At 42.4% G+C, this 144179-nt stretch overlaps 8 protein-coding genes across 10 annotated transcripts; 4 read left to right on the forward strand and 4 right to left on the reverse strand.

The window, feature by feature from the left end:
* Positions 1-243: 243 nt before the first annotated feature.
* LOC311144727 (apical junction component 1 homolog) lies at positions 244-3495 on the reverse strand (the record flags this gene model as incomplete). Its single annotated transcript, XM_084180822.1, has 1 exon — positions 244-3495. One exon carries the CDS (start codon positions 3493-3495, stop codon positions 244-246), a length of 3252 nt encoding a protein of 1083 aa, XP_084036948.1.
* Positions 3496-19208: 15713 nt separating this feature from the next.
* On the reverse strand, positions 19209-34795 carry LOC311144751 (synapsin-2-like; the record flags this gene model as incomplete). The annotated part of the gene is made up of 13 exons (XM_084180851.1): positions 19209-19344; positions 20964-21573; positions 21728-21797; positions 21985-22131; positions 22255-22357; positions 22445-22519; positions 22713-22855; positions 22977-23039; positions 23807-23896; positions 27754-27910; positions 28431-28522; positions 31428-31485; positions 34470-34795. 13 exons carry the CDS (start codon positions 34793-34795, stop codon positions 19209-19211), a joined length of 2070 nt encoding a protein of 689 aa, XP_084036977.1.
* Positions 34796-37460: 2665 nt separating this feature from the next.
* LOC311144752 (transcription cofactor vestigial-like protein 4) lies at positions 37461-42902 on the forward strand. The gene is made up of 5 exons (XM_084180852.1): positions 37461-37668; positions 39976-40099; positions 40220-40451; positions 40996-41083; positions 41197-42902. Exons 1-5 carry the CDS (start codon positions 37602-37604, stop codon positions 41505-41507), a joined length of 822 nt encoding a protein of 273 aa, XP_084036978.1. The 5' UTR covers positions 37461-37601; the 3' UTR covers positions 41508-42902.
* A 16946-nt stretch (positions 42903-59848) lies between these two features.
* On the forward strand, positions 59849-66936 carry slc20a1a (solute carrier family 20 member 1a). The gene is made up of 11 exons (XM_084181189.1): positions 59849-60062; positions 60890-61592; positions 61736-61876; positions 62145-62230; positions 62430-62526; positions 64446-64565; positions 64701-64913; positions 65109-65589; positions 65673-65858; positions 66074-66158; positions 66408-66936. The coding sequence occupies exons 2-11, from the start codon at positions 61241-61243 to the stop codon at positions 66561-66563; spliced, it is 1917 nt and encodes a 638-aa protein (XP_084037315.1). The 5' UTR covers positions 59849-60062; positions 60890-61240; the 3' UTR covers positions 66564-66936.
* A 1051-nt stretch (positions 66937-67987) lies between these two features.
* LOC311145104 (U5 small nuclear ribonucleoprotein 200 kDa helicase-like) lies at positions 67988-86030 on the forward strand. The gene is made up of 44 exons (XM_084181289.1): positions 67988-68172; positions 68574-68737; positions 68850-69021; positions 69195-69387; positions 69505-69659; positions 69767-69919; positions 69999-70098; positions 70193-70329; positions 70497-70577; positions 70754-70927; positions 71053-71190; positions 71361-71516; positions 71666-71836; positions 72017-72210; positions 72343-72466; positions 72963-73112; positions 73280-73390; positions 73477-73608; positions 73751-73939; positions 74105-74302; positions 74489-74641; positions 74782-74862; positions 75275-75358; positions 75792-75898; positions 76032-76150; positions 76272-76426; positions 76540-76729; positions 77029-77202; positions 77381-77541; positions 77889-78116; positions 78251-78442; positions 78607-78785; positions 78918-79069; positions 79169-79277; positions 79393-79501; positions 79613-79802; positions 80472-80636; positions 80820-80941; positions 81101-81244; positions 83503-83679; positions 83800-83960; positions 84186-84267; positions 84379-84471; positions 84680-86030. Exons 1-44 carry the CDS (start codon positions 68128-68130, stop codon positions 84827-84829), a joined length of 6414 nt encoding a protein of 2137 aa, XP_084037415.1. The 5' UTR covers positions 67988-68127; the 3' UTR covers positions 84830-86030.
* Positions 86031-86124: 94 nt separating this feature from the next.
* On the reverse strand, positions 86125-88397 carry LOC311145105 (putative cytosolic iron-sulfur protein assembly protein ciao1-B). 2 transcript variants are annotated; one of them, XM_084181291.1, is made up of 7 exons: positions 87978-88397; positions 87711-87859; positions 87493-87604; positions 87249-87337; positions 86888-87080; positions 86715-86790; positions 86125-86631 (listed from the first exon to the last, which is right to left on the reverse strand). In XM_084181291.1, the coding sequence occupies exons 1-7, from the start codon at positions 88114-88116 to the stop codon at positions 86397-86399; spliced, it is 993 nt and encodes a 330-aa protein (XP_084037417.1). In that variant the 5' UTR covers positions 88117-88397; the 3' UTR covers positions 86125-86396. The 2 variants fall into 2 exon arrangements, with proteins under 2 accessions (XP_084037417.1, XP_084037416.1); XM_084181290.1 differs by having other exon boundaries at positions 86879-87080; positions 87978-88388.
* A 274-nt stretch (positions 88398-88671) lies between these two features.
* LOC311145166 (transmembrane protein 127-like) lies at positions 88672-92558 on the forward strand. Its single transcript, XM_084181373.1, has 3 exons — positions 88672-89456; positions 89569-89733; positions 89883-92558. The coding sequence occupies exons 1-3, from the start codon at positions 89213-89215 to the stop codon at positions 90191-90193; spliced, it is 720 nt and encodes a 239-aa protein (XP_084037499.1). The 5' UTR covers positions 88672-89212; the 3' UTR covers positions 90194-92558.
* Positions 92559-98230: 5672 nt separating this feature from the next.
* LOC311144188 (uncharacterized protein) lies at positions 98231-101531 on the reverse strand. Of its 2 annotated transcripts, XM_084180195.1 has the most exons (6): positions 101443-101531; positions 100810-101248; positions 99959-100153; positions 99562-99648; positions 98646-98899; positions 98231-98565 (listed from the first exon to the last, which is right to left on the reverse strand). In XM_084180195.1, the coding sequence occupies exons 2-6, from the start codon at positions 100811-100813 to the stop codon at positions 98467-98469; spliced, it is 639 nt and encodes a 212-aa protein (XP_084036321.1). In that variant the 5' UTR covers positions 100814-101248; positions 101443-101531; the 3' UTR covers positions 98231-98466. The 2 variants fall into 2 exon arrangements, with proteins under 2 accessions (XP_084036321.1, XP_084036320.1); XM_084180194.1 differs by lacking the exons at positions 100810-101248; positions 101443-101531 and adding an exon at positions 100511-100681.
* Between the last annotated feature and the right edge of the window lie 42648 nt (positions 101532-144179).

Here is a 144179-nt window from a genome sequence, read left to right on the forward strand (position 1 = left end):
CCAACAATGATAAAGTGTTACATTATAGTTTGTTTGTGTGTGTAACATCAGTCAACACTTTCCTGCACATTGTTTTAATAATTCTTAGTGATTAATATGCTAACATGAATAACGGTAGTCTTATTAACAATCTTCCTTTCTGATGTAAAATACATATGTTTCTAAACATCCATCATAAATATCTGTTAAATTACATGTATCTACATGTACATATAGGTGACATCAGAGGTGCACAGTACAGTACTATATAATATCATCCAGGAGATGGGGGGTGCCTACCCAGTCTAGCGTTCTGGGCTCAGAAGCCGCCATGATCATACACATGAACTGCTTCCCTGTTCTCTTATCTATGGGATAAATGGTGGTGGGTGTGAATCTCTTGTTGCTCTCCACAAACTCACAGAGTTGATTGTATATTTTGGGATACTCATGACGCAGGAAGACTCCCCTGGTCCTGAGCTCACGTTGGATATTGATAAAGCAGATCTCTCTGGCTTTCATACCCTCCTTTCCCTCTTTGTCAATATCAGGTGTGCCTGGAGGCGGGGTGAGAATGAGTGTCTCCATGTCACTCTCCTTCTTGAAGACCTTTTTATCTGGGCTGGAGGAGGCCAACGAAACCTTTGCATATTTTCGGACCGTTGGTGTTTGGACTCTTGGTGAGGGTCTGTTAGGCACTAGTTCACCAACAGCTATGGATACATTCAAGAGGAAACATTCATTGGGGTCATATTCATTGCCAGCCTGCTGCAGGTCCTTGCAGTAATCCCCCAGGTTGTCTTTGAAGCTGTCCAGCTCTCTGAGAGACAGATATGTGGGGGACATAACAAGGCTCTCAAGCCCAACCTTCAGGAAGTTGTCAGCAGTCCCTGGGTTAGCAAAGCCCAGGAAAAGAATGCCTCTCCCTCTGGAAAGGTAGCCAGCTTTGGAAATGCGAGAGAAGACTTTATGGATCTCAGAGTTCTCTCTGCAGTACTTCAGCATATGCCTGCACACACTGCTGATACGTCCATACAGACAGTTCTCTTTATGGCTGTCCCAGTCGTCCCGACGGCAGTTCCGGGAGCAGTAGAAGGTGTAGCAACTATGACAGGATTTGAAGTAAAGACAGGCATTGAACAGGGTCTCTGTCCGCTTGCACTTCCTGTTGGCGCACATCATAGTGTCATTGTCGTCTGTGCTGTGGTCTGGGGAGAACTCCTCTGGACTCCTCTGTAAGCTCTGTAAGCCATCACACCCACTGTCTGGGTCTTTGATATTGTCAGGGCTGGTTTTAGTGGAGGAGGGTGGTGTGTTGAGAGGTCCTAAACTCTCTAGGCCTCCTAGACTCTCTAGGCCCGAAGATATTATCTTTCCTTTTTCATCATCCTCACTAATCAACTGTTTTAGTTGGTCCAATAGATCCTGACTAGGCCTCCTGCTGGTCGGCGGTTTGTAATCAATGACAAGATCAGCTAGCAGCTCGTCCAGTTGCTCTAGGCTCTGCTGTAGGGAATAATTGTTGTGTTTTCTGTCTTTGGTCAGCTCCGCTGACTCAGATGGCTTCTCTTGATGATGAAGAACATTTTGAGTCGGCGCCTTTTCACAATCCAGTGCATCCCAGCTGGCTGAACGCACATCTCGCTGTTTGTGGTTGCGTGCGCGTATGTCATTGTCGGTTATCGTGATCTCAGGAGTTACAAACCATAGCCCAGCCTTAGTGTTCCTTCCAGGATTGTTTGGACCTTTCTCTAAGGAGTTTTCAGAGATGGACCGGGCAGCATAGCGCCTTGGTGAACTAGATAGATTGAGTATAACTGGCTGTGGTGTTTCACTAGGAAACAGAGCATGTCTCCCCTGGTAAAACAGATTTTCATAGCTGCGTCCACGGGGTACTGCTTGCTCTCTGTCATGACAAGGATAAAGAATATTGTCCCAGGACTTGGAGTGGTTTCTGACTTCTGCTACTAGTCTGGTTGGCTCCACATAACTGTTTGCAAACCAGGGGGACATTACTGGCTCTTGTCTTACTCTCTGTGGTGTCAGCTGAGAGGACTGGTTGGAGTATCCAGATATACTTGAACGATACCAGTCATCTGCATAAGCCTGGGACATTTGTGGTTGTCGACGGCCCTCCGTGTGATACGCCCTGTATGGAATATACTGTTCTGCTGGGGGGTTGTACGGCTTGCTGTAGAACATCTTGGAGCCATTTGACTGACAGGGATATGCTCTAGGTTCCTCCCCATAGTACGCTCTTGCCTGTGGTGTTTGAGCAAAGTATGGCCCTGCCTCGCTTGTGGAGTAAGGTCTGGTATAGACAGCCTGCACAGGGTCCCTGCTGGACATGTGTTGCTCTGTGTAATATGGCCGGACAGGGAGAGTGTGAACCCAGCGAGTCCTTGGATCATGCACATACTGACTATTAAGAGTACTGCCTTGGCTGGTGAGGCTGGAATTATCATCCTGATAGTACGGTCTAGCAGAGGGATGGACAGGTTTTCTAGTCGGATCCTCAGTGTAGAAGAATTTAGTGGGTATATTGGGGTTTGAGAGAGCCCTCTGCTCCCTTGACAAGTATTCCCTTGGCATTATAGGGGAGGGCACCCTTCGCATGTCTACTGGCTGAATGTAGCTGGGGGTCATGGAGGTAGTGTACTGATATGCTTGTCCATAATCCCCACTGTAACATTCACTTGGTGTGGGTGTCCCTACCTGCCGTGGCACAGACAGACCTCTGCTCTGACTGGAGTAGGAGTATCTTTGCCAGGGATGTTCAGTCCTCATGCTCTGAGACCTCCTGGCTGTGTGCTGCAGGACCGCTGCATCTGGCTTGATATCCACACGACACCTGACATGAGGTGTGATGGCAGGCTGATCCTGTTTGCTCACCTCAGAGAAACAGTCCGAGACATAGAGGGGAGAGTGTGGTTGCAGTTTTATAGGGTGTACCTCGTTCAAAAAAGCCCGGTTAGAGGAGTAAGAGTCCCGATGTGGTTCAGATGTCCTTAGAGGGTCTGGTACAGCCTGTGAGACATCTCGTCCCATCCTGGTTGCTGGTGGGGAGAATGAAATGGGCACAGGGGTAAGGGTGGTCTTGACTCTGGGGGCACTTTTCGATCTAGTCCTCTTCTTTGAATCTGACCTTGCAGACTGACTGGTTTTGTCTGGGTTGGCATGCTGTGGTGGGGGTAGTCTAGTGTAAAACAGATCAGGAGAGGAGAAACGAAGGTGTCCTGGATGATCCAGGCCATTCCAGGTCACCTCTTTATGCACTGCCTGATGCTCAGTCCTCTTGTAAGGGTACTCCATTGAGGCAGAAAAGGACTGTGGGTCATCCAATGACTCAAGGAAGTCAAAACTACGGCAGTGTCTTTTGTTGATGGTCTCCGTGTGTCGCTCCAGTTTGTCAATCATTTGCGAGTCACATTGTTGAGAGTGCCCAGTGATGGGGTTTAGTTTGATGTCCCGATACAGAGTGGATCCCAGTATATCAGGGGGATCTGTGCGTGTCATCTTAGAGGAACTCCTCCAATCTCCCCATTCAGATTGATTCAAGATCAATATGAGCTGAGAAAAGAAAGATAGAGAAGCATTTTAGATCCATAGTAAAACATACACACATACACATTTTCTTTTAAATGTAACAGTTCTACATAGACATTCAAGTGTTATGATGAAGGAGATTACCAACATAAATAATATAATGATAATAACAGTCAGTAGGTTTATCTTCCATACTGTAGACCTATGGCCTATTTCCTTCCAGGTCCAATGAAATGAATGAAAAGTTCACATCTACTAAAGCATCTGTCATCTGTGGATTTTCACACAGCTTGAGAAAAATACTGAAGGATTTCATTGTATCATGCATGCTGTGATGTCCTTTTCTGCAGTGTGCTCTGTATCAAGGTCTTGATTAAAAGAACTCAAATCCCTGCAAAAGGTTGTTCTAATTTTAGGAGAGTGGGACATTTAGATTTTACTGCCCATCATATTGCCAAGATGCTTTACACAGTATCTACAGTACATCTAAGATGATTCACTTGCACAAGATCAACACTTGAGATACACAACACTAATATATACAAGGCCCATAAATTGACATTTTAAAGAGAGATAAAATTAAAGTAACAAATACTGCAGCTGTGGACATTCCCCTCAATAAAGTACTGCATTTCTAACAGAGCGATAGTAACCTAATCAGTGTTGTATTTTAATCTAAAATCAGACTCTCTTAGCGGGATCTTGCATACAAAGTCTGGTCATGAAAAGAGTGCAAAACTGCACTACACTGTATCTGTAATCATTCACTCTAGAGAAGGAGAGTCACTAAACCACACTGAATAATTCAATGGTTTGTTTCAAGCACTTTGGGAATGATTGTGTAAGGATCCAAAAGCATACATACAAAAAGTATTATAGTGAAGGGCAACTCCTCAGTAAATAAATCCCTTTCCATTGATTGTAGATGACAGTCAATCCATAAAAAAAGGCTATGTAAGATGCAAATGGTTTGATTTGTAGAATGATCACTGACTCTTTCTTTCACACAATATATTGATTTTGAAAGATAAATGAATTCATTCAAACAGAATAGATACAGTGGCACAGTGGCTTGCAGTACACACAGAGCATTTCACTAGTACATAGCTTGCCATTCATATCGTAAACAACAGTACTTCATAATAAAGGGGTATACTTGACCACTGTTTATATGGAGACATATAATATAAATAATGTGTGTCTGTTTAAAGCCAAGATTAAGGGAGAATGTAAGCATTCATGTTTCGATTTGTGCAAACATTTACTAGCATTCATTTTTATATTTTTCCACAGACCTTGCTTCTAATGCTTTTCCGTTTGACTTTTAAAGCATATTTAAATGACAGAGAGACAAACAGAGAGGCTCCCTTGTTGGCTCTCGCCCATGAGCTAACCCTGAGAAACCATCTGTTCATCCTGAGTAGATAAGACTGACCAACCATCTCCCCCGTCATGTCTCCACAACACACCTAAATATCATATTTGCACACAACCATCCTAACCTTACCAGACCTACGGACACTATTAAATAATGTACCATGGTTACAGTCACTGATTAATCTTCTAATTAAGATTTTCAAACCAGATTTCAACATTCAGCAAATATGTTTTTTTTTTTATATCACATTTAGTGTAAAACAATTGCTAACAACTTGGTATCAAAATGCATACGCACTGGTGTGTTTGTTTAAATAAACAAAATATAATTCTTGGATTATTATAATGTTATTACTATTTTTAAATGTTATTTCCGAGAAAATACCTGATAAATATTGTGTCAGACTGTAAGATGAAGTGTAACCACATCTTTTTTGACAAGAGAAATGTTCGTAATTATTTATTTTTCATTGCTTTGGTCGCTGTCCATATGTCTTATTGATGGCCACCCCTCAAATTCCACTGAGGCATGAATATTCTCTAATCAATCTGACATCTGTGTCTGCCATGCTACCCAAAATAGAATTAAAGAGGATCGAATTAATTATTAATATACAGTATTTCTCAGAAAGTAGGTAAATTGCCAACACTGACATTGAAGTGCATACATGCTTGTTGTGTGTGTGTGTGTGTGTGTGTGTGTGTGTGTGTGTGTGTGTGTGTGTGTGTGTGTGTGTGTGTGTGTGTGTGTGTGTGCGTGCGTGTGTGTGTGCATGCAGGTGGCTGTGTACAATCATACCCTTGTTCCAACATTATGCCAGCCATTATGCCATTGTCCATCGAAACATGGCACCTGATTTCCTCTCATGCTGACTAAGGCATTGAATGTCCTTTTTAGAGGGTAAGTCATCACAGTGACAGCAATTTCCTTGTTACAAAATGATTGAGACATGTGAGCAATGTTTGATGAACAATAAAGAACTACTTAGCTAATTAAACACCCTGTTGGGAGCTGCTTTAGTGCCCCATACCAAAAATGGCCTTGGTATGTAAAGTGTGCCTGATGTTATGATTAAACAAGTTATTTATCCAGAGAGCCTCTTAAAGATAAAACAAAACACATCTTTGAGCTAAACTATTGTGGATCTCTGGAATTTGTAACTTTTTGTCTCTCTTGATGTTGCTGAAATCCAGATATCTAGAAAGACAATGAACATTATAATGTTCAATCATGAAAGACCTACTCTGTTTGTATAGTCTCATCTGAAAAGGGCCATCTGTCAGTGGGAGAAAATAGCCATTTTCCACTGGGCACAGACGTCAATTCAATATACATTTATATTCCATGTTGGTTAAAAAAAAGTACATCCACTCCACAGAGACAACCTTGGGAACATGCGTCATTACAATAATACATGCGTCATTACAATAATACACGCATATTGCAATAGTGTCATGATCACATTGCTACATGTGAAAGGGCTTGATTTCTTATCAGTGAGATCTGAAGCACACTTTTTCCTCGTTTATTGATGCGGCACGGCCCTGCTCAGTGAACATCGATGACATCATTGGAAGAGGTAATTGCACACTCAAATATACCAGAATGTTGTGGCCCTACTCACAGGAAAAGGAAGAGTTTTAATTCCATCATCAAATAGGAGTGGATCTCATCTTACCCTTCTCGCCAATGATCCACTTCCATCATCTGTAGGCTACATTATCAATCCATGGCTCCTGTACGGTTCAGCCTATCTGTATCTCTTATATAGTCTTTACAAAAATCATGCCATCTTTGCATCTTGTGCTACATGTTGTCCACATCACATTCCGCACGCAGTGATTCAGTGCGCCCTCATGGTTTATCTGAAGCATTCTGAGGAAGGGGGTGTGTCTGAGGCTGCGCTTATGGGCGTGCAATGATGCGCTCGCGTGCAACTTGTGTTCGTTCTTGTATGCGTGCGTGCGTTCGTGCGTTTATGAGGGGGTTTGTTACACTCATTAAATCCATGGCTCTAACCAGGTTTCCGTGCAACCTTTTTATGCGAGTAAAGTACATGTCGGATAAAAAATGACAGTCCTGATGGAAAAATATAATTGATCGGTAAACTTTCCAAATGTTGACAAAACTAAATACACTTGACAATGTGGGATCTTTTTGTGTTGGTAAAATTAATTATGCAAGAAATGTTGGTGGAAACGCTTTTGTGCGCAAATATTGATATAATAACAATCATATCGATGTAAACTTTGAGTCATGCGATGACATGTTGTGTGACCCTCCCACTTCGACTCGTTGGGAAAGCAAGCAGTTTATTAGGCTACAGCTGAAATACATTATGATGAACCTCGCAGGGTGGTGAAAGTGCAAGCTGATGAACTTTCATGCTGCGTTCCAATAATTATCGAGAGTCTTATTCTTATTCGATGCTTGGCTGCCATTTGACAAATAAAAATAATATTTTGTTCATAATAATCTCATAGTAGACTATACCCGCACTGCATCTGTGAGCTGTTGGCTAGAGTGCACATGCCAATAACAGAGTGGGTACACTCGCTATAAAACCATCAGTAAAGTAGAAAATGCGATAGAAACCCATTTATCTTCTATTTTTCATTCGGTACATGGGAATTTGACCGCAAAAGGTATTTTTATGTGCACTACGTCATCACGCACAGCTTTTTATCTGCAACAAGTCAATTTGATGGAAACATATCTTTGGTGGGAAAATGGCATATTGTTTTTATGCCAATTTTAGAATATTCACATGAAAATCTGTCCCCAATTGGATGGAAACCTAGCTTGCGAGGAGAATTGCATCCTATCTGTGTTCATGAAAGTAGCTGCAGACACAAAAATGAAGGCTAATTTTTCCAAAAGGGATCATCACTGTTCAAATAGGAAGATAATTCACTCATTAAATCATTTTCACTGAGCTCAGACAAATATCATGTCAATGGAAATGAACTTTTCAATTTGCTTATTAATTAATGGCATGTTATTGATTAAACAGACATTATATCCTCACCAAAAAAGTAGACCTATTGTGTGAGATGAGGCATAGCAGCATGTTGAAATCCACACCTAAACAGCTCCCTGCTGTGTTCACACTAATCCTCACGTTCTTCACTAATTTTGTCACAACAGTTTCTTGCACAACAGTAGAAAGGCTACTGATGATAAAATGGTGAATTCATGTCAAAATGATTTGGGGTGCTTCAGTGAAGTGAAAAACAACATAGCAAAGCAAAAGCTCTGAAAATGACCTCTCATCAGCACAGGGTAATGACTGCAGCTCCCCACACCTGCTCCTAAATCTCACCTAGACACAGTTTCTGCATTAGTTGAATTGATGACGGTGACAGCACCGTGTGGACCCCAGAGCAGCATGTGACTAGCTGCTTCAGTAAAACTGCTTACTAAAGCAGTCTCACAGAGAGAGGAGAGAAACATGTAGCATACAGATAGTGCTCATAAACTGGAGATTGAAATTATTCTCATTTGCGGTGGTACCCATTTTGTTAGATGGCAGAACTAGCCCGCTGCATCTCTCTGGGCTCATAACATACACACAACCCCAGTCAGTTTCCCATATCATTAGAGAGCATTGACACTGTACTTGCAATAAATACAAATATATGCCTGGGCGATCAGTTTTATCAGAGCACTGCAAAACATCTCCCATTGGTGAGCCTGAGTCCTCCATCTGTCTCTTCCCACATGTATAAGATATGATTCAGAATGACAGCACTGAGGATCTCACTGTGATGTGTTTTAGCATCCAGTCTCCCTCAGAGTGAATCACCTTCTCCTGCCCCACACTCTGGCATCAGTTACTGTCAGCTGTGTGATAGCAGGTGTCTCAATCTCTTCAGGGGTTCTTGGGGGAGGAAATCAATGGCCTTGTGTTGATTAGAGCCCCCTCTCAAAGGGATCAATCAGATAAACACCAGATAGTAGCAAAATGGAACTGCACACAGAGCTTGACTGCTGCCCTCTGTCTGTAAACTGAGCCACTTTGGGTCTTAACTTGACTACTTTCAACGTATGCTCTCCAAAGAGCCATGTTGCCAAAGTCACTGAGAAATCCTCTGTACTCTGAAAAGTCTCTATGAGTTGGTTTACTGCTGCTGGTTGATGAGTGGCCCCCAACATGAACATGTTGCATAAATCTCTGTGTCTCTTAGATGGACATTTCTATATCCGGCATAGAGTGTTACACATTTATATAAGAGATGTAGACTACAGCTTTCAAAGGAATTCAGACCAATTCTCTATAATATTGCCAGCCAGTAATAGCAGATCCAGCAGCCCAGCAGAAGCGAAGGCTTTCACCTTGGAGTAAAATAAGCAAAAAGGACAAAAAAACACAGAAAATACATTAGAGGGGGTTGTCGGGGTAAATGTGTGCTTGTAAAAAAAAACGTATTCAATTTGAAAGTTTCAAGTGAAATTCTCCAGGGAATCTCAAGATGTTGTCTGTGCTCCCCTTGGTGGTGAATATTTTACATACACAGGCTTGGGCCTTGAATTATGTGTGGATTTTGAATTATGTGTGGTTTCTAAGAGTTCCTACAGTCCATAGAAGTTCATTATAAAATATGTAGATGTTTTAAATCAGGCCGGGCTTTATCCAAGGCTGAGACTCTAGGGATTGAGTTAAGAACAGTGGTGTGAATCTGAGGAATCCTTTGGAGAGTCTTTCCCTAAATCCATTGGTCAAGACTGAGAGGATTAAACAGTCAAATAATTAAACTAAACCACTCTCTCCTCAAAGGCCCCATATCCATCTGCATTGCCCAAACAGACCTGAGCAACCATTGTTAGATACTACTGCACTGTTGGAGCTAGGAACACAAGCATTTCACTACACCCGCAGTAACATCTGCTAAATATGTGTATGTGGCCAATAAAATTGAGTATGGGGTGAGGATTTAGACACAGCCAAGAGTGCAGTAGTGTTGAGGCTTTAGGCTAATAGGGAGCTGAAGCCTCCACCCTGGCACAGCCTGGGGTCAGGCCTGGAGTGGAGTTGATTGAGTCAGGCTGGCTGGCTCATAGACAGACAGGATGATTGGGCTTTTTCATGAGTGAGAAACAGTATAGAGTCTAAATCTCCTGAGCTTCTGACCACTCTTTTATCCTGATCACCCTGAATTTTCTTGGGACATTTTGTATGGTGATTACATTTGCACAGTGATTTAGTGTAGCAGAGATGTTCTTATGAACCCCTAATTGAAGCAGTTTAAGGTGGTGTTGAGTATTTCAGTGAGGAAAAATGCATCACGCATGCATTCACAACATAGGCTACATGTTAACATCAAAAACAGTGTATTGCATTTATGTTTTGTTGAGAGATATATACAGTACCAGTCAAAAGTTTGGACACACCTACTTATTCCAGAGTTTTTCATTATTTGTACATTTTCACCCTCTGAATGGCACACATACACAATCCATGTCTCAATCATTATTTAACCGGTCTCCTCCCCTTCATCTACACTGATTGAAGTGGATTTAACAAGTGACATCAATAAGGGATCATAGCTTTCACCTGGATTCACCAGGTCAGTCTATGTCATGGAAGGAGCAGGTGTTCTTAATGTTTAGTATACTCAGTGTATACATAGATAGATAGATAGATAGATAGATAGATAGATAGATAGATAGATAGATAGATAGATAGATAGATAGATAGATAGATAGATAGATAGATAGATAGATAGATAGATAGATAGATAGATAGATAGATAGATAGATAGATAGATAGATAGATAGATAGATAGATAGATAGATAGATAGACTTTTGCATATTTATAATACTGAATGTTATCAGATCTTCAACCAAAACCTAATATGAGATAAAGGGAAGCTGAGTGAACAAATAGCACAACAATTACATACGTATTTCATTTATTTCATACTTATAACATTCAGTATATGAAATGTGCAAAAATAAAGAAAATCAGAAAAGGGGCAAATATATTTACACGGCGCTGTATATATATATATATATACATATACCACACCAGGCAACTCTACAGTCATAAAAAAGTTCATGAAGCTAAGATAGAAGGGAGCAGTATCCATGGTAACCCATATTGAGTAGGAGCAAAAAAGGCTACACTGATTTCAAAGGGAATGAAGTAAAGTGCTGATAGGAGCAACCCATGGAGACCATAAAAATCTTCTTCAGGAGCCAGAGATGAATGAAGGCGAAAATTGCTAGTAAACATGTAACAGTCTGTGAGTTGACTGTAGATTGGATCTAGGGGTTAAGGCTTTCTACCTCATCTTTTGATGCCATTAGGTATAAACAAAATCCAATCACTTCCCCATCCAGTCCATATTATCAAGAATGATCAATTAGAGCTTTCTATTATGCAGGATGCTATGCAGTTGGGGAATGGAATGTTACATAACCATAACAGGAACCAGACCCTTAGGGCAGATCCTCAAAAGCAGCATTTAAGGCATATAGTGTTCATATAGTTTATTCTTATATAATGTAAGAATAGACAATACTATTTGCTACTGCGTTCTGCAAACACAAACTCGTCTCTGCTAGTCTCCTGAGTGGCAGAGAGGCATCCTGGGGAGTGGTTTAATTAAATCTATGCCACACACTCCAGTCTCTCATCCTACATCATCTGTCATGTTGGCCAGGGAAACACTCAGTGGGCTTAGACCATGTGTGCAAACATAACACAGACCATAATTCGAAGAGCACCATGGACAATTGCGATTTACCCCTTCTAGAAAATGATGAAGGAAAAATGTTTTTCTAGTGGTTCAGACAGTTACAGACTATCCCAATATCCCACTATACAGGTGATAAAACTATCCTAAATATCACATGAATGTGCATGTTCCTGGTTTTGTGCTGTGTGGTGCCAATTTCTCTGGAGTATCAGTACGTTGGCCAAATTTCCGAGCCTAGTGGATTCTAAGACACAGAGGAAGCCATTGCCATGGGAAGTTTAACTTAAATGTAATCAGAGCTTTCAGATTATGCGTACAGTAATTTGTTCATTTATTGATCGATTTTTTAAGAGTAAGGTTGTCAATGAGAGGTCATTCATGCCTTGCTGTTAAAAAGGCTTTATTCATGACTTGACAGACAACAAATCTTCAGTGCTTCAGTTAATAAAATCAATGAGCTTTTTATAATTATGCTATGGCTCTGCCGTCCACAATAGGACAGCTCCCATCAATGCTGAAACCACCTCAACAAAGGGCTCATACAAGCCTAGTCATGCTTGGTTGAAGAATGTAAAAAGCTATTACAATTTATGAGATCAACATTTTATTAGATTTTCACAGCTGACCAAATATGCAATCGCTCTACTTGCATAATACCAGCAAATCTCCAGATTTACTTTCAGAGTGTTTTTATTTAAACAATAACTTAGCTAGCATACAGTGGCAGGTAATCTCCCTAAATATGATTGTTCACACTTCATAGCTATTGACGGAATTTCGCATTTCACAACTGTGTAAAGTCTTGTAAATATCTATGAAGGGCTCAAAACATGGCTAGTCATCAGCCATTCCCTAATGTGATATGTCAGATGATGAGCTGTGCTGTTTGAGGTTGTCATTTTCTATTCTTATCATGTGAATCCTGCTAATTACTGTGTCTGTCTGGGTATCAGAGACAGTCAGAACCAGATGCACCTGTGCTCACGGCGTCTCAGGGCTGTTTAAGTAGGTCCGCTCTAGAAGTATCAGTGAGAGAAAGAGACATCAGAGCCCTCTCCTCTCTCGGCCATCTTTGCCTTCTCCCTCCCTCCCTGTCGGTGACAATGCAAGGCTCATGTTATCACATAAATTGTATTAAACTCCAGCAAGATAATGAGAGCTGAACTCATTAAAGACATTTCCCTCGACACTGCATGGCTGACTAACAGTACCAGGCAGGGCTTGAGTGGAGCTGGAGACCTGAACTACTTCCTAAAAGCTTTTGAATAGGTTTGCTTTATTTGCTCCTTGAACTAATACAAGAAGTTGCACTGGAATGTGTGTTATTTTGTCATATTGAAACACTTTTCTTCCTTCTGATAGATAGGGTTGACAACATCTCATATCATATGTCACTGTCACTCCACTGCCACTCTACATCATGGGTTTGTCAGTGGTTGTCAGTGCGATTCTCATGTCATATTGTATCAACTCGAGATGTGGAGAGGTAGCCGTAAACGACACTATGCCATTTGTATGCCAGGAGATCAGAGAGGGATTTCGTGCAAGTACTTATTCAACATGAAATCATCTCATCACTGTCGAGAAGAAGGTCTCTCTATAGGTCATTAGATATTTAAGAAGATTTATGGTCGGGTTGGAAACAGCAGCGCTCTGAGTATCTAGATAAGAAATGCAGGCAGACAGAGTTTTAAAATCCAGTGTGACCTTTCAGAACAAGTTAGCCGGTTAGAAGCCATATAACATCCTGCACAAATTGGATTCTGCACTCCAGACACACTAGTGTATAATGAAAACGTTCAAGGGAAACAGAAATTGATCCACGCTGTAATTAAAATATTGAACTCCCTCATCCTTCCCTAGCTATGTCCTTCTGCTGCAAGGGCCAACCATGGAGTTTTGACAGAGCTCAGGGACTTTTCTTTTACAAGACAGTTGTGCAACACAGCCATGGGTTGACTTTATCTTAACAACCTTTTCTCCAGGCCAAGTCACAGCAAGAGCACAAGGGAGGCAGCAGATATTTGGGTGCAAAACCAATACTGGCACTCTTTGTGTTAGTCTATATTATCAGAGAGCGTAATTATTATTCATATACAAAATAAAGCTAAAAACAAACAAACTATGAAGCAAGTCCTCTGTCCAGAGTAAAGAGACCAAGAGGGGGAAGCAGTAATAACAATATTATCTGGATCTCTTTGGCTGGATGGGGTAGATGCTGCCTTTGTCTGGTAAGAAGTTTCTATTGACTTTACAGGGCTTGTGTGTTTGCTTGTACTGTATATGAACCTTGAATACACATATTTGTTGCACAAAAAAAAAAAAAGGCTCTACCATGATCAGCTTTGGATATTTTCTGTGCATGCATGCCGGCTCATTTTTAATTAATAGGATAATTTGAACGTTGGGCTTTTTGGATATAGTAATACTGGCACTAAATCGTATTTTGCCACCTCATACTATATTCATTATCCCTTTCGCATAGCTGGCATATCATGCATGAAAGTAGGGTAAAATCTTACAAGGTTACCAGACATTTAGAATATACTCTACAGCTCTTTTGTTGCTGTAATATGGTTCAAGCGTGTTGCATTCATTCCTGTTAAGGTGGCTCCAACCTGTGGTATAATATATACTGTATATCTCTTTCACTTATAACATGTTCTCCAAACAATAAAACATTATTTCTGTCCTTACAACAATATGAGAGTTTACAGTCTAACCAGACACCTAGGTATTTGTAGTTGTCCACATACTCTAGGTCAGACCCGCCGAGAGTAGTGATTCTAGTCGGGTGGGCGGGTGCAAGCAGCGTTCGGTTGGATATTATAAACGCGATCGATAAAAGACAGTACTGCGCAGCTGTCTTCATCGACCTGGCCAAAGCTTTCGACTCTGTCAACCACCGCATTCTTATTGGCAGACTAAATAGCCTTGGTTTCTCTAATGACTGCCTCGCCTGGTTCACCAACTACTTCTCAGATAGAGTTCAATGTGTCAAATCGGAGGGCCTGTTGTCTGGACCTCTGGCCGTCTCTATGGGGGTGCCACAGGGTTCAATTCTCGGGCCGACTCTATTCTCTGTGTATATCAATGATGTCGCTCTTGCTGCTGGTGACGCTCGAATCCACCTCTTTGCGGACAACACAATTGTGTATACATCTAGCCCTTCATTGGAAACTGTGTTAACAAACCTCCAAACGAGCTTCAACGCCATACAACACTCCTTCCGTAACCTCCAACTGCTCTTAAACACTAGTAAAACTAAATGCATGCTCTTCAACCGAACGCTGCTTGCACCCGCCCACCCGACTAGAATCACTACTCTCGGGGCGGGTCTGACCTATGTATGTGGACAACTACAAATACCTAGGTGTCTGGTTAGACTGTAAACTATCCTTCCAGACTCACATTAAGCATCTCCAATCAAAAGTTAGATCTAGAATTGGCTTCCTATTTCGCAACAAAGCCTCCTTCACTCATGCTGCTAAACATGCCCTCGTAAAACTGACTATCCTACCGATCCTTGACTTCGGCGATGTCATTTACAAAATAGCCTCCAACACTCTACTCAGCAAATTGGATGTAGTCTATCACAGTGCCATCCGTTTTGTCTCCAAAGCCCCATATACTACCCACCATTGTGACCTGTACGCTCTTGTTGGCTGGCCCTCACTACATATTTGTCGCCAAACCCACTGGCTCCAGGTCATCTATAAATCACTGCTAGGCAAATCCCTGTCTTATCTTAGCTCACTGGTCACCATAGCATCACCCACCCGTAGTCTGCGCTCCAGCAGGTATATCTCACTGGTCATCCCCAAAGCCAACACCTCCTTTGGCCGCCATTCCTTCCAGTTCTCTGCTGCAAATGACTGGAACGAACTGCAAAAATCTCTGAAGCTGGAGACTCTTATCTCCCTCACTAACTGTAAGCGTCAGTTGTCAGAGCAGCTTACCGATCACTGCACCTGTACACAGCCTTTCTGAAATTAGCCCACCCAACTACCTCATCCCCATATTGTTATTTATTTTGCTAATTTGCACCCCAGTATCTCTATTTGCACATCATCTTTTGCACATCTATCATTCCAGTGTTAATACAAAATTGTAACTATTTTGCACTATGGCCTATTTATTGCCTTACCTCCATAACTTACTACATTCGCACACACTGTATATATATTTTCTGTTGTATTTTTGACTTTATGTTTACCCCATATATAACTCTGTGTTGTTGTTTTTATCGCACTGCTTTGCTTTATCTTGGCCAGGTCGCAGTTGTAAATGAGAACTTGTTCTCAACTGGCTTACCTGGTTAAATAAAGGTAAAATAAAATAAATAAATACAAATGATAAGAAAGACATCATCAGAAAAGACACCAATAATTAAGGCCATTCCACTCTAGATACTGTATTTTGAAACTAGGATCTCATTTTGGTGCATTGTGCGTGTGATAAAGTTCACAGTACATACTGTAAAGGCCTTTATCTGGCTGCTCAGTCAGACTGCAACCCTGCACCACCTTGTGGTTACATTGGTAGAGCTAAACCTTATTACACCAATGTTATTGAGTCAAACATTATGTATAGAATAGCTTATTTTACATTTACATTTAAGTCATTTAGCAGACGCTCTTATCCAGAGCGACTTACAAATTGGTGCATTCAACTTAGGATAGCCAGTGGGACTGTACTGTATGCAACTATGCTATAACTCCACAGAGGCAATGAGCCATTGGCCATTCACCGTTTTTCTCTGGGCTTGCTGTCATCATATCTACTCAATGATAAGTTATTTTTTTATCTGAATCATTCATCATTTGCACATAAAAAAGAATCAATGTCACTATTGGTCTTGAACTTTATTGAATATGTGCGCATGTTGATAGCATAGTAATTTTCACATAATTATTCAGCTACATTGCAAATAACATCAAATATACGTTTCTACAGGTATTTTAACACTCCACCATGATTTACAATATATTTAATATTTAATATTTCCTCTTGATTGTTGTTTATTTAGATACATATATAGATTTCTTATTTTATACATCTGGCAGGCATCAATATTGACAATCAATTTCACAGAAATTCATAGTGCAGATAACAGATAAAACTTTTACAAAATAAAAAACCTGCATTTAGAAACGGGAAAACCACTTTACCAAAGGAAAAAGGCATAGCCTACCAATTGTAAACATACATTCAAATATATCTATTAAAAATAATGTAAACATTTAAAAGAAACATGTACCATGTCAACACACACATCTATGAATATCAACAAATAGGATTCATCAAGATAACCACTTGTTATCATGCCACCCCAATGTATAATCCACAGGAGGATTATAACTCCAAACATAGCTATGAGTTATAGGATGGAAAGCATACCACTCTGTTACAAGCAGAGGCAGAGAGCAGAGTAAAACAGTAGCAATGCATGCCAATCATGCCTTCATCCAGACAAGTTAATTTCACAGATTTGTAGGAGGTATCATTTGAGGTTTCTGTGATCCACACAAAATGGTATACCATGACAATTCTGTTTGCTGAGTTATGATTTACATTTGAGTCCTATGATTAGAAGTTTAAGAGACGTTCGAAAAACAAAGACGTAATCCTGAATAGAAGAGAAACTGAAGTTAAAAAAGCTTCTTCAAAAAGTAGAAATAATCCATGACAGTAAATGCCAGTACTAAAAAGGGCTTAATTCCCAAAAATGAATGATAGAAATGCCAAAAATCAACCAAGATCCACAAGTATTCATTGAAAACACACAAAATATTAACAAGCACAGCCAGCAGCAGGGGTGAAAACGTGACGAATCTGCATAATTTGTATGTCACTATCTGTACAACATTTCTATTTGGTTTGACAGTTTTACAGAACAACATGAACACGTTTATGCACCACTTATCACAAGGGGTCACTGTGGATACACAAAGGAGGCGATGCGCAGGGGCTTTGCAGGGAGATAGGGACTTTCCGAATTGGCTCCAAAAAAACATATTGCCATGTTGACATGGAACACACTCTTTTTGGAAGACATGTTTAGTGCCCTAGAAAGAGGTTTCAGCAATGGGCTCTATTTCTGACCAATTATCAAAGGGGTCATTGATTTATATTTTGGGGAGAAAGTGTTATGAGTAAAAAATCAAACAGAAGTATAATGCAGTGGTATATCTCACAGGGGGAATACCAGTGCATTTATTTTACACTGCATACATGATCCATGGGACATTCCTTGGCTGAGCATTTCTTTGTACTCCTGCTCACAAGCTGTGACCCTGTTGGGGAGCCAGGGGACAGACAGGACAGGCACCCAGACACTCTCCACTCACAGAGACAGCAGCATTACAGGCCCTTGTGGGCTGGTAAAATAGAGTACTAAGCTGGCTGTGTCTCTGCAATCTGACAAACTGACATTAAAATCTAAAAAATATCTCTTGGCTCATGTATTCAAGTATGATTTTGTTATACTTCGTGTGCAAATACATTTCAAAGAACAAATACATTCTACCTCAATAAAAACACATGCTTTTGCTTTCATTTGCAGTAGATCATTATCCTAATTACAGTGCAACGTATGGAAGACCTGACTCCTGACACGCATGTGTCACAATCACCAGGACATCCCTGAGACAACACCATTTGATCTGACTGAACTCTGTGTCTGTGTAAGGCATGTTTTCCAAGTTGAGAGCTATTGGGGTTTTGTCCTAACAGAAGAAGGGAGAGGGAGGCAGCAACGGCATTCTCACAAAAAACACATCCTTTTGCTATGCTAACTACTCTAGCTAATTACATGTGACAACACGTTTACAAGCGCCAAAGTGAGTGGTTGAAACTGCAACCATACCTCCTTTATTGACATGCATCTAAAACAACATCACTTAGAATAAATGGGTAGCTCAAACAGATGTTGTGTTGCTTTACTGTAACAATGAACTGAGTGATGGTTCCTTTGAGAGCCAACCAAAAGTTGGTCAAAAGTGTCACTATGATTTTACAGTAACAACAGAAAACTGGGAACACTTTCATGAAGATTACCAGTGTATTGATCCCACTATTAGCATAAAAAACATTCAAAATGATCAAAGGATGACCAAGCAGATATCTTTCAATACATACCATACAAACAGTCACTGTATAAACACCATTTATAAAGGGACAAGAATCTTCACCCTTACTTTTTTCAGAAATTTAAACACACGTGCAACAACAAGATAATTGTTTGTTTGTGTGTGTGTGTGTGTGTGTGTGTGTGTGTGTGTGTGTGTGTGTGTGTGTGTGTGTGTGTGTGTGTGTGTGTGTGTGTGTGTGTGTGTGTGTGAGTGTACAAATCATTTTGAATGGGAAGGTGACTGGGAATGTTTCAGACTGACACCAACAAACCTAGCTGTATTATAGTCTATGTGTGGTCTTGATATGTATAGGCAGTGGGTGTTGTATAATGCAGTTTCACATCAATGTACATCAATGTCAATAATAGGGAGGTGAAGTCCTGTTGGTCCTTTGCGCATTGGCAGGGAAGGGTCTGTCTTTCAGTCTGTCTGTCTTTCTGTCGGTGTGGGAGGGGGGCTTACTCCATCTCTCAGTCTGAAAAGAGACTGGCAAAAGATTTGCGTAGGTTGCGTATGGTCTCAGCCTTCACCTCGTCCTGGCTAAGGCTGGCCTGCGGGGCTGGGGTTTCTGGAATGTTGAAGGCATTGGTAAGAGACTGGGACTTGCTATAAAGAGAGGAAATGGCAATAGAGGAGAGGAAGAGGCTATTAACGTCATGCAGCAAACCCATGGAATGGTAAGACTAGGGCATGGCTGGAGAAAGAGAGAGAGAGAGACGAGTTCCTTCAGTATGTAATGTAATTCATTACATAACTGATTCAGTGCATTGATCAGCTCAACTTGATCAGTGAATGACTGATCTGTATGCAAACGCATGCTCTTTTTCTATTTTTATTTTGACCAGGGTTCCTAGTTCTGGAGGGCACAACGAGAAATGAATTGAAGGAATTGCTTGCAGCTTTGACTGTTAATAGCTTGTTAAAGCCATATTCCTGATGCAATATACTCTAGAAGCCTACATAATCTACTACATAACACTTTCTCCGACTCCTTCCACATTTGTGCCCTCTATCACATGCACTAAGGAACACTGCTCTTTTAAATCTTTGTTCCATTGAACATGCCGTACCGATAAAGGTATTTTAATGATATGACGAGTACCTTGCTCTTCCTTGTTTTTTTAATGACCAATTAACCCCTTCACCAAAGAGCACCTTCAATCTACAAAGACCTACTGTTGTGTATCCTAGCAGCGATTCCTTTCTTCCTTTTTCTAAGAACACTACTCTAGTTTTAAATTATGTAAAAACTTCATTTTTCATTAATCACCAGAGAATTACTAAGAAATTGAACATGGTCATACCGATGGTATTTAATACAATACCAACCTCTCGTCAATGAGACCATGAAATCTAGCATGATCAAAAATGGTCCTTGTAATTTCCTGGTCATCAATGGAAAAGTAATAGCCACCATGTCTTCATGACTTTTTCAGTGTATCCTGAAATTGGACACATTTAATGTTATAGTTTAACCCTGTGAAGAATAATCTGAATCAAAACTTGATCAGTCATGCATATAATCGCATGCTCAATTGTAATTATTTTAACACACAATTCTACAGTTTCTGCAAATTATTTTGAAGACCAATGATAAAGGGGAGTACAAAATATTAACTACAACAAAGTCCCAAGGTTTGTCAAACAAAGAAAAGGTTTGAGGGAGTGCAGGAAATTCTAGTTGATGGCAGTCATTTGAAAAAGGCTTCTGGAATAGTGTGCAGTACACAAAGTGTGAAAAAACCTTCCTTTGAGCATGATTTTACATAATACAAAAAAGTCCACAAGATTTAGGCATATGAGTGATTCATGCACACCCAGTCCAAACATTTGTAATGTCGATCAAATAACGAATCACACTATGAAGATCTTCTAACATATCCCATTACAAAACATAGATTATTTGCATATTCTATATTTATCTCAATATCTAGCCTACAGGAATAACAGGATCATGCACATCAGTCCCCATGGTGAAGATAAAAAATAAATGAAAGCTAAATCTGGAACATAGAATCCTCTCATCAGTTATACAACCATCCTTATTTTAGAGTGAGATAGACAGAGCATCCTGTGTGGCTGACTGGTGTCAATTTACATCTGGCAAAAACAACAGGAGGATGTTACATCAAATATTGAGCTATTGAGTAATACAGTTAGGATACACTAAGCTAAAAGTATATTGTATTGAATGTTTTGGAATATTTTAGGAAAGCTTTGCTTACTTCAGTGGAGGGGTGGCTCCCATAGCAGGGTGGTCATGGCTGGGCTTCAGCGGGGGCTGGGGCTTCTGCTGCAGAGGGGGTTTCCCTCCGGGGCCTCCCTGGCCCTGGGCACTAGGGCGGGGCTGCTGAGTGGTAGGGGCCCCGGGGCGACCTTGCTGGGCTGGAGCCCTCTGCTGCTGTGGGGCCTGGGAACCTCCTCCCTGGGACTGCTGCCTGGCGGGCTGGCCTGGCTTCTGCTGGGGCCTCTGCTGGGGCTGGCCCCCTGTGGGCTTCTGGCCCTGGCCTCCAGGGGGAGGTCTCTGCTGCTGCTGGGGACCTGACTGCTGTGGCCTCTGGCTCTGAGGGGAGCCCCCCTGGCTCATGGATCGCTGGGGGGAGCCCTGAGCAGAGGGGGGTTTCTGCCCCTGCCCTGGGGGACGCTGCTGGGCCCCAGCTCCTGGGTTGGCCTGTCTGGCCTGCTGTGGTGCCTGGGCAGGGGGGTTCTGGGTGTTGGAGCTGGGGGCAGGGGGCTGGGCATGTGCAGGGGGCTGGCCTTGGGGTGAGGGGCGCTGCTGGGAGGGGGGGCCTTGGCGAGGGGCAGCAGTGCTGGTGGGGGCCTGTTGTGGGCCACCTGGAGGAGACAGAGCACTGTTTATCCAGAGTCCAGAGTCCCTATCAAGCAGTCATTTAAAAACAACAATGTAGCTATCTTATTACCAGCTAATGCACAAAAGCAAATAGTGTCCATTGGGATTTGGGACCTTAATATAGATCCATTGTCTTACCTTGTGGAGGAGGGCGTTGCTGAGCCTGTGGCACTTTGGGTTGTGAGATGGGCTGAGGGGATGCAGCTTTCTGCATGGCCAACATATCACAATGAGACACAGAGTTAATGGGTTACAAATACACTTTTAGTTGATATTTTGACCAAATATACTGGCCAATTAACAAAAGAGACCACTCATCTAAACACACGCCTTTGACAATTGTTAACTCATTATAAGTGTAATAAACTGAGTTGTGGTTAGCAACAGTGTGTCACCTGTGCGGGCTGTGCAGCTGTGGGGCGGACAGAGGGACTTGCAGTGTGTGGGACTGTCTGATTCATTTTGGAGACGACCAATTCTGCAATTTGAGCACGGTCTTCATCCTGCTGGTCTCCAATCAGGGGCATGGAGCAGCCCACCACCTGCGAGAACGAGAGGGGAAATGAAATGTTAATACAATGTTGATATCAGTGTTATTACAGTGTTACTACACAGGTATAAGAGCAACTTGATGTAAATAGTTTAAAATACTTCTAATCCTTTACCTCTATGATGTAATCCTTGCCATCTTTCCCATGCAGAGCCTCCACAGCGCACATATCCAAACCACCAAACACCTCAGAGCAGGAGTCCACCCACATCCGATACCTATGATGTTGGAGAACACCGTTACTAACTACGGAACCCACTGCTGTCTGTCTGATGCACAAAGGCCCAGTATGTGTTAGCACTGACCTGTCTGACATGGCTATCTGCTCCAGCATGGCTGAACCAGTGTTGGTTTTCCAGTTCCCTGAAATCGATGTCCGCCTGTTAAAAAGACAAGATCTACCATTTAGCATGTTCTCTCTTGATCATCTAATTCACATCCATGTTGGGATATGCAGTCTAAATGGATCTAGTTGGTCTTTGATCTGTAGCCTGTGCTAAATAGCTTGGAAATGTGTAGAATGGATTGACCTCAGAGTCACACCACAACAAGGAGCTCATTTATTTCACTCACATGTAGGCCTTGTAATTGTCTCCAATCTTTTGGATGCGGACATCGTACTTTGCGTCAATGAAAGGTTCAGATGTGGCATAGGTCTTGGTCAGGGCAACAACACTGGCAATATCTTGGAAGTCATATTGATTGTCCACTTTCACCTACAGGGTAAAGATATGATTGAATAAGATTAAGTTCATAGTAATGACTTGTGAAGCATAAACACTGATCCAGGCCTACTTTATCTCATTTACAACAGTAACAAGAGCAGTCCAGTCCTACCTTTCCCATCCCTGAGTGGGCGTGGCCCATTTTCACCACCACAGGGAAACCAGGAGTGGTGATCTGGTGCAAAAGACAACACAACATCCTCCATTGGCAAACATCATACTACACAGTCTTCAGACATGTATGTTTGTTTGACTAAAGGTAATGTACAGCACAGCATTTCTTAGTAAATTGCTAATTGAGTAAACTATAAACTCAAAGTTGCTGTTATTTGCTGAAAGTGTCAGGATGCAGCTAAATAAGAAAGCCACATCAAGTTTTAGTGGGCTATATAGATAAGATGCTACAGTGAAATCAACTGAGTGAGAAGCCTTGTAATTACAAAATCTACATCTACTTCATTGTGTGAAATATGCTGAGGCCAGCATGAGCCCAAAAAGGAGAAGTAAAACTCCAGTTATGGAATGATTCATGTTGATCGTTGAGGCGAGCTGAGCCGAGAGCAGGCCTGAGACTGCAAGGGTGGAGGGGGGCAGCACTGCGGCAACACAGACACAGACACTGATCTCAGTGCAGTGCTACTGAGGGGATCCATAGGGCATAGGAATAATCAAACCTACTCCGGCTCTACTAGGACCTGTACAAATGCACTCTGAGTCTGATCAGAGCCAGTATTAAGATAGATTGCTGTAATTAGATCTGAGAATATTGATGTGAGCTAGCTATTCCTTTGTCCTTGTCTTAGTCTTACTGGACACAGAAACATGTGTGTCATCCAAACAGAGGGGCAACCTATTAGACTGTGCTTAGGTCTGTTTAGTGTGAGGACATGGTCATGTCGTGGTGGGGGAGGAGTAGAAAGAAGCAGATGGCAGAACACCCACCATTTCCCTGTGGTTGGGATAGTAAACCTGCTCGATCAGTGGGAATTCCTCTGGTCCCAGTTGTTTGTACAATCTCACCATATTAGCAAACTGAAACGAGACATGATAATACACAAAAGAGGTTACCTTTACAGTTAAATCAATAGTCATGATCTGTCTAGCAGTCAGTGTCTGTATACTTTAATTAGATTAGGATGAACAGAAAAAGAAAGAAAAACAACATTTCATCTGCTTTATATTGCCACTAGTGTTGTCAGACTTTTAGTATCACAATACTCGATACCATCATGATACTTCATACCAAAACGATATTAAAAACGATACCAAAACGATACCATGGCAGAAAAAGAAGGCGTATTAGCCAAAGTCACATAATGGCACATGATCCAGACAGATCTTTTGAGTTCAATATCATTACATTTGAAATGTTTGATGTCCATTTTTCAGAGACAGCCATGTATGTATTAATGAATCAATTATACAAGCATACAAACAATTTGACTTTGTTTTTACCAATCTAAGTACATAACGGTAATCTGAATATTAAATCAAGCTGTAGACTAGGCCTATTCACAATACAGGTGAATGCATATTCAATAGGAGTATGTGCATCCATTGAGTTATTGAGCTTATTTTGGCGGATTTCATGGGGTTACAGATGGAAAATTATCTGTTTCCTTTCCATTTGGGACCTATTTTATAGTACTGATCAAAAACATTTGCATACAGTAGAAGAAGCAATCTCTTCTTTTATAAAGGTGTGCACTGTCTCTTTAAGATCTAATGACGTCATTCACACACAGCGAGAGAAACAGGAGTGATGTGACTGAGGCGAGGGAGACGAATTGAATGAATAATGTTTTTTGCAATGACTGTATGGTTTTTGATGACAATCAGCTTTGAAATCAGCCAGTGGCGACCCATCATTCATTGTTTTGAGCCCCACCTGTTTAGCTGTTGCCTGTTTTGCATGTTATTTTGGCATTAATTCGTGTCACATATCAGTTTGCAAACAATGTAAAGAAAACATAATTGAGTTAATAAAGCCGCATACAAACATGGTCTCTTTTTTGTTTTCTTGAGTAAGGCAGCTTCAAAATGCAGGTGTTTCAGCCTAGCTCAGTGCTTTCTGTGGTGGTGGGGCAGCCAGCGGAAAATAAAAAGCGTAGGGGTTGGTAATGTTCTCTAGTTGTGCCGTGATGGGCTCAGTGTTCTGTCACTCATGGGGAGACTAGTCACTGCAACATCTATGGGGAGAGCTTGAAAATTCAAGCCCCTTGGGTGCTGCCATAGATTTACATTAGAAGTGCCCATCCAAGAAGGCTCAAGGTCATTGGCCACACATAAAATGACGTCAAATCACATTATATCTACCGTAGCTTTGATTGGACTGATCATGTCAACATCATACTTTCAAAATCTTAGCTAGCAAGCTAGACAAGCAGTCATCATCATGAATCAAGTCGACAATCTACTGGCAAATCCTTTTCGATCCTTGTCATATGAAGAGAAATTATAGATAAAACGTATCGGTGCTCATCGGCCATTGGACATAAACATTACACAACAAGTTGGAAATCGCAAATTCAACAATGAGTGGTTTGGAAGTAATCAGTGGCTAACTGCAAGTGTTGCAAAGCAATCAATAGCCTGCTATTCAATGGAGAGGGTGTGTGGTCCAAGTCTGGGTTTAAGGGTCTATTTTCCAAGCTTAAAAGGATAAACATTCACATGCAACACCATGGGCCAGAAAAGGTTAAAAACATTGGCCATGCTGTCAATCCAGCATGACTTCTGCCGCATTCAAAACAACTGGAAACTCGGAACTGGGAAATCTCAGACTTCAGTGAGTTCAAGACAACTGGGAACTCTGAAAAAAACGAGCCCCACTGGGAAAATACGTTTTGAATGGTCATCCAACTCGGAATTCCAAGTCGGGAACTCAGGCTTCTTTCTAGAGCTCTGACCTGAAGATCACTGACGTCATGATTCGACCCTGTTTTTTTCAGAGTTCTCAGTTGTCTTGAAAGCACTATATATCCAGAGAATGCCAGACTTTGATGACAAAGTTTGATGACAAAATCTGCCCACAAGAAGGACTGCCGTGCCACCTTCCTGTTCAAGTAAGCACAGCACAAAAATGTATTGTATGCTGCTGCATAAATTATGTAATATGCCAGGGAGATATGTATACTGTAGCTAAGAAAGCAATACTAAGTGTATGTTGTGTAGTAAGCTGTTAGTAGCCCATGTGCCTCACCCTAATAATTTGGTCACTTTCCCCCTCATAACTTAGCCTACTGTTCTGACTTGGTGGTGCACATGTAGCCTATAGCCTGTTCTAGAGAAATGTCATCATCAAATATTATAAGAGCTTAAATTGTCTGCTTATATGCCCCCTTTATTTATCCTACGGTTCTGACTTGGTGTACAGGGAGAATAATGTAAGAACGGCCCATGTTCAAAAGTGCTGAACAAATAGATATATTGACTACATCCGTCTTAGCTTGCTCATTAATGTCTTAATCGAAATGACGGATTGCCTCTTATCCGCTCATCGTTCCCTTATGCCATAGTTTGTACATCTCAATTGTCATTAGAAACCACATTTGTTTAAGCAAGTCAGCCATATCAGCTATGTTTTTTAAAAAGGCAGTAAATGAGATTGAATGAACTGTTTCGCTGCCAGACAAGGCTCCGCTGACAGCCAGGTGTAGCAGTGGTAAGGATTCACTCCATGGTGCTGAAAATAAAGCTCTGCTGTTGGGACAGCTTTATGTAGGCCCTAACAGTTTGTGGGCACTGTTTGTCACCGTTATAGTGCAATTAATGTATTGTTTACTGTTGTGTTGTGTAGTGGCTTTGCTGGCATGCGTTTACATAATATATATATATTTTTTGCCCCACCAAGATTGACATGCTAAAATCCCGACTGACATCAGCATGTTTTGCGTTATGGTTTGCATTATCACAAACAACGTACCAGGGTAGTGAATTGATGTTAGCTTCAGCTGTAAGCTAGAAAGGAAAGTTAGCCTACAAAGCTGGGAGCTACCGGTATCTTCTTGCATTGAAAGTGTTCTTTGCATGTAATGGACATTGTTTTGCGAACAGTAATTAACAGTTGCAACATTTTGCCGTGTTGCATTATTCAAGTGTGTTAACTTGAGGAGCCCAGACTCCCAGTGAGTGCAGTGGTTCCTTCGGGACAGGCTAGAACTAGCAATGAGTTAAGCATACCGTATGCTTCCCAGTCAAAACAGTTTGCGCATATACTATGATTAGATTTTGTGACGTTTTGGTTCGTTTTGGTCTTCGGCAGGTTTTTTTTCGGCTGTTCGTGCACACAACATTTGTTCTTGACACAAGTTGAGGTTCGGTAGCCGAAGTCTATGCCACTTCATCAGTGATTGGTCAATAGTCCTACTCCTAGTAGGAGTGGGAGCTATGGACGGGATTATTCAATGAAGTGTTCACTGTCATTCAACGAGAGAAGACTAGGTTTCATGCACATTTTTCCAGTTGAGAAATACTGCACCAAACATCTTAGTTAGATGTCAAAATGAATTACAGATTTTTGATTTATCTTAGATTAATTCTGCCTATTTTGAGAAAGTGTTACTGGATATGTTATTGCTACGGTGGCTCAAGAGGGACAAACAACAGTAATATTGCAGAGCACAGACGTTCGTTTCGCATAGCCGAGTTCTGCTAGAAGTAAACCTAACCTATGTATGCGGCTGCCTTAAGTGGAGCAGGCACGGTGCGCTATAAGGGGACATCGGCTGCGCTGATAGACAGACTTGATCCTCTCTCAATTACTAGACGACGTGAGCCACATTTGATAGAAGTACCGAAAGTAACAAAAATTCTAGTACCAAACCATTTTTTATGTTCTAGCATAAAAAAAGTACCGAAGTTTTAGTATACCGGGCAACACTACTTACCACCCATGGTTTGTCACAGAAGTTGTAGACAGAGTGCAGAGAGTTTACACCTGGGAGACCAGCATACTGTAACCCAATCACTATGTGTCGGTGGTCTCCATTCTTGGCCATACTGAAGGCATGCTGCCTAACCAGCACAAAGTCAGGCCTGAAACATCTTGCAAAATAGAAAATATAAAACAATTCCACAAATTATCAATACATTATATTCAGACAGACATATGAACATTTTATTCTGGTATTGCACTTGAAACCTGTAAGAAATCCTGCATGTCTTGTAACATCAGAAATCATGACACACTGATGATCTTTGTTTTGTTTATGACTATCTTAAAGGTCCAATGCAGCAGTTTTTTTCTCAATATCAAATAATTTCTGGGTAACAATTAAGTATCTTGCTGTGATTGCTTTAAATTAAAATGGTCAAAAATAAACAAAAATAGCTTCTTCACAAAGAGCAATTTCTCAAGCAAGACTTTAGCTAGGACTGTCACCAGGTGGTCTTTTCAAGCAGCTCTTACACTAAAAGGGCATTATCATCATTTTCACAATTTCACAGTATTATTCCAACCTCATAGTGTGGAAATATAAAACACATGAAAATCATGTTTTTGAATGCACTCAGCCTTTAAACAGCACGTAGAACACTGTATTCAAAGGATGTACAGTAGACTTACTTGGTGACCTTGGTTTCATTCCGGATTGCTTCTATATCAACACTATAGGCCCCCGTAGCATGAGCTATCAAGTTGATTTCAGAGAAGTCAGCCTGAATGGAAAACATCAGTGTCAATCCCCAACCTGGTCTCAGATTATTTTGTATTATTCTGTACGTAAATCCAAAATACTCCATTTAGTATGATATGTTACGTTTGTATGGTTACATAAGACAGATGGATAATTAAGGCAAAAACAAAAGTAAGGTCTCATCACAGACAACTTAAGCATTTTAGCTAATTAGCAACTTTTCAACTCCTTACTAATTTGTATCTACTTTGCGACTACTTAGCATGTTGGCTAACTCTTCCCCTCACCCTAACCCTAACCGTAACCATTTTAGCTAACCCTTCACCTAACCCTAACCTTAACCCTTTTAGCTAACCCTTCCCCTAACCTTAACCCTTTAACCTAACTCCTAAACTTAACCCTAACCTTAATCTTAACCCTAATCCCTAACCCTAACTCTTAGTACATTGTACGTTTTGCAAATTCGTAACAGGTTGCAATCCCAGTCAAACATCATTTTTACATTGTAGAATAATAGTGAAGACATCAAAACTATGAAATAACACATATGGAATCATGTAGTAACCAAAAAAGTGTTAAACAAATCAAAATATATTTTATATTTGAGATTATTCAAATAGCCACCATTTGCCTTGATGACATCTTTGCACACTCTTGGCATTCTCTCAACCAGCTTCATGAGGTAGTCACCTGGAATGCATTTCAATTAACAGGTGTGCCTTCTTAAAAGTTAATTTGTGGAATTTCTTTCCTTCTTAATGCTTTTGAGCCAATCATTTGTGTTGTGACAAGGTAGGGGGGTATAGAGAAGATAGCCCTATTTGGTAAAAGACCAAGTCCATATTATGGCAAGAACAGCTCAAGTAAGCAAAGAGAAACGACAGTCCATCATTACTTTAAGACATGAAGTTCAGTCAATACATTTCAAGGACTTTGAAAGTTTCTTCAAGTGCAGTCGCAAAAACTATCAAGTGCTATGATGAAACTGGCTCTCATGAGGACTGGAAGACCCAGAGTTACCTCTGCTGCAGAGGATGAGTTCATTAGAGTTACCAGCCTCAGGAATTGCAGCCCAAATAGATGCTTCACAGAGTTCAAGTCACAGACACATCTCAACATCAACTGTTCAGAGGGTACTGTGTGAATCAGGCCTTCATGGTCGAATTGCTGCAAAGAAACCACTACTAAAGAAGAAGAGACCTGCTTAGGCCAAGAAACACGAGCAATGGACATTAGACCGGTGGAAATGTGTCCTTTGGTCTGGAGTCCAAATTGGAGATTCTTGGTTCCAACCGCCGTGTCTTTGTGGGTGAACGGATTATCTCTGCATGTGTAGTTCCCACCGTAAAGCATGGAGGAGGAGGTGTTATTGTGTGGGGGTGCTTTGTTGGTGACACTGTCTGTGATTTATTTAGAATTCAAGGCATACTTAACCAGCATGGCTACCAGCATTCTGCAGCGATACGCCATCCCATCTGGTTTGGGCTTAGTGGGACTATCATTTGTTTTTCAACAGGACAATTACCCAACACACCTCCAGGCTGTGTAAGGGCTATTTTACCAAGAAGGAGAGTGATGGAGTGCTGCATCAGATGACCTGGCCTCCACAATCCCCCGACCTCAACCCAATTGAGATGGTTTGGGATGAGTCGGGTGGCAGAGTGAAGGAAAAGCAGCCAACAAGGGCTAAGCATATGTGGGAACTCCTTCAAGACCGTTGGAAAAGCTTTGCAGGTGAAGCTGGTTGAGAGAATGCCAAGAGTGTGCAAAGCTGTCATCAAGGCAAAGGGTGGCTATTTGAAGAATCTCAAATATAAAATATATTTTGATTTGTTTAACACTTCTTTAGTTACTACATGATTCCATATGTGTTATTTCATAGTTTTGATGTCTTCACTATTATTCTACAATGTAGAAAATAGTAAAAATAAAAAATAAAACTTGAATGGTGTGTCCAAATTTTTGACTGGTACTGTTCAAGACAGATGGTGTGGAATACCCTACTGTATTAATTCAATGGCTTTTGTCCCCAAATACTATGAGGCAGATTGTACAAGGTAACGACTATCACCTCTGCAGATAATGAGACATTCATTGCACAGGGCTATTACTCCTGAGAGACTCATGGCACACATAGCGGAAACTCTCTAATGCAACATACAGTAAAAGGAGAAGAAAGAAATAGGAGAGATGGAAAATGCCCCAAGGCAGAGAAAATAATCCCAAAACATGTTCAAGTCTTCATTTACAAAGCACAGATGGTAGCATTAACTCCACCACCGGGTATAAATGTTTTGGGGTCCATAAGATCATCTTATTTTCCATAGATATTGCTATCAGATTCAGGGTGACAAAAACATTTTATCACACTTAATGATTATCCAACTCTCAGTCCACTTAACAATAATTCAATATGTGAATTATGTCTTGTGTTTTCTTTGATTCATTGTTTATTGCATACAGTAAGTGTAGGTCTGCAGCATCAATGCACAGTTTGAAAATGTCACTAGATGCAGGGGTTGTCCATCTGTGTGCTTCAATCCCTGCACTCAATAATGCCCATCATGAGGTGGCCTGTGAGCCTCATTAGGTGTTGTATTACCTCAAATTACCTCTCCAACTCCTGTGTGGCTCAGTTGGTAGAGCATGGCACTTGAAACGCTAAGGTTGTGGGTTCAATTCCCATGGGGGACCAATTAAAATGTATGCACTAACTACTGTATGTCACTCTGGATAAGACCATCTGCTAAATGACTTAAATATAAAGCTAACTCTATCTTAAATTGTTCTTCTTTCGTTCACACAAACACCCCTTTATTCTACAAAAAGCACAATGTCTTTAATGCCTTGTATGGGAAAACCAGTCACCAAAATAATTCTACAGGGAAAAGAGACAATGTAAAAACAAAGGTGCAAGAGCAACCCACCTGTTCCACCTTAATGTCGAATTCACCATGAACCTTTTTACCTTTGAAGACCTTTACCCTATAAAGAAGAGAGGCAAGAGGGGTAGGAAAATATTTGACTTGAATAGCAACTAGGCCTACTTTGGACAGCCGTTTTTTTAATGCTATCCTATCACACAAGCATACTCAAATGATGGTGACATGTACGTACATTTAATAAAACAGAAGAACATTAACTATTTTGGAACAATAAATCATCATGGCATCTTACACAAGTATCTCAAATTGATTGTGAAGCTCAACAAAGTCACTTATAGATGATTTGAACATGATGCACAAATTATAGCTGCCAATGTGCTCCTAACAGAGAGCTTGTTTATTGCTTGATTCATTGATTGATGTGATTGGCTCACTGTTTTTCCCTGCCCCTTTATAACCCTTGTTTGAGGTGTGGCCGCCCAGGGGAAGGTGCAGGTGAGAGCTAAGCTAAGCTAAGTTAAGCTAAGCTAAGCTAAGCTAAGCTAAGCTAAGCTAAGCTAAGCTAAGCTAAGCTAAGCTATGTTTGTGTGGAGGCTGTGGCAGAGTGCCTTTGAAGCCTTGGTTTTGCAAAGAGAAGTATTCCTTGGATGAGATGATGATTTAAGGATAAGGTTAACCTCCACCTGCACTGAAACCTGTTTTTGTTGGATTCAATTATTTGATTGTGTTTCATGTCCTCCCTCCATTTTGTTGTGAAGCTAAAATGGTTGATAAAAGACAAAATTGGGAGATAAATAAATGAGCTTCCTAACTAAAACAATAACGCTGCATAATAAACACAAAAATCTAGAGCAAGTCTTTACATCTTTCACATTGAGCTTTGGAGTTTTGTGCTTGAAGAAGGATTTTTTTTTTGTTAGGTTCAGTTTGATAATGTGCACCTGCTCATTTGTTGGCTGGCTAGCTAACGTTCGCTTGCCAACTGCGCCAGGCAGTCACACACACTTCATATGAAACGAATGGGTAAGTGCAGCACAATGCACACAACACTAAATGATTTACCAACCTAGCTATCTAGATGATGAAGAAATCATTTAATTCACTCTCCATTATCAGCGGTGGAAAAAGTACTCAATGGTCATACTTGAGTAAAAGTAAAGATACCTAAATAGAAAATGACTCAAGTAAAAGTGAAAGTCACACAGTAAAATACTACTTGAGTAAAAGTCTAAAAGTATTTGGTTTTAAATATACTTAAGTATCAAATGTAAATGGAATTGCTCAAATATACTTAAGTATCAAAAGTAAAAGTAGAAGTATAAACCATTTCAAATTCTTTATATTAAGCAAACCAGACGGCAACGTTTTATTTTTATTTTTTATTGGCGGATAGCCTGGGGCACACTTCAACACTCAGACATAATTTACAAACAAAACATTTGTATTTAGTGTGTCCGCCAGATCAGAGGCAGTAGGGATGACCAGGGATGTTCTCTTGATAAGTTTATGAATTGGACCATTTTCCTGTCAAAATGTAACCAATACTTTTGGGTGTCAGGTAAAATGTATGGAGTAAAAAGTATTATTTTCTTTAGGAATGTAGTAAAGTAAAAGTAAAAGTTGGCAAAAATATAAATAGTAAAGTACAGATACCCCAAAAAACGACTTAAGTAGTACTTTAAAGTACTTTACACCACTGTCCATTATCCAGACTGCCAGTTTGCTTGCTAGCTAAAGTTAGCTAAATGGTTTGCATCGCCATTTAGCACAACATAACTAGCTAGCTACTCCACTGACTCTCAACAGCTAGCAGGCAGCTGCTTCAATCAAAAAACGAATCCATTGTTATTTAATTATGTTGCTAGCTACACTAGTTATCTAGCTGTGGCTAAGTTTCACCAAGGGCTTACTACAAATTCTACCTAGCAACAACATTAGTGCAGCTTGCCAGTTAGCTTACATTAGCTACAGCAGGCACAAGCCAAACAAGCTACTGCCACCTTGTGACCTGCCGTGTTTAAATGGAGCCAATCGGAGGTAAAACTGTTCTATATGCACAACAAAAGGTTAAAGGTGCACTATGCAGAAATTGCTCCGCCATTTCCTGGTTGCTAAAATTCTAATAGTTTGCCTAATTTCAGTTAATGTGACAAAACAAGCAAGTATAGTGTAGAGAATCATTGTACCATCAAAACCGCTTTGAAATATATTTTCCATAATCAACAAATATTGTATTTTCAGCTGTTTGAAGCTGGTGTACAAAACTGAAATTAAAAGAAGCAAAAACGAAACTTAAGAATGGGAAGTATAGAAATAGCAAACATAGAACAGATCTACTGCTTCTTAGACTTGCTTTCAATGAGAATGACAATCTATAACTTATCTTTCTATGTGAATTTGGTTGGGTCACCCAAAAAGTTACATACAGCAGCTTTAACTGCCAACACTGGGCAGAGGTGCTAAGTAGACAGTCAAATTTCTCGGTGTGTCTGACCTATTACCTGCCTCTGATTTTCCTTTCATGTATTTCCATTCAAGCCCATTCTCAAATATATCTGCTACCTCTGCTCTTGGTGTAAACCTAGGGTGTTGTAGTCGGTTCTATGGTACTGAAATGAGTTTAGTCACAGCTCTCGGCCAGGGTGTGACCTGGTCATACCTTGTCCATAGACTGCTTACAAGGAAAGGAAACCAATGTGTCATTTTGTAATTTGGGTGAACTATCCCTTTAACATTTTTACATTCTGCATGCTTCCTTATGTGTCACGACAGAACCATCTGAATATGTAGCATAGTCTCGTTTACCATGCCTGGCAGACGCGAGACCACCTGGAATGCGCTGGTGGTGCAAACGAGCAATTTCGGTGGCCTATTTAGGTAATGACTGTGGATAACATGTCTTTGACATACACTGTATTAGTCTTGCTTTGTCTCGCTCTATATGCCTACGCGCACGCGCGTGTGTGTGTTATGACTATAGTACATTTTAATTATATCCTAATTATGACCAGTTTATTGGGAGCATAGGCTACTGGCCCACATTTGAGTCTAATGCCGTCTAGCCTTACACATCAATCTCCTTACCAGTCTGTCTGTTGGTCATCAATAACCAGGAGTATCTTGGCACCAGAGGCAACGCCTGCTTTGTCTGCTACCTCGGTGACTTTCTCAGCGACAGCGGCAGTGGTTTGTTTGACAGCTTTGGTAAAGGAGGATAAAAAGCCAGCTCCGGCTCCGCTTCCAGTGCCCTCAGAATGTTGGTTGGTAGACATACGCCTCTCTGGTGGTCCAGGCGACTCTACTGCAGGGTCTTGCTGAGGCGGGTCAGGGCGTTGTAGGTCAGTCATGTACCCATTGGGCAAATTGGACATAAAATTGCTGTCCGACAGCCGACGACGCAGGTAATTCATGTTGAAGAAAAAAAAAGGCTACGAAAAGGTGTATGGCGAATCCTCCCCTCTGATGCAAATAAAAAATTGATGAATTAGCTTACCAATAGCCTATAACCAACACTATTTTTCCATTTGAATAGAAGGATCAAGTGGGAAATTAATCAGTCCTGAGTCGCAGAAGAAAAACCAAGTTAGGTCGTCAAAATGGGTATATCAATTAAATTATTTTATTTTCTAATTCTAACGATGGAGTGGCCTGTATCCGCTTCAAGCTTTAGACCTGTTCAATTGACTCGAGGAAGGATATGTCTCCTGGTCACGGTGAGAAAACAGTCAACACGAATATCTAACCTTCGCCTACCTCAAACAATTGTCAAAATTCGAGCCGCATCCATAAAAAGGTTAGTGGGTGGATGCGTAAAATAGATAACAGGTGAGTCTGGCGTCCTCTGACCAGACAGGCCGTGCTTCGGTCTCAGTTCTAGGGAACGGAGGTTCCGTGACTTACAATTGGGTGTGCATAATTTGTCTTATTGCACCACCCCCTACCCAATCCTTCTTTCGAGGTTCGGCGCAGTTTTTCCGTCTATCCTCCTGCGTCACTCCCCTGTATCCTTTGAGAGGAGAGGGCAGGTTGGGATGAAGTGTGGTGCTGAAGAGAGACTATTGATAGGGGCGTAGCTTTCGTGTCGGGACAATGACTGCGGGCATTCTGAGAAATAAAACAGACACTTCACCTCCTACACTGTCTAATCATTGCATTAGCCTGATATAATGTTGTGGAAATGCATAATTGTGATGTGGTAAAACAATCCATACAGGAAATGCGCCATATGTTGCCTATGCTCGTGATGAATTATAAAAGTGAATGAAGCAGTAATAATAGCCATATGTTTAGGCAGCTGGTCCCATTTTGATTTAAAGGAAAGGAATGGATTTTAGAGTGTTTTGTGATGCATTATCATAGGCTGCAAATGTATAGACAAAGCAAAGAGTGATTGTTACTGAGAGCTGGACTTCTTTGAGTTAAATTACTCAAATTACCAGTTTACTCACTGGTTTAATTTCTTCCATGTTCTATAAATACAGGTCCAGCAAAGCTCTCCTGTTTCTGTTCTTGTTACTCTCAATTAGCCTACTCACCCAAAACACTCATAGAAACCAGTTGGTCTACTAACTACTAGCCCATAGAATCCAATAAACGTTTGCTGAGCGGGAACTACTAACAATGTTGTTTCTATTATCCACACTACATGAAGTTACACCTCTTATGCATGTTGATTGGTTGACATTATGGCAGGAAATATTCCCATAAAACAAAGCAATGAGACAATGAATGCAGGAAAGAAAACATCACTGAATAGTCTGTACATGCAGGATCATTCTATGTCCTATTAAAATTAATCATATTAAATCATCCTATTCTATTAAATGTTGATAAAACCTAATGTAATGGAATTGATGTATAACATTGGTGATCAGGAAGGAATGTCAGTTTTACTCTGCACACTCATTCATGAAGTTTAGATACATTATAATCATTATAATCAACAAAATCCTATAAATAAAATGTTAGAAATTGTAGTGTGTGCCACAAGGGGTCACTGTTGAGCTTGACTTGCTTCAAAGCAGCACCAATCCTATTCTGACAAGAGTAGTGTCCATATTTGTTGAGTGCTTTCACAGAGCTTCATCACAACTAAAAAAAATTCTCCAGAATGCATTCTTACAACACATAAACCCAATAAGATATTTCAATGACTTATTACATCCTTTAATCAAGGTACAAAATGAATATAAAATGTAGGCCATAACAAAATGTCAGCAACTAAATGAGTCCCTCCATTCAAAGGCATATCAATCAATACACATTCTTAATGTGCTCATTTTTAAAGAGAGGATTTAAAAGTTGTATTTATTTATGTATTTTAAAGTTACTTTAAATGTGTCAGGTCCTGAGTGTTGTTGTGGTCACATGTGTGCTGAGAGTGTGCTCATGTGTGTCCAGACTCTTCAGCATGCTCAGGCAAGATTGTTTCTCAGGGCAGTAGCATTTCCAGGACTTAGGAGCCTTTGTCTGACCATCAACAAAAGCCTTTGGATTAATGGTGAGGCTGGCTCACAGTACAGCTGTGAGCGTGTATGGGCAGGTCAGTGGAATGATTGGAGCACCAGTGGGCTAAGCACTCGAAAAAATGCAGTTTGGTGAGATTGAAGATTAGGAGCGAGGGAGGGGCAGAGGACAGGTGCTGACTTCCAGAGACAAAAAATACACCTTTGTGACATTATCAGTATGTATTTTCTTATAATAATAATAATAATAATATGCCATTTAGCAGACCCTTTTATCCAAAGCGACTTACAGTCATTCTTGTTTTGAGCCTCTGTTAAATGTAACTTGTGTGTAGAGTAATCTATACTACAATCCTGTTTATTCCTGACATAGCTAGTCTTCTGGATAAGTAAAGTAGATGCTTGGTTGGGTGGTGCAGGGACAGTCATAGAACAGTTTACCATTATTTTACTTCTCTGATGTACCTACCTGTGATCACACTCTTCCTGCAACAATAACAAAAACATCTAAAAGGGGGGAGGTTGTGATTGGCTTGGGAACAACCAATGACAATGCAGGAATATCGTTTCCTGGAAGACACAGCAGCTCTGTACAGCCTCCTGATACGTTACCTGGGCAAGCTCTAGCCAAGCATCTCATTGCCTTTCCATTACCAACCAGAACTTAGGCTCATTGTGTCCTGTTAGCTCAAACAGACAAGGTGGTCCTCTGCAGTTGGCTTTATTCACAGACAAAGACAATTAAGGAGCCATGGCTGTTGCAAATTTCCAATACATAACTCGGATGAGCAGTGGTTTCAAAGTTTACATCTTGGAAGGTAATATTTCTTATTTATTTTCTTATACTATTGTTTCACAAAATATAATTGTGCTGCTGTGATCTGTGCTACTTTAAATAGCAGTCTTCATAGCTGCAACATGCATTGTTATAATGTATGATGACACAGTTGTTATTATCAAATCAAATCACATTTTATTTATCACATGCGCCGAAGACAACACGTGTAGACCTAACCGTGAAATGCTTACTTACAAGCCCTTAACCAGCAATGCAGTTCAAGAAATAGAGTTAAGAAAATATTTACTAAATAAACTAAATGTAAAAAATAAAATATAATCAAAAAGTAACACAAGAAAATTACATAACAATAACAAGGCTATATACAGGGGGTACCGGTACCGAGTCAATGTGCGGGGGTACAGGTTAGTCGAGGTAATTTGTAAAGTGGGGGTCAATGTAAATATTCCGGGTGGCCATAGAAGCTGTTAAGGAGCCTTTTGGTCCTAGACTTGGCGCTCTGGTACCGCTTGCCGTGCGGTAGCAGAGAGAACAGTCTATGACTTGGGTGACTGGAGTCTTTGACAATTTTTCGGGCCTTCCTCTGACATCACCTAGAATACAGGTCCTGGATGTCAGGAAGCTTGGCCCCAGTGATGTACTGGGCCGTACGCACTTCCCTCTGTAGCGCCTTACAGTCAGATGCCGAGTAGTTAAAATACCAGGCGGTGATGCAACCGGTCAGGATGCTCTCGATGGTGCAGCTGTAGAACTTTTTGAGGATCTGGGTACCCATGCCAAATCTTTTCAGTCTCCTGAGGGGGGGGAAGGTGTTCTCGTGCCCTCTTCACAACTGTCTTGGTGTGCTTGGACCATATTAGATGGTTATTAGTTAGTAATTAGTTCACATAATATTTTTAGAAATGCAAATGTTTATGGCCATTATAAAATAACTTTTACTAAGACTGTGTGAATGTCAATTAGTGCATTTTAGCTGATGGTTTGAATTGTATAAACACACAAACATATGTAATCCGTTCCAAAACAATTTGAACACTTTCATTTAAGAAACCAAGACAAATGTTAACTTTTACAATCTGAGTTATAGATCATGTAGACAAGTGTGATAATGACACCTCACTGTATAAACTTTGGTGCAGTTTCAACTTCCTAAAATGTGTCAATGTGCTCAAGCATTATTTCAGGGGGGATTAGGTCAGATGCTGAGAATAACTGTGGCAGATGGAGATGCTCTGAAGATACTGCCCTCTTGTACCTTTACTCCTGCATGGGAAACAAATAACCATGCCTCAGGCATCAGAAAGTCAGTCAGGCAAGGTGTGGTTTTCCCCCAGTCCCCCACCACAGGCCTCCCCTGTGACACTCTGCTGTCCGAGGGATAGAAGGGGAGGTCATAGGTGAGAGGTTGCGATTGAGGGACAGTACTGTTTGGGATGTGGATTGGATTGAGGATTGTGGATTGGGGGAGTATTTGAGGTTAGGGGGACCATTCATGTAATAACATGACCTAATCATTCAGCATTGCATCTCAATGTGGTAGTAGAGCATTGCATGCCAATGTGGTGGATTTCTTTTGGCATATTGATAATGCTAATTTGAATATAGTTCAAGGAATTTAGCTTGAAAGAAACAACATGATATGAGGTATGAAGAGGGCTGGTGTCAGCTTTACAAAATACAAATACCAGTGTAATGTATTGATAAACTTCACATTGATCTCTCTGTCAGTAACAAAAAGGATGTTAGCACCTGCTGATGTGTTTCAGTTAGTTTCTCACAATAAGGAGAAAGCTTCTGTGTGATGTGTGTATTGTAATGACAGTTGTGAGACATTTAGTTATCTTTTAGTAAGAAGTAATACTTTGATTAAGGCATTAGCAACTGAAGTGTTAAGTTTGTCCAGTTCAATCCACATTTTGAGTAGAAACTAATCTTTCTCTCTTAGATATGTAAATGAGATGGGTGTCATCATCACTGTATGTAGAAAAACAACATTTACCGTTCACATTGAATCAGCTGGAAAGAGTTGTAATACTCACCAATCTGGTTGATCTAGTTCCACAGCTTAACGGAGTTTACAATTAACGGTGGCATGAAAGCTTTCCCACGAACCACTCATACAGGTGATACACCATATGTCACAGTCCCACAGACCAAAACAACCAGTCACCTATTTACTCATTGCCACACCTAATGTCTTTTCAGTTGGTTACAGTTAGGTGTACGCCATCCTTATCTGTGCCAATATCTCTGCCAATATTTATACTGTATATTATTTCAAATAGTAACCATGAGCTTTACTTTTGCTTGATCTTTCCTCTTGTAGGTCAGCCCAACCTAAGAAGTGAAGATAGATTCAGGCATATGGCCAATGAGAGAGTTCGAGTGCCACCAGTGCATCCGGTCAAGCGCAAGCACAGCTTTGAGTGTGGTCTAACACTGGAAGAAAGGTTTGTAAAATCTCCCCATGCCTTATCCACCTTTATAACATCATAATTGACAACCACTGGTTTCATAACTCCATGTCCAGTGTGTGATTACATGTTTTGATGTGTGGTTTTGTGTTTCAGGCGAGAGAGGGCACAAAGCAGGAGCAACATGAGAAGGTCAGCTGTGTTCAGTGTTCCCCAGAGCCCCACATCCTCCTGGAGCCCAACCCCCAGCCCCACAGGTCATCTGCCCCGCCATGTGTATTCCACACCACCTATCGATGAACCACTGGACCTAATTAAGAAACCAAGGAAAGAGCCTGAGATGACAGAGGAGAAAACCAAAAGCACTAGCGCCATCAATCAGATACAGGTAATTTCAAGAGGAACAATTATAATAGTGGGTCCAGGTGCTAACAACTTGAAATATGGAATTTCTGGTTTGTGTCAGTCACACTGTATGTGCCTTTGTAATCTCCCAGTGTAGCCCTAGGCAGTCAGAGCCTACATATCTCTGAGATCTCTGTATGGATTCTAAACGCTCAGGCACATTCTATTCCCAAGAGCCTTTATGGGACTCTGCTTGACCATGATATCCAATCCAGCCTGATTTGAGAATGTAAGCAATGGTGGTAGGAAGGTAATCAGTAAGACCAAACAGACACCTCTCTCTTTGACCTGTTTGTGCCACCCTGATGAGGGTGAACAGCTTTCAGGTCCCATCCTTTAACCAAATTAATTTTGTTTCCAAAAACTCAAACTGAACCCTTGACAAAGAGTTAGTGATGGTGAAATGTATCATGTTTACATTGACATGTTAATCCTATTGTTTTGGGGGGAATGAGAATTTCAACTACATTGTTCTGTACAGAATCGTATACTGTTGTGAAATTTACCAATGATTTTGCCTCTTTTAGGTGCGTCCTTCTGTGATCACCTGTGTCTCCTCCACAAGAAAGCCCACCTGCAGTTCTGAGGTCGGCAGCAGTAGCCACTCCTCCACAGGTCAGTCTCATACTCCTTTTATTTCATAAAAACTAATGCTACAATGCTGCTGTTATATTGCAGACTTGTTAAGAACTATGCCTCTGACCTTTGTTGTATTCTTTCCATTGTAGTGTTATCTAAGCACAGCTATGACCATGTTGTGGAGGAACATTTCAAGAGAAGCCTGGGGATGGACTACCAAATGGCCAGCTCCCGCCATCTCTCCATCAGCGTCTCTGTGGATGACCATTTTGCCAAGGCCTTGGGAGAGAAGTGGTTTCAGATCAAATCGAAATCCTCCTCATGCTCCTCGTCTACATCTTCTCCACCCAGCAGCCCAAGTGTCACTTACTCCCCCAGCTACGGCCACAGCCCAAACCAAGCTCCCAAAGAGTCTCCAAGTACCACCACTCCCACCTCCAGCTTCTGGTCAGTCAAATAAAACTACAGAGAGCTTTCCTGGAGAAAGAATTAACTTTGAGACGTAGCATTTGAATGCAATACAACGGCAGATCCATGCTTTTCAAGGAATGAGAGCACCAAGGAGACAATGTTGGTGAAAGTGTAGACTCGAGAACAGGAATGCAGGAATACTTAGCTACTCTATATGGTTGAACCATTGAGTGCATCTCCATGAGTCTATTCCCTGCCAGTGGAAAGGGGAGTTATTTCAATTTCAGGGGACAAGCAAATTTTGCAGTGATGTCTTTATTTCTCAATTTCTGTCCCAGCCTGTCCCAGCCTTTTCAATAGCATATCTATCTCTGAAATAGATGGTGATGTGGGATGATAGTTGGAGAAAAGAAATGTGCCATTATATTTCATTAAATGTGCCATATTTCATTTAATGCGGTGAAGATGCCACTACTTTCATGATTGTGTATTTATACTGTATGTTTTTTAACAAACCTGGATCCTATTTTCAGTCTAATAAATTATCTACTGTATACAGTGCTAACAAATTCACCAAATCTGTTCAATACAGTAACTTCATGTTTTTGTATAAACTATGGACAACTCAAAAAGAAAAACCTATTTGTGTTGGGATATTGCAAGTTATTCATTTCATTAGCTTTATGAATTAGAACTTAAACTAACCTTATTCTTGTATAAAAAAAAGCAACCTGGAGATTTCAGAAAATAAATGTGTGTGCAATTTATACATTATGTACTTGTTCCAAAAAAATGTAATGCTTAGAAAACTGTTGAAATGCATTATATACACTGAGTGTACAAAACATTATGAACACCTTCCTAAAATTGAATTGCACCTCCTTTTGCCCTCAGAGCAGTCTCTATTTGTCGGGGCGTCTGGCACCCAGCAGTGTTGCAGTTCTTGACACACTCAAACGGGTGCGCCTGGCACCTACTACCATACCCCATTCAAAGGCACTTAAATATTTTGTCTTGCCCATTCACCCTCAGAATGGCACACATACACAATCCATGTCTCAATTGTCTCAAGTTTTAAAAATCCTACTTTAACCTGTCTCCTCCCCTTCATCTACACTGATTTGAAGTGGATTTAACAGGTGACATCAATAAGGGATGAAAGCTTTCACCTTGATTCCCCTGGTCAGTCTATATCATGGAAAGAGCCTAATGTTTTGTACACCCATTCAGTTCATTATCATTACCTCCCTTGAGTCTATGATTGTAATTGTTGTACATACGTTTTTAATAAAATACCACTGACTTACACCAGACTGATTTGGTACAAGGAAATACAATCGCAAAAACAGATATCCTTCATGACCTTACTTCTAAAGAAGACACGGTCAGAGAGGTTGGTTGTGTGTCACTTCCACATCTGAGTAAAGAAGTCAGAGTCTCATGTGAACACGAGTCCTGCAGCCATTCAAGATAGCATTCCAGACGGCTTCATTTCAGTGGTGAGTCACTGTGTGTCTGGGCTACATTATACTGTACATGTACACCAGGTCACAAGATGGCAGCATTATGGCATTCAGCACTTGATTCTTTAGGGAAAGGAGGATGTTTCTATAGCTTTTGGTGATTGAGTCATGGCAGCGTTTAGGGGGGGTTGAATCCCTATCCCTCCTGGGTTTAAAACTAAAGGAAAGGTGAATACATCATCCTCAGTAAGGGCTTTTTTTCTGGGAGTTTTAGGGAATGTCAGGAGCATGTTCCAGCAGGCACCAGGGCTTGTGCTCAAACATTCCTGTCTCCTGAGAAAGTTATTCTGAAAGATCCTACAGTTCCTGTTTGGCAGGGGAAGGGAGGGAGGGAGAGAGAAAAGGAGGGAGGGATAGAGGTAGGACGGGCAGGGCCAATGTAGGCCCTGGTTTCAGAACTGATCGTGCTTTTCAGTTGCTTATTTGCATGTTCTATCTTGTCAAATGAGTGTAATGATATGATGCTCTGAAAGATTTTCCAGAAATGAAACCTTTGAACTCTATAGCAACGTGTCTTTGCTGTTTTATACGTCCATGTACAGAGGTGTAAACTGGAAAAACTGAATTTGTAAGTTAACCACTATTGACGGAATAGACTATAGATCCTGCAGGTTTGGTTTCAGTAAAAATGTGTCACTAAAGAAATACACTGTAGATTGATTGATTTTATTTCTGTCGTACACCAATTGGTTCCCAGCCCATATGGGCTTATAAAACACCATGGCAAGTATGTGTGCAAAAAACACTAAACAAATGTTTTACATTGAACAAATTAAATGCATTAAACAATTAAATTAATAATTAGCACTCATAAAAAAGTACAGTTTTCACCTTGTCACACTACACAAGGAATACACCTCTTCTCCCGCAGGCTTTGAAAATAGATTGTGCAATGTCAAAAACTCAGTTTCTGCAGAAAAACGAAAGTCCCTTTCTATTTCCCAGAAGATCACACAAAACACAAACATTTTCCTCTTCAGGGATTCTGTTGAATCTACCTGTCTGTAGTGTCACAGGGAGGGGACCGGATCTTAGCTGCACACAAACTAACTTTGGGGCTTTTGTTAGATTCAGATTTACATATGGTTCAGGGCTGTAGTTCTCTTTGAGAAGAGTATACATTCTAAGTTTAGGTTTGAACCAAATATCAGCTGCCCATTTTCCGTTGTGGATCAGAAAAAGCTTGTACTTGATTTGGTTAACCCCACATGGTAATTTGTTCTTGAATATATATTGCAAATCAGTTTCACAAAAATAGATTCTCCAGCCCACAGATAGTTATGAGTAAGGTCCCAGTCAAGCACTTTTTTGTGATTCTGTGTTCTGGCATATTTATCAGTCTGTTCCATAGATGTACCATGTCACCCTTTTGCCTAACCACACACGGTTTCCAACCCATATCTCCACAGATGGCTAGGTTCGGAGTCAGTTTATGCACACCAAGAAAGCAGCCGATTGCTGTGATTTGAACATTGTTACAATTAGTACGTACTTTGGATCCCCATACCCCAGCATCATAGTCCATAACTGGACACACAGGATTTATACAGCTGAGAATAAGCACACTAACCAAGGTCCTTACATACTTTCATTCTGTTTAACACTGACCCCAAGGCTCTACCTGCAGAATCTGCTGGTGATCTAATGCCACCTTCAAAGGTCATGCGTTCATCCAGAGTGAAGCCAAAGTATTTATAGAGCCCAGTGTAGAATAATAGGGTTGTACCAAAACAAAAGTTGTATGCACTTCTCTGCACGCCCTTCTTTCTGAAATGAACAATTTGGATTGTATCTTGATTTATCACTAATCTCCATTTAGTACACCATAAATTAACAATATTGAATATACACTGAGTGTACAAAACAACTTTCCATGACATAGACTGACCAGGTGAATCCAGGTGAAAGCTTTGATCCCTTATTGATGTCACCTATTAAATCCACCTTAATCAGTGTAGATGAAGGGAAGGAGACAGGTTAAAGAAGGATTTTTAAGCCTTGAGACAATTAAGACATGGATTGTGTATGTTTGCCATTCAGAGGGTGAATGGGCAAGACAAAATACTTAAATGCCTTTGAATGGGGTATGGTAGTAGGTGCCAGGCGCACCCGTTTGAGTGTGTCAAGAACTGCAACACTGCTGGGTTTTTCATGCTCAACAGTTTTCTGTTTGTATTAACAATGGTCCACCACCCAAAGGGCATCCAGCCAACTTGACACAACTGTGGGAAGCATTGGAGTCAACATGGGCCAGCATCCCTGTAGAATGCTTTCGAAACCTTGTAGTCCATGCCTCGACGAATTCTGAGGGCAAAATGGGGTGCAACTCAATATTTGGGAGGTGTTCCTAATGTTTTGTACACTCAGTGTGTTCTGGGGGTCATCTTATGCTCGGCAAGGAGAACTATGTCATCAGATGCCCAACAAGATGCCCAGGAATATATCCACAACTTCAACACCAAGTTTAGCATGTTTGATTTGTAGGGCTAAATCATTAACATATAGTGCAAATAAAGTGGGTGAGAGTATGTCTCCCTGCTTTACATAGTAATGGGTTGGAAACCAGCCAGTTCTGAGGTCATTGACCTGAACACAGGCAACTGGAGCTCGATAAAGAGCTTTGATAGCATCATAGAATCTTCCATCAATTCCAATTTTAATTTGTCTAAAAGCAAGGAGGTCTGTATTCACCCAATTGAAAGCCTTCTGAAAATCAATAAAACAGGCAAAAGTTGATTTTCTCTCTTGAATTCTAGCCCAGACCCCTGTAAAAACAGTATAGATGTGATACACGCTCTGCCTTTCCCGAATCCATCTGTACTATAAACAGATTATTTATTCATGAAAAAAGAGAATCACTCTAAAATGACCAAATGTACTGCATTTCAGAATGGATTGCAATTTGCGGGCATCTACAAAAAATGTTTTTGTGACAATACATATAATAACAATTCAATGCAAAGTACTCATCAATCATCTGACAAGAATCAGAGAGGAGTTTCTCTGATCTGCTTTGAGTCTGCAGAAATTGATGGAGTGCATCTAACTCACTCAACCCTGTTCCAACAAAATGCTGCCTTTCCAGAACTTAAAAAACATGTACAGAGATATTATTGCCATCTAGAGGACTTGAAGGGAAATTGTGTAGAAATATCTGAAACAAGGCTAATGGAAAGGGGTTATATGTTAACTATATAGTCAAGGGGATTGTATAAATGTGATCTTGGTTATTAACTACAGGATAAACCACACACCCGCAGGCACTTGCACACACACAAACACTTTCTGCTGCCATTGGGCCTGACCTACAGCCTCTGGTGTGCTTTAACAAACCACCAAGGGGCGTCTCTTCAATGTGCTATTTTAGCCATACCAGGATTTAATTCCCAAGCACTAAATCCATTTCACAGATCTTTAACAATGGGGCTTAACAAGAACTGGGACTGGGAGTATTATAATTATTTTCATCTGGGTTCTTTCTGTATGCTTTCTGTGAGTGTGTGTATGCATGTGTACATGTGTCCAGGTGTTTGTGCTTGCGGTGCATTTGTGTCACTGACACTATCGGTGCCACTGTCGGAATGCAAACATTCTAAGCTAACCAAACTAGCTGTTAACCTCATGCAGTATATTTCCTAACATCCCCTGTCCAGACTTGTTAGTATCTTTATTGTTTAAACTTATGTAACAGTAATAAGCATCAATAAATACTTGACACATGACCTTGATCAGGCATTATTCCACATCATTTGTACAATACAACCATGGAATGCCTTAGGACAGCATAATGGCAATACAAACACTACACATTTTCTTTTGAAGTCAAATTTTTGCTGTCTATACAATCGTTATGTAGAGACTTTTCTTGTAACAATATCTGCATTATGTAAGCTACTCTGATTTCTTACCGGGAAATGTTTTTCTCATTGTTAATACCACTGTATCTTTCTCAGCCTCGTTACAACTTGTGTCTTCAAGTTTCCTATGTTTACACTTTCCATCACACTCACTCCCACAAGTATTTCTTAGTTATGAAGAACAGTATAATCTAACTAAGTGGTGTTTTAGTGGAGGCTGTTTGTGTAGTATTTCACCATCAGCCTGGCCTGCTCATTGTGAAAGATCCATTCCGCTTATTATGTGATCAAGCAATAATGGTTGGCAGTATTATACTTTAAATTGTGTGTATGTATGATCATACAAAACAGAAATGAGAAACCACGGTATTAGAGCGCAACTAACAATTACTGTGGGAAAAGGCTCTACTGTACATCCTGTATGGTCAGTGTGAAGCCCCAGCCTGGGAAAAATGCAATATGTTGGTTCCGGGGGTTTGGTTCTCTCACACCGAGTTACCCTTGTCACAAAGTTATTTCTCACGCCTCAAAAGACAACATGCATTTTTCCTCTAAGACCAAAATGGCACATCCCTATGATTTTCAACAACAATGCCACCAACTTGACTAAAGCCATACAAAGGTACATTCATCTAATTATTAGCTTGGACATACTAATTAAAGACGCATTCATGTAATTATTTGATTATACAGTAAGTTTGCTGGAAAATGTCAGACATTCTCAGCCGTTAAAGTACTTGTTCTGAAATAAGAACTAATGTGCTAATTCAATAAAACATTTTAAAAAATTGGTTTAGAGATTATTTCTAAAAGTGTTTTGTTTTGTTGTTTTTTTACATCTAGTGGATGCCGTGCCAGCTAGTGTAACGAGGCAGTTGTACAGCCAGACTGTAAAAATAGAAAGACTCAAAACACTATGATTGTGTAATGAAACCATGAAAGTAGTGCAACTAATCTGAGATCTGGTGTTTGGAGGGTGTTTGAATGTAAACCCAATGTAAATGTTTTGATACACAAAATGTGTTTTAAAACAGAATAGAAGTACTCTGAAACACCCAAAGTGTCTCTTCAATCCGAATAATTGGTGTTTTTAAGATAGTGTTGTGAAAACACTTTTTGGGATTTCGGTGCATGTAAAAAGCAGCATCAAAACACACACACACAAAATATATTTTTTGCAGACTGTGTCTCTCATACAATCAAATTGTTAAGAAATGCAAATGGTTTATAGCCTAAATATTGATTGACGATAAGGGCCTATGGATAATCTTTTTGTGGAATTACACCTTTTCAATGCTCTATTTAGACAGATTAAAAACAGGAGGAGACAGAGAAGGGGTGAAAGTGGAATTGAACCCCCGACTTCTGGGGCAGTAAGATGGTACATTTCAATGGAATTTCATTGGAACTTTACACACTTACTTTTTTATTTTATTTTTCTGGGGAGAATTAAAATGGACAAAAAAAACAACCAACATACAGTGGGGAAAAAAAGTATTTAGTCAGCCACCAATTGTGCAAGTTCTCCCACTTAAAAAGATGAGAGAGGCCTGTCATTTTCATCATAGGTACACGTCAACTATGACAGACAAATTGAGAATTTTTTTCTCCAGAAAATCACATTGTAGGATTTTTAATGAATTTATTTGCAAATTGTGGTGGAAAATAAGTATTTGGTCACCTACAAACAAGCAAGATTTCTGGCTCTCACAGACCTGTAACTTCTTCTTTAAGAGGCTCCTCTGTCCTCCACTCGTTACCTGTATTAATGGCACCTGTTTGAACTTGTTATCAGTATAAAAGACACCTGTCCACAACCTCAAACAGTCACACTCCAAACTCCACTATGGCCAAGACCAAAGAGCTGTCAAAGGACACCAGAAACAAAATTGTAGACCTGCACCAGGCTGGGAAGACTGAATCTGCAATAGGTAAGCAGCTTGGTTTGAAGAAATCAACTGTGGGAGCAATTATTAGGAAATGGAAGACATACAAGACCACTGATAATCTCCCTCGATCTGGGGCTCCACGCAAGATCTCACCCCGTGGGGTCAAAATGATCACAAGAACGGTGAGCAAAAATCCCAGAACCACACGGGGGGACCTAGTGAATGACCTGCAGAGAGCTGGGACCAAAGTAACAAAGCCTACCATCAGTAACACACTACGCCACCAGGGACTCAAATCCTGCAGTGCCAGACGTGTCCCCCTGCTTAAGCCAGTACATGTCCAGGCCCGTCTGAAGTTTGCTAGAGTGCATTTGGATGATCCAGAAGAGGATTGGGAGAATGTCATATGGTCAGATGAAACCAAAATATAACTTTTTGGTAAAAACTCAACTCGTCGTGTTTGGAGGACAAAGAATGCTGAGTTGCATCCAAAGAACACCATACCTACTGTGAAGCATGGGGGTGGAAACATCATGCTTTGGGGCTGTTTTTCTTCAAAGGGACCAGGACGACTGATCCGTGTAAAGGAAAGAATGAATGGGGCCATGTATCCTGAGATTTTGAGTGAAAACCTCCTTCCATCAGCAAGGGCATTGAAGATGAAACGTGGCTGGGTCTTTCAGCATGACAATGATCCCAAACACACCGCCCGGGCAACGAAGGAGTGGTTTCGTAAGAAACATTTCAAGGTCCTGGAGTGGCCAAGCCAGTCTCCAGATCTCAACCCCATAGAAAATCTTTGGAGGGAGTTGAAAGTCCGTGTTGCCCAGCGACAGCCCCAAAACATCACTGCTCTAGAGGAGATCTGCATGGAGGAATGGGCCAAAATACCAGCAACAGTGTGTGAAAACCTTGTGAAGACTTACAGAAAACGTTTGACCTGTGTCATTGCCAACAAAGGGTATATAACAAAGTATTGAGAAACTTTTGTTATTGACCAAATACTTATTTTCCACCATAATTTGCAAACAAATTCATTAAAAATCCTACAATGTGATTTTCTGGACATTTTTTCTCTCATTTTGTCTGTCATAGTTGACGTGTACCTATGATGAAAATTACAGGCCTCTCTCATCTTTTAAGTGGGAGAACTTGCACAATTGGTGGCTGACTAAATACTTTTTTCCCCCACTGTATACTAATAAAAATTAATTCAAGTCATTTCAATGATTTGTTAATTTCATTTTACCAACACATTTTAAAAACATACGTTTATTTTATTAGGATAACCAAAGAGAGAAAATTGAGTGACTGAACTTTTTAGAGGATTGTGGGTAATTCAACCTTTTTTGACTTTATGATTCTTATACACAATGTTGTATGCATGTTTGATGAAAGAAAAGTATATTTCTATGTTAGTATTAAGCTTGTTGTGCCATGAGATGTAATGGATCATGATGAACAGATATCAAAACCGTGAGACAAAATTACGGTCAATGATGAGAGGACACATTCCCACATTCAAACTTTTAATAGTGGGGTCAAATATAGTATCCTACAATGCTTGCTGTTAAACATCTGATTATGGTGGTGGATTGAGTGCTGTATTCAACATTGCCTGCCAAAATGGGTTAAACTGGTAAATTGTTAGATAGAGCAATGTTAAACATTAAAGTACTTCATAATAAGTGATCTAATTCTGCACCAGACAGAATTTTAAAGACCAAAATAGGGTTTTCAACCATTTCCGGTAGTGCGCCCAGTCCCTGGCAAGGTTTTGCACAACACTTGATTAAGTGGTGTTACAACACACCATGTCATTTTCGAAAAAAACTTCTTAGGATGTGTTTCAATACTCCAGCAAAATTAAGGTTTCATCTCCTTCACGTTGGTGGCAGTTCAGTTGCCACTAGTTTTGGTGTTACAAAGCACTTCATTTTAACAGTGTAGAGCAGGGATTATCAACTAGATTCAGCCGCGGGCCAATTTTTTCTTGAGTGGATGGTCGGGGGACCGGAACATAATTTCATAATTTGTAGACCGCAAATTGACCACAAGAAGCCCAAACAGATATGTTTGACTAAAACAAAATCATTTCAAACCTTGCTTACATTTGTATATGATCACATCGTGTCTCTCTATTATGTGTGGGACTACTTGAGAGCAAATGTCTTAAATTAAAATCACTTGGAGCTGTTTTCCTGTTGTTGTTTTTTTTACAGTCTTTTATGTCCAATGAAAATTCCACCCAAAATAAAAGTACTTCGGAGGCCAAATAAAACCACCCGCGGGCCGCCAGTTGGGGAACCCTGGTGTAGAGAAATAACTGAAGATGTGTGGGTGAGACGCTTCAAACCACACTATTTTAGTTTAAGGATGCTTTTCCTGTTTTGTCCCACATTTTCCCAAATGAAGAATTTGGAGTGTGGTAACGAATAACAGACAACATTACGTGATGCTAAAGTTTCTTAAAATTAGAAAACAGAACCGAACAAGTCTGACACATGCGGAAAGCTTACCAGCAGAGAGATTGAACAAACTCGTGGAGATCTGTTCATTCAGATCTTTTCACTGTTCACGCTAAATCACAGCCTATCAAGAGCCTGAAGCCAGCTACAACACATACTGTATACACAAAATAGTTGTAGTTCTGTTTGGGGTTGAGGAGAAACATGCATCACACACAAACATAGCAGAAACAAACATGCTGAAAGTGAGTGAGCTTCTTCAGCCAAAGGGTTATAAACAAAACACATGAGGATGAAATTGAAGGAGTTTCAAAATGTTTATTAGATCACAGATTGATTGGAATGTTACATACACCTTTACAGAGTTCCAGGAGTCATTGCTGAATCTATTCAGTCTGTTCAACTGTTCACCTTTATGGTATTAACTCATAAAATTCCATTGATAATATTATTAACTTCAGCAATGCGTAACGAAGACGCAGGGAGTCAGGAAGCAGGTGCAGTCGGTGAGTTTAATATGACCGAACAGAGCGAATACAAGAACAAGAGTAGCATCTAAACATGAACACAGAAACAATACCGCCTGATGGGTGATACAACGGAGTGCTAGATAAAGGGGAAGTAATCAGGGAAGTGATGAAGTCCAGGTGTGCGTAATGATGGTTGCCAGGTGTGTGCAATGATGGGTTGCCAGGACCGGTGGTTAGTAGACCGGCGACGGCCCTGAGGGCAAGGAGGACGGACCCGAGGGCGAGGAGCGGGCCGGTCAGCGAAGGTGGAAGTCTTGGATGATGTTGGGATCTAGAATGTCGTCCACCGGAACTCAACACCGCTCCTCTGGACTGTACCCCTCCCAGTCCACCAGGTACTGGAGCCGATCCCCACGACGTCGGGGATCCAGGAGGGATCTGACGTCATAGGCGGGGCTTCCCTTGATATCCAGGGGAGGTGGAGGACAGCATCAGCCAGGGGACCAGGAACCACCGGCCTGAGGAGGGAAACGTGAAAAGAGGGTGAGATCCGATAGTTAGTGGGGAGCTGTAATCGGTATGTTACCTCATTGACCCTCCGGAGGACTTTGAATAGCCCAACAAACTGGTGGCTCAGCTTCCGGCAGGACAGGCGGAGCGGTAGGTTCCTGGTGGAGAGCCAGATGCGATCACCAGGATGGAACACGGGAGCATCACTGCGGTGGCAGTCCGCCTGCTCCTTCTGGCGGCAGACGGCGCATTGGAGCCTCACGTGTGCAGCGTTCCAAACCTCTCATCCACCGCAGGAGCTTTGGTCTGACTCGGGGTCCACGGAGCCAGGGCCAGCTGCTATCCCACAACGCACTGGAGTGACAAAGTGAATTTTAGGTGTACTCCGCCCAGGGAAGGAACTGGGCCCACTGCCGGTCATGGCAGTGACTCCTAAGGAACCTCCCCAGCTCCTGGTTCATCCTTTCCACCTGCCCATTGGACTGAGGCCGGTACCCAGAAGTGAGGCTGACCGTGACCCCCAGCTTCTCCATGAAGGCTCTCCATACCCGTGATGTGAATTGGGGACAACCATCAGAGACGATGTCCTCCGGAAGGCCATAGTGCCGGAAGACCTGCTGGAACAGTGCCTCAGCGACATGGTGAGTGGTAGGGAGACCAGAGACAGGGATAAAACGGCAGGGTTTAGAGATCAGTGATGATATCAATGGACAGATGAGACCAAGGCCGCTGAGGCACGGGAAGGAGTTTCCCTGCTGGAGCGTGCTGGGGAGATTTGGTGTGGGCACATACGGAGCAGGAGTTGACGTAGTGAGCGACGTCCTGCGTCAAGGCGGGCCACCAGTACTTGCGGAGATGGATTGAATGGTGCGGGTGATACCTGGGTGTCCAGTGACAAGGGATGTGTGTGCCCAGGACAACAGTCAATCCCTTACCTCCGTGGGAACATAGGTGTTGTCTCGTCATGGCATCTCCTTCTGGACCTCTTCTGAATAAGGTGCAGAGTGCCGGCTCATTCCATCCGCTGGATGCTGCCACTGTACGGAAGGTGAGGGCGTACTCCGCAGCGGTCTGTCCATCCTGCCGTAGTTGGAGTAAGCGCTCACCCCCCTCTCTGCCCTCCGGTGGATGATCGAAGTCTCCTCTGAACAGAGCCATGAACCTCTCATAGGAACCCAGCTCCTCCTCTCCGTTCCCCCAGACGGCCATAGCCCAATCTAACGCCCGTTCAGTCAGCAGGGAAATAACCGTGGCAACCTTGGACCTCTCGGTGGTGGGAGCCTCCCATCTGATGAGTGAAATAGAGGGAGCACTGGAGGAGGAAGCCACGGCATTTGGATAGAGTCCCGTCATAATTGTCCAGGAGGGACAAACGGGCATTGCTGACCTGGGCGGACTGCTGAATGGGCTGACATGCTGGCTCGACTCATGGTAGAGGATCCTCCGCTCGTTGGAGGTGACGCCTCTTGAGGAAGATCTAGACGTTGAAGAATGCGGAGGACCTTATCCATCGCCGTCCCCAGTTGCGCCAGCTGGTCGTGGTGTTGGCGAAGCAGATCTTCTTGTTCATTGACCATCTGGGAGATGTCTCGGTTGGCTGCTGCTTCCATTTTGTGAGGCAGTATTCTGTAACGAAGACACAGGGAGTCAGGAAGCAGGTGCAGTCGATGAGTTTAATATGAATGACCATAGCGAGAATAAAAGAACAAGAGTAGCGTCTGAACATGAACACAGAAACAATACTGCCTGATGGGGGATACAACAAAGTGCTAGATAAAGGGGAAGTAATCAGGGAGGTGATGAAGTCCAGGTGTGCCTGATGATGAGGCGCAGGTGTGCGTAATGATGGTTGCCAGGTGTGCGTAATGATGGGATGCCAGCACCGGTGGTTAGTCAACCGGCGATGTCGAGCGCCGGAGCGGGGGAGCGGGAGTAGACGTGACACAATGAAAAGTATGACTTGCAAAACTTGTACAAATGTATTATCTTCTATCTTCCCACTGTAATCTCCTGTGTTTGATTATTCTTTGTGTAAAAGGGGGTAAATAAATCCCTACATGCTTTTCCATTTCAGAAACATCACACAAAGATGACCAAGCTTCCCAAAACTGTCACACACTTGTTCACACTCTTGTCTCTGTAACTGAGTTAATAAGAATGTATTGTAAGCTCACTCCACAGCCAGTTTGAAATGTCGCGGATGGAGCTATCAAATTACAGCTTTTCGTTAGATAAAACCGTTGGAATGTTGTCAAGGAGGGCAGTTACGTGTGTTGCGAAGCAGAGGATCTATGGTTTGAGCCCAGTATGGGGCAGTTGGACAGTGGAGGAAGCAAAGCTGTTAGCTGCACACTGACCCCATGTCTTCAGTGTATTCAACATTTGTTTATCACTTTCATTGAACATTTACAGTGCCTTCGGAAAGTATTCAGACCCCTTGACTTTTTCCACATTTTGTTACGTTACAGACTTATTCTAAAATTGATTAAATAAAACAATTTCGTCATCAATCTTCACACAATACACCATAATGACAAAGAGAAAACAGGTTTGTAGAAAGTTTTGCAAATATATTAAAAACTAAAAACAGAAATACAGTGGGGGAAAAAAGTATTTAGTCAGCCACCAATTGTGCAAGTTCTCCCACTTAAAAAGATGAGAGAGGCCTGTAATTTTCATCATAGGTACACGTCAACTATCCAGAAAAAGAAAAAAAATCCAGAAAATCACATTGTAGGATTTTTAATGAATTTATTTGCAAATTATGGTGGAAAATAAGTATTTGGTCACCTACAAACAAGCAAGATGTCTGGCTCTCACAGACCTGTAACTTCTTCTTTAAGAGGCTCCTCTGTCCTCCACTCGTTACCTGTATTAATGGCAGCTGTTTGAACTTGTTAACAGTATAAAAGACACCTGTCCACAACCTCAAACAGTCACACTCCAAACTCCACTATGGCCAAGACCAAAGAGCTGTCAAAGGACACCAGAAACAAAATTGTAGACCTGCACCAGGCTGGGAAGACTGAATCTGCAATAGGTAAGCAGCTTGGTTTGAAGAAATCAACTGTGGGAGCAATTATTAGGAAATGGAAGACATACAAGACCACTGATAATCTCCCTCGATCTGGGGCTCCACACAAGATCTCACCCCGTGGGATCAAAATGATCACAAGAACGGTGAGCAAAAATCCCAGAACCACACGGGGGGACCTAGTGAATGACCTGCAGAGAGCTGGGACCAAAGTAACAAAGCCTACCATCAGTAGAGGGAGTTGAAAGTCCGTGTTGCCCAGCGACAGCCCCAAAACATCACTGCTCTAGAGGAGATCTGCATGGAGGAATGGGCCAAAATACCAGCAACAGTGTGTGAAAACCTTGTGAAGACTTACAGAAAATGTTTGACCTGTGTCATTGCCAACAAAGGGTATATAACAAAGTATTGAGAAACTTTTGTTATTGACCAAATACTTATTTTCCACCATAATTTGCAAATAAATTCATTAAAAATCCTACAATGTGATTTTCTGGATTTTTTTTTCTCATTTTGTCTGTCATAGTTGACGTGTACCTATGATGAAAATTACAGGCCTCTCTCATCTTTTTAAGTGGGAGAACTTGCACAATTGGTGGCTGACTAAATACTTTTTTTCCCCACTGTACCTTATTTACATAAGTATACAGACCCTTTGCTATGAGACTCGATATAGAGCTCCGGTGCATCCTGTTTCCATTGATCATCATTGATTGGAGTCCACCTCTGGTAAATTCAATTGATTGGACATGATTTGGAAAGGTACACGCCTGTCTATATAAGGTCTAACAGTTGACAGTGCATGTCAAAGCAAAAACCAAGCCATGAGGTCGAAGGAATTGTCCGTAGAGCTCCGAGACAGGATTGTGTCGAGGCACAGATCTGGGGAAGGGTACCAAAACATTTCTGCAGCATTGAAGGTCCCCAAGAACACAGTGGCCTTCATCATTCTTAAATGGAAGAAGTTTGGAACCACCAAGACTCTTCCTAGAGCTGGCTGCCCGGCCAAACTGAGCAATCAGGGGAGAAGGGCCTTGGTCAGGGAGGTGACCAAGAACCCGATGGTCACTCTGACAGAGCTCTAGATGGGAGAACCTTCCAGAAGGACAACCATCTCTGCAGCACTCCACCAATCAGGCCTTTATGGTAGTGGCCAGACGGAAGCCACTCCTCAGTAAAAGGCACATGACAACCCGCTTGGAGTTTGCCAAAAGGCACCCAAAGACTCTCAGACCATGAGAAACAAGATTCTCTGGTCTGATGAAACCAAGATTGAACTCTTTGGCCTGAATGCCAAGCGTCACGTCTGGAGGAAACCTGGCACCATCCCTACGGTGAAGCATGATGGTGGCAGCATCATGCTGTGGGCATGTTATTCAGCGGCAGGGACTGGGAGACCAGTCAGGATTGAGGCAACAATTAACGGAGCAAAGTACAGAGAGATCCTTGATTTTTTTAAACTGCTCCAGAGCACTCAGGACCTCAGACTGGGGCGAAGGTTCACCTTCCAACAGAACAATGACCCTAAGCACACAGCCAAGACAACGCAGGAGTGGCATCGGGACAAGTCTCTCAATGTCCTTGAGTGGCCCAGCCAGAGCCCGGACTTGAACCCAATCGAACATCTTTGGAGAGACCTGAAAATAGCTGTGCAGCGACGCTCCCCATTCAACATGATAGCGCTTGAGAGGATCTGCAGAGAAGAATGGGAGAAACTCCCCAAATACAGGTGTGCCAAGCTTGTAGCATCATACCCAAGAAGAAGCAAGGCTGTAATCGCTGCTAAAGGTGCTACAACAAAGTACTGAGTAAAGGCTCTGAATACTTTTTTATTTTAAATAAATGTATAAAAAACCTTTTTTTCTTCGTTATAATGGGTTATTGTGTGTTAATTAATTGGAGGAAAAGGCTGTAACCTAACAAAATGTGGAAAAAGTCAAGGGGTCTGAATACTTTCCGAAGGCACTGTATGTGCAGCATAAATATAAAAGGACTTCAGTTAGAGAATCATCAGCTCTGTCTTCCTGGCCCACCTCCAAATGCTTTTGATGGGTCATAAAGTTCCATCCGAGGGGCAAGCGGATCACATAAATGCTGACTAAAAGGTTTAGATCACGTGCATATCAACTACCACAACTTATAACACCACAGAGTACCAAATAATTAGTGATGTTTAAAGGGAAGCCATCAGCAGTTTTGAGGGCAATGTTGCAAGTCAAACCTGGGCAAATTCTGCTGACTACCATGGGCCTGTAGACTTCCTATGTGAATTTCACAGAAAAGGTGATTCATAGTCAATTGGAGGTTGACCTAACCCCCTGACATTTAAAGTGACCGCATAGAGTTTATGTGCAGGGACTGAGTATACCAAACATTAGGAACACCTTCCTAATATTGCCCTTAGAACAGACTCAATACGTCGGGGCATGGACTCTACAAGGTGTTGAAAGCGTTCCACAGGGATGCTAGCCAATGTTGACTGCAATGCTTCGCACAGTTGTGTCAAGTTGGCTGGATTTCCTTTTGGTGACCATTGTTGATACACACAGGAAACTGTTGAGCATGAAAACCCCAGCAGCATTGCAGTTCTTGACACAAACCGGAGCGCCCGGAACCTACTACCATACCCCGTTCAAAGGCACTTAAATATTTTGCCTTGCTAATTTAACCCTCTGAATGGCACACACACAATCCATGTCTCAAGGCTTAAAATCCTTCTTTAACCTCCAAAGGTCTAAGCCATACTGTAGCCCATAGAAACACAATGAATAACACATTCATAAATGGCAAAAAAGACATTCAAAAAATGAATAATAAGGAATAAGGTTTTGAAGTGTCTGTCCTATATCTAGGAGATATAGGAAATATTTAAGTTTTTTTGGATACATATTTAACTCCTTATTTCTTTTAGCAAAAAACTACCTCCATACTTCCATTTGTATGCGTTACCTTCAGACGAGACCCGTGCCACTTGTGGGGGTCATAGAGCAAAGCGGAGAACACCATCGTGTTTGTGAGAGTCTCATCTTTCCGTAGAGTGGTCATATTAGTTAGTCAAACCATTCGAATGCTACAGACGTTTTCGTGAGAAGATCGATTTTAGGGATGTCTCCTGGCTGACAAACAGGGCTGTAGCTCTGCCAATTTCCACCGTAGATGGGGAAGGGCGACATAGGCGGATGCAGCGAATTGAGACAGATATATGGAAACAAAACAGATATCTCTACCTTAAACTGACAGATTTTGATGTTTAAAAAAAAATATATATGTTCATTAGATTGATGGTGGGTCAATAGACTCTTATGGAGACTTGTCTCTTCCCCTTTATCTACACTGATTGAAGTGGATTTACCAAGAAACATCAATAAGCGATCATAGCTTTCACCTGGATTCACCTGGTCAGTCTATGTCATGGAAAGAGCAGGTGTTCTTAATGTTTGGTGCACTCTGTGTATATTACAGGCTACCTAGAACTATTGTTTTTCTTCTAGACAAGCAGTGGAAAAAGTGTCCAATTGTCATACTTGAGTAAAAGTAAAGATACCTTCATAGAAAATGAGTCAAGTGAAAGTCACCCATTAAAATACTACTTGAGTAAAAGTCTAAAAGTATTTGGTTTTAAATATACTTAAGTATCAAAAGTAAATGTAATTGCTAAAATATACTTAAATATCAAAAGTAAAAGTAAAAGTATAAATCATTTGAAATTCGTTATATTTAGCAAACCAGACAGCACTAACCAGACAGCACTTTTCTTGTTATTTATTCATGGATAGCCAGGGGCACACTTCAACACTTAGACATAATTTACAAACAAAGCATTTGTGTTTAGTGAGTCCGCCAAATCAGAGGCAGTAGGGATGACCAGGGATGTTCGCTTGATACGTGTGTGAATTGGACAATTTTCCTGTCCTGCTAAGCATTCAAAATGTAACCAGAACTTTTGGGTGTCAGGGAAAATGTATGGATTAAAAAAGACATTATTTTCTTTAGGAATGTAGTGAAGTAAAAGTAAAAGTTGCAAAAAATAGAAATAGTAAAGTACAGATACCCATAAAAACGACTTAACTAGTACTTTAAAGTATTTTTACTTAAGTACTTTACACCACTGTAGACAGTTTCATTTTGGTTAATTAACTCTAGGAGTATAGCCTAGCCTGTAAAATATATGTTCGTTTTTTTGTCGAAAGCAACTTGCATTGAAATTGGTTGATCTAGCTGCAGTAATCATAAACACATGCACATACACTGGAAGATGGGCCACCAACCCCACCTCAAAAAAGTAAGCTATGGAGAAAATGCATCCCATGATATTTACTTTCTGCATCCCATGATGTGTAGTGCTCATGAGAGCAACACCACTAAAAACTATTTAGAACATGATTTGAAACTCAGATTTGAATCTCAAACAATTAAGTAATAGGCCTAAGTTATAGGATACACAACGCCTGGAAGAAAATGGTATAGTTAGCTGAACAAGGTGTGCCTTTTGCTAAAAGAGCTGCAAATAATGTTTCCTGTAAACAGGCTATTAAGCCTTGCCTCTGGCAGCTGCGATCTTATGATTAGAAATGAACGTCGGTGCGCATGAGCCGTTAGGCTACTCTCCACCCATTGCCGAACAAATATAAACCCACAAGCAATTTAACGTAAAACAACACTGGCAGCGCCACTTGATATAGACCTCTCCTCCAATGACTGCTTAGCCTATAAGTGGACAAGTGACAGGATACTGCGGATGCTTGCTTTCTAGACACACATGCTACGCACAGCCTTTTGAATGTCACCTACTTATTGCAACCGAACAGCGGAGTGACAGCCCTCGGAGAGAAACTTATTTGGCTACATTATTGGTGAGTATAAAGCAACTTCTTGTTCCTCTTGTGGAATTTCAGAATTTGACAATTAAAGGGCTACTACTCTATGATGGTTTTATGTTCCACTTGTTTTAATTTCATAACTGGTTTTAGTATAAAGCACATGTGAAGCAGCCTAACCAGTCAGTTATTCATTGCAAGTTATGCAAGACACAGAACTGTGGTATTTTCTGGTTGCCTAGTCGGGCTATTGCATAAGACCTCTTTCACTGTGGTCTATAATAACTTTATGTAGCCTACATGGATAAGGCCTCACTAAATCAAATAACACTGCTCTTGAAGTGCTTGAAATCTACTTTTGTGCTAATTTATTATATAAGTATGTTACTTTTATGTTAGTGTATGAACTTGTGAAGGCCTACAGAAAAACTACTTTTATACTGTATTATTTCAGAGATTTAAATTAAATTTGAGCCATCATACATGATTTCTAAAGTACCATCTCTCAAATTACAGTACAAAACATAGACTCCTTAGGTTAATGATTCACGCCATGGTTATCCAATTCTTGGATGTGCTCTTGCTCCACAAATTAAAGGCCACTGTCTGCTTTTTTTCACACATACAATGGTCATTAATTTGACGCAGCCCAAGTTGTATCAATATTGACTTTGATCTGTCAGCAGACATGCTGTAACATTGCTGATCCATAGTGACTGTTTTGGTCCTGTCTGTTAACTCCTGGTCTAATATGTTTATGTCAGTACAAGTATGTAATGAGTGTTAAATGCTGAAATGAAACAATACTTTAGAACTTCTGATTCAGTGTGGTGGATTAATCTTTTTGGTTGTCTTTTTTGCAGAATATTGTATATCATCAACCACCTGCTGAGGCTACCACACAATGGATGTCCTTTGCATATTATCCCAGTGTCTAAGAAAACTCTCAAACCAGCTCTGTAAACTTAGATAACAATTATTGTTTTACCCTTCCCTTTAGCCTCTTATTGACCAGAGCTCGGAAAGGAGTAAGAAAATAGCTATATTCTTTGATTTGAGGCAGGACACCTGAAACATTTATTTATTGAATCTCAAAGAAGCAATATACCTCATTATTTATTAATCATATAATCTTGGAAAGCATTGTTAAGTTATTATGAAACTATCCTAATATTTAGAATTTAGTTTTGAGATTCAAACACAAGTTTTTTGCAATGGAATCTACCACTATAGCATCTCTTGCAGCAGCCACCACTTTAGCTACCGCGGCCTATTCGAGCGATATGTCAGGCTACCTGTGGCTACTGATCCTGGGCTTTGTTATTGCCTTCATCCTGGCCTTCTCTGTGGGGGCCAATGATGTGGCCAACTCATTTGGCACGGCGGTGGGCTCTGGCGTGGTCACCCTACGGCAGGCCTGTATCCTGGCCACTATCTTTGAGACGGTGGGCTCCATGCTGCTGGGGGCCAAAGTCAGCGAGACCATCCGCAAGGGCATCATCGACGTGAACATGTACAACGGCTCCGAACACGTGCTGATGGCAGGCTCCATCAGTGCCATGTTTGGTGAGTGCTTATATGATGGTCACTGTTAGGAGTTCAGAAACTCCTTGCATGCTATGTTGATTTGAAAGGTCTCAAAAGCATTTATTGATATCCTTTTGAAAAGGGCAACAAATGAGGACTTTGTTCATCCTTGTGTCCTACAGGTTCTGCTGTGTGGCAACTGGCCGCTTCATTTTTGAAGCTCCCTATATCTGGAACCCACTGTATTGTGGGTGCAACAATTGGTTTCTCCATGGTAGCCAAAGGTCATCACGGGGTCAAATGGATGGAGCTACTACGCATTGGTATGTAAATGACTGTGGAGATATGCTGCAATAGGGACTATGCCGCAATAGTGACTTGCACAGACATTTTTATTGTGAGATGATAAGACTACATTAAAAGGGTGACATGCATGCTTATGACAAGTCTTACAATGCATTATATCTGTATCATAATGCATTATATATGTCTGTGTTAAGTAAAGTGTTAACAAATAGTGTTGGTCAGAGACTAGTTAAAATATGCTTTGAAAGGATTCTCTTTTAAAATGCCCCTCTTTTCTCTCTGTAGTGGCATCTTGGTTCCTCTCACCTCTGCTGTCAGGCATCATGTCAGCAATTCTCTTCTATTTCGTTCGAAAGTTCATCCTGAATAAGGTAAGAGGGCTAAACCTGTAATTCACTCTTGTTTTTAGTGTTTAAACCTTCCTCTGGGGAGTGAATGTAGAAGGATAAAATGACTGTTTCAACACAACATGGGGAGTATCTGAGGAATATATGAAATAACAGTGATATTTAAGAAGAGATCCTTAACTATGTACTCCGAGCCAGATATTACCCATCCTGTCTTCCTCAGGAGGACCCTGTTCCCAACGGCCTGAGAGCTCTCCCTGTCTTCTATGCTATCACCATGGCCATCAACCTGTTCTCCATCATGTTCACTGGAGCCCCCTGTGAGTACAATACACACTCTATCACGATGCACACATACACACCACCTACTTCATCCTCTCAAACCACTCTCTCACAGCACTAATGCAGGGACCATTGACACCCCTGGAGCACGCTTGATGCCTTATAAAAAAGTGTCACTGGAGGCACCAAGGAGTCTGCTTTGATGACATCTCTAAATATTTCACTCCTATGTTTTGTCATTCAGTGTATTTAACAACCTGAATCTCAGAAAAGCAAGCCTACCGCTGTCAGAACTTCTGCAATAACATTTATTATACTGTGTTTTGGAATACAATTTTCTTTTCAAGTTGAATGAGCCACTGAGAGAAATATTAAATGAGAAATGTGTGTTTCACTTGCAGGGCTGAACTTTTCGAGAAGTCAACTGGCCTGGGATTAATACACACCATAACCCCTGCACACAGCACACATACAGCACACATAGACAACAATATGTAGGCTATTCTGTATGGTATTGCTAATTTAGCAGGACAACATTTTTTACCACGCTCGTTTTAATGCTTGCCCACATACTCTTTTCACATACTCTTGTCCACTTTTTCTGTTTCTCAGACACTCACAGTATCACAACTAATGTTCATAATCTCATTCACTCCAACAGACACACATAATCAGAACCACACAATTTTGTGTAGCATCATTTAGAGCAGGGCTCTCCTACCCTTTTCCTGGAGAGCTACCGTCCTGTAGGTTTTCACTCCAACCCTGTTCCCGGAGAGCTACCGTCCTGTAGGTTTTCACTCCTACCTTAATCTAGCGCACCTGTTTCTAATAATTAGCTGGTTGATAAACTGAATCAGGTTAGTTACAACTGTGGTTGGAGTGAAAATCTACAGGAGGGTAGCTCTCCAGGAACATGGTTGGAGAACTCTGATTGACGAGATAAGAAGTGTTCTTTTGGGAGCCTCTTGCTATATCTATGGCAGTAGGAGATTCATTGTCACTACATTACAGCATTTTCCATCCTGTATATTTGCATTATTCGTCTCTGCCTTTGGCTGTAAATGGTGTTTTGCTCCCTCTCTCTTACTTCTGTCAAGTCTTCATTAAAATAGGCAGAGCTAGACATCTTATTTTGCTTCATATACCACTATGAGACACTTTGATAGAGCATCTCTTAATTAAATGTACTAGTTAGCCATACGTTAGTCTATTACATTTCATTCTCTACCGGATTAAACAGGTAAGTATTTGATGAAAATTGTGTTACTAACCATATAGTATAAACATATGTTAATAAGTAAGAAACAAAAAAGTAAAAACAATTACTAGTGGTTGGTACATAGTAATGCACTGGCCTATTTTAAAGTGACCCTAAATCACATAATCACTGTGCCACAGCGCCTGTCTGACTCCCATTATCTGTTGTGCGGAGCATGTACTCTGTCTGATACTGCTAATCTCTGAGGACGTACACAAACAGTTTAGCTGGAAGTTCAAAAGTTTTCAAGAAATCTACCACGTGTCTCCCATCTCATGTGATTATGAAGTAGGCAGGGGCATAGAAACTACCATCAAAGGACAGCATTTGGTTTGTAGTATCCTAGTGATTATCTAAAATGACTTTGAAGGCACAAGCAATAGTACACTCAATAGTGTACTGGCCATTTGCATAACTTAAATGATAAGGTCACGTTCTACTTTATTCAAATTACTGAAGTATGTACAATTTCTAATTTTAGAAAATGCATCTAACCCAACTACGAATGTAAACTGAGACATGTTCGATGTTTTGGACAGAATTTTGTTGCTATGACTGTGATATAATACAGTGGGAAATGTTGACATTCCCATGGCAGGTGCTGTGTATGATGACCTTGGATTATGTGGAGGGTACATGCTTTAGTGAAAGCATCCTCTGAGCATTCTGTTCCTCATTCCCTTGTCCTGTACATAGTGCTGGGGTTCGACAAAATGCCATGGTGGTTAACACTGCTCATCTCGCTAGGCTGCGCCCTCATCACAGCCATGGTCGTGTGGTTCTTCGTCTGTCCACGGCTCAAGAAGAAGATCAGGCGTAAGTGGCATTGCTGTCCTTTTTCATTCATTTGCACAAAATAAATACTGGACTTCAAACTTGTGTTGATTTAAAGGGAATTGACTGATATGAAGATAATCCTGATTGCTCCCTTTCTGCCTGTTTGTCAATCAGGTAAAGTGGCCTCAAGCCCCTGTATGACTCCACTGATGGAGAAGACCCCTTCCAAACCTGCCCCACAGGAGCATCCCTCCACAATTCATCCTTTTGACTCTGTTCCCCAGACACCGCCAGCCTATGCGAAAAGGGCGGCCTTTAAGATTGGAGGCTCAGAGGAGGCTGATCTGGACAGCAACATGGACACCAAAGACTTAGAAGCTAGCAATGGTGAGATCCCCTTACTTTGTTGCAAGTGACTAGTGACCATTTTAATTAGGGCACAAGACATTATTTGTAAAGGTATACATTTTATATAGATAAAGTATTATAATATTATTACATTACTATAATAAGTATTATAGTATTTGTACACTCATCATTATTGTTTGAACTGAATGTATTATTGCTGGTTATCCTTCTTAGGTATTAATGGCATGGGCCCCATGACCATCACGGACCCACACAGTGGTCAGGCTCACACTGTACACAAGGACTCAGGGCTCTACAAAGACCTGCTGCACAAGCTTCACCTAGCCAAGGTGGGTGACTGCATTGGTGACGATGATGGACGGCCCATACGGCGGAACAACAGCTACACGTCCTACACCCTGGCCATCTATGGCATCCATGGGGACCCCAGATACAAGGAGGGAGATCTAGCAGATCAGCGGAAGAGATTGCGGCATGACAGCTACAACAGCTACTGCTCAGCTGTAGCAGATGGTGGCACAGTGGCTAAGGAGGAGGCAGGGGCTGTGGGGCTGACACTGGAGGCTGGCAAGGATATACTTCTAGAGGAGGATGAGCTGGAGGTGGACCGGCCAGAGGTCACACATCTCTTCCGGTTCCTCCAGATTCTCACTGCTTGTTTCGGCTCTTTCGCCCATGGAGGCAATGATGTCAGGTATGCTAGGATAGAGAATATAGAGAAAGAATTACTGTCTGTGTATTATCATAGGCTGATTATAGGCTGTTATCCTCTCACAGTAATGCGATTGGTCCTCTGGTGGCCCTGTGGCTCGTGTTTGAGAGTGGCTCTGTGGTGTCCGATGCCCCCACACCCATCTGGCTGCTGTTGTATGGAGGAGTGGGCATCACTGTTGGGCTCTGGGTGTGGGGACGCAGAGTGATCCAGACCATGGGCAAGGACCTCACCCCAATCACCCCCTCCAGGTATGCCATGCACTGAAACTATCACCCCCTCCAGGTATACCATGCACTGAAAGTAAATATCTGAGTTTTACAGAAGTCTTTGGGCCAATACAACAATATATCACATTGTTCAAACTCCCAATGTTTATTCAGTATGAATATCATTCACTGTACTCTTGTTTCTTATTACACAGTATACTGTATAACCTCTTGCGAATCTTATTTGCTTCCTCCAGTGGATTTAGCATTGAACTGTCCTCAGCACTCACAGTGGTAGTGGCCTCCAATATTGGTCTCCCTGTCAGCACAACTCACTGCAAGGTAATTCAAGTTTAAATGTATAGATGAGTCTGTCCAATTTCTTAGCCTAACGAGAAACTGTCTATAGTGCTATAACACTGTTATAAAATATTTTGGAAAATGTGTGTTTTATAACACCATACCGGAGGAGTCGCATGACACGTTAATAAGTAACAATTCATTCATTCATTCATTGACCAGTGTGAAACGGTAGAAACCAGTGTGAACCTGTGCATAGTGTTGAGTAAAGTTTCTGTTATGCATTCTCAGGTGGGCTCTGTGGTTGCTGTTGGATGGCTGCGCTCCAGGAAGGCTGTTGACTGGCATCTGTTCAGGAACATCTTCATCGCCTGGTTTGTAACCGTCCCCATCTCTGGGCTCATCAGTGCTGCCATCATGGCTCTCTTCACCTATGTTATCCTGTGAGGTTCGAATGGACCTGGCATGACCTTGCCTTCACCCCTGACGAGGGTCTACTACGCTGCAGCCGGGGATACTGTTGTTGCCTCACTGACCATAGTTACAAATTGTGTTGAAAAATATGTTTCAGCATGTTTATGTTATCTGTACATACCAAGTCCCGACTCTGTTATTTTGTTTCTTTATACACTTGTGTTTAATACACAGTATCCAGCATCATTGAAGTTGATTACTATGTAATGTTGATCATCTATCTATCATGTAATGAATTGTTTGAAAAATTGTAAAATGTCTAGTTTACAGCAGAACTAGGAGGTGTACCTCCAAAGGCGTTTCTAATTCAATTTTTGATTCAAAATAAAATGACATTACCAACCCATTTGTTGTTATAATGTCAGTACACATTTACCAGCAAGAAAATACAATGCAGTAACAACGTCAATTCATTTTGAATAGTCAAATAATAGATCAATACCCTCTGTCATGGTTTGCGGAGGCACATACAATACAGAGACATTGAAATCCTCATAAAATCTAGATTATTCTAGTCTTTCATTCACTTAATCAAGGTTGCCATTCACTCTATATTACAATGATAGAAACATTTATGCTATGTGCGGCACTTGGGTGACAAAAATCTATAGGATAATAATGAAATTGTGGATACCACTGGACAGTATTTAAAATGTATATGTAGGCTAGTGTGTGTGTGTGTCCAGATAATTTGACACTGGGTGGGACTGAGGTGATCTGCCGCACAGGTATGGAAGTATTTAGGGATGGAAAAGATCCAGGAGATGATACACACACTAGCCTACATATAGATTTAAAATACAATCCAGCATTTCATTGGCTATGAAATAGGCTATGCGATAGAGATTAGGCTATACACTACAACTATATTATTATATTGCAGTATGTACAAACACAAAGCGAATTGAGCAACTGCAGGCAATTTCATAACACATTTTTTAAAGAATGGCTCAGCAGCCTAATTATTAGCTATGCCTTTGTTGGGCAGTATTCACAAACCTATTTGACCTCTTGTCATTATATAATTGCCACCAAAGCCCAGCCTGCGAATAATACAGTCAGTGCTGGTTGAGGAGGAACAGTCTGGGGTTTGGACCATGGACACTGTGCTGAGTGTGTTCGTGGGGCGAGTGCAATACCGCATGTGCAATAAAATAAAGCATTTCTTAGCAGATGCAGCACTGACATATTGGGAGGCTACATCCACTTAACAGAGTTTAGATTCTAGAAAACTATATCTTTGCAATAATGAAGTTGGCCAGAGCGGTGATGCTTCATCGAGTCAATAGAGAGCACTGTAAAAAAAAAAAAACGAACCTCGAATTTCACCTATAACACGGACGGAAGCGGAAGTAGTGACTGATTCGGTGCTTGTTGTTGGAGAGTGTTTGCCGGAACGGATGACCAACGCTTTTATTTACAAAAAGTACATCACGTATTGCTAAGTGTGTATTGATACAGAGGATTTCTGCTTAACGTTACCTGTATTTATTGTTCCATTGTTGAACAACAAAAGTGCGGTAACGTTAATTCAACAATGGCAGATGTTACTGCACGTAGCTTGCAGTATGAGTACAAAGCGGTGAGTATGAAATTGAACTAAGTTAGCCAACGTTAGCTTCTTGGAAATATGTTCACTGTTTTGTTGCGCCTAGGTAGCTAGTTCGCAGTGTCTAACGTTAGTTAGCGTAGCTGGACACAACCGTGTAACGTTAACTACCAAAACTGACAAAAGTTACGGGTTACTAACCAGCCGCGTTTGCACGACCAGTTACTAGCTAGTTAGCGAGATAAGTTAACTAACTAGTCTGCTAGCTAGACAGTTGATTGTCCAATGTTGGGAAACACGAATTCCTCAAAATAAGTAGTTTTTGGGCCTCAGTAACTCTGTATAATCAGCCAGCATAAGAATAACTTGGTGTAGGCAAGTTTACATTGCATTACAGTTCCTCCTTTTAACATTTGTCTCTTGTCCAATAATAGAACTCCAACTTGGTCTTACAAGCGGACCGTTCGCTCATTGACCGCACAAGGCGTGATGAGCCCACAGGAGAGGTGCTGTCCCTGGTGGGGAAGCTGGGGGGAACCAAGATGGGTGACAAGTCCCAGAGGACCAAACCTTCAATGCTGGAGGAGAGACGGGCAAAGTAACTACAAGTGCCTCTTCATGTCTATTTCCTGGTGCATGTCTGAATCACTTCTTGACTAACTAACCCATGTATGACTCTTCCCTCCACCTTTGTCTTTTAAACTGTGCAGGAGGAGGAAGAGAGATGAGGACAGGCACGACATGAACAAGATGAAGGGCTTCACCCTCCTGTCAGAGGGCATTGATGAGATGGTGGGCATCGTGTACAAGCCTAAGACCAAGGAGACCAGGGAGACATATGAGGTCCTTCTCAGCTTCATCCAGGCTGCCCTGGGAGATCAGGTCAGATAAACAATCATTAAGGCACTTGTGCAATTATGAGTCTGTCTCAAGAGTCATTGATTTGAAAAGTTTGAAGAACACTATGCAGACAATATATAATGGTGGAATTAACAACGTTATATTCAAATCAATGATGACTTGAATATGCCTGTGATGTGTATCTGTCTCTGCAGCCGAGAGATATCCTGTGTGGAGCAGCTGACGAGGTGCTGGCTGTGCTGAAGAATGACAAGATGAGGGACAAGGAGAGACGGCGTGAAGTGGAGCAGTTACTAGGGCCTGCAGATGACACACGCTACCACGTGCTGGTCAACCTGGGCAAGAAGATCAGTGACTACGGGGGTGACAAAGAGCTCCAGAACATGGGTAAGGAAACAAACACAATGTTAAAGGAATGTTTACATCATGTTCACTCAACTCGACCATGCCTTCATTTCTAGGCTAGTATTATGCACTCAAACGAATACATTTTTCGCCGTACAGATGACAACATTGATGAAACATACGGGGTGAATGTCCAGTTTGAATCTGATGAGGAAGAGGGTGATGAGGACCAGTTTGGGGAGGTGCGAGATGATGGCTCAGATGAAGAGAGTGAAGGAGAGGAAGCAGACTTGGGCTGCACCCTGACGGCCAACGTAAGACCCCTCGTTCACATGACAACACACACCTGTGTTCATACTAAACTACTATGTATTTTTAAACCGTTGCACTAATAAACATGTATCTCTATGTTCCCCTGTAGCTTGGTGTGACAGGTGATGTGATGACTGCCAAAAAGAAGGAGCTGCACCCTCGTGACATCGATGCCTTCTGGCTCCAGCGTCAGCTCAGCCGTTTCTATGACGATGCCATAATCTCTCAGAAGAAAGCAGATGAGGTTCTGGAGATCCTAAAGGTGTGTGTTTATTTGTTTCAGTGTGTCTGCCTGTGTCTGTGTGGATACCTTGGTCTCTGACTGTCTCTGTGTTCCACAGACGGCCAGTGATGACAGAGAATGTGAGAACCAGCTGGTCTTACTGTTGGGATTCAACACTTTCGATTTCATCAAAATCCTTCGGCAGCATCGCCGGATGAGTGAGTAGCTGTCATTTTCACAACGGAGACAATCACAGCTTGCATTACCAAATTTGAAACGTCACTCATAATCAATTTCTCTCCTCCTTCACAGTCCAGTACTGTACCATGTTGGCAAGTGCTCAGAGCGAAGCAGAGAAGGAGAAGATCATAGGTAAGATGGAGGCAGATCCAGACTTGTCCAAAGTTCTTTACCAGCTGCAGGAGACTGAGAAGGAGGATATTATTAGGGTAAGACGCCATCTTCATTGTTGCATTAATCACTGGATAAATCATTGTTTCTATACTGTGCAATATAAACTATATGGAACAGACTGAAATACATAAACAAATGATCAGCTAAACATTTAATGTTGGTTCCCTTGGTCTCAAACAATGGCTGGTGTTCATGTCTTTAGGAGGAGCGATCTCGCAGGGAGAGAGTGAGGAAGTCTCGCGTGGACAATGACTTGGAGTCTATGGACATCGACCATGGAGAGGTGAGGAGGAGAACCATGAATAATGCACTCATGAATATAGCCCGTCAACCCACTGTGTAGTCCACAGGCGATTTGCGCATACATTGCAAACATGACACACGTTGCAATGCCGCTCACGCATTTAATATGAATACATTGATGCTAAATACTAACTTGAATCATTTACCCCCTCTCAGACCATGACCCCTAAACAACTGCTGGACCTGGAGGACCTGGCCTTCACCCAGGGAAGCCACTTCATGGCCAACAAGAGGTGCCAACTACCAGACGGCTCCTTCCGCAAGCAGCGGAAAGGCTACGAGGAGGTGCACGTTCCTGCCCTCAAGCCCAAGCCCTTCGCTGACGATGAGGTTTGTGTGTGCGCCTGTGTATGTGTTTTTTTTACTGTAGTCAGTACTGAGGCTTTTAGCAAGTGAATGGTCTCGTTTTCAAGAACTGTCAGCCAAGCCTCGTAATTGATTATCTGTGTTATTAGGTGCTGGTGACCATTGAGAAGCTTCCCAAGTATGCCCAGGCAGGTTTCGAAGGGTTCAAAACCCTGAACCGCATCCAGAGCAAACTGTTCAAGACTGCTATGGAGACCGACGAGAACCTGCTGGTGTGCGCTCCTACGGTTAGTAAATAAACCACGGTCAACTATAATACTTCTCTCCCAAGACCTCTGCTCAGCATGCTGTCATGTTGCATATGTTCGAAAGTGCCACTGTCAAACTTTCTTTGTTTTGTTTTCTAATTTATCCCTATGTATGGTCTCCCTCTGTCTTTTTCCCTGGGTGCCTCCAGGGGGCAGGCAAGACCAACGTGGCCCTGATGGCAATGCTGAGGGAGATCGGCAAGCACATCAACCTGGACGGAACCATCAACTTGGACGATTTCAAGATAATTTACGTTGCTCCTATGCGCTCGCTGGTACAGGAGATGGTGGGGAGCTTTAGTAAGGTGAGACTTGTTGTCCTTTCTATGGGGTCAGAACTCAGTGTTAGATGCTGTCAAGGGTTTGAATTGCCAATTAAGCTGTGTTTGTATAATAAATCATAATACGGCATAATGTCCTGTTGTTTGATCCGTTTTGCTTGTCTCCCTCCCAGCGTCTGGCCAGTTACGGCATCACAGTGTCTGAGCTGACAGGAGACCACCAGCTGTGTAAAGAGGAGATCAACGCCACCCAGGTCATCGTCTGCACCCCAGAGAAATGGGACATCATCACGCGCAAAGGAGGCGAGCGCACCTACACCCAGCTAGTGCGCCTCATCATCATTGTAAGTACAGACACTCTCAAACAGTCCTCTTGTGGACTTAATGCAAGATCCTTTGAGTGTTTAGTCAAACATCCCATTACTTTCCCAAGCATTTACATTCTTTAACATTATTTTTAAAACTGTAGTTCTAAACTCCTTGGGTGTAAGTACTGTGTGTAACTGAGTGTGTCTTATGGTCAGGATGAGATCCATCTGCTCCATGACGACCGTGGGCCAGTCCTGGAGTCTCTGGTGGCCAGGACCATCCGCAACGTGGAGCTGACCCAGGAGGACGTGCGTCTGCTGGGTCTCAGTGCCACCCTGCCCAACTACGAGGACGTGGCCACCTGCCTGCGCGTGGACCCCGCCAAGGGACTCTTCTACTTCGACAACAGGTCAGCCAGGGCTCAGGAAGGAGGGACAATCTCTCCACACTCTTACTTATCATCCTACTTCAGGTTAACAGGTTTTGACTTGTGAGTGGTTGCATTGTAAGCAGAAGTATAATGGTATTTTCTGTCCTGTAGTTTCCGCCCAGTGCCTCTGGAGCAGACATACGTGGGCATCACTGAGAAGAAGGCCATCAAGCGCTTCCAGATCATGAATGAGATCGTCTATGAGAAGATCATGGAGCATGCTGGGAAGAACCAGGTGAGGCCAGCTCAGCCTAGTGCTATTATTATTAATTTTTTGTATTTTACCTCCTGTTTCTCCCCAATTTCGATCTTGTCTCATTGCTGCAACTCCCCAACGGGCTCGGGAGGCGAAGGTCGAGTCATGCGTCCTCCGAAACATGACCCGCCAAACCACGCTTCTTAACACCCGCCCGCTTAACCCGGAAGCCAGCCGCACCATGTTGGAGGAAACACAGTTCAATTGACGACCTAGGTCAGCCTGCAGGCACCCGGCCAACCACGAGTCGTTAGAGCGCGATGTGCCAAGTAAAGCCTCCCCGAAAGCCTCCCCTAACCCGGACGACGCTGGGCCAATTGAGTCTAGTGTTCTTTAACCATCATCTGACTCCGCATTGCGACCAACACAAAACATGAGCTCTAGAAAATCCCAATGTCTGTTTATCAGAGGAAGAGCAACAGACAGTACCACACAATCTAGTATCCCTGTGCTAACTTGTGTCCGTGTTTCTCAGGTGCTGGTGTTTGTCCACTCCAGGAAGGAGACGGGGAAGACGGCCCGGGCCATCAGGGACATGTGTCTGGAGAAGGACACTCTGGGGCTGTTCCTGAGGGAGGGCTCGGCCTCCACCGAGGTCCTCAGGACTGAAGCAGAGCAGTGCAAGGTGAGCTCTAATGATTCTGACCTGGAGACTGATTTTAGCTGTCAGTCTATTTAAACTCTGGAAATGTCCAGAATTTTATGGATATCATTGAAAACCAAATCTTACCAAAATCTGATTATTTAAAAAAACATTTCCCTAAACATTACATCAATTTTTTCATCCCCCAGAACCTTGAGCTGAAGGACTTGCTACCCTACGGTTTTGCCATCCATCATGCTGGTATGACCAGAGTGGACCGTACCTTGGTAGAAGATCTCTTTGCTGATCGCCATATCCAGGTATTTTCTTTGCTCTAATACAGTCAGTTATTGTTACAATGTCACCGGACCTGTTTCACTGAAAGGGCTCTGTCCGTCTGTTTCAGGTGCTGGTGTCCACAGCCACATTGGCCTGGGGAGTGAATCTGCCTGCACATACTGTCATCATCAAAGGCACCCAGGTGTACAGCCCAGAGAAAGGCCGATGGACAGAGCTGGGAGCCCTGGACATTCTACAGGTTAGTCTGCACTGGCTGGATTAGACTACTGAGATACATACACAGGGCTAGACTTCATTGTAGCACAGTGTAATTTCTTAGCTAAATAATCCTCAAAGTCTGGCCGTGTTTGTGAGTTTGAATGACACCTCGCTGTGTTCAGATGCTTGGTCGAGCCGGGCGTCCTCAGTACGACACCAAGGGAGAGGGCATCCTGATCACATCCCACGGGGAGCTGCAGTACTACCTGTCTCTGCTCAACCAACAGCTGCCCATCGAGAGCCAGATGGTGTCCAAGCTGGCGGACATGCTCAACGCTGAGATAGTACTGGGCAATGTGCAGAATGCTAAGGTGAGCGTATAACTGGAGTTACACCCCCCCACACACACACACAACTCACCACTAATAACCATACAGACATGCTGTGGTGTGCTGTTGAGACTGCACTTTACCTGTACAGAAACTGGTCAGCTAGAATCATTAGTGCTCACTCCTCTCTCGTTGTCTCCTCATCAGGACGCAGTGAACTGGCTGGGTTACACCTACCTGTACGTGCGTATGCTCCGTAACCCCACCCTGTACGGGGTCTCCCATGACGACCGCAGCTCTGACCCCCTGCTGGAGCGCCGCAGGATGGACCTGATCCACACTGCAGCCAACGTGCTGGACAAGAACAGCCTGGTAAAGTACGACAAGAGGACCGGCGCCTTCCAGGTACACACCGCTCTACACATTCTCTGTTTGTCCAGGTTGATCAATGCAATGATGCTGACCAATTGAGAACTCTCTTCAAGATTCTAAGATGGTGAAAACAAAGATTATGTTATTGATATGAATGAGTCAAATTGATGTGCATGATGGATTATATTTTGGGCAACATTTTCGCATCCCTCCCTGAAGGTTACTGACCTGGGTCGCATCGCCAGTCACTTCTATATAACCCACGACTCCATCCAGACCTACAACCAGCTGCTGAAGCCCACCCTTAGTGAGATCGAGCTGTTCCGCGTCTTCTCCCTCTCCTCAGAGTTCAGGAACATCACTGTCAGAGAGGTATGCACCACTTTGGGATACTATATCAACTACTAAAGGCCACACATTTTTGGGGGGGAGCTTTTGGTTGGATCTACACAAAACTAGTTACTAGTAAAAGGCTACAGATACATAAATGCTCACGTGGGGATTTATTTCAGGAAGAGAAGCTGGAGCTGCAGAAGCTGCTGGAGAGAGTTCCCATTCCAGTGAAGGAGAGCATTGAGGAGCCCAGTGCCAAGGTATGCTACATGTGTCAATGATCAGACCTGGGTTCAAATACTATTTAGGGTATTTCAATTACATTCAAAGACATTTGGAAGTAAGTATTTAGATGTTTTTTGTTTGTTGAAAAGACAAGCACTTAAATATTGGAATGTATTTGGAAATACACAAATACACTGACTCATACACTCCCATGCATTTAACCTAGGTAGTTGAAATAAGAAGATACTTTCAAATAGTAGGCTATTTATAGGAAATCCAATAGAAGTAGTTGATTTGGGCCACATTATTAGAAAATACACAGAAATGATATTAAATGATCAAATACAGATATATATTTGAGCCTAGGTCTAACACTGATCAATGATATGGTACACCACTGCAGTATGTATTACTATGAACCAGTTCTGAGGTGTGTTCTTATTAAAGATCAACGTGCTGCTCCAGGCTTACATCTCTCAGCTCAAACTGGAGGGCTTTGCTCTGATGGCTGACATGGTCTATGTGACACAGGTAAGCCCAAGTCTGTTTATTTGATTTGATGTAAGTATGTTACCAGCCTCTGACTATTAAAGGTAGAATCCTTAGTTGCAACATCCAATTTTGGTATAATTATATATACCCATTGATTCTTGAAGAATATAACTTATCAATACCTCATGAGCTTAGTTCAACTGTTGTACCCCATCAGAACCCCAAATATAATCTTGTTTTACTCCAATGATTGTAAACAGCATAAATGTAAACAAACACTGTATATCCTCAACATGGTTAACTATCATTTTGATATCATGGATGGTCAGTCCTTCCATCCATAGCTCCATCTATGAATTTGAGTATGGTTGCATTTCTCCAGGCCCATCACTCACCTTTTGACCAAAACAGGCGGGGTGAACGCTTTATTGTTTCAACTTCTGATTCTAGCTTCAATTGTGTCCTTCCTTAGAGTGCTGGAAGACTGATGCGGGCAATCTTTGAGATCGTCCTGAGCAGGGGATGGGCACAGCTCACAGACAAGACCATGAACCTCTGCAAGATGATTGACAAGAGGATGTAAGTTAACCGTTGCTGTTTATTCCTAGTTTTCACTTATTAACACCTTAGTCTACAGTCCTAGTGAATTACATGACGAGGCTAGAATGAAATGTGATGTTCTTCCCTGTGTGAATGTGTCCCTCCTACACAGGTGGCAGTCCATGTCTCCTCTGCGTCAGTTCAGGAAACTCCCAGAGGAAGTCATCAAGAAGATTGAGAAGAAGAACTTCCCCTTCGAGCGCCTCTATGACCTCAACCACAATGAGATTGGTGAGTCTGCTCTGCAGTCCACTCCAAATGCCCCACCTCAGACTTGCACCCACTAACACTACATTCTCATTGATTCATTCCCGGTTGTTGATGTTGTCATTAAAGTCCTTCTGTCCCTCAGGTGAGTTGATCCGCATGCCCAAGATGGGGAAGACCATCCACAAGTACGTGCACCAGTTCCCCAAACTGGACCTGGCCGTCCACCTGCAGCCCATCACCCGTTCCACACTGAAGGTGGAACTCACCATCACACCAGACTTCCAGTGGGATGACAAGGTTAGTGGTTTCTATATGTGGATCTGTTTTAGTACCCTCAAGCTATAGTAGTTTAACAGGATTCAGATTACATTTGGTCTTTCTTACTGTGTAACACACTGTGGCCATTACAGGTGCATGGCTCGTCAGAGGCCTTCTGGATACTGGTGGAGGATGTGGACAGTGAGGTCATCCTACACCACGAGTACTTCCTGCTCAAGGCCAAGTACGCCCAGGACGAGCACCTGGTCACCTTCTTTGTGCCCGTGTTCGAGCCTCTGCCCCCACAGTACTTCATCCGTGTGGCCTCGGACCACTGGCTGTGTGAGTGACAATCCTCTGGCTAGCTATTATTAGTAAATGAGTTGTTTTTTGTTTTTTTTTATAGTTAAGAGCGTTGGGCCAGTAACCGAAGGGTCGCTGGTTCGAGTCCCGGAGCCGACTAGGCAAAAAAAAAAAATGCCGGCGTGCCCTTGAGCAAGGCACTTAAACCTGTTTTCTCCTGTAAGTCGCTCTGGATAAGGGCATCTGCTAAATATGTCAAATGTAGTTAATTAAACTGTATAAGAAAATATAGTTTAGAGGATGTTCATTGAAAATGTATCTCTCTCTCCTCCTCTCAGCCTGTGAGACCCAGCTGCCGGTGTCTTTCCGCCACCTGATCCTGCCAGAGAAGTACCCCCCTCCCACTGAGCTGCTGGACCTGCAGCCCCTGCCTGTGACCGCCCTCCGTAATGCTGCCTTCGAGACCCTCTACCAGAACAAGTTCCCCTTCTTCAACCCCATCCAGACGCAGGGTAAGACACACTCTGAGACTCTCTTTAAGTGTCACCATGTAGGGTAACAGTTTCTAACTTCACCCATCTGACCTCTAAGATCTATGTGGCCCATTCAATGACTTCGATCAGGCACATGCCTCTATATCTTTGGTGCTTAAATTGTGAGTAAACTGTGGTATTGTCTGTCTTCCTCTAGTGTTCAACGCTGTGTACAATAGTGACGACAACGTGTTTGTGGGAGCCCCCACCGGCAGTGGGAAGACCATCTGTGCTGAGTTTGCCATCCTGAGGATGCTGCTGCACAACGCAGAGGGACGCTGTGTCTACATCACACCCATGGAGGCCCTGGCTGAACAGGTACAGTTATCAATATGGAGTGTTTTCAACTTTAAAAGTTGCTGAAGAAAAGTACCCACCCTCAAATATCACAATTATAGTTTTAATCATGTTTTGAGGCTATACATACTTTGTTTACAAACATTGGAATAAAACAAGCTTATATTTGGGGTTCTGGTGGGGTATGACAGTTGACGAATATAAGTTATGAGCTTAGTTCAAGAATCAATGGGTACATATCATTCATTTGGATGTAGCAACTGCAGATTGCCCCTTTCAACATAATGTGGTTTTCATCTGACTTCTAATTGTTCACACTGTTACCCATTCCTTACACCTCCGTTGACCATCTTCCTTTGTGTGTCTAGGTGTTTGTTGACTGGCACCAGAAGTTCCAGGATGCTCTGAATAAGAAGGTGGTGTTGCTGACGGGAGAGACTAGCACTGACCTGAAGCTGCTGGGGAAGGGTGACATCATCGTGAGCACCCCGGACAAATGGGACATCCTGTCGCGCCGCTGGAAGCAGAGGAAGAACGTCCAAAACGTCAGTCTCTTCATCGTGGACGAGACTCACCTCATTGGAGGAGAGAATGGAGTAAGGCCATGAATCCAAACTGATAAAACCTATATATACACCTGCCTAGTGCTTTGATTAGATAGCAACTATACAATACTTGTTTGACGTGAAGTAAAATACATTGATATTCACACTCATTGTCTTGCTTGCAGCCCGTGTTGGAGGTGATCTGCTCCAGGATGAGGTACATCTCATCTCAGATTGAGCGTCCCATCCGCATCGTGGCCCTCAGCTCCTCCCTATCCAACGCCAAAGACGTGGCCCACTGGCTGGGCTGCAGCACCACAGCAACCTTCAACTTCCACCCGAACGTCAGGCCTGTCCCTCTGGAGCTGCACATCCAGGTCTGAACCATGATTTTAATGTCCTCTCAACATGTTACATCATCATCAACCTGCCCTTATCAGATATAACACCAGTAAGGATTTGTCCATAAAATATGTTATTGTTTGGCTGGGTAATATCATCTTCTCAATTGAACCTCATTGTAATGGCTGTCTCTCTTCAGGGCTTCAATGTGAGTCACACCCAGACTCGCCTGCTTTCGATGGCCAAGCCAGTGTACCACGCCATCATGAAGCACTCCCCCTCCAAACCGGCCGTGGTGTTCGTCCCGTCCCGCCGACAGACCCGCCTCACCGCCATCGACATCCTCACCTTCTGTGCTGCTGACGTGGTCCCTCAGAGGTCAGACCCATAACCTCACCCTTTAATCTCTGAGTGGTGCAAGGGGTTAAAACTCTTAATAGGTATCCAATAATGATAGGTGTTGTAACCTGAGGTCTCAGAGCAGTAACAGATGTCCCTATCTCCCTGTAGGTTCCTGCACTGCACTGAGAAGGACCTGGCTCCCTTCCTGGAGAAGGTGACGGACGGCACCCTGAAGGAGACGCTGGCCAATGGGGTGGGCTACCTGCACGAGGGCCTGTCCACCACAGAGCGCAGGATCGTGGAGCAGCTCTTCAACTCAGGTACAACTGGCCACGCCATTAGACCTGCTGATGCCTAGTTAGAGGAATTATGGGGTGTGGTTGTTAAATGACATGCTGTGGCTGGTCCTCTGTCTGCAGGTGCAGTCCAGGTTGTGGTGGCTTCACGCTCCCTCTGCTGGGGCACCAACATCTCTGCTCACCTGGTTGTTGTCATGGACACCCAGTACTACAATGGCAAAATCCATGCGTAAGTAGCTACGACACTGGTTTTGGTGACGACTACATTTCCAAATCGTTACCAGTCAGAACCTCCTCCTGCCTCAGGTTGAGTGTGTTAGTGACCATGTCCTCTCTGTCCCCAGCTATGTGGACTACCCTATCTACGATGTCCTCCAGATGGTAGGCAAAGCCAACCGGCCCCTGCAGGACGATGAGGGACGCTGTGTCATCATGTGTCAGGGTTCCAAAAAGGTACATTGGCAATATCCTCTTTTACTCTCCCTCTCCATTTTCACTCCCTCTCTGTCTCGCACACTCCATCATTCTGTCATTTATAACCTACTCTCTTTTTCTCAAATGTAGGATTTCTTCAAGAAGTTCCTGTATGAGCCCCTGCCGGTGGAATCTCACCTGGACCACTGCATGCACGACCACTTCAACGCTGAGATCGTCACCAAGACAGTGGAGAACAAACAGGACGCGGTGGACTACCTGACCTGGACCTTCCTGTACCGTCGCATGACCCAGAACCCCAACTACTACAACCTGCAGGGTGAGACAGACACTTACAGCAATCTGACTGCTCTCTACTGTTGACACTCTTACAGATGGGCTATAAAGATGTTGGACGATATGCTTTTAAGTTGAAGTTGACTTATTTTCCAGACATACAGGAAACTGCCAAAATAAAGGAAACACCAATAAAGTGTCTTAATAGAGCGTTGGGCAACCACGAGCCAGAACAGTTCAATGCACCTTGGCATAGATTCTACAAATGTCTGGAAATCTATTGGAGGGATGCAACACCATTCTTTCACGAGAAATTCCATCACTTGGTGTTTTGTTAATGGTGGTGGAAAACGCTTTCTCAGGCACTGCTCCAGAATCTACCATAAGTGTTCAGTTGGGTTGAGATCTGGTGACTGAAACGGCCATGGCATATTGTTTTCATGCTCATCAAACAATTTTGACCACTTGTGCCCTGTGGATCGGGGCATTGTCATCCTATGGGGGCATAGCCATGGCAGCCAAAATAATATCCTGCCCAGCATTTGTATACATGGCTCTAAGCATGATGGGATGTTAATTACTTAACTCAGGAACCACCTGCTTTCAATATACTTTGTATCCCTCATTTACTTGAGTGTTTGCTTTATTTAGGCAGTTACCAGTATATGTGTAGTCTAATGTTAAACTGCTGCTCTCCATCCCTCCCCTGCAGGCATGTCTCACCGTCACCTATCAGACCACCTGTCAGAGCTTGTGGAGAACACCCTGCATGATCTGGAGCAGTCCAAGTGCATCAGCATCGAGGATGAGATGGACGTGGCACCGCTTAACTTGGGCATGATCGCTGCCTACTACTATATCAACTACACCACCATTGGTGAGAACTACCACAACCAACTATCACTAAATATGGCTGTATCAGTCACATCACCTATACTGTGAACCACCGCATAGACTAAACAACTGTTGAAATAGAATACATCCATCATTGAGTTTATAACGTGTTGCTAGGTACAACAATTGTGGCGTTACTGACATATTTTATTTGTGTTTGTATCAGAGTTGTTCAGCATGTCCCTGAATGCCAAGACCAAGATCCGTGGATTGATTGAGATCATCTCCAATGCTGCCGAGTACAAGAACATCCCCATTAAACACCATGACGACAACCTGCTCAGACAGGTAAACATACTAATGCACATCAATAATCATAATATGAATTTATAACCCACTCAAATACCCATGTAGAACTGGAGGAAATGGAAAGTGTGAATTCATTGCTCACAAATACTCATCCGGAAACACTTGTCATTAATCAAGTTATATATGTGGTATTTTCAGCTGGCCCAAAAGGTGCCACACAAACTGAACAACCCCAAGTTCAACGACCCCCACGTGAAGACCAACCTGCTGCTGCAGGCTCACTTGTCCAGGATGCAGCTGAGCGCTGAGCTCCAGTCAGACACAGAGGAGATCCTCAGCAAGGTGAGGAGGACCAGCTAACAGCTCCCTGAATGAGATATTAATAGATACTTGGTTGGAATCTTAGCTGTGGTAAATGGAATCTGTAGAGCAGTAAAGTAGTCTGCATATATTATGACAACATTTTGTGACGTTTTGGACTTAATTTAGCTGTTCGGGCACACTAAATGTTTTCTTGAGGCAAGCCGAAGTCTATGACCCCCCGTTGGCGATTGGTCAACAGTAGGGATTCTTCAATGAAGTGCCTGTTGTCATTCAACGAGAGACAACTCGTCCTCATGCAAAAAAAAATACTTGAGAAATACTGCACCAAACATCCTAGTCAGATGCAAAATTGCGCAACTAAGATCTCTGCAAAAACTTGTAAATGAATTACAGATACCTTGAGTTCTCTTTCTGACTTTTGAGGATGTGTATACTGGCTATGGCAGGAATCATCAACTAGATTCAGCCGCGGGCCGATATATTTTCTTAAGCGGATGGTTGGGGGGCCAGAACATTATTACAAATAATCTGTAGACTGCAAATTGACCGCAAGAATCCCAAACATATATAATATTTGACTAAAACATCAATTTCAAACCTTGCTTACATTTGTATATGATCACGTGTCTCTCTATTATGCATGGGAATACTTGGGAATAGATTTCCCAAATTAAAATCACTTGGAGCTGATTTCCTGGTGTTTTATACAGTGTATTCAGACCCCTTCCCTTTTCCCACATTTTGTTACGTTACAGCCTTATTCTAAAATTGATTAAAATAATTTCCCCCCTCATCAATCTACACACAATACCTCATAATGACAAAGCGAAAACAGGTTTTTAGAAATGTTTGCAAATGTATATAAAAAATAAAAAACAGAAATACCTAATTTGCATAAGTATTCAGACCTTTTGCCATGAGACTCAAGATTGAGCTCAGGTGCATCCTGTTTCCATTGGTCATCCTTGAGATGTGGGGATGGGTACCAAAACATTTCTGCAGCATTGAAGGTCCAAGAACACAGTGACCTCCGTCATTCTTAAATGGAAGAAGTTTGGAACCACCAAGACTGAGAAATCGGGGGAGAAGGCCTTGGTCAGGGAGGTGACCAAGAACCCGATGGTCACTCTGACAGAGCTCCAGAGTTCCTCTGTGGAGATGTGAGAACCCTCCAGAAGGACAACCATCTCTGCAGCACTCCACCGATCAGGCCTTTATGGTAGAGTGGCCAGGCGGAAGCCACTCCTCAGTAAAAGGCACATGACAGCCCGCTTGGAGTTTGCCAAACGGCACCTAAAGGACTCTCAGACCATGAGAAACAAGATTCTCTGGTTTGATGAAACCAAGATTGAACTCTTTGGCCTGAATGCCAAGTGTCACGTCTGGAGGAAACCTGGCACTATCCCTACGGTGAAGCATGTTAGTGGCAGAATCATGCTGTGGGGATGTTTTTCAGCGACAGGGACACGGAGAGACTAGTCAGGATCGAGGGAAAGGTGAACGAAGCAAAATACAGAGAAATCCTTGATGAAAACCTGCTCCAGAGAGCTCAGGACCTCCGACTGGGGCGAAGGTTCACCTTCCAACAGGACAACGACCCTAAGCACACAGCCAAGAAAACGCAGGAGTGGACATTCAAACAGTGCAGCAACGCTCCCCATCCAACCTGACAGAGCTTGAGTGGATATGCAGAGAAGAATGGAAGAAACTCCCCAAATACAGGTGTGCCAAGCTTGTAGCGTCATACCCAAGAAGACTTGAGGCTGTAATCGCTGCCAAAGGTGCTTCAACAAAGTACTGCGTAAAGGGTCTGAATACTTACGTAAATGTGATATTTAAGTTGTTTTATTTAGTATAAATTAGCAAACAAATTGCTTTGTCATTATGGGGTACTGTGTGTAGATTGATGAGGGGAAAAAATACAATCTAATCCATTTTAGAATAAGGCTGTAATGTAACAAAATGTCAAAAGTCAAGGTCTGAATTCTTTCTGAGTGCACTGTATGTCCCAAAAACAATATTATCTTTTGCTCCGAAAACTTGTGGGGCCAAATAGGCTGCCAGTTGGGTAACCCTGGCTACGGGTTCTCAAAATGGACAAACAGTACTATTGCCGCTTTGTTCTCGTTTTTTTAAGGGACTATGCGAGCACACTCGTTTGGTTCGGCTCGGCGCCAGCCGAACTGAAGAATGCTGACCCCTTAAGACTGATATGACATAGTGTTGAACTCATTGTGCTAGTTTTAAAAATCTGTGTATGGTTGTGTCTTGTCCAGGCTGTGCGTCTGATCCAGGCCTGTGTAGATGTGCTATCCAGTAACGGCTGGCTGAGCCCTGCGCTGGCTGCTATGGAGCTGGCTCAGATGGTCACACAGGCCATGTGGTCCAAGGACTCCTACCTCAAACAGCTGCCTTACTTCACCTCAGAGCACATAAAACGCTGCACAGACAAGGTAACACATCCACTACTGCCTGTTATTCTATCCATTTGTAACACTTTCATTTACCAGACAAGGGATGGCCATCTTGCTCGGGTGTGTATCTTGAAGCTGATCTCTCAATGTATTTCTCAGGGTGTGGAGAGTATCTTTGACATCATGGAGATGGAGGATGAGGATCGTAGTGGGCTGCTGCAGCTCTCAGACACCCAGATAGCTGACGTGGCTCGCTTCTGTAACCGCTACCCCAACATTGAACTGTCTTACGAGGTGGCAGAGAAGGAGAACATCAAGAGGTGATTTAAATGGGGGCTGTTATAGGTATAGGGGATCGTTGTGGGGAAATAGCTTGACCAAATATAAAAACATCAGTTCCACAGGAAACTGTCCCTTTGCTTAGGGGTTTGATAATGATAATGTTTTTACTAGTTACTACTACTGCCCAGTGAATCTATAGAACATTGAGAATGAGAGAGAAACAGAGTAGGTGAAGGTGTCTGATCATATCTTTGTGTTCACAGTGGAGGTCCAGTTTTGGTTCTGGTCCAGTTGGAGAGAGAAGAGGAGGTGACTGGGCCCGTTATTGCCCCACTCTTCCCCCAAGTACGTATCATCCCCACCAGCTTGTGTCAGAACTCCACTACTGATTCGTTCAAAAAGCCCAAACTCAACAATGGCCATGTTTAACATTTGATTGTTCTGTTATTGTTCCAGAAACGTGAGGAGGGCTGGTGGGTGGTGATTGGAGACCCCAAGTCCAACAGCCTGATCTCGATCAAGAGGCTGACCCTGCAGCAGAAGGCCAAGGTCAGTTAAATACCACACATCAATCTGATCTTGTGGAGCCAATGAATAACTGCAGCAACTGTATATATTTGAAAGTTCCCTACATATAGTGCAAAATTGTTGCAAATGGCTTGTAGGTGTAAAAACAAAGTACAAAAATAATCTTAAAGGTGAATGCCCTCTGTCAGCATTGCTTGGCCTCACTCTGTGCCCTTTTCTCCCACTGCAGGTGAAGCTGGACTTTGTTGCACCAGTGCTGGGCGTTCACAACTACACACTATACTTCATGAGCGATGCCTACATGGGCTGTGATCAGGAGTATAAGTTCAGTGTGGACGTGAAGGAGGCAGAAAGCGATGGAGACAGTGACTCAGACTAATCAGGGATTTATAGATGGAAAGGAGTCATTTCTCAATCCATACTGGGATCAGTAGGGATTGTTGGTTTTGCTTTAGATAAGGCATACACTGGTTAGCTGAGAACGTCACAAATGATGCGCACGCTTCAATGGGGCAGAGGTCTGTGTTGGGATTCTGGATGGCCAGATGGCTAGCAACAATGACAAGAAGCTACCATGTGGGGAATCATAAGTGGCTTGTTTCAGCTAGTTTTAACTTGTTCTTGATACCATGTCTTGTTTCGAGGTGTTTTGACTGTCATGTCTATGCTAATATGGCTAAAATTCACTAGCTAACCAACAACTGTAAATATGTATTTAAGACAAATGCTCATATAGTTTATAGTTTACAATCTTAGCCAACCCTATCTTTTTTGCCCATACTTGTGCATGCATCGGTTTTGTTGCTAAACAATCAAGTCACGTTTTTTCCCCTTGAATGTCTTTGGACTTATCTTCTCATGCATTTGAGGTAATGGTCAATATTTTTGTATGTCTACTATTGTTTTTGAATTTGGTTTAAATGTGAATTTACATAAGTTGAGAATAATGATGTATATAGTACCTAATTAGAGATGTGTACATGGGGGGGAAAGCATGCTTACTATTTTAGTGAACAGTTGTTGAATATCAAAGATATGTCTCAATTTGTCTACTATAACCGTTTCAACAACTGCAATTAAATGTGATTCATGGATTGACCTGCTAGGTTTTTTTTAGTAAAATGCTTTTTTTTACAAGAAAAAATTAACATTGACTTGACTGTAAATGTAATGGTAAACTAAGCGTAATGATGTTGCCACGAGCAGCACCGCAGATATTGCGATGAGTGAGATGCAAAGACTTCGCTCTCACAGTCACACACAGTATCTGTGCTTGTGCCTGGGTAGCCACAGGACCAAAACAGCTGAGAAACTCATGCTCTTCGTTGCGGAAATTGACCCACTATGCCATTTTACTTTGTGCATTTACGTCATAGAGCCGAGTCTAAGGACAATCATCCTTACGAACAATTTATGTAATTTCTTTATGCAATGGTGTTCAAAGCTAAGGCACTTTCAATCATAGCTTACAATGAAGTGCTTTCTTCCTCTTACAAGGTTTCTGGAAACTTTTAGCTGGCACCAGACCTAGACATCCAAATGTACCGAACCCCTCAACTTTGATTAAATAGTTAACATTTCCCATGTATACATTTATTTTTTTTATATTACAAAATGCCTTTGGAATATGTGTAAATTGTATTGTTATTCAAATACATAATTATGACAACAATACACATTTGGGACCCTTGAAGACCACATTCATTTATGAAGCACAAAACAAGTGCACAGGCAAGAGTCTTATCAGTATTACATGAGACCAAGAAACCTCCAGTTAAACTCAACCACTAACTTAATTAAAACAGGAAATTGCAAGAGAAAGACGATCTAAACAAAATACATGACTATTTCAGTGCTGGTAGCACCCTTGATTGTACAAGGTAAATTCAGTACTGTTAAACACTGGATCTGGAAGTCCAAACTGGCCCAGCATACTGTAGATTTTCTCAGACCTCAGACTGGTAGTTCCATACTGCTATCTCCCCGTTGTCACTGCAGGAGACAAGGAGCCCAGCCTCCTTGGGGTGCCAGGCAATACAGTTGACATCCTGGGTGTGGGCCTTGGGTACATGGGCAGACAGGGAGAAAACAGGCTGGTCTGGGTCAGCGGTCTCATCCTCCTTAAACACACGCACTCCGTCATCACCACATGCAGTCGCCAGGGCACCAGTCAACGGACACCTGAGAACAACATAAGTACTGACTTGGATCTGTGGCTGCATTTTATTAATATATATTTTTTATATAAAGAGGAGGATGCTCACCATGCAATATCATACACTGTCCGTCCATGAAACCCTGAAAGGGTGCAAACACATTTCCAAGCCGCGTCTGTGCCTTCTGTAAAAAATAAATAATAATAATCGGCCGTTTATCCTTACCTTCATTTTCCCCACACATTCCTGCATCTATGGAGCATCTTGCTCACCCTGCCCACCTTCAGGCTGACATTCTTTCCAGATCTTCACAGTACGGTCATCACTGCAGGAGGCCAGTCTCTGGCCACTTGGGTCAAAGGTCAAACCCCAGACAGTGGCTGTGTGACCCTCCAGGGTTGCCCTGCACTCCCAGTCATCATCCTCTTCTTTATAGACACACACATTGTTGTCGTAGCTACATGAGGCCAGGAGCTGCGTAGAGAACATAATTTAGCTTCAGTGGGGAAAGACACAATGCAGAGTACAGAATACTGAAACGATTAGTCCAGAGAAGCCTTGCAATAGCGTTGAGGTGTGAAAGGATTATATAATGTTGCTATTTAGTACAAGGAGTGAAACAGCATATGAAATAGGCAGTACCTCCTGTGTTGGGTGCCAGACAACATGCTTGACATCCTGTGTATGAGAGTTTACCACACTCACACACTCATACTCATCCTCCTCATCCACTGAGAAAGACAGAAACAGACATGATGGTGAGAGACTGTTCAAAACTACATACAGATACACAACAGATGAATGTTATGTGGAACACAAGTAATAACTTGTGAAACAAGCAATGTGATACAAATGTATTTTATTCCTGTGTTAATGCAGCACTAACCCTCCCAGATCCAGACGCTCTTGTCTCTGCTACATGTGGCCAGCAGGTTACCGGATGGGGCCCAGGCCACACATTTGACCTCATTCTCATGTCCTTCCAACACAGTCAAGCACTGAAAGAAACAGAGACAGTGTGATGCTCTCAAGGGCCATATCTTACTATCATCATCATAAAGCGTTTGGTAAGATGTCCGTGGTCGAGAAGCACAGTCCCCTCACCTCAAAGTCATCATTCTTCTTCTTCCAGATGCAGGTTGTGGCATCAAAGCTTGCTGAGGCCAGGTAGTTCCCACATGGGGACCATGCCACCTTTCTGACAGTTCTCTGGTGTCCATCCTGGAGCACTGTCTTGCATTCCCAAGAGTCACCTACACAGACAATCAAAGGGGGTAATTTGTTCTGGTTTCTGCAGGTACATGCTTCTGATAAGGTTCTTTTCACACTTCTGATAAGGTTCATTTCACACAGTGGATTTGTGATATTTACCTTCCTTTCCCCATATCCGAATGGCCCGGTCACCACCACATGAGGCCAGCAATGTGCCCTTGGGGTTCCACGCAACATACCAACAGCGGGAATCTGGATGAGCGTTGAATTTCTGTAGAAGGGCCAAAGTGTCCTTCATTGCTAGTAAGCTTGCTATCTAGCGGCTACTTGCTGCTGGGAACTGATAAGCACAATGTGCAACCACCAAGCTAGTCGTAGCTATGAATTATATCAACAAAACCGTATCTTCAAGGGGATAATGCAAATATCATACACACATAAACAAGGAAGATAGCTAATATCCACTTAAAATATGATATTGTTATCCGGTATATGTAAATACATTTACCAACCACATTTTTACTGAAAACGCTCAACCTCAACTTCCTACTTTGTCTTCCTCTCTGTATCTTTGTTAGTGCTGGCTGCCGATCTAAAGTCCATCTGGCTCCTTACCGCCCCCATCAGTACAGGATGAACATTGCATGTGTTTTCTGGACACCCGGTTCCAAATCGGCCAACGTGTAGCTGCACAATATCCCAGTAAGCGGCGGTAATAACCACAAAAGTACCTTGGTCTGCTATACATCTAAAAAGAAGAAGTGATGAAGCGCAAAGAAGGGTGGTCCACATGCCAGTCCAGTTGGTGGCGGTAATGCACCTTAAAGTTGGTTGCCAACCGCTATATAAATCCACAGAAGAACAAGAACAAGAACAAGGAAGGAAACAATTTTACAGGAAGCTAGCTAGCGAATTGGATGCCTTTTGTTTTTAGCTTAAGAGCTAGTATAAATCCTGATTTGGGCGTTTTAGATACATTTCTTGGCCAGATTGTGAGTATCATATCATCAGATTTTATTTATTATGCCAATTCACGTTACTGTTTTGTTTGAAGTGATTCAATTAGGATTTTAGACTTAGCAAGCTAACGTTATACGGCTCAAACTAAGTAACGTTAGATAGCTAACTTCTGCTGCTAACAGGCCTAGATCGAGATCTTAGCTAGTTAGACTGAAAAGTATCGGTCTATTTTTGAGTAATTTATCATATCACACATTGGGACTCAACAGTTGAAACCAATTTTACAAATAATGTAACCAGTTGACCGTCACTATCGGTTTTGGTGAGCTGATTATAAGGGCGCATTGTCAAACGAAAGCTGTCCGTCCTTTGAGTGACATATCATAGATATACATCAGGCACTGAGTCCTGGTTGAAGACAAATAGGAAACTGAATGACAATGTATGCACCACCTGGTGCCACTGTCCCTGGAAGCCGACGAAGGAGAGGGGGTACCGCACTTCCCAAGCAGCCAGAGCGAAGCCTGGCATCTGCCCTCCCCGGAGCACTCTCCATCACGGCTCTATGTACGGCCTTGGCCGAACCAGCTTGGGTCCGAGTTCACGGAGGGACGTGTCCCAGACAGGAGCTTGGAGTGGCTGATGTCCTGGGATACATTGACCCAAAACTCATGGAGGGTAAGTCATGATTTTGTCAATAGTGTCTCGAAGCACCGAATGTGAAATCACATTGGCATGTTTACACATACGACCTGTGGTTTGTGTTAACTATCACGAACTTCTCCTAAAGATTACTGCGTGAACTCCCAGACCATCTTGCTGATAAGGGTCATTGCTGCCTTCTGCTTCCTGGGCATCCTGTGCAGCCTGACAGCTTTCCTGTTGGATGTCTTTGGGCCCAAGCACCCTGCCCTCAAGATCACCCGCAGATATGCATTTGCACACATTCTCACAGGTATGAAGGGGTTTGGGTGGTGAACAAGAGAGGGAATCAGCTTTTCAGCTGAGTGTGAAAACAATTGCAAGGCAAGGTAGAAACAATGGAAATCTAAAAAATAAAATGTTTCTTCTTTCTCTGCCTGCTGTTATTTTGTATGGTTTCAGTGCTGCAGTGTGCCACAGTGATAGGGTTCTGCTACTGGGCCTCAGAGCTCATCTTGTCACTACAGCAGCAGCACAAGAAGTACCACGGATCCCTCATCTACGTCACTTTTGCCGTCAGCTTCTACCTGGTGGCGGGTGCTGGTGGAGCCTCCATTCTGGCCACAGCTGCCAACCTGCTGCGCCACTACCCCACAGAGGAGGAAGAGCAGGCTCTGGAGCTTCTCTCAGAGATGGAGGAGAGCAGTGAAACATATCCTGCTGATTATGACATTGCCAACCAGTTCCAGCCGCCTCCTGCATACATGCCTTAATGTAGCCAGCCCGGCCGCTTCTTACTCTTACATCCATGCTTCTCTATGAGCACCACTATTGGCCTCATAACAAACATACATACATATACAGATATGTGATCCAATAATTGTACCAAATGGAAATTCTCTGCAAATAGCCTACTCTCCTTTCCATAATCAACATACACTAATGAACACACTTATTTCTTGATTGTGGGTGCTTGAGTGCATGAAAGCTTCCTTTTACGATGGCAGAGATTCAATACTTGAATCTTATTTTCACCACTGAAGCTTTTAGCAATTTGCATGTAAATGGCATTAAGGACATGATCCTTACATGTAAAGCAAGAGAAAGTGGTAATATATGGTGTGTTAATTCATGCACTACTGTGCGGTTTGGGTCTACACCTGGTTATTGAATGACGAGATATGGGTTGAGACTCAACTTGGTATATGACAGTCATGGCTTGACAAAGGTCAAGTTTTGAACAGAGTTTGGAGTTAAAGTCCATTACACAAGGACCTTAAGGGACATACACAGATGTATCATTCTAACAGCTTTTTTCTTGGTAGAGTATTTCATTGTCTTAAAATATAGTTCAATTTATTTTTGTAAGGTAAGAACATTTTGTGTTTTGTTTGTACATTTACATTTGTGACTATGAAATTTGGCCAAAAGAATAATGAAATTCATTACATTAAATTGTTTCAATTTATTTATATCGTAGGTAAAGAATCCAAGTAGTACATCTCTCCATAATAGTGTAACATCTTCATAAATGTGTTCAATTATAAATCTACTGATGTCTTGTCACAGATTTCTTACATGAATACAATGCCAAAAAATATGCAACACCGTTTCTGGGTGGTCATTACAAAAGGTACAATTTGAATTTGTTTTTCTTGAACTTCTTCATATAGTGGTTGGCAGGATAATATTTATAAATAATTTTAAACGAAACTTCCTACATTTTGTTAATAAGTAGGTATGTGTGTAGCAGCATCCAAACGTTTTCCCAACAGATATTATCAATAAAACATTTCCAATAGGGCATGACATTACAACATCCCGCTGAAACAAGGCTTGTATAGCTATATTGTTGTTGAATAGACCAAAATAACAAATCTTTCCAACTGATAGGTATGTTCTGAGGGTCAGGTCTTGACACGTTCCTGAATAATAAAGCAACACCTGAGGGAATGGCATCTAAAACAATTGCAAAAATCTTTAGGTGTTACAGGGATCTTGTAAAGTGATAAGAATTCATTATAATTAAGTAAAAAACAAACAAAAACGTCACAAAATGGCGTCATAATATATGCACTTACTCTTCCGAACTGTTTCGGCTGGACTCAACTTGGTATATGACAGTCATGGCTTGACAAAGGTCAAGTTTTGAACAGAGTTTGGATTTTCCACAGTGGCAGTAGTATTTGGCCCTTGGTTTGAAACTTTAAATGCCCACTGAACATCCAAAACTTGGTGACTTGCCTGCCATGTGAATATTATTTTACATTTTATCACTTAAACCCAATAAAAGGCACCAAGATTACATAGACACTGAATTGTGGACATTTATTTTTCAATTGAAATGGACCATTATATATTAACTGCCTGTCCCTGGTGTGGTAAATGTTTTTTTATATGTGTATGAAAGGCACTGTTTTGCATTTTATTTAGTCTTGCAGTTGTGAACTTGGAAATTAATAGGTTTTCAATATTCTGTAAGATTGGTTCGTCATGGAAGTAAAAAAATGTTTTACATAAACATGGCTAGTGATTGAGGCACTCATTGCTGTGAAAGAAATTGATGGGAAACCATGAGAAATGTGAAGTCTCATCATTTTGCAATGCACGTTATTCAAAATGTTCCTATGTTGGACAAATAGAGGAACATTATTTTCTCATTACAACAATGGGCAATATGGGTAGAACTTCATTGTATAATCATCTATCCACAATGCATTGGTAATTTCATAAATTAAGTCATTTCACTTAAATATACACAACTGATTGACAACTTTTATTTGTACTTTGTGATTACTTGGCTTGAGTTATGTGACAGTAGTGTGTTGTCTGTGCATGAGTTCTTCCCCCTTGATCCTCAAGATTGTGAGAATCTGATTGTAATCATTTGGGATGGAATCCTACACACACCTATCAACTTGTGTTCAGATTCAGCCCTGTACTGCTTAACGTGGTTAATAATGTAGTTGTACCACTGGTGATTTGTTGCTCTATTGTTTCTTTTATTTTGCCATTGTTTCTTTTATTTTAGCCTTTCCCCTCATTGCATTGTTGCTTTACTTTCATCAGTCTGTAAACATGTATGGTGGAGTGTTTATACAAAAGCTGGTCATATTCGAAATAAAAAGAAATGTCCAATTTTGTTTTAGATAATTGCTTTCAATGTAAGATCTGCAAATGTAGGCTCTTACCCAGCTCCACGAGGGTACTAAAGGTGGCATGCTTCAGTTCGGCTAGCGCCTAGCTTAGGCGAACCGAACAAGCGTGCTCGCATACTCTCTTAAAAGTCCTTCGCTTGAAAAACGAGAAAAAAAGCGGCAATAGTACTGTTTGTCCATTTTGAGACGCCGTAGCCAGTAATACGCTTCCTCAAAATAGTCAGTATTCATTTAAAATAACGCAAGAAATCTGTAATTAATTCTGACGTTTTCGCCGAGGAGATCTTAGTAGCGCAGTATTTTCAATGAAAAAATGACGACGAAGGGGCATAGACTTCGGCTTGCCTCGAGAAAAATCATGTGTGCCCAAACAGCCGAAAACCCCCTTTTTATTATTATTATTATTATTTTAAAATATGTTATTATTAAAAACAGATCAATACAAAAAGTATATGGTGGAACACAAGTGTATATATAAAGAATATACAAAGGACATTTGGGCTAGGGGTACAATATCACATTGCACAAGGACCTTAAGGGACATACACACATTTATAATTATAACAGCTTTTTTGTTGGTAGAGTATTTAATTGTCATAAAATATAGTTCAATTTATTTTTGTAAGGTAAGAAAATGTGGTGTTTTGTTTGTAAATTTACATTTGTGAATCTGAAATTTGGCCAAAAGAATGAAATTAATTACATTAAATTGTTTCAATTTATTTATATCGTAGGTAAAGAATCCAAGTAGTACATCTCTCCATAATAGTGTAACATCTTCATAAATGTGTTCAATTATAAATCTACTGATGTCTTGTCACAGATTTCTTACATGGATACAATGCCAAAAAAGATGCAACACCGTTTCTGGGTGGTCATTACAAAAGGTACAATTTGAATTTGTGTTTTTCTTGAACTTCTTCATATAGTGATTGGCAGGATAATATTTATAAATAATTTTAAACGAAACTTCCTACATTTTGTTAATAAGTAGGTATGTGTGTAGCAGCATCCAAACGTTTTCCCAACAGATATTATCAATAAAACATTTCCAATAGGGCATGACATTACAACATCCCGCTGAAACAAGGCTCGAATAGCTATATTGTTGTTGAATAGACCAAAATAACAAATCTTTCCTACTGATAGGTATGTTCTGAGGGTCAGGTCTTGACACGTTCCTGAATAATAAAGCAACACCTGAGGGAATGGCATCTAAAACAATTGCAAAAATCTTTAGGCGTTACAGGGATCTTGTAAAGTGATAAGAATTCATTATAATTAAGTAAAAAACGAACAAAAACGTCATAATATATGCACTTACTCTTCCGAACGGTTTCGTCTGGAAGCATAAGGACGCCAAAAATTTGCCCCCTCAGTTCAAACTAATGCCAAAGATATTTATAACTAATCCAGGATAGTTCATCTGTATCGTTTACAGTGGGAGCAAACGGGAAGCATAGTGGGCAGAACCTATATAAAAATAGCAAAACAGTTAAAATGATTAAACAGGTTTCCATCCAACAACCTTTTTATGCGAGTAGAGTACATGTCTGATAAAAAATGTCATGATAGGCCTGATGGAAACAGAACTATGAGGCGTTATGTGTCTATACTTCAATTGTAAAATGTTATATTCAACTAACAACTGATAAGGCAATACCGCAATAGAGTGATTATTGGAAGACTCCAACTGCTCATGCAACGAGAACCGGAAATGCCGACTGCTAAGGGGAGGAGAGTGGACGATTAAGTGGACATTTCATTGCAAACTTAAGTTCAAACTTATTTGGAAGACTGTTGCGGAGAAGTGGAGGGAGGGAGACAGTAGGGGGCAGCTCAGACTGCTATGGAATGTTGAGTGGAAACTTATGTTATGTGGAATGACTAGCTAGTGTAACGGAAAGGAAGGTAAAAGGTCGGATGTTGTGATCGTGTGCTAAAATTGCTTAATTGTTTTGGTTGGTTGCTTCAGCATTGTAATTCATTGGTACTGGTATTGCTAGATAGCTAGCTAATGAGCTAACTGTTGCAAACTATATGCTAACAAGAGCTAATTAAACTAAAGGGGGTCAATGTAAATAGTCCAGGTGGCCATTTTATTAATTGTTCAGCAGTCTTATGGCTTGGGGGTAGAAGCTGTTGAGGAGCCTTTTGGACCTAGACTTGGAGCTCCGGTACTGCTTGCTCTGTGGTAGCAGAGAGAACAGTCTATGACCTGGGTGACTGGAGTCTTTGACAATTTTTTGGGCCTTCCTCTGACACCACCTAGTATATAGGTCCTGGATGGCAGGAAGCTTGGCCCCAGTGATGTACTGGGCCGTATGCACCACCCTCTGTAGTGCCTTACGGTCCGATGCCGTGCAGTTGCCATACCAGGCGGTGATGCAACCGGTCAGGATGCTCTCGATGGTGCAGCTGTGATCTGGGGACCCATGCCAAATCTTTTCAGTCTCCTGAACAACTGTCTTGGTGTGTTTGGACCATGATAGTTTGTTGGTGATGTGGACACCAAGGAACTTGAAACTCTCGACCCGCTCCACTACAGCCCTGTAGATGTGAATGGGGGCATGTTCGGCCCTCCTTTTCCTGTAGCCCACGATCATCTCCTTTGTCTTGCTCACGTTGAGGGATAGGTTGTTGTCCTGGCACCACACTGCCAGGTCTCTGACCTCCTCCCTATAGGCTGTCTTATCTTTGTCAGTTGTATTCCTGGTCGTAATGCTGGTGAGTTACTGCCGCTCTGATGTCCAATAGTTTCCCCCGGCTGTATGTAATGATACAAAACACTTGCTGAGTTAATAATGTAAAAAAATACATAAAAAAACAAAATACTGCAAAGTTTCCTAAGAGCTAGTCGCGAGGCCGCCATCTTCGTCGGCGGCAGGTAAACTGTTTGCTATAGAGCTACCTAGGTTAGCTAGAAAAGCGAAGTGGCCCATCTGGTCAGCATCTAAAACAGCTAGTTAGCTAGCCAAGCTAACTCAACTCCATGATTTACAATAAACTTGAGTTTAGCTTGGTTGGCTAGCTAACGTTTGTGAGAGAGAGCTAGATAGATACTGTAGCCACAATGGAGCAGAATTCAATGTAATCTATCTAGCTAACTAGTTAGTTTAACTAGCTGCTGTTAGCATATAGCTAGCTTACTACAGTTAGCTAGCTATCTAGCAATACCAACTAATTACAATGCTGAACTAACCAACCAAAACGATTAAGCAATTTTAGCAGCACGCGATCACATCAGACCTCATATCTTCCATTCCGTCCCCTGGACTACACTAGCTAGTCATTCCATTCCATAGCAGTCTGAGCTGTAGCTACACATTGTGCCCCCTACAGTCTCCCTCCCTCCACTTCTCCACAACAGTCTTTCTAAGAAGTTTGAACTGACATTTCCACTTAAAATCGTCCACTCTCCTCCCCTTAGCAGTCGTCACTTCCGGGTCTCGTTGCATGAGCAGTTCGAGTCTTCCAATAATCACTCTACTGCGGCATTGCCTTATCAGTTGTTAGTTGAATATTACATTTTACAATCGAGGTAGACACGTATAACGCCTCAAACCCTAGCGCCAATTGGCATGAGAGAAAGATTGATCTTCGGTCATCAAACAGAGCATAAACTCCAAAATAGAAGAGAGACAGAAGGCACAAGCTGTGCTGAAATCCCGTCTGAGAAGAGTTGTGCTGTAGGACGCAGCATTATAATCATAAATTATGCATCACTCCGTTTTGTATGGAGGACTAAAAGTGCCACAATTAAATAAATAAATACACCATTAAATAATTACTTAAATGTGTCATTAATTAATTAAAATTAGAATTAAATACATAAATGTGTAATTAAATGTATCATTAATTAATTCAAATACCGATTCATTTTATGTAAAATACATATATAATTATTTCACTATTTACATTTACATTTCATGATCCTGCATTGCAGTGATTCATGAATTACTTAAAACTGTCAAACTGACCCATCAAAGTCAGTGGGCGGGGCTAACGCGAATCTAGTCTGATCCATTGCTTTGGTCTGAAGTAGAGTAGGCCAACCCGGATAGAGACAATGGAGGATCTCCGTGAACTTTCCAGGGAGTTGGTTAGAGACATTTTAAACTTAGCAGAGGATGTAGAAGCAGGACCTGCTGACCCAGAGCATGTAGCTAGTAAAGCAGAGGAACTTATTGAAGTTGTTGGAGTCATTTCCGCACTTTCCGACGAAGATATCGACCACAGAGTGATTGCAAATCTAGAAGAAGTTGTCCACCGCTTCTCTGGTACCAGGGCACTTCAGGCCCAACACACACAGGGACCGGGGCGTTTGGCGTTTGACATACCGAGTGCAGTTCTGGAGCATCAACTTCTTTGTGGAGTTCCCGCAGTTCAAATTGCAGCGATGTTCGGTGTGTCAAAGAGGACCATCAGGAGGCGCATGCAACAATACAGTTTAAGGTATTTACACTAAATTCATGAGTTTTCTGTTTATGAATTGCTGCTCTCATACACTCGGAAAGAATATGACGTTTAAGGTAACATTACTTGATGTTGTGTTTTTCTTGTTTGTACAGAAAGACAGATCTCTATTCAGCTGTGAATGATGAGGAGTTAGACCGTATTGTAAGTGAAATTCACAGAAGTCATCCAAACACCGGCTACAAGCTAATGCGTGGTCACCTGAATGCAAGAGGTGTGCATGTTCCAAGTGAGTAGATAATAATATGGGCATTATTTAAATGTATTTTTAATTTGGAGCTCTGCCCCTTTGAAAGGTGAAGGAAGCCCGCTTATGGAAAGACATCGCCTCTGAGATGTAGAATGTGTAGAAGAAATGTGAAGAGAAACACACATTTCAGGACGGCTGACTTGTATCATCAGGATAGACATGTCCTGTGATTTTTAGCCTCCTGTTTAATAGAGGTGGAACAATATCTGACAGTAATATTCTCAGCTGTCCGGATGTGCCCCTGCTGTAAAGGGTATAATATAATCATAGAAAAGCAAAATATCATAGGAGGCAAAAAATCTCAGGTCATCTCTGTTCGAGCATGTGGTATCTATCTATCTATCTATCTATCTATATATGTGTGTATATATATGTATATGTGTATATATATGTATATGTGTATATATATGTGTGTATGTATATATATATATATATAAATATATGTATGTATGTATATATGTATGTATATGTATGTATGTATGTGTATATAGATACTTTAAATGAAACATTTACTATAGATTATTGTCTCTTTAAAATCTCCCGAGCTTTTAAAGATCAACCTGTGAGCTGTAGTTTCTACAGTGCATACTATGCAAAGCTGTATTATTTTAAAAAACTGAATAAGTAACATTTCATTTCTCACTGCCTTGGTGACCAAAAATAACAATCTTGTGTAAGGACATGTCAAACTAGTTTTAAGTACAAGACTGATTATGCTTGTCATCCATTCAGGTTCCTGAAGAATATGGGATCGATTGGAACGGACCTCACTGCCTTCATCGAGGCACTGTGTCAGTCCCCGAGGTTCAGCTGGCCCGTGAGCTCTCAGATGAAGAGGTTGCAATTTTGCCAGCTCCAGGAGTTTCTGTTACTGATGCACTTAGACTATATGTAGAGACTGTGGAAGTGTTATCAAGAATCTTAGACTGATGTCCAACCCATGTTTTTATTTGTTGTGTTAGAACAAGCAAGGAAAAACTGAAAGTTTACTTTCCTTTTAAAAGAAAGGAAAAAAAGCTGTTTCTTTGAAGCTTCCTGTCTCATTATGGTCCACAGAATGACTAACATGAATGCTGTACTGTTAGCACTGAAGGTGCAGAACAGTTTGATTTTAGTAAATGGAAGAAAAAAAAGTCAACTACTGCACAGTGTGTTAATGTTTTCAAAGACACTGAACTTGTGTCAATTCCGGAAGATCCCAAGACATGGAAAGATCTGAAACTGTGTCCTTCTGTTCCGGTGTAAGATCTTCATGTTCAAGCTAGAATTAAGACCATACAAGTTATTATATCTGCCCAAGCAATATTTTTTACATGGCAAAGTTTCTTTTAGGTTACATACCAGTTCTATGATGCTCCTGATGTGCAGATCAGGACAGTCTTCTGTAACAACAGTAGCCATTTCAGGGTCCCCATTGAACAGTACATGAATTACAGCAGGACTTAGTCCTGTGACATGGGGACCATCATGCAGAAAGGTGTGGCCCAACATCCTTCCTGCAACCCGGAAGAGGTTGCTTTCAATAAGTGCCTCTGATGCTGCTGGAACAAGATGGTCAGGTTCACCCTCAAATAGCAGTGTTCGGCCCATTCCTCCTGTAAAGTACCAAGAGAGCAGGGAATAAAGTCACAACAATTAACCTCTTAAATACATTAAATAAAAATGTATGATAGATAGATAGATAGATAGATAGATATATTACATCATACTAGTGGCGATTACTTGGCCTGTGGTATTGCTGCTTGTAGAATTCACTTAAACCAAATTGTAGCCTACTCCAAAATGACTTACAGAAGGACCCCAAACCACTTCAAATTCAATTCCCCTGTATACCCTACTACAGACTTACCTGACACAAAACATTGCCCACCGGCCCTCCGCTAAACAGCACATATCCGCGTTCATCAACCACCAGAACGTACGTGTACGCGTGTGTGTGTGTGCGCGCGCATAGAGAGAGGCGGTGTAGAGTGAGTCACGACACAAACAGGTGCTCAGTCAGCGTTGCATGCAGTGTGAGAATGGCAAGCAGCAAGAGCGGCAAAAGCCAATGTGTGCTTCTTTTACCTATATATGTAACGCTATCTTTTGCGTTTATCCAAACGTCGTCAAACTTGGCACTGCACTTACTCGTGACCAGAGCAAGACACCTGTCAAGTTTGAAATCCATCGGACTAACTGAGAGACATGCGCTACAGACAGACATTTCTGCAATTTATAGATGGATTAACCTTCAAAAAATTAGTAAGATACTTACCAAGATCTAGACTGAATCCAAACTGGAGTTTGGATATGATTGTTGTCATAAAGTACCGCATCACTCCCTCTCCGATAGCAACATCACCTGAAATAAAATACTGATAATAACACTGGAAAAAAAGTGGCGGCCTAATACAGGTAACTGGATTTGGTAACATTTAACAAGAAAGGGAGAAAAACTTCTATTGGCTGTAATTCTAGAATAGCATCCTTAATATTGATTATTCCAGATAACAAGAGTATATTGTGCACAATATTCACATAGATACATATAACATTTTTATCAATTATATAATTTTGTGCATTCCATTCTCCCATTTAACAATTCCATATAAGCTACTTGAGTGGTATAAACTGTACTGATGTATTTATATTATAAATGTTATATTACTTACCAACCAGAGTACAATGAAGTGGACATGCCCATTCTTGCTGCTGTTTATAGAATAAGAGAAGCTCCCGTTCCCTGTCCTCTTCAGAGTCCCTTACATCCATCTTCATTCTAAGTGGTTTCCCAGTTGCATGTTCCCTTAGCAGATTCTCTTTGAAAACTTTGGCAGCTTGAGTGGGTTCTTTAATAAGCTTCCATTCTAAACAAACAACAACAATAAAGTTATCTATTACAGAGAGACATATTGTGAGTTGGCATGTTACCTGCATATACAGATATCCTCTCACTCTACAGAACAGGAGGAAAATTCTGTTCATTTCACTGACAAAACGTGAGACCCAACATCTTCAGAACCTGTCACAACGCTGAGTTGACATAAAAACAGCACTACTAAACAACTACAACTAAATATTAGAAAAATAGAAAAACCCAGTTGCATGTTATTAATTGTCTGTAACTGTATTATCTTATCTAATTATATCCTACAGGTGTTATCTTTCTATTAACTTTTCAGTTACACACAATCTTATAGCAACACTATTGTGATGACACAAACCACTGTCTGTTTCTTTGCGATCCAACTCCTCGTTGACAATCACTGCCGGTACTACTGCACTCTCAGCTGATGTTTCAGGCCTCACTGGAACACTGTCACTGACTAGGGCTGTCTCACTATCATTTTCTTCACTTTGGCCTCCCTCTTGTTCTCTTTCTGATTCCTGCATGGGTGTCCTTGAAGTTAACACAATTGAAATGATGGTCATACTCGCTTATTTGTGTGCACAACAATAAGAGAGACATATTCCCAAAGAAAATAAATTATGCTACCCTTGCATTGCTTTAAGAAGTACATACCCATTGCAGCTCAATCTGTGCAGCTTCATCTCTGAAAAGGGAACTTCCTTCTGACAAGTGATGCAGGGGATGACTGGACCAGAGGCAGGACGTGAGCTCTCCTAACAACAACAACAAATGGCTTTTAATTAATGATTAAAAGTCACCAGTAATCTTTGTTTTGATTATGTATTAAACTAAGTCTCTGTAAATGTATGTACACAATCTAAGGGTAGATCCTGTTGAAGTGGACGTATGTAGATTGTAGCCTGTCCAATCATCGTCGATGGATCTTTCAGATAGGCAAGGGTGTATCCAGTGCTGGGACACTGAAGCAACGCAAGATTTCGACTGCGAGTAGATCCTACAAGTTTTAGAAATTCAAAGCCTCCCCCTTGTTGGAGCTTCGGAAACACTTCCATCAGTTTATTTGTTATAACCATGGGATCGTGGTCATTCCCTGGAGAAAAAAACAAAACAAAATCATAACTCACCTCACCTTAAATTAAGCAAATAAGCCTGTGATAACTATTATTGACACTATGAACACCAATTAAGTTTGAGTCACTATAAAAAGAAATGCAAATAATTTCAACAAGCCACAGACAGTACAAACTTTTTTTACTTTTGGTAAATGCCTAGTTTCGCACTGACCTGAAAATGTTACTTTTTGCTCTCCAAGTCCTGAAGTAAGAAGTTCAGCTTTAAACAGTACGCTTGGAATTTTATCCGCATTGTGGTCAGCCAAACAACAGACAGTGTGTGTGTGTAGCTTCTTCGGCTAACTTGGACTTGTGCTGGTCGTCTCGTCATATTCCTTCTGGCTCCAATGTTATATGGCGCAAAGAGCCTTGCTACCTCCGCTGCAACACAGAAAAACGTAACAGCTCAATGGTCACCAGTCAGCTAAAACAGCCTCTACTTCTATCTTGGGATGCTCAAGCCAGCTAACACAATTTAGCCGATTAGCGAACTAGCTAGGTTTATGCTTCCCCCCCCTAAACCAACGTAGAGGTGAATAGCGCCACCCAGTGTATTGGAATGTGTTCAGTAGCTCTGCATCAATCCATTATCCGGAATTGATTTGTCTTGGCTTGATGCAGAGGGTAACCAATCAGGCGTTAGGTTCCGCCTACCAACTTTTGATGGGTCAGTTTGACAGTTTTAAGTAATTCAGGAAGCACTCCAACGCAGGACCATGAAATGTAAATGTAAATAGTGAAATAATTATATATGTATTTTACATAAAATGAATCGGTATTTGAATTAATTAATGACACATTTAATAACACATTTATGTATTTAATTCTAATTTTAATTAATTAATGACACATTTAAGTAATTATTTAATGGTGTATTTATTTATTTAATTGTGGCACTTTTAGTCCTCCATAGTTTTGAACCCAGTTCACTGAATGCTGACCTCGTGTAAAGTCTGTGAAATAAGTAAAGGTGTAAAGTCTGTGAATGATTCACTCTGAGTTCCATCTCACTTACTATGACCAATAAAATGAACATGGGTGCAAACTGGATAGTTCAGGACCCTGTTCAAGACTTTTCAATGTCAAATCATAACGTCACATTCTGTTACATTCAGATTTTTATTTATTTATTCAATACAAAAAAAAATCGACAATGACAACACCCAAATGAGCAGATATTGAAAAACATCCAGTTTGTACAAAACATCAAACTTAATAAAAAAATGCCAATGTACTCCAAATTTACAGATACAACTGCTCCTTAAGTAGAATACTGGCTTAAATTATTTCCTTTTTTTATTTTATGAAATTGTATTAGAAATATCTCTCTTGGTTACTGTAAAACAGTTCCATTATAATGTACAGTTTTGTCATTAAATGACAAATGTCAGGACACAATTTTGGCCATAAAATGTAGAACAGTAAATGGGGACTACTTATTCCAGCAGAACTCAGCTTAATGGAGTACATTCACAGTGTGCTTTTCACATCAATAATGTGAACTTGCATGTAAACATTGCTGCATATCAAAACGCATGTTAATAAATATACAATAATGTTCAATAATGCTTGTAGTACAAAAGGTGATGATATACATTATATACAGTACTTAATCTCAAGCCTTATTGTGATTCTTGAATTCCAATAATTTAATATAGGCTTAATTTGGGAATAATGTTCAACCATTTGTGAATGGTGAACTACTGTTCTTTTGGACAAAGGTAAAGCAAAGATGATACACAACCTTTCCCTGTCATGGACAACTTTATAACATATTTTTCATATGATCAAGGATTAAGATGTTGAGTCGCTATGGTACCAAAAATACAAGGTGTAATTGTCTAGGGCTACAGTACATGAAAACATTGACACATAACTTACAGCAATCACTCAACACTTTCCTGTTAGTCTGAAATACTCTGCTGAGAAAACTGAGTATGATTACAAACGCATCAATGAGGGAGATTTACCTGTGTAATTGGGAAATTAATAAACACGTCTTTCTACTCAGGTAATGGTGAGCTAGCTACCCACTCACTGTAACAATGCAATACAAAGATGAAGGCTCGCTCACTCAAAGCACATGCAATTTAGGTGGCTAAAGACAAAATACTGTTTGTGTTGAGTACTTTACTAAATCTTCATATTCAATGTTTTCACATACAGATCCATACATTGTCATAAACTGACTGATGTTTTCACAAATGTTCATAAAAGGGTGGTGGTAGCAAAAAGACTGTCCTTGATGTGAAATACTCTGTAGACTTGAAATACAGATCTCAGGTGTAACAGTGTTGCTTCCGTCCCTCTCCTCGCCCCTACCTGGGCTTGAACCAGGGACCCTCTGCACACATCGACAACAGTCACCCTCGAAGCACCGTTAACCGTCGCTCCACAAAAGCCTCGGCCCTTGCAGAGCAAGGGAAACAACTACTTCAAGGTCTCAGAGCGAGTGACGTCACCGATTGAAATGCCACTGGTGTGCACCGCTAACTAGCTAGCCATTTCACACCGGTTACACTCACCCCCCTTTTGACCTCCTCCTTTTCCGCAGCAACCAGTGATCCGGGTCACGGCACCAATGTAACAGTGTTGCTTCCGTCCCTCTCCTTGCCCCTACCTGGGCTTGAACCAGGGATCCTCTGCACACATCGACAACAGTCACCCTCAAAGCACCATTACCCGTCGCTCCACAAAAGCAGAGGCCCTTGCAGAGCAAGGGAAACAACTACTTCAAGGTCTCAGAGCGAGTGACGTCACCGATTGAAATGCCACTAGTGCGCACCACTAACTAGCTAGCCATTATAGCTTGCCACAATTAGCTGGCCTAGTGGTTATGTACAAGTATGAATCCAGTGACTTTGTCCAATATCTTTTTTAAAGAGGGCCAACTGTATTTGATTGTCCAAGCTTACCAAAAGCCCATAAAACACTTGTTGTTTTGGTTTACATTTGTACTTGCCTCTTTGAAAGGTCCATGGTCAGTTTCACCAAAACACAATAAATATATATATCCAGCATCTCATAACAGGCTCCAATCAGGGCCAAGTATTATTCTGTGGCAATTGGTGTGTACGATGTGCACCATATGATCAAGCATATCCTGTCTTTTTCAGTTGGTTACACTTTTGACAGTGTTCCGTCCACAGAGGATCCAGTTGAATGGTTGAGGATATGGATTTTGTACATATATAAATGAGGTTGCGGTATCATGAAGCTTAAAAAAAGATATCCGGCATATATCCAGGACCACAGTACTGTCAGTTCTCGGCATCTGAGAAACTATTTGGTTGCTTTCTTTGACATATCTGAAACACAAAATGATAGAATACAGCACACCGTTAAACACATTCCCAGGACAAACAATATAAGATTCAGAAAGACAAATATCAAAATACTGTAAGATTATGATTCCATTAGCTAGTATAAATTGGTGCTTTGCTTAAAAATACAGTGTTTTAAAATGAACAGAAAAAGTGAACGCACAATTTCACAACAGATGGATGAAAACTAGCAGGGACAGAGGCAGGCAGTGAGAAGTCAAAGAGAAGGTGAGGGGGTAACAGTAGCAGGTAGAGAGGAACGGACCAGGGTGGGCAGGCGGTTAGAGCAGCGCTGAGTTGGAGTCAGAGTCTGTGTCGGGGGGGAGGCAGGGATCACTGGGGCAGGATGATCCCTGAGAGCGCCTGTACTCCTGGTACTCCAGGCGGAGTGCGTTGAAGCGTGCCTCACTTAGGGAGCGGGTGTATTGGCAGTGAGGTAGGTTGGAAACTGGTGGACTGATTGAGGGAGGAAGGCCTGAGGGGCAGGATCGAGAGGAACAGCATGGAATGGGAAGAGTCATGGGTACAGCTCACATCACCACAACCACAACAAAAGGCACATGTATTCACTCATGATATGATACATTCAGTGTGGTGAGTAATAAAATACAATTGTCTTACCTTTCCTGTAGAGGTCCTGGAGGCCAGCCACAGAACGGGGTTGATCATGCCTGCCCTCCCCCCTGCCCTTCCCTACCCCTGCCTGTGGCTTCATGGCCTCCAGGACTTCCAAATCCACACAGACATCAGCGGAATCCCACTCATAACTCTCATCTACTGATGTGTTCCTTCTAGTGACAGACACACAAAACAAGTGGTCAGAGTCAGACATACAGGGGACAATAGCAATAATTTAACAGTTAATCAATGGCATTTTGGCAATATCCTCAATTTCTTTAGCTGTGAAGACATCTGTGTGTGATGTTGGACTGGTGCGGTAGTTTCACCTTTTTTTTCTCTGCTCACGTAGATCCATCTCGGCTCTGTGTGTCTGTGTCTCACTTTCCTCTGTTGTCTCTGGGGAGCTGAGAAGGGTGGGAGTGATAGAGAGGGACTGACGGAGGAGGCCAATGCTACCTCTCCCACTGCTCTGACTGGCATAACTGGCCCTCCCTCCTTCCCTGTTGTCTCTCATCTCTGCCTCAGCCCCTGCCCCCTTCCCTGTCCCTCTCTCTGCCTCTCTATGACTATCTACATCTCTGGCTGGGAAAGGGCCACCATGGTAGTGTGAGGGCCAGCTGTACATCCGGGGCAGGTCGGGCCTCGGTGGGCCCCTCTTGGACTCCATCGGTCTGGGGTAGTCCCCCCTCATGCCTGGTCTGGGTGTGTAATGGTCTGGTCTGGGTGGGTACTGGTCTAGTCTGGGTGGGTACTGGGGTATTGAGGAGTTCATAGAGACATATCTGTGCTGTACAGACCTCAGAGCATCCTGATATGTGATAGGCGACCTGGAGGCATCAGGATAAGCAGTGGCCTGTCTACACGGATCAGATAAGTCTCGTCTAACAGAGGCTGGGGGTTGTCTTGCTGGGTACATGGAGGGGCTGAGGTAGGTATAGGAAGAGCTGGCTAGGGGTCTGTCATACCGAGGCCTCTCCAAGGATCTGTCAGCATACAGAGGCTTCTCCAAGCTTCCTACCCTCGGCTGTCTAAACGGGACCCCTTCCCGCCACAAGGGGCCTGGTCTGGAGAAGGAGGATGCAGGGGTGCTTCCTAAACTATACGACTTGACCCGGACGTCTGGGTTTGGGAACTCATCCCAGTAACATTTCTCTGAGACATAAGTCCTTGGACTTTCAAAATGCTCCCATTTCTGTGACCCTAAGCTGATGGACTTTTTTAGGAATGGACGAGGCTGTCCCATGCCTGAAAGTGTTCTGCAGGGGCCAATGCTCAGAGATTTCTTGATGAACGGTGCAGGGGGTTGATAGATCCTAGAGGCTATTTTATTAGTCCTGTTGCCCTGAGAATGAAGTCTTTGGGATTGTTCTGAAGCTGACTCTGGTTTCCCTGCAAAAGTATTAGTGTGTTTTGACACAACTTCTGCCATGCTTTTATCTGCATCAACCAATGTCTGGGCTGGACATAAACCCATTCTCGATGGTGGTCTCTCTGAGCCTGTGGTCTTTTGACTAATAAGTGTTTGTGACTGCTCATAATAACGATAATTCCCTGTGTATTCTGAACCGGGTGATAGTTTTTTTGACTTGTCTGGAATCCCAGCGCTGTGGCTTGAATCTCTTGCTTGCACTTGCAGAGAGTATCTATAGTCGGGCTTCTCAGTTGCCTTTGAAGTTCCTGCTGGACCAACAAAGTGTCTGTTTTCTAAAAAAGAAACAGTTTTTTGGCTTGAACTTGTCTCTAGGTTCTCCTGCACATGAACATCCCAGTTTTTTGGAACCACGTCTGGCTTACCTTCCAGAGAAGTCTCTGTCTGTGGCTCTACGCTTTTGCAAGCAGTGTCTGTGAGTTCAGATTCATCCCCAGGGTTGTCCACACTCATCTCAATGAAACCTGGGAGGCTCAAATACTCCAGAATCGCACTTGTCTGCAGTGGGGACATTTTGAGTGCCTGGGTTGCCGGCTTATTCTTGAAAGACTCTGATACTCTGGCTACAGAGAACTGGGACTGATCGCTCTCACACTCTTCCAGAAGGGTTAAGGGGGAAATGTGACTGGGGCTGTCACTAAAAAGAGCCCTATCACTCCTTCTGGAGCGTGCTCTGACACCCTCTCTCTCCTGCTCAGGGTATGACAGTGAACTCTGAAGGTCTTCCCCAATTTGATCATCTCTCACTTTCCCTTTGGCCCCTGCTTTGTGGAGCTCATAGGGCAAGGTAGAGTAACCAGAGGGACTCTGATTTAATCTCTCCCTATCATCTATTGTCTCTGTTCTCTCAGACAGACTGTATGGTGCAGTGCCTGGGTAAGGCTGGCCCGAACTTGTGGCCCTCACTCGATCTGCTGAAATAGATCTTTCAGCTTCTGGCTCCAGATGCTGTGTACCATTAGCAAAGGACAATCTTGACTTTAAGGCACCTCCCCCTGGCTGCTTTGTCTCCCTCCAGCCCTCCTCAACCATTGACCTTCTACGATACATGTCCTGCTCTCTTTCTACAGTTCTGTCAGGACTCCTTGACCTGGCTCTGCCTATGTTTCTGGCTGTTCCTTGACTGATAGGTGGGCTTTCTGAGGTAGGGGAGAGCAGAGATGGAGAGGTGCATTGAGTGACTGGGCAGTGTGAGCAGTCCACAGGTAGTGAGTCCTCCATGGCCGGCCCAGCATGACGTTGGTGAGGATATTGGGACCTCGGTGTGGTGCTCTCTAAGGGGCTCTGCACTGGGATAAGGCTGTTGATAGAGGTGACTGGGCTGATGTCCCATTGGATGTAGGAGGAAGGGAGCCGGTCCATTGGGCTGCTGGTGTTCCCAAAGTAGCAGGCCCTCCTATAGTCCGACAGCTGATGGGTCTGCCCGGATGCCCGGTGGGCTTTGGGACGTAAGGTAATGTCCTGTGGCTTCCATATAGGATCCTCAGCCCCTGAACTGCCCAGTTCCCTGTTAGGGCTTGCTGCCTTTTCAGGCTGTCTCTCCTCTTTCTCCCGCTCCCTTGCCCTCTGGCTGGCGGTATAGGTATCCAACTCCCTCATCTCCCTCTCTTTGGCCAGCTGCAGACACTTTCTGAGGTTATCCTGCTCTTGTTCACTTGTGTCAATCTGTGAGACCAGTGTGCAGGCATTGGTCAGCTGGCTCTCTCTCTCCATGGGTTGGTAGTCTGCTTGGTGATGCCTGTCCCTCTCCAGCAGTCTGGCTCTCCTGCCCAGGCTGGGGAAGATGTCTTCTGGGTGCCCAGATCGGTATCTTTTCAGGGAGTCACATGCTCTCTTCTCACTCCTGTCGGAGTGGAAACTGGCTCTCTCCAGCAGAGCTTCTGAGAAGCCCTGCTCGTCATCAGAGTAGAAGCAGCCATGACGGGAGAAGTTCCTGGCCATTGCCCTCACTCTACCCGGGGAAGCAGGGGGCTTGCTGAGTTCTGTAACCTCCACTGTCAGGGGGGAGTCCTTTCTCTCTCCCCTCTCAGAGCTCAGACTGCTGGACTTTGGAGAGCCTCTGAAAGATGTCTGGTTGCTCCCTGTGCCGCTGCCTCCCCCATTGGTTTGGGTTTGTAGGAAGACTGTTTTCACGTTTTTCTTCATGTTAGAAAGAGTAGACGCCTCTGGCAGGGGTTGGACAATGAAACGTCCATCTGGGCCTCTTAAGATGGACTCCAGAGCAGACGGTGAGGGGGCCTTACCCCCCAGGTGGCTCTCAAAGAGGGTGTAATGTGGTGGGGAAGAAGAGCTGGACAGGAGCTGCCTGCGCTGGTCCTGGTACTCTCCACTGCTACCTTTATCGAAGGAGGAACGATCAGCCTGGGAATACGAGGAGTTGGGGAAGAAAGACAGGGGAGGACACAACTTCATCTTCAGGACGCTGTCGGGGCTGTCAGAAGGCGAGCGAGCTCTGAGGAAGAGAAGAGTCATAAAGGAGGAGAGATGAGTTCAGTTAAACAGTACAGGTTAATGCATTATTACATTATTGTCTCAAGCTTAGAAGAACAATATGTAAGGATGCATTCAGTGGATACAAATAGTTATGCTTGTTATGAGTAGCAGATAAAATAAATACACATTCATTTGCAATGATTCTCAAAAAAATACACAAGAATGAAACGTGGGTTGGTGAGAAGACAGCCAATGCAATGAGGGAAACATGCTGGTAAGGATGGGAACTTACTCTGGAGAAGGACTCTTCTGGAAGGCAGAGGGGAGATCTGAAAAGGCGGGGAAGGGTGAAAAGGTCAAACAATGGCACATGTAAAATAAACAAATAGATGGGATGAAAAGAAATGCTGTCAACTGAAATACACTGAGTAAACAATTTGTTGGGGCATGGACTACAAGGTGTCGAAAGCATCCCACAGGGATGCTGGCCCATGTTGACTCCAATGCTTCCTACAGTTGTGTCAAGTTGGCTGGATTTCTTTTGGGTGGTGGACCATTCTTGATACACATGGGAAACTGTATAGTGTGAAAAACCCAGCAGCATTGCAGTTCTTGACACAAACCAGTGCGCCTGGAACCTACTACCATACCCCGTTCAAAGGCGCTTAAACATTTTGTCTTTCCCATTCACCCTCTGAATGGCACACACACACAATCCATGTCTCAATTGTCTCAAGGCTTAAAAATCCTTCTTTAACCGGTCTCCTCCCTTTCATCTACACTGATTTGAAGTGTATTTAACAAGTGACATCAATATGGAATCATAGCTTTCACCTGGATTCACCTGGTCAGTCTGTCATTGAAAGAGCAGGTGTCCTTAATGTTTTGTGTACTCAGTGTAGATTAACATGCATAGCATGCAAAGGAACCACTTGACAGTTACAAAGAGTTGCTCCAGTCACCAAGGCTTTGGAACTCCAGCTTAGTAGGCTTTGAAAATACTTTCTTAAAGATAACCTCTAATAAAACAAAAGCTTGAAATTGTCTGTCTTAGTATCAGAGAAATGTTAGGATACAGCAGTCTTTACCATCTTTCCTCTTCCTGCGCCGATGGGCTCTTCTGTGACTCATAACACAGGCTGTCACCAAGGAGAGGATGATGGCCACGAACAGGAAGCACACTCCGCCCAACACACCAGCCAATAGGGGCTCAGGGACAAACTCCAGGAAGCCTGGCCGGACAGGGTACATCTCCATCCCTGCAACCATACCAGGCATAGTGTCTGAATAATGCACTACCAACAGTGTAGAGACAGCCATGCTTTTGGCTAACAATCAGAAATACCTACGTAATACATTTATCAACATAATGACCAGTGTTATGAACATCGATTATTATCAAGCACAATTTATATACCTGCTACATAATATTTAGGACTGTTTAGTCTAGGCTTTATGAAACTAAACAGTGTTTCTATCATACAGTTGACCAGAGCTGGCTGTACAATAATGATACTAACCTGTGGTGTTCACATTGACAGACTCACTGGGCTCACTCAGTAGTTTGTTACTGCGAGCCATCAATCTAAGATCGTAATTGCAGTCCTGAGAGGGGAGAGGGGAGAAGGACTAGTGTTCAATAGACACAATTCTGGGCAACGTATCTGAAAACACATTAAAGCTTGGAGGTCATGGCCTTCAGATTACAGTTAATTTATTTATCATTACACCTCATTTATCAAATAGTCAGTGTCTTCATTCATTCTGCCAAGGTCCAAAATTATCATTGCCTCTCACCCTCAGTAATCCTTGCACCAGTAGTTCACTCTGGTTGGCCTTCACAGCACTGTTGAGAATGACCCATTGGCCTCTGTCCCGTCGAGCCTGGAGGACATACCCAGTGAGGAGTGTGGCCTGAGACTCAGGAGGATACCACTGCAGGACAATCCCCAGCACTGTCCGATTGGCTGACAGGAACAAGGGAGGGTCGAGAGTTGGTTGAGTGGTCACCACTGTCGGTGGATATGTTGGCAGGGCTGTGGAGGAGAGACAGGATAAGATCAGACTGTAGATCAGTGTCCAATACAGACAAATTAAAAAGTACTTTGTCAGTTAAAATTTGTACTGACCATGCGTCCTGACAGAGGTGATTTCACTGAAGGGTCCGGAGCCCAGTTTGTTCTGAGAAAGGACACTGAACTGGTAGCTGGTGCCAGCCAGCAGCCCTGTCACCAACAGGTGGGACTTGGAAGTGGGCACGGAGAGAGATCCCCACTCATGTTTCCCCCTGGAAGCCTGCTTAACCCTGGGGGCAAGAGGGTGGGACACAGAGATTCAACCCCATGTTCCAGAGGGCAGCGTTGAGTTGAGTATCATTCTGATAAACATTGAGATTAGTTACTAACCAGACAGTGAACTTCTGGGTGTATCCTCCATCAAAGCCAGGTTCCCAGGACACATTGGCCTGGTTCATCCCAGTACTGACAGATACAGATGAGGCAGCATGAGGGCTGGTGCCTGGGAGGAGGATGAGGAGGACAATGAGAATACACCAGTGGAAATGTATACACTAGTGTGTATGTAAATAGTATAGCATGTCTTGTACCATGTTGCTCCATGCAGTGGGCACTCACCCAGCACCAAGACCACAGTGGCAGTGCCGATGGTGGCCACACGGTTGGTGGCAAGGCACTCCCAGCCCCCTTGGTGGTCTTTGCTGAGAGGCTTCAAGTAGAGGGAGCCATTGGACAGCACAGTGTATGGGGAGCGAGGAATGGGACCAACCTACAAATGAAAGGGACAACATGTAGAGATTAGCGTAAGTAGACAGAGAGAGAGAGAGGGCTATGATGTCTGTGGTTCCTTCAGCAGTGTCTATCGGGGACACCTCACCTTGCTCCAGGTGATATTGGGAGAGGGGTCTCCATCAGCTTCACAGGGGATGACCAGCTCCCCACCCACCTCCTGCAGGTACTCAGGACGAGGGGACACCGAGAATGAGGGTGGGTCCTGCAGAGGGAGAGAGTTTTAAGTCCATACACTCTCAGAAAAAAGGGTATGGTTAGGGTACAGTATTGTTCCCTGGGGTACAGAAATATAAAATACACATAATGTACCTTCAGAGGTACAAAAACCGAGTATACCAAACATTAGGAACACCTTCCTAATATTGAGTTGATTCTGTCTGTAGCGTCCGAACCGTTTGGGCTACAAACACAATCCCCTGACCTCAACCCAATTGAAATGGCTTGGGATGAGTCGGACCGCAGAGTGAAGGAAAAGCAGCCAACAAGTGCTCAGCATATGTGGGAACTCCTTCAAGACTGTTGGAAAAGCATTCCAGGTGAAGCTGGTTGAGAGAATGCCAAGAGTGTGCAAAGCTGTCATCAATGCAAATGGTGGCTATTTGAAGAATCTCAACTATAAAATATATTTTGCTTTGTTTAACACTTTTTTGGTTACTACATCATTCCATATGTGTTATTTCATAGTTTTGATGTCTTCACTATAAAGAAAAACCCTTGAATGAGTAGGTGTGTCCAAACATTTGACTGGTATTGTAAGTATTCAGACCCTTTACTCAGTACTTTGTTGAAGCACATTTGGCAGCAATTACAGCCTCGAGTCTTCTTGGGTATGACGCTACAAGCTTGGCATACCTGTATTTGGGGAGTTTCTCCCATTCTTCTCTGCAGATCCTCTCAAGCTCTGTCAGGTCGGATGGGGAGCGTCGCTGCACAGCTATTTTCAGGTCTCTCCAGAGATGTTCGATTGTGTTCAAGTCCGGGCTCTGGCTGGGCCACTCAAGGACATTCAGAGACTTGTCCCGAAGCCACTCCTGCGTTGTCTTGGCTGTGTGCTTAGGGTCGTTGTCCTGTTTTAAGGTGAACCTTCGCCCCAGTCTGAGGTCCTGAGCGCTCTGGACCAGGTTTTCATCAAGGATCTCTCTGTACTTTTCTCCATTCATCTTTCCCTCGATCCTGACTAGTCTCCCTGCCGCTGAAAAACATCCCCACAGCATGATGCTGCCACCACCATGCTTCACCGTAGGGATGGTGCCAGGTTTCCTCTAGACGTGACGCTTGGCATTCAGGCCAAAGAGTTCGATCTTGGTTTCATCAGACCAGAGAATCTTGTTTCTCATGGTTTGAGAGTCCTTTAGGTGCCTTTTGGCAAACTGTCATGTGCATTTTACTGAGGAGTGGCTTCCGTCTGGCCACTCTACCAAAAGGCCTGATTGGTGGAGTGCTGCAGAGATGGTTGTCCTTCTGGAAGGTTCTCCCACAGAGGAACTCTGGAGCTCTGTCAGAGTGACCATCGGGTTCATGGTCACCTCCCTGACCAAGGCCCTTCTCCCCCGATTGCTCAATTTGGCCGGGCGGCCAGCTCTAAAAAGAGTCTTGGTGGTTCCAAACTTCTTCCATTTAAGAATGATGGAGGCCACTGTGTTCTTGGGGACCTTCAATGCTGCAGAATTGTTTTGCTACCCTTCCCCAGATCTGTACCTTAACACAATCCTGTCTCGGCGCTCTACGGACAATTCCTTCGACCTCATGGCTTGATTTTTGCTCTGACATGCACTGTCAACTGTGCCTTTCAAATCATGTCCAATCAATTGAATTTACCACAGATGGACTCCAATCAAGTTGTAGAATCATCTCAAGGATGATCAATGGAAACAGGATGCAGCTGAGCTCAATTTTGAGTCTTATAGCAAAGTGTCTGAATACTTATGTAAATACGTTATTTTTGATAAATAATCTAAAATAAATAAATAATCTAAAAACCTGTTTTCGCTTTGTCATTATGGGGTATTGTGTGTAGATTGATGAGGAAAATGTTTTATTTGATCAATTTTAGAATAAGGCTGTAACTTAACAAAATGTGGAAAAAGTCAAGGGGTCTGAATACTTTCCGAATGCACTTTATGTATATATATATATATATATATATATATATATATATATATATATATATATATAGACGTTTATTAACCTGTCTCCTCCCCTTCATCTACACTGATTGAAGTGAATTTAACAAGTGACATCAATAAGGGATCATAGCTTTCACCTGGATTCACCTGGTCAGTCTGTCATGAAAAGAGCAGGTGACCTTAATGTTTTGTACACTCGGTGTATATGATCTCACATGGTACTGTTCGGTAATGGTAAATTGTGGTGGTACCCTAAAAAGGCTAAATGCTCTTGTACCTGTGGACTGGACTGTATGGTACACTATTGGCTATTTTAAGGAACTGCAAGGGTACAATTATGTACCTATAACTAATGGTACAATGGACGTACAGTGGGGAAAAAAGTATTTAGTCAGCCACCAATTGTGCAAGTTCTCCCACTTAAAAAGATGAGAGAGGCCTGTAATTTTCATCATAGGTACACGTCAACTATGACAGACAAATTGAGAAAAAAAAATCCAGAAAATCACATTGTAGGATTTTTAATGAATTTATTTGCAAATTATGGTGGAAAATAAGTATTTGGTCACCTACAAACAAGCAAGATTTCTAGCTCTCACAGACCTGTAACTTCTTCTTTAAGAGGCTCCTCTGTCCTCCACTCGTTACCTGTATTAATGGCACCTGTTTGAACTTGTTATCAGTATAAAAGACACCTGTCCACAACCTCAAACAGTCACACTCCAAACTCCACTATGGCCAAGACCAAAGAGCTGTCAAAGGACACCAGAAACAAAATTGTAGACCTGCACCAGGCTGGGAAGACTGAATCTGCAATAGGTAAGCAGCTTGGTTTGAAGAAATCAACTGTGGGAGCAATTATTAGGAAATGGAAGACATACAAGACCACTGATAATCTCCCTCGATCTGGGGCTCCACGCAAGATCTCACCCCGTGGGGTCAAAATGATCACAAGAACGGTGAGCAAAAATCCCAGAACCACACGGGGGGACCTAGTGAATGACCTGCAGAGAGCTGGGACCAAAGTAACAAAGCCTACCATCAGTAACACACTACGCCGCCAGGGACTCAAATCCTGCAGTGCCAGATGTGTCCCCCTGCTTAAGCCAGTACATGTCCAGGCCCGTCTGAAGTTTGCTAGAGTGCATTTGGATGATCCAGAAGAGGATTGGGAGAATGTCATATGGTCAGATGAAACCAAAATATAACTTTTTGGTAAAAACTCAACTCGTCGTGTTTGGAGGACAAAGAATGCTGAGTTGCATCCAAAGAACACCATACCTACTGTGAAGCATGTGGGTGGAAACATCATGCTTTGGGGCTGTTTTTCTGCAAAGGGACCAGGATGACTGATCCGTGTAAAGGAAAGAATGAATGGGGCCATGTATCGTGAGATTTTGAGTGAAAACCTCCTTCCATCAGCAAGGGCATTGAAAATGAAACGTGGCTGGGTCTTTCAGCATGACAATGATCCCAAACACACCGCCCGGGCAACGAAGGAGTGGCTTCGTAAGAAGCATTTCAAGGTCCTGGAGTGGCCTAGCCAGTCTCCAGATCTCAACCCCATAGAAAATCTTTGGAAGGAGTTGAAAGTCCGTGTTGCCCAGCGACAGCCCCAAAACATCACTGCTCTAGAGGAGATCTGCATGGAGGAATGGGCCAAAATACCAGCAACAGTGTGTGAAAACCTTGTGATGATTTACAGAAAACGTTTGACCTGTGTCATTGCCAACAAAGGGTATATAACAAAGTATTGAGAAACTTTTGTTATTGACCAAATACTTATCTTCCACCATAATTTGCAAATAAATTCATTAAAAATCCTACAATGTGATTTTCTGGATTATTTTTTCTCATTTTGTCTGTCATAGTTGACGTGTACCTATGATGAGGCCTCTCTCATCTTTTTAAGTGGGAGAACTTGCACAATTGGCGGCTGACTAAATACTTTTCCCCCCCACTGTACCTTACAGGGTACCTACAGTGACAAGCGTTTGTAACCCTTTAAGTAAAATTCGGTACCTTTTCTTTGTACACATTTACAGGTAGTACTGTAATCCATAACCAGGGAACAGAGGCCTGGGGACCAGCCTTACCTGCAGGATAACCTTAGTGGGTTCAGACTGTCCCATGGTCCCGTAGCTGTTATAGGCAGTACAGGTGTACATACCCACTGCATTGTCATTAGCTGTGGCTATAAACACAGAGCCCTCGGCGTTCACCAACCAGCCAGGGAACTGAGCAGGCAAAGACAGAAGGAGAAAAACAAACATGAAATACAACAGAGATTAATGATCGATATACTGTGTGATAGGATTCATGTTGCCCTGATTGCCTACATTGTCAAGGTTTAAGTTGTTCCCATCTTTGGTCCAGTTAACAAAGATCATGGGGGGCTCAGCCTGGACTGGGCAGAAGATGACTCCTTCCATGCCCGTAGGTAGATACGTCTCCCTGGGCATCCGGCCCACCCTGGCAGGGTCTAAGAGAGACAGAGGAAGTAGATACAGTAAGTCTTTCTCCCAGAGATGGACTAAAACACACAAGCCAGGAAATCAAGGCATGCATAGCCATAGTCAACCACAATTCTTACGTTTGACTTTGAGGTGTGCTGAGGCAGAGGGTGAGGTCATCAGCCCATTGGTTGGTATACAGGTGTAATTCCCAGTGTCCTCTGGGACAAGACTAGGGATGAGGAGTGTGCCGTCCACTAGGATCTTCACACGTGTCTTGAGATACCTGAGGACAAAACACACACACATCACAACCTGGCCTTGAGTTAGTATCTTCTTAGTTGTAATATGCTCCATTGTCTAAGGATTACCTGTGGTCACAATGCTGCTACCGGTATATAACTGACTTACTAACAATCCAATTAACCTGTATTGTAGTGCCAATGGCTTTGTAAGATTACATCGAATCAATGCTTGAAAACATAAGACACACACTTGGAAAGTGTTCTACATGGAACTCAAAAGGGTTCTACCTAGAACCAAAAGGGTTCTAGCTGGAAGCAAAAAGGGTTCTTCAAAGGGTTTTCCTATGGGGACAGCTAAAGAACCCTTTTAGAACCTAGATAGCACCTAGATAGAGTGCAGTATGCTTCTCACATATCCCTGTTGCTACTATAATTGGTGTTTTTGTGTGTGTTTGTGTTGTAGTCAACTCACTCGATATGGTAGACATTCTGTCCCTGTTTCCACCACTCATAGGTGAGGTTGGAGGGATAGGCCTCAGCTTGGCACTGTAGAACTGCATCCTGGGATATGTTGAGGGTGGTGTCCTCTGGGGCGATAATGATGAGTGGAGGACCTATTTTGAAGTTGGGAGAGTTTCAGTTACTGCATATATACGATTTTATCTGGCTGTAAAACAAGTGGTTAAACTGATTAACCTTAATGATACAGTTATTCTTATGCCAATTACCAGCTTCACGATCAGATTTGATGTGACAAGGGCAGTGCGTTTATAGACCATCCACCACTAGATGGCAGTATGACAGTAGCTCTGATCTGCACTCTTTTCCCTTCTCTTAAAGAGAGATTCCGCATGTGTTTTTCTGCTGCTCATTAAAGGACAAATCCACTCAAAAACTATCTTTTGGTATTTTTTTCATTAGTCCACTGTTGATACAGTCACAAAATGTTTTGCATGTCAGCAGTTTTCAAGACTTTTGCCACCTTCACGTGCTCGTCAGGACTTTCTAACTGGTTGCTGTTATACACGTGCCGCGTTCAACCACTTAGCAAGTCAGACATTTTTCCTAGTTCTGACTAGCACGTACACGCAGCATTAGAGCGAGATGGCAAAGACATACAGTATGTTTTGATTGGTCCGTCTGTATTTGTTCAGGCTTGTTATTGGATTGCAGATAGAACATTCTCGCGCCACGTTCAAATGGGTTTATGCTGATAGAACGTTTTGATAGCCTAGCAGTTAATAGCGTTGGGCCAGTAACCAAAAGGTTGCTGGTTCGAATCCATGAGCCAGCAAGGTGGAAAAATCTTCCGTTCTGCCCTTGAGCAAGGCAGTTAACCCCCAACAATAACTGCTCCCCGGGTGCCGATGACATGGATGTCGATTAAGGCAGCCCCACACCTTTCTGATTCAGAGGGGTTGGGTTAAATGCGGAAGACACATTTCAGTTGAATGCATTCAGTTGTGCAACTAACTAGGCATCCCCTTTCTCTTCCCTTAATCTAGTTTTTCATTTGTTTCAATTAAAATTAACTTCATAGACAGAACCATCTTAAGAATCATCTTAAGATCAATTATATGTGACTAACTTATTTTTTACAAAAATGTCAGACAGAACCTTATAGTCCCAAGGTCTCGAGATCGCGGTGGGACACAAGATGCTGGCGAATGGGGTTTGAATGTTGGAATATTGACAAGTGGCAGTTGGGATGCAAGTGTGCATCGTCTCAATTCTCATTTTGCCCAGACTTGAGTGATCACTATGAAACATCAGCAAGTGCTGGCGAATGGGGTTTGAATGTTGGAATATTGACAAGTGGCAGTTGGGATGCAAGTGTGCATCGTCTCAATTCTCATTTTGCCCAGACTTGAGTGATCACTATGAAACATCAGCAAGTGGCCACTCCATAAAGGGCTTAGGGGCCAAGTGTGCTGTGTAATGGGCAGGTCTGTCTCACTGTCTGGATGTTCGCTGCTATGATTGGATAGAGTGCAATCACGCAGCTGTTTCACCGTGCATTACATTTCTCACTAGGGGTTACAATCCTGTGTTAGTAGGCAAGTGGGCATGATTGTAATCCAAACCCAACGCTCATGTCGTGATGACCTCAGTTATACTGTCTTAGATTTGATTTGAATAGACTGACTTTATGACCAAAATCTTGTTGACCAGGCTTACGGTTCTAAGGACTAATGTAAGAGACACTTTAGGGGTTAATACCTTAGAGACCCTTAAGGTGCGCTAACTGAGCTGAAGTGTCAGCAGAGGGAGGACCTTTCTGCCTCTCCCAGATGGTTAAAAGATAGTCAGACACTGACCTTTGACCTGCAGCTGGGTAGTATGGGTCAGATTCCCCTCCGAGTTGGACACCTGACATTTATACATTCCTGATGTCTCTCTGGTGACGGTGTCCAAAGACAAGGTGCCATTGAGCACCTGAGAGAGCGAGAGAGAGAGAGAGAGAGCGAGAGAGAGAGATTGCCAATGCTTTGAATCATGACCAACAACTTCATCCAACAACAGCAAACATACACTTTTTTTACATACCGCCATCTTTTCATGTTTCTCAATTGGGGTCTCATCTTTATGCCAGATAACAGTTGGTCGAGGGTTGCCATGGGCACCACAGCTGAGGGTCAGGGAATCCCCTTGCAAGACTTCTACAAAGGTAGGTGGAGTCTTGATAAACACAGGTGGGGCTGTAATAGAGGAACATTTGTTGATCTTTAAACAAATGTATTACAATTAGCTATCTAGTTATTTAACTACTGTTTAACAATTAGATAACTAATGGGAAACTATGAATGATGTTATTGCTACATCTGTAAGCTAGTTGTGGCCTTTGATCACCTAAACATGTTGAGTAAGCAGGTGCATTACTTGGATGTAACAATACTTGCCCTGATGATATCCTATTTGATGCGTGAGGGAGGCAGAAAAGAAGACAAGATAGACAAATGGAAAGAAAGAGAGGATGGGAGGTAGATAGTAAATTGGAATGGCATGTGTTTTGATATGAGTGTGGATGGGAAAAATAGAATAGGAAAAGGAGAGAAGGAGAGAGTGACAGTAGGGGGAGAGAATGATGCAGGACAAGAGAAACTGCAACACAAAACACTGTTTTCCCTTTAGCCTCCACTATCCTGGTGAGGTCACATGCACTGTGTCTACATCCCCTGTGGCTCCTAACAGACACTCCTGTGTCAACGTCATCCCACAGTGAACAGCAGAACCAGACAAAGACGAGACGTGAGCACTGTGTAAAACACTGAGCATTATGCAACAACAGCTCACACACTGCAATAAGACTCCATTTAAGATAAACAGGAGAGGGACTGTCATGCTCCAGCCTCATGCTGAGGATATTTTAAAGGGAAAACACTGATGGTTGTGAGCAGCTGGAGGTTTTCCTGTCCTGTAAGGGCTAGTCCAGTTCCTCTGACTGCCACAGAGACCCACTGAGCTGCACCTGTGATGGAGAGGAAGGTCCAGGTGCCGTTGCGGAACTCGTCTGTGGTGCGGTCCAGGAGTAGGATGCGACACTCGAACCAGCCCTCGTCCTCCAGGCTCAGCCCCTCCACCAGCAGCGAGGCCCCCTGGGTCAGAGACACACGGCCTGGGCACAGAGAGAGACAGAGAGCCCCCAGGGTCAGAACACACAACCAGACTAGCAGAGTCAGCACATGCAGACAGGGGGCTTACCAAGCAGAGGACACAGGCATCCAGTGTCACAAAAGACCACAGTCAAAGTCCAACCTCATGGGTTTTCAGCTAGGTTCAAGAGGACATCAACTATGCTGTCCCATAAAGTTTGCTGTTAGTATCAAATATTAAATTATGCATTACATCCATTCCCCAAGAGGTTTGGACTCAGGGCTTTTCAGTCTGATGAATGGAATATATGGAATGAGAAAAATTGCAGGGAGATAATACAATTTCAAGAGAAGCCAGAGACCTTGGGTTAGGGAAGTACAAACACATGATTCACTTGTGACAAGTAAAGCAAGATTATAGTTCAGAAAGCTTTACTATATTATTTAGACTTCCCGTTGTTTACAATAAGAAGAGTGCAGAAGAGAATAGATTAAAAAGAGTAAAGGCAGTTTGGTACCAAGATCAACACATAGAGAGAAGCTTTTATCAATGTCAAAATATCAAGATTTCTTATGAAATGTACCACCTGTTTTTGTTTATTATGGAGGAGCATATGGCAGAGAGAAAACAAAACTGGAGAACGGAAGACACCCCACGTCTCTCTGTTTCACACTCACACACCTCTCTTTTTCTTTCAACTATGAAACGTGATCTCTTGGTTGCCTGGTGACTGAGGCCTGGTTTTCAGGGTACCCACCCTTTGATTCTGTCTCTCAATGATTTTTTTCTCTCCCAAATGCAGGGTTTTAAATGATAGAGGATGTGTATAGTACATCAGGGGAAAACACATGCGCTTAGCAGGCAACAGCCAAGCAGTTTGAAAATAAACAGAGCAGTCACAGAGAAACCTCATGCATCCCCTCAGAACAAAACAAATGTAGGCTTACCCAATCAGTTACCCATAAATGTAATAACGTTTGTAGCTTTATCAAATCAAATCAAATTTTATTTGCCACATGCGCCGAATAGAACAGGTGTAGACCTTACAGTGAAATGCTTACTTACAAGCCCTTAACCAACAATGCAGTTTTAAGGAAATAAAAAAAGTGTTAAGTAAAAAATAGATAAGTAAAAAATTAAAATAGCAAATAATTCAACAGCAGCAGTAAAATAAAATAACAGTAGGGAGGCTATATACAGGGGGTACCGGTACAGAGTCAATGTGCGGGGGTACCGGCTAGTCGAGGTAATTGAGGTAATATGTACATGTGGGTAGAGTTAAAGTGACTATGCATAGATAATAAACAGAGTAGCAGCAGCGTAAAAAGAGGGGGGGACAATGCAAATAGTCCGGGTAGCCATTTGATTAGGTGTTCAGGAGTCATATGGCTTGGGGGTAGAAGCTGTTAAGAAGTCTTTTGGACCTAGACTTGGTGCTCTGGTACCGCTTGCCGTGCGGTAGCAGAGAGAACAGTCTATGACTAGGGTGGCTGGAGTCTTTGACAATTTTTAGGGCCTTCCTCTGACACCGCCTGGTATAGAGGTCCTGGATGGCAGGAAGCTTGGCCCCAGTGATGTACTGTGCTCTACCCTCTGTAGTGCCTTGCGGTCGGAGGCCGACAAGTTGCCATACAAGGCGGCAATGCAACCAGTCAGGATGCTCTCGATGGTGCAGCTGTATAACTTTTTGAGGACCCATGCCAAATCTTTTCAGTCTCCTGAGGGGGAATAGGCCCTCTTCACGACTGTCTTGGTGTGTTTGGACCATGATAGTTTGTTTGTGATGTGGACATCAAGGAACTTTTTAGCTCTCCTAGCTTTGCCATTGAGGAACTGAAGCAAGCACACTTGTAGTTTTTTGTTTGTAAAACAGCCCTGTGTCCCCACCAACCATCACACAATTACTGTTGTTGTTTACGCAAATGTTCAATTATAAATCTCACTCTGGGTCAGGTGGGCATAATTTGAAAGCGTGTTCTATTGCCAACATGGCTAGCTAAGTTATAAAATATGATCTTACAGTGTTATGCTTTTAAATTGCACTTCTGAGAAACATAGGCTCATTCTGTTCAGGACAACCCAGGGTATAACGCATGCCATTCTTGTAACTGTGGATCAAACATAGCGATCGTAAACGTTAATACTTAAATGACATGAGTTTTCAAATATGGAAATGTGAAGTGCACATTTGGACTCACAGGTGTGTGGTTTGCTTGTATAACATCAAAGCGGTATTTTTAATAATCCTCAACGTCTCATCTTTCAGAACACATTGACTTCTCTCAATTTACAATTTACTCACTCAGACAACAACAAATGTGCAAAAGTAGCCCAATTAGCGGGAGGGATGGGGGCATCTTCTTGTCGCGTGCGGTGCTCAACTTTATAACGGCTGTCAGTCAAAACCCACACAGCGCTGTGATGCGGAGAACCTGAGCTCTGACATGTATATCATGTTACTGTACAACCACTGCGTTCCAATTTAGGCACTTATCAATTACAAAATCTGCCATTTTCAACCCGTATATGGGGTGACAGTGACTGTGAGTGGAAAGGGCTCCACATCTTTTTCAAGGTGAATTAGTTTGACCAATTAACCCTGACAAGGAATATGATTAGGTCTGATAAATGCTTAGGCTTTATAAGCCTCTGTAGTAAGCAATTGTAATAGATAACCAATCGAACTCTAGAGCCTGCAGAATCTGGATAAAAGACTGTAGGCACCTTGTACACTAAATCCTATGATTGACAACACAATGTGTAAAAAGCCCCTATTTGAAACCTGGTCTGTTCATTGAATAACCATGAGAATAGAAACGGAGTAGCACCCTCATCATTGAATCTTTTCGCCACACAATCTTGTAGTTGGGGCGGCAGGTAGCTTAGTGGTTAAGGGCGTTGTGCCAGTAACCGAAAGGTTGCTGGTTCTAATCCCTGAGCCGACTAGGTGAAACATCTGTCGATGTGCCCTTGAGCAAGGCACTTAACCCTAATTGCTCTGGATAAGAGCGTCTGCTAAAATGTAAAAATGTAGTTCAGCTCCTGCAGTCATCTCTCCAGGGTGTTGTATGACAGAGATGTATTGAATTTACATCAACCTTAAAATTATGCCAAAAAACATCAGAGGAAAACACAATAGCAACACTATTCAGCTGTCCATTATGTTTTCCCTTCAGCCAGCGGTGGCCAGAGGTAGCCTTGTGATTAATTATGCACCCACAGCCTTGAGGCTGCAGGGTGAAACACCACACTGTGTTGAAAAAGGAATTACTAACAATTAACCCCACATTCCTGACTGGGGCTGTTGCTTTGGTTAATAGTAAGGTTTGCGTGCCGAGGTAGTGATTGACTGACCTGCTTAAACACAGATCCAACCCTTACTGGGCAGCGCTGAGTTTGTGCTTCCATAAAAAGGTACCTTTAATCCCAGGTCAGTGTTACTAGGATAACTGATAGAGCACTCAGTGGGGGAAATATGTGCTGAAATGATAACAGGTGTATGAAATACTTTATCCATTGGCTGTTATCTCAAAGTGAGGGATCCTCCCTGAGCTGCCTATGTCCTATGCAGGCTTTTTCCCAAACAGCAATGGAATTGATTCTACACCTAGTGAGTACACTGGAGGAAAAACACTTTCATGTGCAACACTACACAGACTCTCTCTCACACCAAACCCCTATGTGGTTAAATATTGAGGGACATTTTAAGCTCATTAAGATTTCCAGCACCTCTAAGAATGATTAAGAAACAAACACAAACCATGGAATTCCTAATGGCTAATTTAATCAAAATACATGCCAGTGTGAGTGTGCATATGTGTTGATTTTCAAAACCTGGAGTGTGTAGTGCCAACTGGCTTACCAATGGGGAATTTCTCATTTGACCATCAAACACTTAACCATTTCTTGCTCCCCTCCTGCCTGTCCATCACTACAAAGGGATGGCAACCCCCCTCCCACACCACCCCTCGTAATTCTCTCAGGTTACCATAGTGATGAAACCAAGAATACCCCAGGCAGGGCATTTGGATTTGAATTCAGTTGCTGTAGAAACGGGGAGCTACGGCGGCAAAACACTGGGTAGGGAGGGTCGATCACAGGGGGTGGGTTTGTGCCTGTGATTTGAAAAATGACACGTGGAAGAAAACATGTTTGGATTTAAAGAATGGGTAAATGGCTTGTGACTGATAAAACAGTGTGAAATGGAGAGAGTGTGAGAGGAAAAAGAGAGCGAGAGAGAGAAAAGCCTGTTTTCATTTGAATCTGTGGTCAGACAATAGCCCTTGACATAGAGTGACAAATGCAGATTTGTTTGAATTTGAATATTACTTTTCTAGCCATGGTCCAAATTGCTTCCATTTATAAAAATCTAATTAGGATAAGATAAAAATAAATATGTGCCCTGTTAATGATTGCTTTTGCTAAGATGGACAGACAGGTCTCTACCACATTATTTAAAATAATGTTCCAAATTAAATCTGTGAAGAATTTCCAATCCATCCCAACTCAAAATCTGAATACTCATAAAAAATGACCAAGTTTGATCAAAAACGGTTAAGCGTCCCATCGCTGCATTCCACAAGGAATACAATGAGAGGTTATGGAGAGGTTATGGAGGGTATTTGGATCAATAATTCACAGACTGCTACCAATGAGTGAGAGACCTCTGTGACCTCAGTGAGCCTGCAACACTCCAGCAGAGGCATTGTTCACTCCCCCTTGGTCTGCATTAGCACAATGTCCAGAGGTCCTCCACCACACTAGTCTATACAACACAGAGGCAGAGAAACAACAGCTGCTGCTTTCTCCTGTCTCTTCTCCTCACTGTTTTTCCACCCCCAGATATCACATGATGGCTCCAGTCTACCTTAAAATGAGCCGCTATTCTGACAAGTCCTGCTGGTGTGCAGTGAAGGGTGCAAAATGGAAACTCTAATCCACCCGTTCAGTTCAGTGTGCCTCTCTAAAATACACCACCCTCTTCACATTAGCCAGAGTCAGGTTCTCCCCCAGTGGATGGCGGGTTAAAAATCACTCAGCTTTTTCTGAGCTGCACCGCTCACTGCACTGCCAGAAAACTGTCAAGCCTGTACTCTGACAACTGTTTTTATGTAACCATGGCCTGGGGTTTTAATATACAAGGAAGCTCTATGTGGTGTACTGCATTGTATTTAAAATCGCTGTGCTCCCATGCTTACTTTATTGAAACTAGTTAAAATCATATTCATTTTACCCACATAATTCCATTCAAGATGGGTGTCACACATTATGGAAGCCAACTCTTCCGATGCAGTGATTGTGTGTGGCAAATGTTCATTGTGGTCCATGCAGCCTTTCAGAGCTAAATCTCTGGGATAATGCTCTATTGTTCAGAGGTAATGGAATGGACATGTAAATGTTGCAATGGTGGTTCCCACTGCCACGTATTTACACGTTCTAATGCGCGGGGATATGCAGAATTTCATATCCTACAATAACAGTGGCACCTATGGAGGAAGACAGATCATTCTGTTTAGAGACGTTTTGTTGTTCTTTGTCTGTTCCGTATGTGTTTAAGGGAGATGGGCAGAGGTGCATTGTGGGATGTGTTTTGATTTGAATACAATCATAAGTCTGGGGCCGTACCCCAGCCCCTGACAGCCCACCCCTCCCTTTCCCCAACATTTCTCTCTTCAATCCTCCTCTCCCCTAATCAGTTTAACCCTCTTATGAATAGCTCTTTGTCAAGCGATTACAGTTAACTCTGTCCCTCGCTCTCTGTCCGACTGTGTTAACCTCTGCTCACATGTTCAAGCCACTGCTTGACACATCCAAACTTCAGCACTCAGACAACTTGGCATGACCCTCCATGCCTGAATCAAGAGAACAAGCAATTTAGAAGCAACTAGTCAACCATGGTCTGTGACAGAGCACGGAAGGGTGACAATTTGTCATTGCTGTTTTTAACAACACTGTATTTGACACTTACTAAGACATGACTTAGAAATTACCATGTGCATATGTTCATGCAAATGTGAGTTCTCTCCTAATCCCTTCTGTATTCCACACATGATGTGCTGGTAAATAATTGACAGTTAGATTGACCTTTCCAAAATAGATGCAGCATTTTTTTTTTGCTCATTCAGGCAAGTCCAACGGTTTAAACTTCTTTACTTGCAAACTAACATGATGCATCAGTTTAAACCTCTTTAAGTGCATTCTACATAATGAATCAAGCCTTTCAGTGGAGTGGTGTAATAACACACATGTTAAGCCTAACTTATAACCCTATCCTTGTAAATCACTCTTCCAACAGTAGATAACAGAGGCCTGGCTCAACCAAAGCTTCTCTCTTCTCTCAGGTCTGGGATAAGGTAGAACCTCCCAGGCAGTGCTTGGGCCTAACAAAAGCTCCCAGGCAGCACAATACTGGGCCTGACCCCCTCCCTCTGCTCTGATTCCGGGCACATGGGACACACCAACAGCGCTGTGAGATGAAGTAACAAAGCCTTTGTCCTGACGGAGCACCTCAGAGCTGGAGAACATGCCACCACCCCACTTTACCCCTACCTACATGTACAAATTACCTCGACTAACCTGTAGCCCTGCACATTGGCTCGGTACTGGTACCCCCTGTATATAGCCTCATTATTGTTATTTTATTGCTCACACTGAGACCGAGTGATGGGGGCCTGCTGGGCTGAGTCAGGGGTTTGCCGCTGTCGTTCTACCCCCTCCATAACGTCTCCACTCATTTACTTCAGCAGAGAGGACACATTTGATCTGCCCTTTTTTAGAGTAAGTGCCCCTGACAGGGCATCCAGTGCAGGGAGACTCACAGGCTAGCCTGGACTAAAAAATTTCCTCAACAAGCACAACTTGAACAGACTTCACCAGTCAAGTTGACTGCACTTTCAGTCACTATTTATTTGTCTGTTCCTCTCTTTTGTCAGTTGAGTCCTCCAGGGCATGTTTAGAAAAGAGACACGGGGGAAGAAGGATGTGGCACTGGGAAGCCTACTTCAAAAGGGTTTCTGATTCCCTCCAGAAATAAAAGATTTGCAGAGCAGCCTGCACAAGTAATCTGTCTGTGTTTCAGAGGGATGGGCTTCTAATGGGGTCAACAGAAGGACATTACTCTATGGCACAGACACAGACATAGACACAGCAAGCACTCCTCAAGAACTCACTGTCATCTGAAATACACCTGATTTCGTATCTGAACAATTGGAGGTTAAACCCATGACAATATTATGCCCTCATCAAAGATAACGCTTCCTCTCATTCTTGCATGTGACATTTTTAGGTTGGCGGATGGCATCAGGGCAAGATTGTACATTAGAGACAGCGATGACAGATGATAAGGTTGAACAACAGTGAGGCATTTCTTCCCCTTACTAAAAAGTTGTGCTTGTTTGTCCCTGAGCATAGACTGCTTGAGACAGAGACCAGGAAGTGGTTGTGTTTCATACTGTCTAGTGAGGTGGGGCTGTGGTTAAATCCCAAAACATTTTAATTTGAGGGTAGAATACATTAGATCTGCAGCGCTGATACGCTTCACATGTTGCCATCTGCCTCCAGAGGGAGGGGAGCTGAGAGGATATGAGGCAGACAGGGGTTAAGCAGAGACCAGGCACACAGAGAGGGAGAATATCCCTCATCAAAACTAGATTGTTGTTGTTTCTTTTCTGTTGTTTTTACCCGAGTGATGAATTCTGGGTCATGGAGCATCACATGATAGCCCTAAAATAATAACACTATTAATGGCCTATCTATGGGTGGGTCAGATAGACAGCCAGACATCTGTTGGCCAGTGCTCTCCTGGCCATTCCTGAGTGGTCAGAGCCTGGTGGGTGTCCAGTGCACGCCAGGGTCTATATGATCTTCAGTGAGATAGCTGAATGCATCTATTGATAGTTTTTAAGTGAAAACCAACTCTCGGTGGACATGAAAAGCTTCCTGCCAGTTCAGTGACCTAGATGAGAGGGTATGGGATTTGTATTGGCATGGGCTCTGTCAGAGGACGGGGTGGGTGTGACATAGCCTTTGTCTTTTGTTCTCCGAGAGACAATGACTAGATTATGGTACTCTAGGAAAGAAAACTCTAATATTCCATATGATTCATCCATCCTCCTTACAGCAAAACAAGGTCACCCCTCTGAATACCAATAACAAACTGTCATCAGACCACCAGCCCCCACCTCACTCAAGCCTGCCTCAATTTAACCCCACTCTCTTTAATCCATATTCCACTTGCACTCACATACACACACACGCACACAGACACACACACAAACATCCACACACAGCCCCGCCTGTCATCCCACCCCCCTGACCGAACCATTAACATATTTCTGTCCTCGCCTGGTCCCTGTCCCAGTCCCCTGCCTTACCGCTGCCCTACCACACACAGACACACAGTCTAATTACAGGGCTCTTAATTGGGTGGATTACCTATTTGGGGTATTCTCACCACTGAAACCTCCCAACATTCAAAAATACCAATGTAGCCCCCTTCCCCACCCCCACTCAAAACAGAACAGCTGTACTTAAAGCACATTCCCAGCCAGCCCCTGTTCAGGGGAAAGAAAGGCTCAAAGGAAGGTCATTGAAAGTTGTTTTAAGACAATGCAACCTTATTGCACGCAATCTCTTCAGATATAATCAGAGAAATTTGTCAGGTCCTTCTCTTCACTCCTTTGAGAAACCACAACTGCTATCGTCACGTCTAGGTTATTGAGGTTAAACTCTCCTTTGTCCTTCTCCCATACACTGCACTGTAAAAGACACTAAGGAATGCACTGGGCTGTTGTGTGCAGGCAAATGGCTCCCAATAAACAAACAGGACAAAAGATGAAATTGCACCAGGACTCTGAAAGTGAGAACCAAAAGGTTAAAATGTTCAGTCATGGTGTATAACTGCAACTTCCACAATGCCTTTCCTGTGCATGACATAATTGTAAAGAAGCAGTGATAAGACATAGATCTAGGACAAGAGGACTCACCCTTGTAGTTGGGATGCACGCGTGGTGCATAAACTCCGAATTTGATGAGGATGGGAACATTGTAACCCAGGCGAACCCACTCCACCACGTGCAGTGGGAACAGGTTTGGGGTGGTGGCTCCTGTAGAAGGGGGGGTAAGACTGCAACTGAGCTCTGCAGTCCCCCCAACCCTGGCTCGGACCACCGCCTCCACACCCTGGGACGTACCTGAGGAGAATGCACATATATAACAATAATACCATGGAGGAAGGCTGAGCATGACTGGTGAATCTGCAGTAAAACATGTTGATGCCTGAACGGTCAACAGTCAACACCCACAACATAAATCAATATTTAAGAGCTCCTTAACATCCACAAATTATGTGGATCTGTTCCACGTAGGTTTGAGTGTTATACAGAACCAGATCAACTTTGAGGTTTTTTCTAAATGCATTCAGTGGAATTTCTGGTTATACATTCTAGGAAGATACTGATTAAATATTCAATTTATTTTTTGCAGGGCAGAGAACTTATGATAGCACTGTTTTGCAGCAACAGCTTCGTTTCATGAGAGGGAAGTGGAGGACAAAGACAGGAGAAACAGGGCTAAAACCAAAAGGATTGGATAGAGAAAAACTGGAAGGACATTGAGAAAATAACATGCAGTAGGTCTAAGGGAAAAGAGATTTGAGTTGACAGCATAAACATATATTTAAATGTAAACATAAACACACATTCAATTCTCCAGAGTATGCTCTGTTTAAAGCAGGCACACGGAGGCCATATAAAACAATGGTACTCCATTTTGTGACAAGATCGCTAGGCTGCAACTGGCTCTGTAGACATGCTGCAATCTCATTAACGACACCTGGGCCAGAGCCTGCAACCGGGTGCCTGGCATTGTTGTGTTGTCTCTGCACCTCGTCTAGCCTGGTGATTAAGTACTAATCTCAAAGGGTTTACGTGTCGTCTTTTTGTCGAGCAAAACACGACAGCGAAGGTACAACACAGCGTAGCGTACAGACCCCTCTGTGTACTCAATGTTTGTATTGTACAATATGATGAGTTTCCCTGCATTTGGGCGGGAAACAGCTGTGAAAGAGCAGTAGCCAATTGCGTGTTTGAGTCTGTTATTAAAGAACGTGAAACAATGTTGTGTATGTTTGCTGCTTTTCATTAAATCATGTATGGCTATTGTTAATATCGGCAGGTTATTAGGCCTGCCTATAAACCTATAGCCTACGGAAATTTGATAAGTTATGGAAATATACAGTCCATGCAAAAATATAAGGATCTGGTAAAAGGCCAACATATGTTTAAAAAAAACAAAAAAAGACAATTTGTCACATGACTATAGTAATGGAAACATTGTGATTTTAGAAACTCAAATTAACAATAGCCTATGATTAAAGGGACTGCAGTCAATCTGTTACTGGGCTCACACATCATCATTATCATTAGGCAATTCACATAATTCTAATTCAATCAAGTCACATACACAATTCGATCGCCCACCATTCATTCATTGTCATCAGTAAGGAGAGACACATTGGGTCTAACAACACAATAGATCTAGGACTATACTTGAATACTTCTTTGTCGTGAAATGTTATAACCAGTTCATTTGGTTTATAAACCCACCAGGCGACTCATTTGTTGTCTAAATGTCCTGAATAATGGTAAGGAAAATACCGTTGGGTGTTGAGCAATAGCCTTTTGGCCTACACAATTGCGCACAGTGGGCTAGGTGTTGACGCGTTATCTCCAATTTATCTGGAGAACACAACCATATCGCAGACAATGTTGGATTCAGATCCGAAAGGTGATGATTACCCTAAAGGAGAGAAGCCTGGTGACCCAGGAAGAAACCGACCAAGTTGTGGACCGTGGTACACACGGCTTGCGCCTATTTGGAGGGAAAATACATTATTTAAAACGAAAACACATTGTAGAAACTAGATTTAGACCTAGATATAGTATAGGCTGTTTTTAGCCTTCAGCCTTTATGTAACCATATTAATGAATTTATCTACAATATTCTGCCCATATGAACACATTTATTTGAGGCTATATCTGAACCAATTTCTATAGGCTATATATACAATAATCTGCCCATATGAATGAATGCATATACAGTCATGGTCAAAAGTTTTGAGAATGACACAAGTATTGGTCTCACACAGTTTGCTGCCTCAGTGTTGATGATGGCAATTTTCATATACTCCAGAATGTCATGAAGTGATCAGATGAATTGCAATTAATTGCAAAGTCCCTCTTTGCCATGAAAATGAACTTAATCCCCAAAAAACATTTCCACTGCATTTCAGCCCTGCCACAAAAGGACCAGCTGACATCATGTCAGTGATTCTCTCGTTAACACAGGTGAGAGTGTTGACGAGGACAAGGCTGGCGATCACTCTGTCATGCTGATTGAGTCAGAATAACAGACTGGACGCTTTAAAAGGAGGGTGGTGCTTGAAATTATTGATCTTCCTCTGTCAACCATGGTTACCTGCAAGGAAACACATGCTGTCATCATTGCTTTGCACAAAAAGGGCTTCAAAGGCAAGGATATTGCTGCTAGTAAGATTGCACCTAAATCAACCATTTATCGGATCATCAAGAACTTCAAGGAGAGAGGTTCAATTGTTGTGAAGAAGGCGTCAGTGCACCCAAGAAAGTCCAGCAAGCGCCAAGACCATCTCCTAAAGTTGATTCAGCTGTTGATCGGGGCACCACCAGTGCAAAGCTTGCTCAGGAATGGCAGCAGGCAGGTGTGAGTGCATCTGCATGCACAGTGAGACGAATACTTTTGGAGGATGGCCTGGTGTCAAGAAGGGCAGCAAAGAAGCCACTTCTCTCCAGGAAAAACATCAGGGACAGACTGATATTCTGCAAAAGGTATCCCATTGAGAACTTGTGGTCGATCCTCAAGAGGCGGGTGGACAAACAAAAACCCACAACTTCTGACAAACTCCAAGCATTGATTATGCAAGAATGGTCTGCCATCAGTCAGGATGTAGCCCAGAACTTAATTGACACATGCCAGGGCGGATTGCAGAGGTCTTGAAAAAGAAGGGTCAACACTGCAAATATTGACTCTTTGCATAAACTGAATGTCATTGTCAATGAAAGCCTTTGACACTTATGGAATACTTGAAATTATACTTCAGTGTACCATAGTAACTACTGGCATAAAGATCTAAGAACACTGAAGCAGCAAACGTTGTGGAGACCAATACTTGTGTCATTCTCAAAACTTTTGACCACGACTGTACAATATTTATAGCCATGCATTATTTAATGAAAAGCAGTAAACATAAACATTGCTTCACATTCTTTAATAACAAACTCATAAACACAATCACGCGATTGGCTACAGCTCGCTTCACAGCTTCCCCGGCGCTTCACAGCTTCCCAGGGAAACTCAAGGTATTGTAGCCTCACGTAGACTAAAGAGTAACGGAAGAAGTTCGCTTCTGCTGCAGTGTTCTCCGTAAAATATAACGCGTTGCGGCAGTGCTTCGCTCAAAAGGGGACACTCCCTGATAGATGGTAGGGCAGCAGGCCTCTCACCCCTCCCTCCCGCTCCACGACCCCCTGGGGTCCACACATGGCCTAGCTCCACTAAACTCCCCTCCCCCTAGAAGCGTGCCTTTGGGATGGGGCCAGTATAAATCCCAGATTAATCTAAATCTGCACCATCAGATATATTTTTTAGATTTCACCCCATTCCCTTGTATACACTTGTGTCTAGACCTCCTGACCCCCTCCTCATCACTTTCCCCAATCCAGGTCACATGTACATAGTGACTGATGTCAGAGACTTATCAGTATGATGCTTTAAATCATATGTTCTAGGGAGTACATTCAGAAACGTCCCCCAACCAGTACATGAGAGCCAAGGCCTAGGACTCTATGCCATTACATAAGCGTCCATGTAAACAAGGAATGTAAAGAGAGTGGTATAAACTACAGAGGAAAATACCTAGGTAGTATAAGGGTGGAAAAGGATTAAGAAAGACAGAAATGGTGAGAGGCAGATAGTGAATTGGATGAGAGGATTTCTCTAGAGGCACATTTTATATGATGTGTTTTACAGTACATAACTTCACAATATTGATGTACCATTGTAATAGAAATGTATGAAGTGAATTACTTGGGTAGCTAGGAGAGCAAGGCAGGTGTAAGGAGAGAAACCAATAAAATTGTATGAGCATACCAAATGTACTGTACAGTATGATACTTACGCAGCAGACAGAGGGCAACAGCAGTGGTGACACCCAGAAGCCACAGCCTCTCCAATCCCATCGCCGTCCCTCACACTCCTTTACATATCTCCCAACCTGAAAACACAGAAACAAACATTCAATTCAAACCTCTGACATAAAGTAACACACAGCCATCAATACTGTACAAGGACCTTCCCACTGCATCTGGCATCAGACAAGACCAAGGTAATCCTCCAAGTTAACATAAACCCTAAAGTATTTCATAATCCCTACTTCAAACTCCATTCCAGTCTGTTGACGGCTTGATAACTGACTGTATTCTGTAAATAATATTTGCCCACTGCAAAATTGGATGTCTGATCTGTGACTTGGATTTGGATTAAGGGAAACATGCTTATTCAAACTAGCTTTGGGAGTGAAAATATATTGATGTGTGTGTGTGTGTGTGTATATGAGTTTGTGTATGAGTTTGTGTCCCTGTCACTGATATGGTCAAAAAGATTAACCTTCTGCCTGTGATTGGTCCAGCTCACACTGTAGGTCTCGTCTCATGCTAACTGGGCTAACAGCTTTAGACAGGTGACACATGCAAGAGGAAAACATCAGGGACATCTCTGTTTATCTGACTGGCTCTATCTCGTCATCCCAACCCCAGTCTAATGGACAATGCACTTTCAATTAATCTTTCCTCTTGTGTTTCAATGTAAAAAATTACCATTCACAGTTTTTGAGAAGAGAACCTTGTAAATTCCATGAATGTAATTTCTATCTCTGACATTTTGCAGTATTGCACCGAACCACTGAATGTGAACCGGATATTACTGTAACCAGACTGCTCAATAATCAATTTCCTAGAATGAAGAATGGATGGAGCCTGACAATACAAAGGGTCAATAAAGCTCTGAAAACTGAATCTGTGTTCCACTGTCTGGCCCGTGATGTGTTAAGGTTGCAACATACAGCTTAAAACCATCTACAGTTTAAGTTTCCCCTTTCCCCCACACACACATATACACTGTATTCTCCCACATACGCGATTCAGAGTCACTAATACCAGCTTATCACTAGTGTAAGTTAATTACACTAATATAAGGAGGCTATTTTTGGAAAGCTAGGAAGTGTAATAGCAACAGATATGCCAACTCAACTCATGTGACACATTTGGTCTCATAGGAGTAATCTGACATAGTAAACAGATCTGAGAAGAATAGGTTAGGGATATTGTTATCCTCTGCACTTGTCTGATAAGGGTATGGGACTCAACGGGACTCTTTAGTCCTGTTAGGAATTAGCCATGGCATCTATCCTGAGTTTGTTTAATCAGTGTGATATTTATCACTGATTTGGGGGCAAGGCAACAATGATGGTATTATATGAGAGTAGTAGAAATGGCAACATGGCCGTGGGCTATGTCATAACCAAAACAAACATCTCTCCTCTCTGAATGGAAAAGGAGCAATAGCAATTGTTTCACAGGGATGAATGATACCTATAACATGCTCTGATGGGACAGAGACGGAAGCAATAATGATTTCCTCTCGTTCCTGTCTTACGCCTGAAATGCCAAATGAAATCGAACAATGCCCATCCCATTCAGTTTTTTTTCCTACTGCACTAGCTATTGTGTCATCATCCCTGCAAAGTGACAGAAACACACGATTACTTGTCACTGGAGCTGATTTCACAGCACTGCATCATTCTCTAAGGTAGAAATGGTCTTCCTAAGTAACAGTTTTTCACCAGTCAGCCACATGGCATCCAATCGAGCACCCAGCCAACCAACCCCCTCTCATCTCATGTTGCTGCTATTGAGGGAAACCTAATTTAACTGCTAACATTTTTATTTTAGATAGCTCTTTATACACTCGTATCACCTACACTACCAGTCAAAAGTTTGGACACACCTACTCATTCAAGGGTTTTTCTTTATTTGTACTATTTTTTACATTGTATAATAATAGTGAATATATCAAAACTATGAAATAACACATATGGAATCATGTAGTAAACAAAAAAGTGTTAAACAAATCACAGTATATTTTATATTTGGGAATCTTCAAATAGCCACCATTTGCATTGATGACAGCTTTGCACACGCTTGGTATCCTCTCAACCAGCTTCACCTGGAATGCTTTTCCAACAGTCTTGAAGGAGTTCCCACATATACTGAGCACTTGTTGGCTGCTTTTCCTTCACTCTGCGGTCCGACTCATTCCAAACCATCTCAATTGGGTTGAGGTCGGGGGAGTGTGGAGGCCAGGTCATCTGATGCAGCACTCCATCACTCTCCTTCTTGGTAAAATAGCCCTTACACAGCCTGGAGGTGGGTTGGGTCATTGTCCTGTTAAAAAACAAATGATAGTCCCACTAAGCCCAAACCAGATGGGATGGCATATCACTGCAGAATGCTGTGGTAGCCATGCTGGTTAAGAGTGCCTTGAATTCTAAATAAATCACAGACAGTGTCACCAGCAAAGCACCCCCACACCATAACACATTTACATTTTACATTTACGTCATTTAGCAGACGCTCTTATCCAGAGCGACTTACAGTTAGTGAATACATATTTTTTTATACTGGCCCCCCGTGGGAATCGAACCCACAACCCTGGCATTGCAAACGCCATGCTCTATCAACTGAGCTACATCCCTGCCGGCCATTCCCTCCCCTACCCTGGACGACGCTGGGCCAATTGTGTGCCGCCCATGAGTCTCCCGGTCGTGGCCGGCTGCAACAGAGCCTGGATTCAAACCAGGATCTCTAGTGGCACAGTTAGCACTGCGATGCAGTGCCTTAGACCACTGCGCCACTCAGGACACCTCCTCCTCCATGCTTTACGGTGGGAAATACACATGCGGAGATCATCCATTCAGCCACACCGCGTTTCACAAAGACACGGCAGTTGGAACCAAAAATCTCCAATTTGGACTCCAGACCAAAGGACAAATTTCCACCGGTCTAATGTCCATTGCTCGTGTTTCTTGGCCCAAGCAGGTCTCTTCTTCTTATTGGTGTCCTTTAGTAGAGGTTTCTTTGCAGCAATTCGACCATGAAGGCCTGATTCACACAATCCCCTCTGAACAGTTGATGTTGAGATGTGTCTGTTACTTGAACTCTGTGAAGCATTTATTTGGGCTGCAATTTCTGAGGCTGGTAACTCTAATGAACTTATCCTCTGCAGCAGAGGTAACTCTGGGTCTTCCATTCCTGTGGCGGTCCTCATGAGAGCCATTTCCATCATCGCGCTTGATGATTTTTGCGACTGCACTTGAATTAACTTGAAAAGTTCTTGAAATGTTCCGTATTGACTGACCTTCATGTCTTAAATGTAATTATGCACTGTTGTTTCTCTTTGCTTATTTGAGCTGTTCTTGTCACAACACAACTGATAGGCTAAAACGCATTAAGAAGGAAAGAAATTCCACTAATTAACTTTTAAGAAGGCACACCTGTTAATTGAAATGCATTCCAGGTGACTACCTCATGAAGCTGGTTGAGAGAATCCCAAGAGTGTGCAAAGCTGTCATCAAGACAAAGAGTGGCTATTTGAAAATATAAAATATATTTTGATTTGTTTAACACTTTTTTGGTTCCTACATGATTCCATATGTGTTATTTCATAGTTTTGATGTCTTCACTATTATTATAAACATAAAGAAAAACCCTGGAAGGAGTAGGTTTGTCCAAACTTTTGACTGGTACTGTATAGGCACTTATATCACCTGCCAAATTTTCTAGAGTTTCTCCAGTCTTGTAGTTGGTGCTTTGACAGGGGAGTGTCCAGACTACAGACCCTGCAGAGAGAGCCTGTAGGGGTCCAAGTCTATAGGTGTAGACAGGCGAGACAGAGGACAGCACCCACCACTATTCTGTGGCTTCAGGTACGACCTGTTTCCCATGGCAGGAAGTCCTTTAATTTAAATGCAAACAGAGGAGGCCTACAACTTTATCTCAAGACGCTACATCATATGTAGTAATGAGGGGTTACATAGGTCACTGATAGTATGTACAGTGGGGAAAAAAAGTATTTAGTCAGCTACCAATTGTGCAAGTTCTCCCACTTAAAAAGATGAGAGAGGCCTGTAATTTTCATCATAGGTACATGTCAACTATGACAGACAAAATGAGGAAAAAAAATCCAGAAAATCACATTGTAGGATTTTTAATGAATTTATTTGCAAATTATGGTGGAAAATAAGTATTTGGTCAATAACAAAAGTTTCTCAATACTTTGTTATATACCCTTCATTGGCAATGACACATGTCAAACGTTTTCTGTAAGTCTTCACAAGGTTTTCACACACTGTTGCTGGTATTTTGGCCCATTCCTCCATGCAGATCTCCTCTAGAGCAGTGATGTTTTGGGGCTGTCGCTGGGCAACACAGACTTTCAACTCCCTCCAAAGATTTTCTATGGGGTTGAGATCTGGAGACTGGCTAAGCCACTCCAGGACCTTCGTTGCCCGGGCGGTGTGTTTGGGATCATTGTCATGCTGAAAGACCCAGCCACGTTTCATCTTCAATGCCCTTGCTGATGGAAGGAGGTTTTCACTCAAAATCTCACGATACATGGCCCCATTCATTCTTTCCTTTACACGGATCAGTCGTCCTGGTCCCATTGCAGAAAAACAGCCCCAAAGCATGATGTTTCCACCCCCATGCTTCACAGTAGGTATGGTGTTCTTTGGATGCAACTCAGCATTCTTTGTCCTCCAAACACGACAAGTTTAGTTTTTACCAAAAAGTTATATTTTGGTTTCATCTGACCATATGACATTCTCCCAATCCTCTTCTGGATCATCCAAATGCACTCTAGCAAACTTCAGATGGGCCTGGACATGTACTGGCTTAAGCAGGGGGACACATCTAGCACTGCAGGATTTGAGTCCCTGGCGGCGTAGTGTTTTACTGATGGTAGGCTTTGTTACTTTGGTCCCAGCTCTCTGCAGGTCATTCACTAGGTTCCCCCGTGTGGTTCTGGGATTTTTGCTCACCGTTCTTGTGATCATTTTGACCCCACGGGGTGAGATCTTGCGTGGAGCCCCAGATCGAGGGAGATTATCAGTGGTCTTGTATGTCTTCCATTTCCTAATAATTGCTCCCACAGTTGATTTCTTCAAACCAAGCTGCTTACCTATTGCAGATTCAGTCTTCCCAGCCTGGTGCAGGTCTACAATTTTGTTTCTGGTGTCCTTTGACAGCTCTTTGGTCTTGGCCATAGTGGAGTTTGGAGTGTGACTGTTTGAGGATGTGGACAGGTGTATTTTATACTGATAACAAGTTCAAACAGGTGCCATTAATACAGGTAACGAGTGGAGGACAGAGGAGCCTCTTAAAGAAGAAGTTACAGGTCTGTGAGAGCCAGAAATCTTGCTTGTTTGTAGGTGACCAAATACTTATTTTCCACCATCATTTGCAAATAAATTCATTAAAAATCCTACAATGTGATTTTCTGGATTTTTTTTCTTCTAATTTTGTCTGTCATAATTGACGTGTACCTATGATGAGAATTACAGGCCTCTCTCATCTTTTTAAGTGGGAGAACTTGCACAATTGGTGGCTGACTAAATACTTTTTTTCCCCACTGTATGTAAAATGACAGTGCTAGTCATCTGCTAGGAGATACACAGTACATAATCTTGCATAATATCAAAGTCCCTTTAATCTCATAATGGAAAAGCAAATTGGGTGCATTTAGAATGATTATCTCTCTATTTTCAACGAAAGAGAGGTCTCAGTGTTCTTTCTAAAAGCATATTGTCAAGAGAAATCATTGCAATTATGGGAGCTGCTCAAGGAGGGTTTTGATTTTGCATCTTTAAGGAAAAAGTAGCTGGTTTCATACAAATACATCTAGACAATAATTATGAATTATTGGATTTGATGTTATTGGATTATGTTCATATTGCCCAACAGTCATTTAAGTTTCTATGACTAAAACCTGGCTTTAGTTTACAGGGTTGGGAGTGGTAGCTAAGCCCCTCTTGTACAGTCATGAACAACAGACAAATGTAGCTCTGCCAAGATCAACTCTACATGGAGCAGATGCACCAAGCGGGTTAGGAAGTGAGGGGATTTGAGCCTGAGGGTATCTGAGGGGAAGACGGAGACGTTACATAAGTGTCTAAGTCACACAAAAGAAGCCATTGAGGGAGATCCGGACCGTTCTGTCATACTGAGTAAGACTGTTCTGTCAGCACACAACCGATACACAACCTCAGACACTCAAATAGTCTGGGCCTTTTCTCCCATAAGTCTGGCAATCAATGCAGTAGACTAACACACACTTACACAGAACACACTTTACTTTGTAATGACAGTGTAAAGACTTTCAACCCTGTTAAAGCTGCAATATGTAACTTTTTGGGCAACCCAACCAAATTCACATAGAAATGTGAGTTATAGATCTGTCATTTCCATTGAAAGCAAGTTTAAGAAGCGGTAGATCTGTTCTATGTGCTCCCGTTCTTATGTTCAAACAGCTGAAAATACAATATTTTGGGTTATGGAAAATATACTTCAGAGCGGTTTAGATGGTACAATGATTCTCTACATAATGACTGCTTGTTTTGTCACTTAAACTGAAATTAGGCCAACCAGGAAATGGCGGAGCGATATCTGCATATTGCACCTTTAAGAAGAGTTGCATCTCTTACTGGGCTTCAAAGAGACAAATGACTTTGGACTGCACCCTTGTGAACACCTAGTCTAATCCAGTACTGCTGCTCCCAACCTTAATAGTGTAATCTAATTAGAAATCAAAGATAAAGGGCATCTGTCAGCAGCACGCTGTCCTGTATATGCTTGTACAAACAGTTGGTGCAGTTTTTATTAAGCACTGCTTGCCATAGCAGACAGACAGCCATTGATCTCACTGACAAATGTACCATACCAAACCTTCCATCCATCACCTGTGAGAGAGCCATTATACATAGATCCACAATCTATCAAGATTGTTGTTTTCTCCTCAGTAAACAGTTGTTATCATGTCAGCAAATACTGTACCATAACCTGCCAGATTATTCTGTTTACAGGGATGCTTGCCATTTTCATCGCATTCTAAATAACATGGATGGTTTATCCCATCTAAATGTGGCTCAGCGTGCGTGGCACACACTTACAGTGGAGCTAAGGGAGCAGATGCCAGACAGGGCTGAGCTGGATCTCACACCAGCAGGTAGGATGCATTAAGAGGTAAAGAAGTGAAAACATGGAGGGAAATTATCCCCCCAGGCCAGGACAGTAGTAAGCCCACTGAGACTCATTAATAATAATAATAATTTGGTTGGTGCTTATTTTTGTCCTAGTTCACACATGTACAAGTGTGTATTGTACGCACGTGTGAATTGAAAATGTGTTTTTTTGCATATCCCAACTCCCGCTGAGACACCCTCGGAGAGGTCCATATCTTGTGTACTGACATCCTCTGTTAATTCAACCAGCCCTTTAGAGTGGTTTGCCCCACCCCATGACCTCTGGTGGCCATGCAAACCTTAATTTAGGGCCAACCACTGCATTGATGTGAAATGAAAGTGTCTCAAGGCATAGATAGCTGACTGCTGCACCTGAGCTAGAATATTTCACACGCAATGACCACGTTGGCCTTGTTAGAAGGAGAGAGACAAAAGCGAGATGCTGCCCAAATGTCTTGGTTGATCCAAAGAAAGCTAAAATAACACTAAAGAACCCATTTGGTTCTGGAGGTTAATTTGTATCTCACCAGGTCAACTCTTACCATGTAAGACTGAGAAACACATTCAGAGTTTCCAATAACACTGCAGATTGAAATGGCCATGTCTATACAATGGTGCCATTTACACTGCATTCAGCTGAATACTTCTTTCTTTGCTCCCTTTCTCTAATCTCCTTTCGTTTTTCCCCAAAAACTCTAAGCGGTTTTGTATCAAATCCATGCAAGAAACAAAAATGAGCGTTATTATACTTCAATGCTAAATAACAACGTTCCGTTTTGTAACTAAAACAAGAGTTTCTATTGGACAAATTCAAGTAGGTCCCTCCCTGTTTGGTTCCTTTTGCCTCCATTTAATAAACGTTTTGCAACAGAATCGGTGGAATGAATACACCCCTGATCACCTGTACACACAGTTCACTTTCATAACAGCCACATCCAGCATCATCACTTTGCTCATTGTATAATTCCTTCTCGCATCTACCCGCTCTCCACCTCTCACCTTTTGCCTTCGCTTGTGGACTTCAGGGCACAACACAATAGCTGTCTGTGACCAGGCGTAAAAACCTCTCCAAGCCAAACCTTAATATCATAACCGCTAAACGCTACACAGCCTACATCGTTGTCACCACATTAGCTGACGTCATAGTCAACATAGCTACTAGAACTAACGCGTTAGTAAACCCACAATCCAATTAATGTGTACAATCACACAGTACAGTGTACAGCAAGCAGTTACACTGGCAGGCCCTGGTGGCAATTAATTAATAAAACCGAAAGCTTACCTTGACTTGGAAGAGTTGCTATGTTGGATAGCCTTAGCCAGCTAGCTAACATAAATAGCATTCCTCTCTGTTTGAGTCAGGTTGTTGAGTAGGCTAAATTAGCTGCATTAGCTACATAAGTGAAAGGTAAACTAAGAAGAAGATCAAATCCAACAAAATATAGTTAGATCTCTCTCTCTGCTGCTTCTCCTTAATTTTTGAAAAAAAGTATTTTGTTCAAAACTGTTCAACTATCGTCTTTCTCTCTCTTTGAGTCAACTACTCACAACATTTTATGCACTGCAGTGCTAGCTAGCTGTAGCTTATGCTTTCAGTACTAGATTCATTCTCTGATCCTTTTATTTTATGAACAACATGTTAGTTCATACTGCAAGAGCTCTGATAGGTTGGAGGACTACCTCCGGAAGTTGTCATAATTACTGTGTAAGTCTATGGAAGGGGGTGGGGGGGGGGGGGGGGGGGGGGGGTATGAGAACCATGAGCCTCCTAGGTTTTGTATTGAAGTCAATGTACCCAGAGGAGGACGGAAAATAGCTGTCCTCTGGCTACACCGTGGTGCTACCCTAGAGGGTGCTGTTGATGCTACTGTGGACCTTCTTTGCAAAACAGTGTGTTTTAATCATAGATTTGGTGACGTGAATATATTTAGTATAGTTTTATCTAAAAATTATAACTTTTTTTATGTTTCACTATTTATATTTTTATGAAATCCACTGAATAGGATGGTCCTCCCCTTCCTCCTCTGAGGAGCCTCCACTGTGTAGAACATAGAACCACAGAGTCCGGTAAATCACTGAGCTTTACAGTTGGACTTTGGTCACCTGAGTAAGCGATTCCAATCTACAAAATCAGCAATAGAAAAAAACATAACTCTGTTACAATCGACACTTTTACTATATCATGAAATAAGTGCCATGGTAGAGAACTGAACTATTTAGCATCAATGATGCCCTTGTGTCATGACTCATGAAGTGCCACAGTCCCAACAGTGCTCCAAGTGAGGATATCCAGTATCAGTAATCCATAAACATGTCAAGCAGAAGAACTGAAAGACACAATGCATGGTCTTTCAGAATGAAGTCAGTCTCAATAACCAAGTGTGGATTGAACTGGTGACTCATTATGGAGTAGCTGAAGCAAATATGCATCATATTCTGTTGGGTTTTTGCCTTTATCCACATTGGGGGATGGGACCCCCAATTGGGATGGGAGGGTTTAGTAGCAGATGCTGTTTTAATTGATCCGTTTTCAAATATAAAGACAAATATAATGTGTGGCAGCAAGGCTGATATCTGAATGCAATAAATAAGTAAAGAATGGGAATAACATCATATATCAGAAAAAAAATATTTTAGATTAACTAGATGGTTTGTTTACAAGGATGTCTCCATATCAGGCAACAACAACAAAAACAGGTGCCTCTATTGTCTGACATGGACTGATAGGAAAGGGACCCAACCTGAATACAAAATGACCATTCTGCTGTGATTGACCATTGTTCTCAGTATGCATTCATTTAATGCATTAATTAATCTTAATTTACCAACGGCTATGAATAATCGACCTTGATCTAAATGTACACTTTAATGCTAACGCACGCTAAATAAATCACACCTCAACCTGTAATCACCAGGGGATAAAGCAACATGTCTAGAGCAAAATGATAAACAATAACGGACGTCAACACAATGCACTTCAGGGAATATTCTGCTTGTCAGACTGCTTTAATGATCGGTTGAATAAACTACTTCAGACAAAAGTATAGAGCTCCAACGGCATAATTTGTCTAGACGAAAACAAGGATGAGGAAATGTGTGTTTGTGAAATAAAAATTATAAGTGAATGTACATTTGTATTAAAAGTGGACCACATCTGTAACTCACATAAACTGCTATTCACATGTAGGATGTGGCCGAGTCGATTTACCTTGCTTGAGGCACTTCTCTGAGTTGACCAGAATATAATCAGTCCATCAGATCCTTTGCTTTTTTCAGCAGTTGACGTATTTAGGCTTTCATTAGTTCTTCTAAAGTTTGATAAGTTCGACTTAAAAATAAAGGTGTTCGCATATTTTATAAAAGCGTGGCAGACTGTCTTTCACTTGCCCCGGGCGATAGGTGCTGACACAACCAGAGTGAAGTTAGGAAAAGCTCCGTTTAGATGTAGCTGTAGCAGTATTTCATTATATTCTAAGTCATTACATCCCA

Source organism: Coregonus lavaretus (genome assembly GCF_964263955.1).
Source record: "Coregonus lavaretus genome assembly, chromosome: 17".
Lineage (NCBI taxonomy): Eukaryota > Metazoa > Chordata > Actinopteri > Salmoniformes > Salmonidae > Coregonus > Coregonus lavaretus.

What these genes read in the sequence shown, in the direction of transcription:
- LOC311144752 (XM_084180852.1), top strand. Translation starts at nt 37,602, where the DNA reads ATGGCTGTTGCAAATTTCCAATACATAACTCGGATGAGCAGTGGTTTC. An exon ending in CAAAGTTTACATCTTGGAAG is followed by an intron (nt 37,669 to 39,975) that starts GTAATATTTCTT and finishes TTCCTCTTGTAG; the next exon opens with GTCAGCCCAACCTAAGAAGT. An exon ending in GCGCCATCAATCAGATACAG is followed by an intron (nt 40,452 to 40,995) that starts GTAATTTCAAGA and finishes TGCCTCTTTTAG; the next exon opens with GTGCGTCCTTCTGTGATCAC.
- slc20a1a (XM_084181189.1), top strand. Translation starts at nt 61,241, where the DNA reads ATGGAATCTACCACTATAGCATCTCTTGCAGCAGCCACCACTTTAGCT. An exon ending in CATGTTCACTGGAGCCCCCT is followed by an intron (nt 62,527 to 64,445) that starts GTGAGTACAATA and finishes TCCTGTACATAG; the next exon opens with TGCTGGGGTTCGACAAAATG. An exon ending in ACCCCAATCACCCCCTCCAG is followed by an intron (nt 65,859 to 66,073) that starts GTATGCCATGCA and finishes TGCTTCCTCCAG; the next exon opens with TGGATTTAGCATTGAACTGT.
- LOC311145104 (XM_084181289.1), top strand. Translation starts at nt 68,128, where the DNA reads ATGGCAGATGTTACTGCACGTAGCTTGCAGTATGAGTACAAAGCG. An exon ending in CTGGAGGAGAGACGGGCAAA is followed by an intron (nt 68,738 to 68,849) that starts GTAACTACAAGT and finishes TAAACTGTGCAG; the next exon opens with GAGGAGGAAGAGAGATGAGG. An exon ending in GAGCCCTGGACATTCTACAG is followed by an intron (nt 73,609 to 73,750) that starts GTTAGTCTGCAC and finishes CGCTGTGTTCAG; the next exon opens with ATGCTTGGTCGAGCCGGGCG.
- LOC311145105 (XM_084181290.1), bottom strand. Translation starts at nt 88,116, where the DNA reads ATGAAGGACACTTTGGCCCTTCTACAGAAATTCAACGCTCATCCAGAT. An exon ending in TCAGCCTGAAGGTGGGCAGG is followed by an intron (nt 86,791 to 86,878) that starts GTGAGCAAGATG and finishes TATTTTTTACAG; the next exon opens with AAGGCACAGACGCGGCTTGG. An exon ending in ACAGTGTATGATATTGCATG is followed by an intron (nt 86,632 to 86,714) that starts GTGAGCATCCTC and finishes TGTTGTTCTCAG; the next exon opens with GTGTCCGTTGACTGGTGCCC.
- LOC311145166 (XM_084181373.1), top strand. Translation starts at nt 89,213, where the DNA reads ATGACAATGTATGCACCACCTGGTGCCACTGTCCCTGGAAGCCGACGA. An exon ending in TGACCCAAAACTCATGGAGG is followed by an intron (nt 89,457 to 89,568) that starts GTAAGTCATGAT and finishes CTTCTCCTAAAG; the next exon opens with ATTACTGCGTGAACTCCCAG. An exon ending in ATTTGCACACATTCTCACAG is followed by an intron (nt 89,734 to 89,882) that starts GTATGAAGGGGT and finishes GTATGGTTTCAG; the next exon opens with TGCTGCAGTGTGCCACAGTG.
- LOC311144188 (XM_084180194.1), bottom strand. Translation starts at nt 100,679, where the DNA reads ATGCAGGAATCAGAAAGAGAACAAGAGGGAGGCCAAAGTGAAGAAAAT. An exon ending in TCGCAAAGAAACAGACAGTG is followed by an intron (nt 100,154 to 100,510) that starts GTTTGTGTCATC and finishes TTGTTTGTTTAG; the next exon opens with AATGGAAGCTTATTAAAGAA. An exon ending in TCAGGAGCATCATAGAACTG is followed by an intron (nt 98,566 to 98,645) that starts GTATGTAACCTA and finishes TCTTAATTCTAG; the next exon opens with CTTGAACATGAAGATCTTAC.